The sequence below is a fragment of the Phoxinus phoxinus genome, assembly GCF_949152265.1.
Source record: "Phoxinus phoxinus genome assembly, chromosome: 12".
In the NCBI taxonomy this organism is placed as follows: Eukaryota; Metazoa; Chordata; class Actinopteri; order Cypriniformes; family Leuciscidae; genus Phoxinus; species Phoxinus phoxinus.
The window spans coordinates 4,932,067-5,056,674 of NC_136887.1; the positions used below are offsets into that span (position 1 = coordinate 4,932,067).

The following is a 124,608-nucleotide window of genomic DNA, read 5'->3' on the forward strand; positions in this document are numbered from 1 at the left end:
CAATAAACAAGCTACAATTAGTCCAAAATGCAGTTGCGAGAGAAAATATGATCAACACCAATTCTATCGTCTCTACACTAGCAATAGGTAGGCTAAGTATTGCTACTGAACTATAAGACCCTAAATGGTTTAGTTCCTCTGTATTTAACTGATCTTCTATCGCCTTACAATCCATCACGCTCTTTAACCATTACCATCCCTCTGCAATCTTTGTTCGGGAAAGTCTACCCAGTGGGGGATCAAGAATTTTATCTGATCTATTCAGAATCCAAGGTCTTCTGTGTCTATTGGCTGATGACGTCTGAGTAACGCACGCGCGTAGTTCGAGACACTGTGCGGAAGATGGCAGACCACTAAACGCTGAACAAACTATCACTTTCTACTCTCTTTTGTTGCTGTTCGTTTGGAACTATATTACACTTGAATTTACACTCCGCAACTGTTTTTTTTTTTTATACCTCTCGCCACACTGGAAGAACTCGAGGACTTTATCGACTCACACTACAACAAATACTCCATACTGGAAGATCTTGAGGACTCTATCAGCTCACGCCACGAACAAAACATGTCACACGGATTATCTGCTACCGGTAAAGTTACCAAGAACACTCCTAAAAGAGCTCGCAATGAACGATCTATTTCGGAATCTCCAACACCTAAATGCTGTAACGAAAATAAAGAAATATTACTCTCCATTCAGACTCAACTCACCGGCTTTGAAGCCAGACTGTCACTCATTGAAGTATTACACAAGGAGATCCAAGCTCTACGATATAGCCTCGAATTCAGTCAAGAACAAATTGACACTCTCAAACAAGAAAACAAATCACTAACATTATCCGTTCAGTCACTCACAACACAACTTTCCAACAACACTGTTGACTTGAAAAATGTGAAAGCTACCATCTTAGACCTTCAAACACACAGTATGAGAGACAATATGATTTTTTCAAACTTACCGGAATCGACTCACGAAAACCCTGAAGCAACAATACGAGCGTTCATGTCCGAACAGCTCAAGCTCCCAGCAGAAACGGTGCAATCCGTCAGCTTTCATCGGGTACACCGTATCCAATCCAGAAACAACCGAAATGACCGTCCCAGACCCATCGTTGCAAAATTTGAACATTACAAACAAAAAGAACTGGTTCAACGTCAAGGTAAACATCTTAAAGGCACGGACTTTGGACTCAACGACCAATACCCAAAAGAAATACTACAACGCCGCAAGCAATTATTCCCCATTCGCAAGCAAATGAAAGAAGAAAACAAGAAAGCAGTTATAGTTGTCGATAAACTTTACATAAACAATCAGCTGTATCGGGACAAGATCACTACCCCCTGGCTGTTCTAATTCTCACACTGGCAAATATGCAACATCCATTTTTCATTTCTGTGATGTTTTCTCTTTCTCTTTCTCTCCCCCTCTCTCTCTTTCTCTCGTCTCCATCATGCCTATCTCTATATGATAACTATTGAAACAATAGCACAGGTCTTGTAACTACAGTTTACCTCCAGTAAACTTTGGCTACTATACTGTCATTTTTAATGTCTATGTTGGTGTATTTGTCTCCGGTGTTATTGTTATTGTTAGTTATATTATTGTATCACTGTCACTGTTATATTAAAGTATCACCAACTTTAGCAACCATGCTGTCATTATTAATGATAGATGTATTATTGTCAGGGTTAATCACTGTGTATAGCCTGGCCTATACACCTTCCCCACCACCACCTATATCCCCCCCTTGTTCCTCATTCTTTTTCATACTAACTTATGTTTTCATAATACATGCTCCCATGCATTCACAATCAATCATTAATAACATTTCATACACTCCCATCCACTCATGTTCATCTGTACATTACATTAAATTAGACAGAAATTATTACAGTTGAAGTATGACCAAACTGTCTTTCCTAACATGGAATATTCGAGGTATTGGGTCTCGGGCCAAGAGGGCCAAGGTGTTTGATCATTTAAATAAATTACAGGCTGACATTTGTCTCCTTCAAGAAACTCATTTGGCAAAATCTGATTGTAACAAAATTCAATCATCTCAATATAATCAGGTATTTTCTGCAAATTATAATACAAAACAAAGAGGAGTCTGTATACTGATACATAAAAAAATTTCATTCATTCACAATACTACAATTGTTGATACTGAAGGGCGCTATATTATCATTAATATCTCAATAGATAATAACCCAATTACAATTGGAAATATATATGGCCCAAACTCAGATGATCCAACTTTTTTCCAGTCTTTTTTTTCTGCCATATCAGATCTGACTGATTGCCCAGTAATAATTGCAGGAGATTTCAATACAGTCCTTGACCCTTCATTAGACCGTTCTGATAGCTCAAGAAAAAAAACAATATGGCAATCCACATCAACAATAAAACAATTCATGTCTGATTATGGTCTTGCTGACAGTTGGCGCTTACAACACCCATGCAGTAGAGAATACTCATTCTTTTCTCCAGTCCATCACTCATATTCCCGCCTGGATTTTTTTCTCACAAGTAACTCCATGATTTCTAATATATCTCAGTCATCAATTCATCCGATTATCATTAGCGACCACGCCCCTATCACAATTAATTGGACAATGACTCGTACACACAAAACAACACCTAGATGGCGTTTTAACACCTCTCTACTCCAAGATTCACAATTTGACGTCCTCATTAAGAAAGAGTGGACATTCTTTCTAGAAACAAATGACTCCTCTGAGTTATCGCCCTCTCTTCTATGGGAAACAGGAAAAACAGTACTTAGAGGAATTATTATATCATTCTCAGTCCACAAAAAAAAAATTGAACTGGAAAAAGAAACGCATTTAGAACAAAAAATTAAACATCTCGAAAATATTAACATGGCTAAACCAACAGTGGAAACCAAGAATAAATTAGATTTATATAAATTAGAACTCAATGGAATAATTAACAAACGAACCCAATTTCTAATACACAGGTTAAGACAGGAAAAATTTTATCATAGCAATAAATCGGGTAAATATTTGGCAAATCAAATAAAAAGAAACAAAGAAAAAACTATGATAACAGCATTACAGGACTCAGCAGGGAAGCTTACCCACTCACCAAGTGAAAACAATCAAATCTTCTATCAGTTTTACAACCAGCTCTACTCATCAGAAAAAGATCCAGACAATAAAGAAATTAACTACTTTCTTAAGAAAATTAATTTACCTAAAATTGACGAGAACCAAAAAAATGAGTTAGAAATTTCAATATCTCAAGCTGAATTTCAGGCTGCACTTATCTCAATGCCAAACAATAAAGCACCTGGTCCAGATGGCTTCCCAGCTGAGTTCTATAAACACTTTTGGTCAATGTTGGCCCCACTCTTTATCCGAATGATAACCGAATCAATACACAACTGTAGGCTTCCGGCGACCTCCAACACAGCATCAGTTTCGCTTCTACTCAAACCTAATAAGGATCCGACCTTACCATCGAGTTATAGACCAATTTCATTAATTAATGTAGACACCAAAATCATGGCGAAGGCTCTAGCAATTAGATTAGAAAAGGTTATTCCATCCATAATTCATCCCGATCAAACAGGCTTTGTTAAAGGCAGACTAGCCGCAAACAATACACGTAGACTGTTCAATATTATGCATCAAGGTACAATTCAAGAAAATAACACAGTCATTGTCACATTAGACGCTGAGAAAGCATTTGACCGCGTCAACTGGAAATTCTTGTTTTCCACTTTAGAGCGGTTTGGCTTTGGGGAATCATTTATTAAATGGGTTAAACTATTATACACTTCACCGACAGCCACTATCACCACAAATGGACTGTCCTCACAAAGCTTCACGTTGCACAGGGGGACTAGACAAGGATGCCCACTATCACCTCAACTGTTTACTATTTTTATCGAACCTTTAGCAGCCGCCAAGACATACTCATTACAGGCATCAGGACCAAAAATATGCATCATAAAATTAGTCTCTATGCAGATGACATACTACTATTCTTGGAGAACCCTCAAATTTCAATACAAGAAACAATCAAAATCATACATTCATTTTCCAATATATCAGAATACTCGATTAACTGGGATAAATCATCTGTTCTCCCATTACAATCCCAAAGCTGGGATGCAGCGGCCACCACATTACCTATACCCCTGTGCACTGACTGTATCACCTACTTGGGCATAAGAATTTCCCCCAGGCTGTCAGATCTTTTTACTCTAAATTTCACCCCCCTTCTAAAATCAATTCAGGAAGACCTCCATCGTTGGGCAAACCTTCCACTTTCCATCATGGGCAGGATAGCCACAATCAAAATGACAATACTACCCAAAGTAAACTATCTACTTTCAATGACCCCAATACAACCAACCACCGCCTGGTTTAAATCCCTAGACACAGCAATTATAAAATTCTATTGGAAAAATAAGACTCCAAGAATAAAACTATCCACCCTTCAGAAACCAAAGAGCCTTGGAGGATTAGAAGCACCAAATTTTTCTTTATACTGTTTAGCAAATCACCTGCAATATGTACACAGATGGATTCACCCCAACCAATCTGACGTTACCTGGCTAGATTTAGAACAAAATGTGTGTGATAACTTTCAGATCTCAGACCTGCCTTTTTTTACCCGGACAATTAAAAAACACTCCTGTTTCAAAGCACCTACAATCAGCTCAACTCTGACAGCCTGGTGGAAATTCCACAATATTACTAACACAAAGCTTTCCCATCTGAAACTCACCCCAATTTGGAATAACCCTGATTTCATTTGCAATAATAAAACACTCAATTTTAATTCCTGGAAAGATAAAGGTATTACTCATCTGCAACATATTTTCATCAATGGCAATTTCTCTACATTTGAGGACTTGGTCCAGAAATTTGGCATCACCGATAAACAATACCTACAATATCTACAGATTAAATCAACAATTAAATCATCAATTAAACCAACCACTAACACTCCAATGGTCAATTTAGAACTCGCTCCACCTATATCAAAACTAATTAATATTTCATCCTCAAAAAAACTACTATCTAAAATCTACAAAATAGTGATACAAACAGACATTATCATAAATCTCCCCACTGCTAAATGGGAATCGGATTTATCTATTCACACTGATGCCGATTTCTGGACTCAAGTCTGCAAAAACACTTTTTTCATGACCAAAAATACTAATTTACAGCTAATACAATACAAGACTATCCACAGGACTCACCTCACTGGACGGAAATTATTTCATATGGGCTCCACTTCAGACATCTGTTCACACTGTACTCAGAACTGCAGGGACACATATATTCATGCTCTCTGGCACTGTACTCCTATACAACAACTATGGGAAAAGGTTACAGGGATTTTATCCGCTTTCTTTGGTTGTTCCATCCCGTCGTCCCCATCTCTTTGTCTACTTGGAGACATCTCCACAATCAACCTAAATATCGTGAATAGTAAAACGTCTCGGTTACGGATGTAACCCTCGTTCCCTGAGTAGGGAACGGAGACGTTACGTCGAAATGACGACGAATGGGGTTCGCTTAGAAGCCTATCCTCTTCGAATATTAATAAAACGAGCCAATGGCAAGCAAATGCCATGGGTCTGCTGAATTTGCATAGCGTAACTCCGCCCCACTGTGTGGGTATATAAGGAAGTGAGCCGGCAACATGCAGATATGTTTCTTCGCTGAAGGAGCCAAGGCTGAACTCGGCTGTTCCAGCGGTACAGCGGAAGTGGCAGGAAGACGTAACGTCTCCGTTCCCTACTCAGGGAACGAGGGTTACATCCGTAACCGAGACGTTCCCTTTCGTTGTCACTTCGAGTTACGTCGAAATGACGACGAATGGGGTTACCAGTCCAATCACGCCACCTCGGCTGTCTTCCAGTGCCCTGCGTAAGTCTGAGCTCCCTGTCGTGACTAGCACGGACGAAGGACTCCTACTTAACACAGGAATACCAAGGTACACTGGGAGCATATCTCAGTGGAATATGCAATCAGTGCCCGCCCGAAGGGGGGACTTAAGAATAACATATGACCCGGAGGGGGGTGCATACGGAAAACACTGGGGTGTCCAGCCCGTAGGGTGGAGTATTTCAACCCCAGGGGTGGCAGACTGGCTTGCCAAGGGAAAGACACATGCTCGAGAGAGGCTTACAGTGGAATACACACGTGGGGGTCGCCCAGAGGGGGAACCATGCACATGGTGGCACCTAGCCAACGCGAAAGCTGCCGGAGGCATAACTCTGGCGTTGACGTCAACAGCGCTGGAGGAACTCAGGGCTTATCAGGCTCACCTGAGGAAATATCGCACATATCCAGTCCGTGGAGTGGAATGGCGAGCAAGCGAAGACACCTGAGCGGGTCCTAGCACCGGCTGGTTGAAGCGAGTACACGGGAGGACACTGGCTCCACTCGGAGATTATAGCTATAATCTGGCGAATGTGTAGGGTGTCGCCCAGCCTGCAGCTCTGCAGATGTCTGTTAGCGAGGCGCCATGCGCTAGAGCCCAAGAGGAGGCCACACTCCGGGTGGAGTGGGCCGTCACACCAAGGGGGCACGGCTTGGAGAGAGCCTTTCCCTTCAGCTTCCCACCATAACAGACAAAGAGCTGGTCCGAGGTCCTGAAACACTGCGTTCTGTCTAAGTAAGCACGGAGTGCGCGTACTGGACAGAGCAATGCCAAGGCTGGGTCTGCCTCCTCCAGGGGCAGCGCTTGCAGGTTCACCACCTGGTCCCGGAAGGGAGTGGTGGGAACCTTGGGCACATATTCAGGCCGGGGTCTCAGGATCACGTGAGAAAAGGCCGGCCCGAATTCCGGGCACGCTTCGTCTACAGAAAATGCGTGCAGGTCCCCTACCCTCTTTATGGAGGCCAAAGCAACCAGGAGCCCTGTCTTAACTGACAGGAACTTAAGCTCCACTGATTGCAGAGGCTCAAAGGGAGCACTCTGCAGGGCATTTAGTACCACTGAGAGGTCCCAAGAGGGAACGAGAGGAGGGCGAGGAGGCTGTGTTCTCCTCGCTCCTCTCAGGAACCTGATGACCAGGTCGTGCTTTCCCACGGACTTACCATCAACTGCATCGTGATGTGCGGCGATAGCGGCAACATATACTTTCAGGTTGGAGGGAGACAGCCTTCGCTCCAACCCATCCTGCAGGAAGGAAAGCACGACACTGATCGGGCATGATCTGGGGTCTTCTGAGTGAGAAGAGCACCAAAGACGAAGAGGTTCCACTTCAACGCGTAGGCATGTCTAGTGGACGACGCTCTAGCGGAAGTGATGGTAGCCACCACCGCTGGTGGTAGGGTACTCAACCTGCCTCGTCCCGTCCAGGAGCCACACGTGGAGGTTCCAAAGATCGGGACGAGGGTGCCAAAGGGTGCCCCGTCCCTGAGAAAGGAGGTCCTTCCTCAGAGGAATTGGCCAGGGAGGTGCTGTCGCGAGGAGTACAAGTTCTGAGAACCAGGTTCGGGTGGGCCAGTGCGGCGCAACCAATATGACCTGCTCCTCGTCCTCCCTGATCTTGCACAGGTCTGTGCAAGAAGGCTCACTGGGGGAACGCATACTTGCGGAGGCCCCGGGGCCAGCTGTGCGCCAGAGCGTCCGTGCCGAGCGTTTGCCCTCGGTCAGGGAGTAAAACTGGGCGCAGTGGGACGAGTCGTGGGAGGCAAACAGGTCTACCTGTGCGTCCCCGAACTGATCCCAATCAGCTGGACCGCCTGGGGATGGAGTCTCCATTCTCTCGGAAGAGGCTGAAGCCGTGAGAGCTCGTCGGCTGCACAGTTCAGGTCTCCCGGAATATAAATGGCTTGAAGCGACCTCAGATGCTTCTGACTCCATATGAGGAGGTGGCGGGCGAGTTGCGACATACGGCGGGAGCGTAGACCACCTTGTCGGTTGATGTACGCTACTGTCGCGGTATTGTCTGATGGGACTAGTACGTGCTGGTTCTTGAGCAGCGCCCGGAAGCGGTGCAGAGCGAGACGTACTGCCAGCAACTCGAGGCAATTGACATGCCATAGGCGGTGGGGACCTGTCCAGGAGCCCGCGGCAGCATGTCCATTGCACATGGCGGCCCAGCCCGTGGAGGAGACATCCGTTGAGACAACAACATGCCTGGAAACTCGTTCTAAGGGCACTCCGGCCCGAGAAAGCTGAGATTCGTCCACGGGGATAAGGTCTGATGGCAGGTCGGAGTAACTGGTACTCGGAACGTGCCCTGACGCCATGCCCACCTCGGGACTCGATCGCAAAGCCAGTGCTGAAGCGGTCTCATATGAAGCAATCCGAGCGGCGTTGCCGCGGCTGCAGATGCCATATGCCCCAGGAGCCTCTGAAAGAGTTTCAGTGGAACCGCACTCTTGCCCTCAGATTGTCTCAGGCAAGTCAGCAGTGACTGCGCGCGCGCGCTCGTAAGCAGCGCGCACATGGCGACCGAGTCGAATTTCCTACCGAGAAAAGAGATCCTCTGCACGGGGCAAAGTTTGCTCTTCTCCCAGTTGACCCGAAGGCCCAGACGGGCTAGGTGCCGGAGCACTAGGTCCCTGTGTTCGCAACCCTGGTCCGAGAGTGAGCTAGGATTAGCCAGTCATCGGGATAATTCAGGATGCGAACCCCGTGCTGCCGTAGCGGCACAAGGGCTGCCTCGACGACCTTCGTGAAGACGCGAGGAGACAGGGCCAACCCGAATGGGAGAACTGCGTACTGGTATGCCTGCCCCTCGAAAGCAAACCGCAAGAACGGTCTGTGTCGAGAAAAAATGGAGACATGAAGTAGGCGTCCTTCAGGTCGATCGCTGCAAACCAATCCTGTGGCTGCACACATTCGAAAATGCGCTTGGCCATGAGCCTCTTGAACGGAAGCCTGTGAAGGGAACGGTTCAAGACGCGCAGATCCAGGATTGGCCGTAACCCACCGGATATCCTGGGGACAATGAAGTAGGGCTGTAGAAGCCGGACCTCATTGCGGCTGGAGGGACAGTCTCGATCGCACCCTTCGCCAGCAGGGTGGCGACCTCCGCTCTCATGACAGGGGCATAGCCACCGACCATAGTAAGGCGGACTCCCCTGAAGCGGGGAGGAGACCGTGCGAACTGAATCGCATAGCCGAGCCTGATGGTTCGCGCAAGCCAGCGGGACAGGGGGGAGCTCTAACCAGGCTCCCACGGACTGTGCCAGCGGGGTCATGCGAACGACAGACGTCCCCCCGGGGGTGCAGCGAAGCGGAATGACCGGCCCAGACGTGGGTGGCATAGCGGCCCGGTGTGGGGGCACGGTCATTAGCCGCGTCCTGCCAGAGGAGGCCAGGGAAGGACCAGCGTTCCACAGGGGCGTGCTCTGGCAGGGGTCTGGCGACAGAGGGGGACGAGAGTGGCGAGGCCCGTGAGCGTGCGCACTGTCATCCGAGAACTCTGTGACAGAGGAGGGCGAGAGTGGCGGGACCCGAGGGTGGCGCGCACTGTCGTCCGAGAACTCTGTGTGCTCAGAGATGGGAGAGACAGTTCTTTGGAAAAAGAGGTTTTCCCCCGGCCCTCCACCGGGGGAAGGAGTGGCCCTGCAACCACCTCCTAGAAAGAACTGCAACCCATCTCTGAGCTGCCCGTAACGGGAGCACCGCATTGCTGCGGGGCTGGTACGGGCTGGGGCGCCTTCCTGCGACTACCTCCACGGCACGGCCTGGGTGAAGGGTGCTGCTAGGGCCGGCAGGGAGTGTCGCAGGAGGGCGCCCTCGGCGGCGAGCGGAATGAGGCAGCTGAGCCGGCGGCTGAGCAGCTGGCCGCGGGATCAGAGCCTCAGTCCGCTCTGGGCAGCCGAGAACTCTGGGCAGAGTCCTCGACTGCGCCGCCGAGGAGGCCAGTCTGGGATATGGGGAGTTGAGGAAGCGGCTTCGCTCAGCCTCGCCCATATCAACCAGACTAAGCCAATTTTTGTCTCTGGACCACATATGTGGACATCACCTGACCCAGGGAGCGTGTGGTCACCTTCGTCGCCCGTAGAGCGAGGTCGGTGGCGGCACGCAGCTCTTGCAAGAGCCCTGGACCAGCCCTACCCTCGTGCATTAGCAATGAGCACCCCTGGCCTGGTAGACCTGAAGGATGGGCATAGCATGCAGTGAGGTGGCAGCCAGCCCCGCAGCTCTATAGATCTCTGCCACCGGAGTAGACAAAAACCTACATGCTTTGGGGTGGGTGGGTGCTTAGGGCCGCCACGCCAGTGGAGGCGCTGTGGGGACACAGTTGTGTTGCCACAGAACACTCCATAGGGGGAACCCCAGTGTACCCACTGGCCGCGACCTCATCGAGGGCAGAGAAGGCGGAAGAGGCCGCTGAGTAATCTCATGACCTCTTCATGCACGTCCAGGAAGAAAGGAATTGGGGGCGGGCCGACGTGTGCCGGTGCGTCCCCAAAAACCAATCATCAGCTTTAAGCACTTGGGACATGGCGGAGGGTTCCACACAAGCCCAAATGCTCGCGACTGCCCGGGGAAGCATGGCAGAGTTCTGGTTCAGACTCGGGCAATGCTGGCACACCCGGAGGAGGCAGCACAGCCGAGTCTTCTCCAGCGTACTCACGCCCACCTTGTGATGCGGCGATAGACAAGATTTCATCTGCCGGGGCATCGAATGAAATGCTGGACCAGCCCGCGACCTCTGGCCGGGACTGGTCAGCGATCTCATCCGGATACCACACGGGTTGCAATGTGAAGAGGAGCGTGTGGACCGAGGATAGATCGTCGGGTTGGTTCCACACAGCAGCCTCTGATCACCCTGGCCACCAGCCGAAGTATTCCCTCTTGCGGAGAGAATAGATCGGGGTGTGGATGAGGGGACTCTCTCTCGAGGAGGTCATCGAGTCTCGATCGTTACATTGCGATGGTCATGTCCCCGCAATGAGAACATGACGCATCCACGAACGCTGTCTGTGCGTTTGCCCAAACACATCAGACAGCGTCCGTGCCCATCAGCTGATTTAATCTGTGTATCGCACCCAGAAACACACGGGCGAACCGTCTTTAAAAAGACGCGCCGCGTGCAGCTCTTTTAGAGAGATAAAACTCAAACAGCAGTGTTGAAGCGCCCAGGGAGAGACACACGACTGGCAGACCACTGCGCAGATCGGCAGGCAATATGAAGCTCGCTGGAATTCGCCGTCACACCAACACTTCTGAAGAGTAGCTCGTCTCGAAGAGTGAAGAGAGATGATCTCAGAATGGCTTGTGGAGTGAAGAATGCTCTTGGCTCCGAAAGCGAAAACATATCTGCATGTTGCCGGCTCACTTCCTTATATACCCACACAGTGGGGCGGAGTTACGCTATGCAAATTCAGCAGACCCATGGCATTTGCTTGCCATTGGCTCGTTTTATTAATATTCGAAGAGGATAGGCTTCTAAGCGAACCCCATTCGTCGTCATTTCGACGTAACTCGAAGTGACAACGAAAGGGAACTCTGCTGGTCGCGTTAGCTGTCGCCAAGAAAACTATCTTCATAAATTGGAAAACAAAAAACAAAATTCATATCTCTATTTGGAAAAACCTACTTTTGGATCACATCTCAGTAGAAATATCAAATCACTCCTCTGGAAAAAACTCAATTGATTCACCATCCATTTGGCTAGCACTTTCTAAATTTCTAAATTCTTAGCTCCGTTGGCCCCCTCTGCCCGAGACTCAGTTTTCGAGACTCAGTTTTCGCGATTTCATTTATCACTCATCAATATTAGTAAACTTGCTCTATTGTCGTTTGCCATACCCCTTTACCACTTAGATAACTCATTTCTCACAATATAACATATCTACAGCATTAGGGACAAATCAGCAGGACGGGGATAATTTTTTTTTTTCACTCTCCACTACAAACCTTAAAACGCCTCCCTATATCCTATTTCCAGAATGGCACACCGACAACCTGTAATTTTCCTCTGTACGGCTTTAGCCTCCAGGGGCATGAGACTGGCTCCCTGGTGGGGGGTGGGCTGGGGTTACCTTGAGGGAGAGCATGCCTCACCTCTTAACCGCGCCTCCACGAACCTCCTCCTCCACTGTAACTGCTGGGGCCGGCTCCACTCTGCACACCTCACTTTTTAATGCTCCTCATTTTAGATGACCAACAATCACATACATATTTAAGAACTGGGATGTGCTGTGTGGAGGGCCTGAAGAAGCTCTGCACTGCTGTCCTCTACCTCTTTTTAATGCATCTCATCATACATTTAATCACACAATCAATAGGGAAAAGGGTGGTGCTTGGGATGGATCTGAATAAGTTCTACCCCCTGCGCTGCACCTCTTTTAATGCACTTACACCTCATTTAGACTTAGAAGGCACATATTACAGGGACAGTGGGGTGTGTAAATGAGCTGGCCCGTCAGTAGGACAACAACTGATGTTGGGAGCAGGGGAGGGCAGAGGTGGGGAGGATTTCTGGGTTTCCCCCATCCCCACGAAGCCCCACTCCACCCCTGGGTTTACTGTGTTCCTCGGCCCCGGTGAGGGCTGGAGCAGTCTGAGGAAAGATCCGTTGAGCCTGACCCAACCCAACCCAACTCATCCCCTCCTATAACTATGGGACAGTACTTTAACTTTAATTATAACAACCAATACTACACCCGTCCTGCTGATCTCAACATTCAAACACAGAACACTTAATCATACACAAACATACACGCACGGTCATGTTTATTCCTACGCACTCACACACACACACACACACACAGGTTTATTCATACGCGCACACACACACACACACACACACAGGCACTCGCACGCACATACACGCCCTCCTTTTCCACCCTTATGGTAACCAACCCCTTTTTTTTATTTTTATTTTTTATTTTTTTTTATTTCCTCTTTTCTTATGTTGAATGTGTGAAACATGCTCTCTCCATATTTTTCCATATAATATCAAACAATCATTGTATGTTGTATGTTTTATGTCTTTTACACTTTGTTTGGGTTTTGTACGTGTGAAGTTTTGCCAATAAAAAAAATAAATAAAAAAAAAAATAAAAAAGAATTTTATCTGATCTGCCAATTGTAAAGCTGTGTCCAGGTTCCTAGCCGTCTGTTGCTGCACTGAAGAAAGGAGAAGCTCGGCCTTGTGTGCTGGTGGGAAGAACCGTACTTGAATTAATGGGATATTACTTCCTGATTATTGTCCTAGGAACAAAAAAAGCCCAGTCATTCCACCCCCAGTCCGATGATTCTCTTCCTGGAGACTGCCGTATCCTCACTGCCTGCCCTGTGAACGGAGAAAGCCGGTTAGTAACGGTTGGAATTCATACTCACGATCGTGTTCTGTATACACAGGAAGTTGCTGCATGCTGGGGCGAGTCCCTCGTCGAATGTCGGGTCTACTTCTGCCCTGCAAGAGGAATACCCCGAATTAGCTACCGGTCTATGAACTGAGAGTCCCTGTGAATCATTATTCTGAGGAGAAGTCTGCTGACGGCTGTGTCCGACTTGCTGCTGTTCGAGGAACTGAGAAGCCCTGGATCAAAGGAGAGAGTTTGCTAGCCACCGTAACTTACCTGCTGCTTACCTCTCATTGCTGTCTGCCTCAGGTCCCCTTGATCCCTCGCTGGCTAGAGTCCCCTCGTCTGAGGCCCACGTGGGACGCCCTGGAGTGGAGCAGAACCTGGAGTTATCCCGATGTTGTTTTAAGTGTTTTTAACTAATTAATAAAAAGAAGAGATTTTATATCACTTGTTGTCCTGCCTGATTGGGTTTTTGGTGTTGGCTCCTCCAGAGTGTGGTTATTGACCCTTGGCCTTGGGAAACGGTTACATAAAATTTGGCGTAGTCGGCAGGGTTTACCACTCGGAGTTGAGCGGCCAAGGATCCATGAGGGCGGATGAAGAGTTGCCAGCCGTCCGGCATCCGATGACACCAATGTTTATGGGAGCTCCGTGGGCCCAGAGGTACAGTGGGCTTGGATCGGAATTGAACTTGACTGACTGGAGAGCACAAGTGGAGTATTTGGCTGGACTACAGGGGTTAAGTGAGGCCCAGAAGGTTCAGTTCGTTTTGAATTCCCTAGAGGGGGAGCTTCCCTATGTTCACTCTTAAGGAATCACTCAACATGGCTGGGCACTTGTAATGACACATCAAAGATGTTAAGAGGATAAAAGCAGGTTTAAAACTTGCCCCATTCAAGTCAATAGGGTGCAAATTTTAAAAATAGGATAACACGGTGTAGGCAACACCGATTTTTGTCGTTGTTCTCTGTATTGACAGCACTCCAAATTTACTAAAAATTGAGCTCAATGTTAAAATTGACCGGAGTTCTCCTTTAAGCAGATGCGCTTTTAGAGAGAAATGCTCCTTTCATAACCATTACATAATCAGAATGTATTAGCTTTCGATTCGAATTTGTTCGTTTTAAAGTGGACATTTCAAGCTTTAGCCTACATAGGCTATATTTTGTTTCTGTTCTCGCGCTCCAGTTCACGGAGATCATGAAAGCGCGCCTGATTGTTTTATTTTATTTTACAAAAGCACAACGCTTTCTTGTTATTGTGAGTTTACACAAATAAAAGTAGTTGCGAATAATGTATTATTATTTTCTGTATGACCAGAAATGATAAGAGTAGGCTATTTTAAGTTGTTTCCACTGTTGATAGGAAAATGCAAGTGTTCTCGTCCGCGGCTCCGTGCCATGTATTGCGCGCTACACACTCCACACAAACCCTTGGATATGCGTCAAAATCTTGTGTTTATTTGTGATAATCTTAGCCCTGTATTATTATTGTCTAACCCGTATTATGAATGACATTTTACGAATTGCTTTGTTCCTTTTTTGGATAAAAGCATCTCTAAATATGTAGCCTAATAAATGTTTTAATAATGATGATAATTGTTATTATTATTTGCGTACACAGATCCCAAACACACCGCGTCTTCTAAGTCAGGTGACTGTAAATGCGCAAAAACTGTTTCCATTGCAGTTTTGCTAAATATTCCTTTTTGCACAGTTGGACTTTTGGACAGCTTGGTAAAAGGCAGGACACACCTTGGAAATGCCAGGCATGTAATGTTCACTTGTGTCTTCAGTTGAACATTTAGTTCCTCCACATAGAGGAATTACAATAAAACAGATTGAAAAACAAAACCTTTGAATCTCTTTGTTTAGGCTTGCCTCATGGTGGGCCATTGTCTGTCACACCCTGGGTCTGAATCTCATTAATATTGATGGACCATTACCACTTCATGCAGAAAACTCTTCTGACAAAAAAACGGTCTTACAAAGTTTAAATCAATGTATTGTTTTATGTGAACGATTAGGCAGGATGTTTTTCACATCATTTTGAAGCCAGAACTCGAAGCGACAACATCCATTAGTCAAAAGTCTTCGGAACACATATTTAGTATGCGTTTTGTGGTCTATTTCAGCAACTTTCATTTTTGTTTTTTTCAATAACCACGCATAAACATTATTCTCTTAAAAATACAAACATGTACATACATGTTGCTCACATATTATGGTAGCCCCGTTTGTGATATATAGAGTGAATTTACACCTTTGCCATTAACATGTTTATAAATAACTGAAAAAAGCACAAATGTCAGGGCATTTCAAAACATCCCAAGCGCCCAAAAAACACCTTGGTCCCCAGAGGGTTAATGAAGGAGGTCCGCGAAGAGATGGCAGAGTTGTCTAAGACACTTCTGGGGGAGCTTCGCCATGGACGGCCAGAGCCCCCGACCTTGCCTTGAGAACGCTCCTATTCTGATGGAGGAAGGGATCCAGGAAGACGTGCCGGTCGGCCGAGCGGTCCCAAGTTCCAGTGGGATGGGCAGGGGCGCCCGATCTGTAATAACTGTGGAGAACCTGGACAATATAGCTGCCAGTTCGGCTCTCGTCGCAGTTCGCAAGTTTTTTTTTAGGACGACTGGCCACAGTGGGTCAAGTGGTCGGGACCCCCTGGATTGACCCGTCTGTAAATTCAGCCCCACGAGACGGCCTGGTGGGACATTGTCCACTTGTAGAGATCAAGGTGAATGGTGTTAATGTCCGGTGCTTGGTAGACACAGGATCCTAGGTCACCCTGTCACAAGCTAAGCTTGGTGACAGTAAATTCATTACACGGACTTGACACACATGCACACATCACTACCTGAATATGCCGGCATTACCATCTTATAGATCAGAATGGTGTTGTGTAATTGTTTTCGTTATTTGAAATGACTCTGATATATATTTTTTTGTCTGTTTTTTTGTTTGTCTGTTTGCGTCATCATATTGTTCAATTCAATTATTTACCTACTTTAATTTCACAATCCAGTTTAGTTGAAGTCAACTTTTTAAAATATCCTGGTGGTGATGGATTTGTTCACAAAGTATTCCGACTCTGGATCAGACGGCCACCACGACAGCGAATGCCCTGTGGAGAACTGTGTTCCAGCCCTTTGGGTGCCCCGAAACCCTCCATTCGGATCAAGGGCCGAATTTTGAGTCCCGTGTGATTCAGGAGCTGTGCCAACTGTACGGGTGTAGGAAGACCCACACCACTCCATACCATCCGCAGGGCAACGGTGGGTGTGAGCGCTTTAACCAGACGCTGCTGAGTTTGTTGGGGACCTTGGATGCGGACCGTAAGAGCCAGTGGACGGATAGCCTCTCTGCCTTGGTACAGGCTTACAATAATAGCATCCACAGCACCATAGGATATGCTCCCACTTACCTGATGTTTGGAAGGCATGTACGCTTGCCTACGGATCTGCTACTGGGAACTGCTGCAACTGGCGAGCGGGTGCTGGTGCGCAATAATCGGCCCCAAGGGAAGGGAAAGCTCAGCGACCGGTGGGAGACCGTACCATATGTGGTAGAGCGACGACAGAGCCCTGATCAGCCCTTTTATGCCGTTCGTCCCGAGGGAAGAGCCGGGCCCGTGAGGATATTGCATCGCAACTTGCTTCGGCCTTGTCCCAACTACCCGAGGCAAGTGTCCGAGGCCCCGCCAGCTCCAGTGGCCCCTGGGCCGCCTTGAATGGGTTGGGCTATGTTTCCTAGAGTCCCCGCGGCTGAGCCAAGGAGAGGGGAGCCTGTTGTGCCACTTAGACTTACGCAACGAGAGACCCAGGGAGTGAGGTACGGCGAATGGGAGTCAGGTCCCCGTTCTTGGGACAAGAACGGATTGGTGAGGGAGGGTGTCACCGGGTGAAATGACTAGGAACCTTAAAAACCGGAATTTGTTGCACAGGGGAGCGTTCCGGTTCCGGTGACACATCATGGCCGCCGACATTGACGAGCGCCAGCTGTAACCACTAATCAGGCCGTTATTGGTTAGCACATGCGGGAAGAGGGATATATAAGGAGAAGCTTGATGACATAGAGGGGTTCTTCTCGTTAGTTTGTGGTTCACTTTGGGTTTCCCTTGGCGTTCTTGTCAGTGGACAGCAGAAAGCAGCAACAGCTACAGTACAAGTGTGAGGATGTTTACACATTAAAGACGGGTGAGTGACTGGCATATGGGACCGAGAAAACAGAGTGATAAATGCTGAAGATCTATGCTGTTGTCAAGGAGATAAGTTAAGTGCACTTTTCATTGAGTTATGAAGAAGTGATGTTGTGAGGATTTACCAAGAACATTCTGAATACTGACTTGTGCTGGCTGGCAGTGTGTATTGTTTCTCTCGCTATGAGTCTCAGAAATCGAGGAAGGAACCGGGCTTTATGGGATCGCTCTTGAAACCTGATACAGAAAAAGCCCAGTCATTCCGACCCAGCCCGATGATTCTCTTCCTGGAGACTGCCGTATCCTCACTGCCTGCCCTGTGAACGGAGAAAGCCGGTTAGTAACGGTTGGAATTCATACTCACGATCGTGTTCTGTATACACAGGAAGTTGCTGGATGCTGGGGCGAGTCCCTCGTCGAATGTCGGGTCTACTTCTGCCCTGCAAGAGGAATACCCCGAATTAGCCACCGGTCTATGAACTGAGAGTCCCTGTGAATCATTATTCTGAGGAGAAGTCTGCTGACGGCTGTGTCCGACTTGCTGCTGTTCGAGGAACTGAGAAGCCCTGGATCAAAGGAGAGAGTTTGCTAGCCACCGTAACTTACCTGCTGCTTACCTCTCATTGCTGTCTGCCTCAGGTCCCCTTGATCCCTCGCTGGCTAGAGTCCCCTCGTCTGAGGCCCACGTGTGACGCCCTGGAGTGGAGCAGAACCTGGAGTTATCCCGATGTTGTTTTAAGTGTTTTTAACTAATTAATAAAAAGAAGAGATTTTATATCACTTGTTGTCCTGCCTGATTGGGTTTTTGGTGTCGGCTCCTCCGGAGTGTGGTTATTGACCCCCGGCCTTCTGGAAACGGTTACAATAACATCAGATTAGAGGATGAGATATGATGTATTTAAATGTAAATCTAAAACACTTTTAAAGACTTTGTTGAAAGAGATCATAAATCCTGCTATCATAACAGTGGTCTCTCAGCAGAGGTGGAAAGAGGAATAAAATATTCTATGAAATATTCAATGAAATTTTATTACAGTTTTTTCCAACTACCTACACACGGTTTCAAAACTATGTCTCCTTTATTCAAAACTCTACACACAATTCCCAAAACTGCACACACAAAATACAAAATGCCTCACATCTCCTTCAAAATGTAACACTTCATTCAAAATGCCATAAACACAAGTCAGAATGAAGCATTTGTAGGGGTTCGTGTGTAGGGGTGTGACGTGGTGAGATTTTCACAGTATGATAACATCTCAGAAAATATCTGGTATTAATCAATTATTAAATAAATAAACATTTTTATTAAATTATTCAATTATGTGTATTATCATCAGTTAAAATGGCAGTTATATTGAAATCAAAAGTTGTATTTGTTAACATTAGTTAATGCACTGTGAACTAACACGAACAAACAATGAACAGCTGTATTTTTATTAACTAAGATTAAGAAAGATTAATAAACACAGGAACAGATGTATTGCGTATTGCTCATGGTTAGTTCATGTTAGTTAGCAAACCATATTGTAAAGTGTTTCAAACAAATAATTTACTCAGAACACCTCTTAAAATAAGAATGTAAGTGCTTACTCCCTTTTTTTATTAAGAGTATAGCCATAGTACGATTTAGCCTTAATACAGTATTAACAATATCATTTTATTTTATTCAATTGTAATGGTAGTCTGACAAGACTATTAGTTGAAATAAACTTTTTAATGCTACTTTTTTTCTACTTTTTAATATTGATATGATTATATACCAAAATAATTATCAGGTCTAGTATGATTTTATCTTACAAAGCTATGAAATCCAGACGTAAAATCAGCACACAACGGTTTGCCACTTGGTTCGCAATGTATAGGATGATGCACCAGGGTCCACTGTAGAGGTTTATGTACAACTATGAATTAAAAACCCATACAAATGTAAGAAAATGCTTTTTGAATAGCTGTTGACTGTAGTGACATCTATGCATGAAAGGGTTAAAGAAAAAAAATTAAATAGCTAACGTGTAAGACCAGTTTCAGCAGTTTATGCAACCGACACCTGAAGCTCCAAAAGATCATCAGAAACTCCACCCTCTTACAAAACCTACCAGGACGTGACTAGTCATTATTTCTACCCTTCATTTTTACTGAAAGCTAAAACGAGTTGTTAAGTAAGGTTAACCAAGGTTAAGAAAGTAAAAGTAAATAGTGGATTATTGGATATTTTACAAGACGAGGAAATGGATTCAAAATCTGTGGAAGAGCTTTCTTGTCCTGTTTGCTATGACATCTTCAAGGTTCCTGTTTTTCTGTCCTGTAGTCACAGTATTTGTAAAGAGTGTCTACAACAGTTCTGGAAAACTAAGGAAACTCAGGAGTGTCCTGTCTGCAGGAGAAGATCCTCAAATGATCATCCTCCAGTTAATCTTGTGTTAAAAAACTTGTGTGATTCATTGATAAAGGAGAGAAATGAGAAACGTTCATCAGGATCTGAGGAGATCTGCAGTTTACACAGTGAGAAACTCAAACTCTTCTGTCTGGAGGACAAACAGCCTGTGTGTTTCGTGTGCAGAGACTCAGAGAAACACACCAACCACACATTCAGACCCATCAGTGAAGTGCTTTCATCTCACAAGGTAAGACTAATGTCTCTCATTTCATAAATACAGTGCTAAGCATGGAAACAGTATTATTTGTGTAAACAATAGACCAGTATTTATTTTTACTCAGACTAAATCTCTATGATTTACTGATATACACTTCAGAAAACCCCTCTGATGTTCAAATCTTCTTAAATGTAACAGTATCTGCACAAAACATGTTTAAAACAAATAGAAATGTCATGAGTTATTGATATTTTTTCAATAATAATATGTGATTTAAGACACACCTAAAAGTGACTGATACTAACATACTTTCACTTCCTGTATTTGTATTTGCACAGCTAAATATTTAAAACTGCATGGATTTAATACTTAAGAATTGGCAAAAAACACATTTGTTTGATGAAAACATGATTTTTTGATGTCCATCATTTCCAGATTATATAATTAAAATATATACATGTTCTGCCATTTCAGGCACAAATGCTTCCTGAGAATGACCCAGTCGACATATAATAAAATAATAATAATAACAATAAAAAACATTCAAACATACAATGTTTAAAGGGTTAGTTCACCCAAAAATGAAAGTTCAGTCAGTAATTTCTCATTCTCATGTCGTTCCAAACCCGTAAGACTTTCCTTCATCTTCGGGACACAAATTAAGATATTTCTGATTAAATCTGAGCGCTGGATCACTTCTTCTATGGGATTGAAACTTGCCGGCCCAGAAAGTTATTAAAAATAATGTTTAAAATAGTCAAATAGTCAAAAAATAATAGTTTAAATAGCATTAAAATAATGGAGGGTGCTCCGGGAGTATGGGGTCCGGGGTCCTTTGCTAAGGGCTGTCCGGTCCCTGTACGACCGAAGCAGGAGCTTGGATCGCATTGCCGGCAGTAAGTCAGACTTCTTCCCGGTGCATGTTGGACTCCGGCAGGGCTGCCCTTTGTCGCCGGTTCTGTTCATAATTTTTATGGACAGAATTTCTAGTCGCAGCCAGGGGCCGGAGGGTGTCTGGTTTGGGAACAACACGATTTCGTCTCTGCTCTTTGCAGATGACGTTGTCGTGTTGGCCCCTTCAGACCAGGACCTTCAGCATGCACTGGGACGGTTTGCAGCCGAGTGTGAAGCGGCTGGGATGAAAATCAGCACCTCCAAATCCGAGGCCATGGTCCTCAGTCGGAAAAAGGTGGCTTGCCTACTTCAGGTTGGTGGAGAGTTCCTGCCTCAAGTGGAGGAGTTTAAGTATCTTGGGGTTTTGTTCACAAGTGAGGGAAGGATGGAACGGGAGATTGACAGACGGATCGGTGCAGCTTCTGCAGTAATGCGGTCGATGTACCGTTCTGTCGTGGTGAAGAAAGAGCTGAGCCGCAAGGCGAAGCTCTTGATTTACCGGTCAATCTACGTTCCTACTCTCACCTATGGTCATGAGCTTTGGGTCATGACCGAAAGGACAAGATCCCGGATACAGGCGGCCGAAATGAGCTTTCTCAGCAGGGTGGCTGGGCGATCCCTTAGAGATAGGGTGAGGAGCTCAGTTACTCGGGAGGAGCTCAGAGTAGAGCCGCTGCTCCTCCACATCGAGAGGGGTCAGCTGAGGTGGCTCGGGCATCTGTTCCGGATGCCTCCTGGACGCCTTCCCGGGAAGGTGTTCCGGGCACGTCCCACCGGGAGGAGACCCCGGGGAAGACCTAGGACACGCTGGAGAGACTATGTCTCCCGGCTGGCCTGGGAACGCCTCGGTGTCCCCCCGGAAGAGCTGGAGGAAGTGTCTAGGGAAAGGGAAGTCTGGGCATCTCTGCTTAGACTGCTGCCCCCGCGACCCGGCCCCGGATAAGCGGAAGAATATGGATGGATGGATGGATGGATGGTTTAAAATAGTCCAAGTGACTTTAGTGGCTCAACCATCAGTTTATCACGACGATAATACTTTTTGTGCGCACCTGTAGGAGGAATTTAATACAGCGCTGACGTCCCTACAAAACAAGCTCAAACATGGAGAAGAAATGAAGAAAAAGTGTGATAAAACAATTCAACACATCACGGTGAGAATGAATAAAGAGTTAAATACTCAACATTCACACACACAGAGTTTATTATTGGCATTAGTGGAGTGTGTGATCACAGTGAAGTGAATGTGATGTGATTTCAGGCTCAAGCTGTGCACACAGAGCGTCAGATTAAAGAAGAGTTTGAGAAGCTTCATCAGTTTCTCAGAGACGAAGAAGAAGCTGCAGTCACTGCACTGAGAGAGGAAGAGGAGCAGAAGAAGCAGAGGATGAAGGAGAAGCTGGAGGAGATGAACACACACATCTCAGCTCTTTCACACACACTCAGAGACATGGAGGAGATGATGAAAGACAACGACGTCTCGTTTCTAAAGGTGACAAATCACTCTGGCTTCATTCTCTGTGCAGAAAACAACTTGTATAGAGAGACTCATTGACAGTGAGAGTGTTTGATAAGATATTAAAATGTTTTCAAACTCTATATTTTCCAGAACTTTAACGCCTCAATGGAAAGGTAAGTGAGCTGCTCGTATCTCTTCTCTCAGTGGATCTGAACTCAAACTCACTGCAGTTCTGACTCCTGAATGTTCCTCAGAGTCCAGATCTCACAGCCGGATCCACGGATGAGTTCTGGAGCTTTGATTCCTGTGTCGCGTTATCTGGGTAACCTGCCGTTCAGAGTCGGGAAGAAGATGCTGGAAACTGTCCAACACAGTGAGTCTCAGCAGATCTGACACCAGTGCAGAAGATAGTGCAGATAGAAACACACACAACATCAACATTTAATAGAAATATATTTAATAATCACTTGAACTAAGTGAATCTGAACTGTATTTCAGGAAATCATCAGATCATACAGCGAACTCATAATGAAAAGTCTATTCCCCCAGACTTTTTAAAGTGGTGGTTCACCAAAATGAAATATTAAAAGCTTTCCACAATAATTTGGTATGCCCATTATATTGCATTTAAATAATTTTTATCATAAAATAATGTCTTATTTCTATTGTAAACTAAGCATTTTGTCAGGTCCCTTCTCTGGTACCTCACTGAATTTGTTCTTAGAAAATATTTAACAAAATGTACACAGTGTCAAATTTTGTTGGCAATGTTGTAAGTATTTATTTGTGTTACTTCTTGTAAAAAAGAAAGAAAGATATTTGTTGAAAAACGGACTATAAAGTGATGTCGATCAGTCTGAACCCCGTCACGCCAACTATTCTCCGCCTATAATCATTTATAATAATTTTCACCCATTTGTGACATAATTTACCAGAAATGACATCATTCAGGTCTTTTTAACAGTGTTGCATAAGATGGTAAGTAGTATCATACTTTTAATTAATATTTTTGAGGCCTACTACAGTCAAATTTGTTTAGCAATGTTGTACGTTTACTTGTTACTTGTAAAAAAAAAAGGGAAAAAAAAAAGATATTTGATAAAAAACTGACTATAAAGTGATGTCAGCCCCGTCACGCCAACTATTCTCGCCTATAATAATTATTTTTGAGGCCTATATTAATGAGTCAAGGGGGTGTACTGTCAAGCTTAACTCAACCCCATCACATACAAATGAAGATGGAAAATTATTATTTTTCAAAATGTTATTTTAATCCATAAGTATACACAATGTACTTGTTTCATTGCTGCCACACTGTAAAAAAATTCTGTAAAAAAACGTACTATTACTGTACTATGTTACAGTAACATACTGTTTTTCATTAAAACAGTAATATACCGTAAAAAATGCATTCTGGGTGATATTTGTCGTTTTCGAGAAACTAGCCTACAGGAATATACTGTGAATTAACAGCGCTCAAAGTCGACACTCAGAGGCTGTGTTCCAAATCACCACCCTATACCCTCATTCACTATTGCCTCACTAATATAGTCCACTTGACTGAGTGAATAATTTCATAGTTAATTCAGTTAATTTTCGAAGTTAATTGAGATACTGAGGAACACCTGCTGTTAACAATCAGAATCATTGAAGGAAAGAGGAACAAGAAGAACAGAAAAAATATGAAATCAAGATAAAATTAATGAAATCTTAGCAAAAGATCTTAGCAGAGGAGGATTAAACAACTCCACAAAAAGCATTACCAGATTCACTTATTATTAACCAGACTTTATGTATGTTTACAGAAGGACTTATTGAAAGGTGGCAGAGGTTTAGATGTCATTTTATTTTCATTTGATGTTACCATGATGGTGATTAGTGTTTGCTTTAGTTGGACTCTTGACCTTTGAACATTTGTTTTTCTTTGGCTGTGTCTTTAAAATACATTTGCAATGGCAAAAAAGCTGAAAGAATACAGGATCAGATGATTATGGCTGTTAGTTAACGGTCTCAAACATCACATAGTGGCCCAATTCAGTGATCTCATTTGTTGTCTAATGTTATTATTAATGGTTTATATTTTTGATTTTGGTGATACTGTAATTTTACAGAATTACATTTTTCAGATATTTGCCATTTAGAAAATATGACTGATTTTAAAAGACTTTATACCAAGAACATTTTGAATTTCCAGATCAGCCAGACACACAAACAGACATCAAGAATTGGAGTATGAATCTCAACAATGGTGACAATCATAAGTTTTATGCTGCAATGCATGTTGGGTACCAGCATAGTACAAAAAAAATCAGCCATGACTCCCAGCATGCATTGCAGCATGAATAAATTATCCATCTGAATTCTCTGGTTATTTTCTTAAATTTGTGCTTTTTGCTTTTATTTTTGCTGTTGATTTTGTGTTGACTTTTAGAAGCGTATGATGTTCAGATTTTAGGTTTTTCTTTTTTGTTGATTGTCACCATTGTTGAGATTCATTGGCTGATTCTTGATGTCTGTGTGTGTCTAACTGAAACCATAGTTCAAAATTTTTTAATGAATGATGAGTTTAAAAATCCTTCACAACTGATTGCGTAGCAGTGCTTGGTCTTTTGCTGTAGTTTCACAGTGTAGTAATACTAAATTAAGTTGTATTGATAAAGACATTTTTGATAAGTGATTAGAAACTAATTGAGATCAGTGAGACAAACATTATGTGATGATATAATATTCAAAACATAACCAGCAACACTTGATATCATTTTTGTTGGCTTTGCTTCTGCCACAACAAATGTGTCTTATACAGACACAGTTAAAGCAACCAAATTAAAACTAATGTTAAAGTCAAGGGTCAGGAGCCCAACTAAAGCATACACTGATCCCCATAATGGTAATGTCAAATGAACCAAAACAACATCTAAACCTCTGTTAATTCTCAATAGGAATTTCAGTAGATGTATGAAAAAATGAATTAAGTCAATCTGGTTAATAATAAGTGAAGCTGGTAATGCTATTTTTTTTAGAGTTGTTTAATCCTTCTCTGCTGAGATCTTCAGAGATTCCATGTCTTCTGTGGCTGAAGTAAGTTGTAGTTCTTGTGTTTCGCTTTTTTTATCTTCTTGTTGTTCCTCTGTCCTTGTCAGGTGTTCATCACTAATGCTCAATCATCAGTTAATTAATCACTGAATTATATAATTAACTTCAACACTGCTTCAGTGTTACTCCAACACCCTGTAGTGTGGACATACAAGTGTTCATTTAAAACTGAAGATTTTGCAGTGGGGTTTAAAGGGTTAAATGTGTCAATTAAAAAAAAAAACAGAGTGAAGAGTAATTTAACGGTAATCAACTGTAAATTAATTTACGGCATAAAACTGTAGAAAAACAGCATTTTACTGGCACCCCAGCTGCCAGTATATTACCGTAAAATCAAGGATAAACAGCAATATTCTGTAAAATTTAACAGTCAGATTTACTATACAAAATAAGTTAATTTCACTGAAATATTAGTAAAAGTTCATAGAAAAAAGTTATGCGAAGTCAATAACTGATAAAGAGAGTAAATATTCAACTGAAGTGTTTTATGTGTTTTGCACAAGATCATACAGGAGAGATCTTTTAGTTTAATTCATTAGTTTTGTGGGTCACCATTGTGCTGGAGAGTAGAGCCTGTGCTTCAGTCAAAGATGAGCAGAGTAACACTAATGTTATGCTGCCCGTTACTTTATTTAAAAGCAGTAACTGTAGTTGCTGATGCAGTGACAATCTCGTTGCTAAATACTTTAGCACATACATGTGTGCTACTGTTTGCTAAATGCAAATTGCAAAGATTCTAGTTAATGTCATGTTTGTAATTCATTCACGATTACACATTAGATGTTTGCAGTATTATATTAAGAGATATAATCATTTCAGTGGACTCTAAGTAAGTTCACAGTACTATCAGTATAAATCATAGGCGTAATTGTATGGGGGGACAGGGGGACACGTCCCCCCCAATATTCAAAGAAGGACAATTTGTCCCCCCCAATATTTGATCATACTGTATGATTGATTATGCGGGAAATATCGATGTCCGAAAATATAAAATCCCGGCCGGTCTATTTCCCAAATCCATTCGACTGGCCTTACTTACAGATTTTGCGCTCCTAACTCTTCTTCTGTTTGGTTTCTCCTAACTCACTGTGACGGTGCACGAGCTACTAAAGTATAGGGAAAACATGACATGGATTTCAGGAGAAATAGGTTTTTGTTAATGTATAGTAGGCTACATGAACAAAAACCTATTTCTCCTGAAATCCATGTCATGTTTTCCCTATACCTTTAGTAGCTCGTGCACCGTCAGTGAGTTAGGAAAAAAACAAACAGAAGAAGAGCTAGGAGCGCGAAATCTGAAAGACATTAGGCACATATATCTGAATGGTAAATATCCTGTATTTGGCTGACATAATCCCTTAGATAACGATGAATTTCACTAGAATTTCGAATTGTAGAATTTGTGAATTTCGACTGTAATACTATACACATACAGCTTGTATGAATGGGAGGGACTATTGACAAGCTATAGCCGACAGCTAGCTAACGTAACTGCACGTTTTTTCTCTCGATACCATCGTATCAATTGATTTTGATTAATATGCGCGAGGGAGAGAGAGAGAGAGAGCAGACAGCGCTCGGGTGAGTGCGCGCGCGCGGCCGGGGCTCTCTCTCTCTCTCTCTCTCTCTCCCTCTCTCTCTCTCTCTCTCTGCCCTGTCAAGCGCCCTGTCAAGATGTGTCAAGAATTTAATTGTGATGCAAAAATATTCTTCCTATTTTTTTTTTTTTTTAAATACAGCATTTTGAAAATAGGACCTACTGTATGAGCCTACATTGGCCTACAAACTGTATTTATTTTATACAACGGTTAAATTAACAATAAAGTTAACATTTGTGTGTTACTTTTTATACACAATATTGTTTGTTTCCCCCTTTATTTCACCGACGAGAATTTCATAATGAAACTGTAGTCCAGTGTTGGGTAAGTTACTCTAAAAAAGTAATTAATTACTAGTTACTAATTACCTCTTCAACAGTGTAATTAGATTACTGTACTAATTACTCACTCTAAAAAGTATTTAATTACTTGTAATTACTTTCTAAATCCCATATCAACCTCAACCATCTGAATAATACAAGGATAGACATGAAACGGTTTTAATTCTTCCAAATAAATTCTATAAAATTGCATGAATTATCCTTAAACTGACCAAAAAATTTAAAGGGAGAAGGTTAAATAATAAACATATACTTTTTACATCAGACAATAAATTGATGTTAAACCCACTATTGTTTTATATAGAATTGTTCTAGTTAATACCAGTCATACAAATTGCCGTGAGATCGGATTGATCTATACACAGTATTTAGCTCAATTACATTAGAAGTAACTGTAATTAAATTACAGAAAAATTAAGAGTAATCCCTTACTTTACTTTTTAGAGGAAAAAGTAATTAAAGTACACAGTACAGTAACTAATTACTTAGTAATTAGTTACACCCAACACTGCTGTAGTCCAACAGACAGCGATTTTTTTTTTTTTTACTGAAATCCGCGTTTTGAAGGAATCATTTGATTCAATGAATGAATCGGCAAATCGGTTGAATAAAACTCCAACAACTCGCTTATTAAGACAGTGACTTACTGCCACCTACTGGCGGGTTTAGTTTCATATTTAATGAATAGCTTTATTTATGCAATTGCACATTAAGTGTAAATATATAGTAATGCCAGTTCGGATGCCGCTTCTGTGTCACCTCTGCACTGCAAGGATGGATTTTAATTTAATTATTTAATTTAACAGTGGTACTGTGTTATTCTAATAGAATTTAATTTGAATGTTAGAATTTGACATAAAAGGTGATGCATACCTCTAAATACGTTTAGAAATAATTTCCATATTTAGGTGAAAATGTCCCTGGAAATCAATTTAAGGTGGCAAATATTGCCCCTTAATAAAAATTTTAATTTCAGTCACTACTGTAAACTGACCACTGCATAGAATGTTAAATATGAATATCTTCTTGAGTCTGCTGTCAACAATGCAAATGTAAATGCAAACAACAGGCCTAAACCAGCCAGGGTACCAGTACAAAATCAGTAAAATATCATCTAATGGTATTATCAACAAAACTTTGAAAATATAGAGATATATTTTTGTTAATATTGCACACCCCTAATGTACAGTATTAATTTTGATTTCTTCAGGTCTTAAAAAGGTCTTAAAAAGCCTTAAATTTGACTTAAAAAAATGTGCAGATACCCTGATTAGTACATAACTGTTTTACTATCATTGCTCAAGACTTGATATTAGAAAATTGTTATCCTGTAACAGTAATTTAATAAAAATGTTTATAGCCACTATATGTTTATAGAAGAATATAAGAGAGAGATCATGGCCGCTTTGTTGTCAATTCAGGCTTGTAATTGATGCCGATGCTGTAATCATTACAGGGTGAGTATACGTTGGTTTGACGATCCGATGTAATAAAATTCCTTGTTGTGTTATACAATTACAAACATTCGGACTCTGACGTTTATTTTATTTTGATTAAAAAAATGTGTGCATGCGCCAACACAAAAAGTCCCACAGCTGTCCCCCCCAATGTGTGATTGACAATTTCGCCCTTGGTATAAATACTCGTTTTTAAACTTGAACTGTTTGAAGCAATCGGTTTCCCAAATGTTACGAGTTACCTTCCATTGTATTTTTACAGTAACATACTGTAAAAAAGGAGAGCTGTATAATAACGGTAAAGGGCTGTAAATTAACAGTACTTTGCTGGCACCCCAGCTGCCAGTAAATTACTGTTATTTTACAGCGCATTTTTTTACAGTGCATATATGGTCTACTCTCTTACACTACAAGACGAGCAGTGGCCATTTTGTGCAGGAAACCTCAACCTCACATATCTGTATATTTCTCATTATTTCGGGGTTGAAAACTTGTGACAGGGTTGATACATTTTTCACTTAATTTATGAATCAACATAATTTTATGGATAATTTTAATAAAAAAAGAAATTGATGTAATGTGTCGACTTAAACACTGACAAACATCTTATCTCAGAAATGGCCGCCAGATCAGCAGCAGAAAGACAGTGTTATGCAGATGTTGATCCAGAAAGAAGGGCACAATATGAGAAAGAAAAAAAGAAAAAAAGATATAAAAGTGAAGACAATGCCTCCCTTCAAACCGTTTACAGTCTTCAACCTCGTCACACTTTTATCAACCTTGTCACATTAATATTTTTGGATGAAATATGGAAGGCAATTAAAAATGAAGGCATTTCTTGCTGATTACCACCGACATGTTCAGGACAAACACAATACAATTGTGGTTTTAGTTAAACATCATAATTTACTATATATTTTTATAAATATAAAGAGACCACAGACACACAATTTGCCTATTTTTAACTTCAGCCCCCCAAAAATGTGAAAAGTATCATAAATGTTACATTTGTATTAAGTTGTTATGAGGGACACATGAGCAGATGTTTGTTTTATAGCAAGTTTTGTGTAAAATCCTCTTTAAACAAAGTCCATTTGGTCCGTTACAGGGTTGAGAATAAAATGTTTAAATCTAAAAAACACTGAAATTAATAAAAGCTCTTATGTGCCTGAGGTGGGAAAATATGATTTTGAAAAAATATGAAAAAAAATCATATGTAGTTTAAAAAAACAAAAATCCAAGTTTAAATATTACCGAATCCCAGTAATGACCCGTGTCCCGTTCATAACTTAAGGCCGAATGATTTCCAGAATCCAGTCATGAAAATGCACAAAGCAACCATAATAATTAATTTTATTTAAAGAATATATTTTTTAGTCCATGGTTTAATTTAGTAAATCTGTTTTTCAGCTCTTCCCCAAAAATTAAAAGGATAATTTTTCATGTGATTACCACTGTTTTTTATAATATATTTGTATTAAATCATAAAAAGAAACTTTTCTGTATGAAATACATTGAATTAACATTTGAATAAATTATTAATGTAAAAAAAAATAAGTTGTGAATCTAATTCATTATCAATTATTGAATTTAGTTGATTATACATGTTTTATTGAAATTTTAATAAACAAAACAAACAAATGTTTTCCAGGTTATAATAAAAGCATTTGTACAACCAAGAAAAACAGTTTTTATTAATTTAACTGTCATTTTAACTGATGATCATAATAATAAACATAATTTAATAATACTGTTTTTTTATTTAATAATTGATTAATACCAGATATTTTCTGAGACGTTATCATACTGTGAAAATGTCACACGTCACAGGAGTGTCCCCCACCACACACACACACACACACACACACACACACACACACACACACACACACACACACACACACACACACACACACACACACACACACACACACACGCTGGAGAAAACTCACTAACTTTTTCTCTGAGTACTTTTTAAATGAGCTTTTTACTTTTACTTTCATAGATTTTTAGACCGGTAATTTTACTTGTACTTAATAAAATTTCATTGAATATTTCATAGAATATTTTATTCCTCTTTCCACTTCTGCTGAGAGACTGTTATGATAGCAGGATTTATGATCTCTTTCAACAAAGTCTTTATGTGTGTTTTACATTTACATTTAAATACATCATATCTCATCCTCTAATCTGATGTTATTCTCTCTGCAGCGCCGTTGACTCTGGATCCAAACACAGCAAATCCTCGTCTCACACTCTCTGCTGATCTGACCAGTGTGTCGTACAGTGATGATGATAAAACACTTCCTGATAATCCAGAGAGGATTGACTATTATCCATGTGTCCTGGGATCTGAGGGCTTTAACTCAGGAACACACTGCTGGGATGTGGAGGTTGGAGACAATACACGCTGGATTCTTGGAATAACCACAGCATCAAACCAGAGGAAGGGAGAGGTTTTCTTTGACTCTAATGTCTGGTGTGTGTGTTACATGAACAGCAAATACATCTCACAATCCCCAGAGCAACCCGCCACTGTCTTTACTGTTAAACAGAAGCTCCAGCGTGTGAGAGTTCGGCTGGACTGTGACAGAGGAACAGTGTCATTCTCTGATCCTGTAACTAAAGACTGTCTGCGCACATTCAGGACATCCTTCACAGAAACTGTCTTTCCATTCTTATATAATCGCTGCAGAACTTCCCCTCTGAAGATCTTACCAGTTAAACTGTTTATTACAGCAGAAAATCACAGTTAAATCTGATTCTGCTTCTGGATTAATACAGTTTTGCAAATTTTGCTTCAATAATAACTCTGTAATCAAAGCGTCTCATTGATCAATCACTTCAATGTAAAATGTAGAGCCAACTTAACCCTCGTGTCTCTTTAAGGTTTTCATTTTAATTGAATTTTAAATTGAATTTTTATTGGAATTTTCTTATTTCCTTTCATAAATCACTGGGTATACAAAATATTTACACTCAGGACCTTAAGGACAAAAATTTCCGCATTGAAATCCATTAAAACTGCCAATTTTTTTTTTTTATCACAGGGCCATTTAACTATAAAATGATGCAGTCTTTGTTAATAGACTTTTGTTCTGTTGGCAAGACTTTAAATAAATAAATAAATACTTTTTTTTTACAAGATGGTGCCGTTTTCTGCTCTATTTTTTTCTGCTTCTGCATATTAGAGTCAATTGGATAAATTATTGTGTAATAATTGTGTGTGTGTGTGTGTGTGCTATATCAAATATTACATGCACAAATATATATTTTTAAGAAAAATTCTACTGTACTGTAAATCCCAAAGTAATTATTATGATTATAAATTCAATACTTAACCATTAAATGAGTCATACAATAAAACATTTAAAAAAATTCATGTTTATAATATGTAAGACAAGATAAAGTATTGACACATTTGAGTAAATCTTGCCAGTGAAATCCTCATATGTTCATATGTATATTATCATATAACTCGAGTTCAGAAACATGAATACTGAGGCAGCAGCTGTTCATATATTCATGCATAATGATTGACAGAATAACAAGCAAACTAAATACTTTCAAACGCTATTTAGAATAGTTTAAAATGTTTGAAAATGTTAATATTTTTTATACTTTATATTTATATAAAGCATCACACCAGATGCAAACTGATGCACTTCAATGTATTTTAAGTACAACTGCAGTGACAGATATAAGTCATAATACCATAAATAAGACAAAATGAACTGATGATGTAACAGGACCCGTTCTCAGCACCAGTGACTGCAGTGCATGCTGGGATTTGGTGACCGTAACAATAACATTGACGTTCATAGATGATGATCTTCACACAGATATTGAACTGAACTGACTTCAGCTGAACAATGACACTGTTGTGTTTTTAGATCTGCTTTATAGCAGAATTGATTTATGTTTGCATTATTGATCATTATTTTCCTGTTTATCTGTAAAGCTGCTTTGAAACTGAATCTGTGTTGTATGGAAGCGGCTTACGGTTAGCCAGTTAAAAAACTAAAAACTATAGTTAAAAAAACTAGTAATGACGTGTGCAGTTGCTCACTGGTTATGATGATACACTTCTCATATCAAGAGTCAACTGTATATCTACAGCCAGGAGTCAAATGAAAATGGATATGAACTGGATATGAGGATATTTAAGTATTAAAAGTGTTGTTGTCAAACCCATGATTCAACACACAGTCTATTATTAACCAGTTCAACTCCTGAAGAACTAACTTTCTGCAGTTCAGCTCCAACACACACTCCTGTAGTTTACAAGTACCCCTGAACATAGGTGTGTGTGTGTGTGTGTGTGTGTGTGCGTGCGTGCACTCTAAAAAATGCTGGGTTGTTTCAACCCAATTTTGGGTCAAATATGGACAAACCCAAACGTTGGGTTAAAAATTTAATTTAAAAATGTAACCCAAAGGCTGGGTTTGTCCATATTTGACCTAAAATTGGGTTGTTACAACCCAGCATTTTTTAGAGTGTGTGTGTGTGTGTGTGTGTGGGTGTGTGGGTGTGTGTGTGTGTGTGTGTGACAGGCTTATGTAGTGATGCTATAACACAGTATTTCCCAACCCTGTTCCTGGAGACACATCAATATTTGTGAACTCTTCCTAATCAAACTCACTGAAGCAACTCATCAGCTCTTTAGTAAACGCTTCAAAGCTGTGTTCAAAATCATGAACTTCCAGAGTAGACGTAGGAACGTCATGCAACGAGTGTTTTTAGGGGCACCAGTAACAGTTCTGGCTCTTCTTCCTATACTGTGAATCCGGATACTCAATGTAATGTTAGAACGGCTCATAAAGATAAGGCGGCACGTGAATGATTAGTGTCTGCCCTTCCAACTCTTGAACAGCAAAACAACATGGACTCTGTTATATGTGACTATCTATTCACTGTATTAATGTCGCGTACAGACACGTCACTCTCTATTACTAATAAAACCTGAACAGATTCATACATTACCTTTACCATTTAGTGATGTTATTATAAAGTATGCATGGGGGACGGGATAAAATCCTGATATAATATACATTTTTGATAATGAAACAAAACTAAATTGCAAGTGAACTCGACTGCCAGTGATCAACCTGCATTTTCATGTGGAAAACAGTTCCCAAAAACAGATTTTTTTATATATATACATTTGAACAATTACTGCAATGTCTTCAGACCGAATTATGAACCGAAGCAAGAACATGCAGTATTTCTATCATGACAACTCTCAGAGTTGCATCAGCGGCCGCTCATTGGCCGCTGATGCAACAGGAACCAATCAGCTGAGCCCTGAAGAGAACCATGTGATGCAGCAGATTGAGTTAAAGACCATCAGCCGGAGCATCTAGAGTTTCATGACAGAACTTTGTAATAATGTCTTTACTGTTTTTATTCCTAAACATAAAAATATCAATCCAGTATTGTGCAGCTTCAGCACTGGACACTGCAAGACCAAACTGCACCTCATCTCTGCATTTTGAAGTGTGTTTTGTCAATCCGAGGCTGTTCTCTGTCGTCCTTTAGAGAAATGCACCGCATCTGTGACAGATTCCCTAGATCTCTCAGTCATTATCACAAAAGGCTGTTATTTAAATGGATAAGGCTTGCTTCATTAATTACTAAATACTGCTTTGGTTGAGTTATGTTGACAAATGCAGAATTTTTTTTTTTTTAGCAGATCCCCCTCAACCACTCTCACTCAAAACTCGCTAAATTACATATTTTGGCTTCAAAACAGCAAAATTCACCAAAAGTCAATGGCTGTGAGGCACTATTATTAATTGTATAACTACTGTACAATAATCATAGAAAATATACAAATATATAATTTTGTCTTTTGAAAGTTGCATTTAAAATTAATTTGTTTAAATTTTTTAACCCTTGGTTTGAATGAGCATGACCCCTCTGAGAGAAGAACATTGATGAAGAACTTAGAGACTGTTGAAAAGTTGTCTGTTGTCTTGCATATAGTATCTATGTAGTGAAGTGCCTGTCCCCTGCAACACATGTGAGAACTGTTCACGTTTGCTTGAAGTTTTGATTCTGTCTGTCCCAGTGAAAGCTCCGTTCCGCTTGTAACCTTGAGTCTGCGGTAGCTCTGAAGCCCACCTGCATAGCGCGAAGTGTCTGTCCCTGCAACACCTGTGAGAACTGTTTACTGCTGCTTGAAGCTTTGATTCTGTCTGCCCCAGCGAAAGCCCCGTTCAGCTTGTGACCTTGAGTCTGCCGCAGCCCCGAAGGCTACCTGTATGGCACGAAGTATCTGTCTCCTGCAATCCATGTGAGAACTGTTCACCTTTGTGGGAAGTTTTGATTCTGTCTGTTCCAGGGAAAGCTCCGCTCAGCCTGAGACCGGAGTCTGTGAGACCCACCTGTCCATTACTTACCACCGTGAGCTGGGCACCAGCGCCAGAAAGAGGTGAGCCCCGACCCACCTACTCGCCTGTGATACCTACCTGTCCACTACTTACCACTGTGAGCTTGTCACCAGCTCCAGAAGGAAGCGAGCACTTGTTGCGCTCCTACAGAGAAGGGGAAGGTTGGGAACGGGGCACGGTTCGCATGAAAAACGCTGAATGTGAAGCGTAATGTGAACGCTGTCATGCGGACCCGGGTGCGCACTGGGGTCCCGAACCCGAGAATACCTGGAGGAGGTGGTCTGAGTTCGGTTGCTCCCGAACCGTGCCGCGGTTCGCATGAATGTGGAAGCAACACGGACTTGGGTGCGCACTTGTTCAGGAAGTAAAGTGACCTATGCATGTGTTTTAGCTGATTATGATGTATTTAGTTAAATAAAACGCATGTAAGGGATGGTAATGTTGATGATATACCTTGGATAAGACGAGCGAGAGTGAGCCTGCAGTGTATTCGCGCATAGCGCGTGGAATCAGGGAAACAAATTTGGAAATCCACTGTATCCTCAAAAGAGTCCGTTTGCGAGCAGCAAAATACCACCTTATGCGACACACACACAAACACACACACACACACTAAACATGTGTTGTTCACTCAGCTGCGCATAATAGCACCAAATTAATAAAAAACACCCGCGTTCTGTTTTCTATTATGCGCCGTGCACGTTTGCGATGACATATTATGCACGCAAATGGACCAGGACCAAGGTTCGATAGAATCAAGTTGAGTGTGAAACCAGACCAACGCTGCGGGGGGCGCCGGGAACAATCGCGCTCGGACCGCAGCAAACGAGCCCAGTGTAAGTAAAATCCCCCTCAGTCTCACGTCTCTTCCACGCGTCCACTTGGGATGTTACGACACTAAACTCTCATAGATAATGACACATTTCATCCTCTGTTGGAATGAAAGTGGCTAGCTTCAATTGAATTCATATCGATTCTGGAATAAAAAAAAAACATTTTAGAATAAAATTTTTTTTTTTTTAATCGCAACAGCTAGATGAATATATTTTTTTCTCCCAGCCCTATTTTTTACATTACATTTACATTCATGCATTTGGCAGACACTTTTATCCAGCACAACGTACATTGTATTTAAGTTATTTTATACATTTTTATTAAGTTTTATTTGAAGTGTTATATAAGCATTATTGCATCATGCTCTACTGTTTAAGCTACAGGAATGTATTGTAAAAGAATGAAGCTTTCATGATTTGAATGTAATGGATTATGAGGTAATTACATGCAACAAAGTACAATGTACAAAGTACATGCAACATCAAGTTTGAGAGTTAGGACTAGGGGTGCACTCAAAAAAATAACTCATTGGACAATTTAATTGAGGGCAGGATTTCCATCCAATAAATATGTGTAGCCCCAACTCATAAAAAACAAATTCATACAATGAAATGTATTTGAGTTGGTCCAACTCAAATTTGACCAATTTAAATGAGTTCGTCCAACTCAATTATGAACATCTTAAGTGAGTTAGTCCAACTCAATTTTGACCACTTTAAATGAGTTCGTCCAACTCAATTATGAACATCTTAAGTGAGTTAGTCCAACTCAATTTTGACCAATTTAAATGAGTTCGTCCAACTCAATTATGAATAACTTAAGTGAGTTAGTCCAACTCAATTTTGACCAATTTAAATGAGTTCGTCCAACTCAATTATGAACAACTTAAGTGAGTTAGTCCAACTCAATTTTGACCAATTTAAATGAGTTTGTCCAACTCAATTATGAACAACTTAAGTGAGTTGGTCCAACTCAATTTGATCAAATAGTTTAAATTAAATGGAAACATTTATAAAATAAGTTTTATGCTTCTTAAAATTTAATTAAAACATTTAATTGAAAAATCAATTAGGAAATCCTTCTTTTGTACACCATAAAGACAAGAGACAAATCTTTATTGAGATGTTTTTATTTAAAACTCAATATTGATTTAATGTGAAAAATATTTCATACTTTGAAAAATTATTTAACCAAACAAGCTAGTTGCGACAATGCAAGTACACATTTTAAAGAAATACTCCACCGTTTTTTCATATTAAACTGTTATTCCCTTAACTAAGACAAGTTGATACATACCTCATCATTTTTTAATATGAAAAAACAGTGGAGTATTCCTTTAAGTATTTTTTCCAGTCTGGAAATTTGCCTTTGTGGCACATGAACAGTTTATGGAATTCCAAAGTCAAAAACTTGACTATTAAAAACAGTAAAAATAAACTTGACTCTAAAATATACTTCAGAATCATATATACGCATAATGGCTTGTCTTAAAAAGGATAAATGAAAATGTTGTCATCATTTACTCATCCTCGGGCTGTTCAGTTTCCCATATTCTTCAACATATCTTCCTTTGTGTTCAACAGAACAAAGACATTTTACAGGTTTGGAACAACCCGAGGATGAGTAAATGATGACAGAATTTTCATTTTTGGGTGAACTATCCCTAAAGACAAGAACCACTAACAAGAAATACACACAAAAAAATGTGTAAGAGTGTGTGTAAAAAAATAATGTACTTTTGTGTGTGTGTGCGTGCATAAGTATGTAAACGTCTCAATATAAAACGATGTATTCTCAAATACATTGTGTTCTCAAAAAATATTTTTTTTGCACATCTCATGCAAACAGCTTAATTTTAAGCTGCTGGATCTTTGCATTCAACCTATGTCCATCCAAGTTCATTAGGATTTTCTGGATAAATTCGAAGGTATGCTTGAGGTTGTCAGGAAAACTAAGATCAAGTGCATAAATGAGACCAAACAGCATGATGAACGCCAAGATCACACAGTCTAGGTTGCTCAAAACCTTAATGCCCTCGATCACAACTCCTATGTCATCAGTAGAATCTCCTCTTCGGATTGTGTAAATCCCCATGACTGTGTTTGGGATTTCATTTTCCGCATCCTCAGTGGCCTGGACAAAACACAAAACACTTTGGTTAAGCCCAGGTGAATTTGACTCTTTATATTTTAAAAGTAATCAGCAAATTGCATTGCTACTTTTCAGTCTGAAACTTAACATCTTCCTTAACTTCTTGGACTGTTTTATTTGGCATAAACAACATTGATAGAATATATATCAATAATACACTTTACAATAAGGTTCCATTAGATAATGCATTAACTAAAAAAATAGCAATACATTTGTTACAAGATTTATTCATCTTTGTTAATGATAGTTAATCAAACTGCTCATTGTCAGTTCATATTACTAACTTATTAAAGGCATACACATGGAATGAAAAAGGGGTGAATAAATTAGTTTTCATTTTGAGTGGACTATTCACTCAAATCTACCAGGCATGTAATCAGCTAAACACACACAAAAAGACCCTCCCCTCTGCAAAATTATTATTATTAAAAATATTACTTAAAGCTAGAGTAGGTAATGTTGGAGAGCTAGCCAGATTTGAAAGTGGCACCTCTTCTAAGCTCCGCCCCCTCCTGTCAGTGCTCCGTCCAAAGCTACGCCCCCCCACAAACATGAACGCGCATCCACATTTGGAGTCAGCTGTAGGGCTTATGTACCTACCAGCAGGCACGTGCAGAGGGGGGGGCTTTGGGTGCTCGAGCCCCTGCCCTTTTTCAAAATGAATCAAAAGTGCCCTTCTCAAACAAATATCATTGATAATATTGTGGTCAATAAAACAAAATGCATTTGCTTATAATTTACATGACAATGTGTACAAGACTAAAGTAGCCTAAATTCACGTTTATTTTTACGTTTCTGTCAGTCTGAGGTGTCGTTGCTATAACGCGTTGCTATGGGTTGCGTCACTTGCGTCAAGTTGTGCGTGTCTTGCTCGGTCTTGACTGACGGTCTCCATTTTCGAGGGTCTAAAACTCCGGAGTAGTGTGTGGACGGCAGGCATAACCGTAGCAAAAGTTATGCGTTTTAAAATAAAAATGTACTAGTCAGTGTACACGTAGGTATCCCAGACAGTCTGCTTGGGAACCGATGCTCTCGAGCGTCTTTCAGTGAGTATGGCTCGACGGCAGAAAAAAAGAAAGAAAAAAAAAACCTTTTTTTTTATTATTATTATTTTTTTTTTATAATAAAAGGTTGCGTGTCGATTCAATTAAAAATCCACATAACACATATTTTAAAATATTACTTAATTCGCTGAAGCCTGTTTGTCATGCATAATACACCGACCAATCGTCATCTGGCACAAGAAGTTCAAATATCATTGGACGGTCATTTATAAATAAATCATTTGAAAATTACATGGACAGACGAATTTACATTGAAGTGATCTGAATCTCCGTCGTTGACCTAATTGATGTTAATTGACTACAAACCAGCACCAAAAGTAGCATTAATGGTAAGTATAGTATTCAAGTCACTTGTATTTAGTTTATATTGATACACCGTTTACCATTATGAAACTATCATAGTTTGTTAAATGAAGCCCAGGCCTACTGCAGGCCTATTATGTGAAGTGTATGCTGCCTGACAACAACACGCGAAATGGTGACTTGATTATTTTAACATTTTTGCACACACACATTACTATTTTTTTTTAAAGAAGTCCCTTATGTGCTTTAAGCCCGCATTTATTTGATCAAAAATACAGAAAAAAAACTACAATTTAAAATAATGGTTTTCTATTTTAATATACTTTAAAAATATAATTTATTTCTGTGATGCAAAGCACACACACACTCACACACACACATATATATATGCCCCTTTTTATATTTGAGCCCCTGCCCCTGTGGAACTCTCTGCACGTCCCTGCCTACCAGTGATGCGCGGGTTGATCCAAAATGAGCGGGTGCCTGCGGTTACCCGCGGTTACGAGTCATCCAAAAATATTTTTAATGATATTCGGGTCGCGGTCGGTCGGGTCGTTTACCTTTGTAATTTATATAGTACTAGACACAATGTTCTATGAAATACATAGGTCTACACTTTATTGGCTGAATGCGCGAGGATGACGCACGAGCAGTCTGCAGATGAAAGTGGGAAATCCTTATTTACCTTTTGAATGTTGAGCGCGTTATTAACTTTTGAATAAAAGCTGACGTGGGACAAAATGCCCGATTTCCCAACGCGTTGAACTGAGCAATGCCATTGTGCCATTTTAATAGGCTACTTTTAAACGCATATAGCTCAGTAATGTCAGTTTTATGTAGCCTATTTGCTGAGAGGGGGCGGGATTTTTGTTGGGAAAGTCCGGGGAGAGACGCCACACGTCGATTAGACTGGATAAACACATGCAGCATCTTAATTGTTAAGAAAATGAAACGAAATAAATGAATAAATCAAGCCTTTATTACAAAACACTAGGCTATATCATACAGCATTCTGAAAAATGCGCACCCCTAGTTCCTCCGTCTAAGCGGGCAGGTTAGTTGAAAACGTCGGTCGGGTGCGGGTTGTTTATACATTGACCCGCGCATCACTGCTGTGCACGCAGTGGTGCTCGGGCACGAGACATGAAGGCATCTGATTGGTTCTTTACATTCGCACCGAATGGCAGTGATTGGTCAGAGTTTTTACTGTCCTACAGCTGCTACAGAGGTCAGATTTGTTTCATTCCTTTTTCTGAACACATAATGTATTGACTACTATCAGAATGGAAGGACCATTTCACCCAGTATAAAAAAAATGTTTCTGAACAGGATTACCAACCCTACCTTTAATTAAAATGAATAAAACAAAATCTTATTATTCCACTAATACATATTATTTTACTGTGAAATGAACTTACCACATACTCCTTGAAGAAAGTGTCTGGATCTTCAGTGAGGTAGATGGTCAGGCCTTTCAGGATACACTCTCTCCTGATGTTAATGTTGTCACACTACAGCAGGGGGAAAATAAAGACTGAAATTAGCCAAATGCAGAAAGCTGTACAATTACTAGACAAAACAGAAGACATTGCATTCATTTCTACTAACAGAGTCTGTGATCGCCAGGGCGTTTTTGATCTTTTGCCCCTTCACTCCTCCTTTGTTCTTGAAGATCTGCATCAGTTTATCTGAAAAGTGGTCCAGCTGTGATAGGAACGTTGATTGCAGGGGCTTAGTAGTGATCCGCATGAACTCTGCGTTCACCTTCAAAATGTAAAACAAAACACATTAATTTGTTTTGTTTATTCTTCGTACTACAAAAATAACCTAATAACGACTAAAATAAAACTCTACATAACATGTTTACTTACTTCACTCTGCTGAAAAAGAGCTGGCCATTGATTCTTGAACTCCTCTATCATGGGCTTTTGCTCCACAATCTGCTGACGTCTGTGGGAGAATGTTCTTTCCATTTTTCCTTTTATCATCACTTCATTGTCACGCTTTTTCACTTCCGACAGTAAAGAAATTCTCTCGTACTCCAAGCTTTCCGTAGATTCACCTTTTGGGTGCAGAGGAATGTAGTTCACCTCAGCCTTCCTTGGTTTCTTGATGTTGGCAGCAACCTTGCCTTGTCCTTTTTGTTTGTACTTTAAGGAATTTACACAGATTTCAGGATGTCCAAGCCGGCCAAGCTTTGTGCGATAATTTTGCATCTTGTACTTAAGTGACTGCTTCCATCCCCAAAATCCTGTCTTGGAACCAAGTTGCCCCAAACAAGGATGGACCCTAATTAAAGCTGCTGCTACCTCTTCACACTGATAGTCTTTAGGATATTTTGTATATTTTACCATTTCTTGGGCTAGGCCATTAAGAATGATACCTTTCAGCTTTGGGCCAGGGTTAAAGTATGTCCCATTTGCCTGAAACTCAGTATCCTTTAAGTTTAGCTCAAATTCTGCGTCGTAAGTAAACTTAGGGACCACACAAGCTTTGGGCCATGGGGACGAACCTGAGGGAGTTTCTGTAGATGAGTGAGAAGTAGATGCATACTGTATTTCATCATCACCGAATAAGACAAGTGATCAGGTCTGTGGCTCGGAGGTTTGTGGCTCTGAATAAGTGGGCGTCTCAGTAAATGAACTTACTGGGTACAATGTGATGCAGGGCTCATCGGTCCGGAGCTCCACAGGTGACAATGCAGGCAGGTATATCACCTTCAGTGTGCTTTTGTGTTCAATTTCAGAAACTGAAGTTAGATTCATATACTCTTTGAAGTCAGCATCCATGTATTGCAACCTGAAGTCCTCATTCAACTGAAAGACTGTCTTTATAAATGCATGAAGTTCTTCCACAGTATCTGGAATTCCAGACATCAGGGACAGTTTCCTGGAGTCAGTCTCATCACCAAAGATAATCCGCAGAGCAAAAGGACCCGCCATAATGGAACACCTTTAATCTAGAGGAGAAAAAAGAGAGAAAAGGAGAAAAGAACAAGAAATTATCAAATTATATTTTTATTTTCATTTGAAATTAAAATATAATCTGAGATTTAGCAAGAGATAGCATAAGAACTACGGTAGACATTGGCCTCCAGACTGCAGACTAGACTAAAAGGATTATACTAACCTTTAATGATGATGAATCTTCTCAAGCTCACCATTCGCAAACCTCCAACCATGTATGCCACAAGGGGATATGGGTCTTTCAAGTCACCAAGCTCAATCAGGGCAACCTCTGTAGTGGGTAAGGCAGTCAACTCAAACCCTCTATAATGCTCCCTGTACCAAGCACATAAAGGTTTCACAAGGAAGCACAACTTCTCTTTATGAATACACAGTTTCAGGATTTCATTGAATGTAGGCAGTCCATCTACAGATCCATGTACAATAAGCATCCCCTCAGTGTAATGTATACCACTGCACAACACATTTTTTGCCATATGAACCTGAGTCACATTTGGGTATCTTTGCTTCAGTGTACACATTACCCTTTCATTAAGGACATCAACAGGCATAATTGAGACATCAGTGACATCCAAGGATACTTCTTGAGACTCCAGGAATGTGTGTGATAGGCAAGCATGAACTGGTGTTTAATAGCAAGTGAACGAGCTATATTCTTAAAACAATTAGTATGACGAGCAACCTGCTTGAAGAAGCTATGTTTAGCCTCAAATCTCATTGTCCAAAGTTCAATTAGAGGTCCGAAGCAACGAATCATTTGCGGATAGTGCTCTAAAAAGTGATGCTTTGGTATGAGCTTGACAAGAGGAAAGAGTTCAAGATAGCGCTGTCTGTGTTCAAAAATCTTGGCTTCAAGATATGCAATGGTCTCTTCTGTGTGAACAGGGGCTACGACTAGTTCAACTATGTCTTTAAGATCTAAGATCACCTGCCATGGTGGCTCATCATCTGGCAATATTTGCCCAATAATGAAAGGAAGCAATCTTAGCAAGGTCCAATTTTCATGTGCATTACCACCTATACTGTTGTTGGATGCGAAAGAGCGTGGTATGGTATGTGGGCGATTCGTTTTGTCTCCCCATTTGTATGGAAATGTCTGTATCAATGTATTGAGAATTTCAAGAGTAAAGTACTTTTTGGAGATCAACAAACTAATACAACGTGCCAGTTCAACTGGAACAACACCCTCAAAGAGATCATGTACAATATCTGGAGGATAGCCAGTGGTGACGTGAAAATGTGAAAGGTGCTCAGTTAAAACACATTGTCTTTTGACACCACAGCAGAAACTTTCATTCTCCTTTGCTGTCTGTACATGAGCATCATGAATGTCTCTGGTTCTAAGTTGGAAAGCCCCTGACCCGACATCCTTAGTTTGAAATTCTGACTTTTGTCCAGTGCAAAATCTACATATTGAACCTCCAGAAAAACTCTCAAGAAATCCACCAATAGAGTGGGCTCCAAGGTTGTCCGCTATTACACACTGGACAGTTCCTTTAACCAACTGACCAAGCTGAGAAATGAAAACACCATGCTGTTCTAATACTTGTAGGTCTTGCAAAAGAGGCTCCAACACTTTTCCATAGCCATAAGTCTTGACATCATCAGATTTGCAAAGAACAGCAAGATAGATTGAGGATAGAGTTGAATGGTAACCTGGTGGCAAATTACCCAAGACCCAATACACACCACAGAGTTTGTGCTTTTTCCGAGATGTCCCAAGTGGGTTACATAACTCGAAATCGTCAACATAAAGATTAATGGCTATTCTCAAATCTTCTCCAGAAAGGAACAGATTTTGCTTCCAGTACTCACCATCTCTTATGGTTTTGTAATACTGGAGACCAGTCAATTGATGGTCTTCAGTTCTCTGAATGTCAAGATGATCAAGGACACCTTTTTGACTGAGCAGATTTTGCAAAGACTTTAAAATAGGAATATATTGAAACGTCCTGCTCTTCTGTAATTCTAGAATGTACTCAACCGGCTCTAAAACACCAAAATGAGATGTGTAGTACTGTTTACGTTTATATGCAGTAGCAAGAGGGCCCTCCTTAGAAATAGCTCTGCCCAGTGGATTAGATGTGCATATAACAGTGGAAAGCTCATCAACTACAGATTCCTCAACATGAATATTGTGATTTTGGAATAGATCAGACACAACTGCTTTTGTGACGGGTATAGATGCTGTACTTAATATATAGTGAAGTTCAGAAAGGACCTCATCAACAGCTGACTTTGGAACGTGAACAATATTTTCCAACTTCAATAAAATGCAAGCAACCTTTTCTTCAATAGACTTTGGCAGGTCTACTCCTACAGTATCATCACCACTTAGAGTTTCAAATTCATAATCTGTATCCACAGACTCTGCTGGCCTATCTACAGAATTGTCTGACTGATGCAACTGACCACTTGAACTGACGACAATGGGTTTGAAGTCTATTAATGAATGTGGAGTGTGTTTCCGATATCGGTGGGTGTTAAATGTGCTGTAAATATTACTTTCAAATGCACATCCTACAAACATACACTGAACCGTTTCATTATGCCTGAGATGTCCATTTATGTGTTGAAAATAATCTCTTTCTGTTGCTAGCTCCTTGCATGAGCACACATGACACTGGAATGTTGTTAATTCTTCTGGCTTTGGAGTTTCCTGTTTAGCATGTGTTTTGTACGTGTGATTAAGAAGCTTACTCCAGGTACTAAACGTGCATGGGCAATCTGTGTATGGACATGGATAGTGAAAACTGCCCCTAAAACACACATGAGTCTGCCTAAAATGCTGCAGCAACAAATACCTGCTAGCTAGTTTTGAAGGACATTCTTTGCACTGCCACATTCACAAACCTAAAAAGAATTAAAAAAAAGCATTATTAGATACCATATTTAACAAATGACACAAGTAAATCAGAATATTTGAATATGACTTACTATAACTAGGAGGTTGCTGTTCACCTGGTCATGTTCATCAAACTGTGAAAGAGAAGATGTTGTTTAGGAGTGGGAACCAGTACTCATATGAAAATATGCTTTTTGTTTACTTGGTTCTATTTTACCCAAGTCGTTCACTTAAATTATTTTTAAATCAATTTAATTACTTGAGAGAATTGGAAAGTGTCATATTAAAGGGTTAGTTCACCCAAAAATGAAAATTCAGTCAGTAATTACTTTAGTAAGTAAAAGTCTTTCGTTCATCTTCGGATCACAAATTAAGATATTTTTGATGAAATCTGAAGGCTGTCTCACTCCTCCATAGGCTTTCAGAGGGACCCAAACTCGCCGGCCCAGAATAGTTATTAAAACATCGTTACAATAGTCCAAGTGACTACAGTGGCTCTGCATTAAGTTTATCATGGACTTTATTCCACTATTCATTTCCTTCTCTCTGGGCCTCGAGTTAGATCACGTAGTGTTTAAGCGCAGCGCGTCTGTGTTGCACGTCACCACATAGACTCACTATTGGCCGACGCTGGTCATGTGTGTGATGCGTGGTGACGCGCAACACAGACGCGCTACGCTAAAACACTACGTGAACTAACTCGAGGCCCAGAAAGAAGGAAATGAATAGTGGAATAAAGTCGTTATTTTTGTTGTTTTTCCGCACATAAAGTATTGTCTTCGCATGATAAAACTTAATGTAGAGCCACTGTAGTCACTTGGACTATTGTAACGATGTTTTAATAACTATTCTGGGCCGGCGAGTTTGGGTCCCTCTGAAAGCCTATGGAGGAGTGAGACTGCCTTCAGATTTCATCAAAAATATCTTAATTTGTGATCCGAAGATGAACGAAAGACTTACATGGTTGGAACAACATGAGGGTGAGTAATTACTGACTGAATTTTCATTTTTGGGTGAACTAACCCTTTAATATGACACTTTCCAATTCTCTCAATTAATTAAATTGATTTAAAAATAATTTAAAATGTTTACTTGGTAAATGGACTAAAGTTACAGCTTACGCACTCCTAAATATTTTTGCGTTGCACCATTAAAATTAGTTTAAAAACATAACTCTACGTTCCAACTAAATATTTACACCTATCAGGAGTAACGGTTGGACTAAAATAGCAGGCAGACTGAACTGCATCAATAAGCTCTTCTTTTACCTGACAGACTTAAATTATTTAGCCATATGATAATGCTGACATTTAAACTGCCTTACATTTTAAAAGAGAGAACATTATGTGAATAGATTGCTTTGTTAGCGGCTCATCAACACGCACCCGTCCAACAGAGCGCCACTGTGTACATCTGTCCCATCGGTCTGTGTTGTGTGTCACATAAAATCATTGTTATCAATGTTATTTCTTATGTTTTTTTTTATCATTACTTATTTATCCTTATTAATTCGTTTCAAATACAGTTTCTGAATGTTAGTTACATAAAAACACTTATGCTATTCATGATTAAGTGTCATAATGGAAATGTATTTTTACCTTTAGTTAAGTGAGGCAAAATAAGTTAAATAAGTTAAAATGAAGGATAAACTGAAATTCACAGCATTTAAACAACTTTACAACGAATTTAGAGTGATTGAAATTTATTTTAAACACTGTTCCTGGAGATTATAATTTATAACCACAACATTTATCTGTGCACTGCACATTTTATGTGTGTGTGTGTGTGCGTATATATATATAGGCCTATATATATATATTTTTTTTTTTTTATGAGAAAGGAATGAGAACATAGAGCTATAATTTCAACAAACGTGCCTATATGTTTACTGCAAAAACAGACGACTATCGTCCATTCTGTCGCATTTTTCAGGTGTTCTAATGACCCTGTCTGTTACTTTGAGCTCAGCTGCGATGCGAACGTGTTCCCTCTGTCCCACGTAAATGCAGTATATATGCATGCTATAAATAAGTAGTTTACATGATAAAAAAATAATCTTAATATTGAGATATACGTTACCTCTAGTTTTAATAATTTAAACAGGCCTTTGAAGTTTGGGGGAAAATACACGAAAACATTTTTTGCCCAACTTCGAAGGCCTGTCAAAATTTAATGGTTGGGTAGGTCAGAATTGTCTAAAAAAAACTTTTATTCAAATTTGTTTAAACTGTCTATATATACCAATACTTAATTAAAATGCAAGTACTCTGAAATAGAGAGTATAAAAAACTGAGTGACTCTAGTGTATTAAATCTTCAATAAACACAGCTCATTAATTCCATTCACTCCCACCTAAAAACGGGTGCGCGAGTGCGCGCACGTGAGCAGAGCCAGTAATAGCGGCGGTAGTCATGGCGACGGAGAGTGACAGTCGCGCAAGCCAATCACTTGTTTCGTCCCGGTAGGAATTAATGAGCCGTGTTTTTTGAAGATTAAATACACTATAGTCACTCAATTTTTATACTCTCTTTTTCAAAGTACTTACATTTTAATTATGTATTGGTATATAAAGACAGTTTAAGCCAATTTTTAAAAAAAAAGAAGTTCTTTAGACAATTCTTACCTACCCAACTAACGTACACGTTATATCTCAATATTAAGATTATTTTTCTACAGCGCTTAATGTCAGGTGATTGTAAAACACGGAACACCTCACTTCATGATTTCATGGTGAAATGTCTTATTTTTCATGTTAAGCAGGTACATTTTGGTCAAGACCAATGCACTGTGGCCAATTCAGCGTGAGTGACGCAGCAAAAATAGGCTCGTCGCCGAAACGATTGAAAGCCGCCAATTAATTTTATGACGGGTAAGTTAACGTTATATCAATCCAACTAGCAAGCCAATTAGCAAAGAACCAATTTGGACCGTTACAGTCAAATTCTGAATCGTTACACTGGTAACTTATACAACACATAATTTGCACGTTGCGTGGGCGATCGGAGGGACACAGAACAAATCACCTCGCATAATTTCATGTAGCATATTTCACTCAAAATTGTGATCTACACATTCTCTTACAGTGAGTGAGGTAAATTCTTTACTACAAAAACTCAAACAAACTAATACTTACCAATAACGAATACGACGTAGCAGTCCTTGAGGCGGCAGACGACAAAATGGCAGCCACACACTGAGCATGTTCTTCTCTGGTGGGTCTCAGCTTAACTTTGCGCGCGCTCCGAATCCGAAGCCAAATTAATTTGAGTTAATCAAATTAAAATAAATCTCATAGATGACACTATTTATACATTTTACGTTAGACTTATTAAGTATACATACGTATTATTCCTAATTAGAAATATTTAAATAAAGTGAACACAATTTAAATGTGTCATATCTAAGAAGGGCTTGAATCATTTTTTTGAGTGTGTGCGATATGACGATATTTGATCATGAACGATTAAAATGTCTCCACGATTCACTTTTTCGGAAATATCGTTGTATCGTGCTACAATGCACGTTCTATCAGATGCAGATCTATGGCTTTTCAACTACGTAATAACATGTGATGCGAGGCGCGCTAGATGTCGGCGCGTTAATCAAAACACTGGATCATAAACTTGCTCGTGAGATTTAGCAACGCTGGGACGATGGATGAAAACACAGAGGAGTTGATCCCTAAAAAAAATTCAACATCGGTAATATGGAAATGGTTTGGATTTTCTATAACAGACACGGCGCAAACAACAGTTATTTGCAAATGTTGCAATGATAAGATTCGCACGTCGGATGGCAACACAACAAATCTATTTAACCACCTCAAAAGAAAACACCCTAAAGAATATGCTGACAGTCAAATTGTGAAGGGACCCCGCGCGAGTGCATCAGGTACATCCACGCAGCAGCCAGAGGCTAACGTTACAAGGCTAAAACAAACAACTCTAACGAAGGAGGTATTTGAGAATGGAACTCCGTATGACAGGACAAGTAAGCGCTGGAAAGATGTAACTGATGCAGTGACATTTTACCTGGCCAAGGATATGATCCCCAAAAGGCTGCTCAAAGTTGTAGATCCGCGTTACGAGATTCCCAGCCGCAAATATTTTTCTGCCACGGCCATTCCACGGCTGTATTCCGAATGCCGCAACAAGATGGAACACAAAGTTCAAAACGTCAATTTTTTTGCCACAACAGCTGATTTATGGTCTAGCCGCACTTCAGAACCGTATTTAAGTCTGACAATTAATTTCATTGATGACTGGAAGTTGTGCAGTGCATGTCTAGAAACAACATACTTCCCGCAAGACCACACGGGAGAGCTCATTGGTCAAGGCCTTAGGGAAGCGCTTGAATGTTGGGGACTGAAAGAAGCGAACATGACCTGCATGACCACTGACAGTGGGGCTAACATGGTGAGGGCTTTGGAGCTCAACAGATGAACACGTCTGCAGTGCTTTGGGCACAGACTTCACCTAGCAATTGGTGAGTGAAACTAAAAATAAAATATTGTCACTGTTATTTAGATGTTTGTTTGTAATAGGCTACTATATATTGAGTAATTATGGTATATTAGGAACACTGAACAGAGTAAAATTATTATGAGATGAGACTCATTTACAATATAAATTATTATATTTAAATGTTTTGTATATGAAATAAAATATGGTATTGTAGCACAATTTGTTTGGTTTCAATAAAATATTACAACAATTGGAAAATATAAACTTTTGTGAATTAAAATGTAATTCAATCTAATCAATACATTTTACTTTTTTTTTTTTTTTTTGAAAAAAGTGCCAAAGACCCTCGTGTTGAACGCGTAACATCTATCTGCAAGAAAGTTGTCAGTACATTCTCTTTCAGTTGGAAGAAAAAGAGGGAATTAAATAATGCTCAAACTGAGCTGAAACTACCTCAACAGAAGCTCATCACTGAATCCCCTACACGATGGGGTTCCAGACTCAACATGATTGAGAGAGTGCTTGACCAGGAAAAGGCCATTTCGCAGGTCCTGAAGGCAGACCGGAAGGCGAGGCATTTGGTCCCATCATGGCAAGACATTGACGTGATGGAGTCTGTGAAAAAGGCACTGAGTCCACTGAGAGACTTTACTGATGCACTCTCCGGTGAGGACTATGTGAGTGTGTCTTACGTAAAGCCAGTGCCCGGTTGCATAAAGCACCTTAAGTGAAATTTTCCCTTAAGTTCGCCCTTATGTTTCCCTTAAACATAAGGGTGTTGCAGAAAAATACCCTTAAGTGTTACTTAACTGTTTTTTTAAGTGAAACGTCATAAACACTTAGAATTTCCCTTAAATGCTGTTTTTTCACTTAAATAATCCCTTAAAAAGCGTTAAGTGTTGCATAAAACCCCTTAACGGTCATTTCCCTAAGTATAACTTAAGGTTTGGAAATCGTAACCTTAAGAGTAACGCGGACAAAAATAAGACGACATGGCTGAATTTATGGAACCAGCTGAAGATAATTATGTGCCAAGAATAATTTTTTTAGGGATAGGGAGAACCATATTGTTGCATGAATACCGTTTTGATCGACGCGCAATATTTGACATCACTAACAAACTAGACGGTGACCTTGACCGTGTCACAGATCGCAACCACTCTACCTGCGGTGTTACAACTGCTTATAGCACTGCGTTTTTTTGCAACTGGGAGTTTTCAGACGATAGTGGGAGATGTTTTCCACGTTAATAAATCGTCTGTCAGCAGAGTGGTTCACCGGGTTGCGGGGGCTCTTTCCCGCTAGTGTTAGTGTTTTGCGTATCTATGGCAACAACAGACTTTTATAACGTGAATCCAGGATCGCTGTCGTGAAACACTTAAATGTTTCCCTTACCTAAGAGAATCGTTTAAGAGATTATATGCAACACCCTTAAGTTATTCTCTTAGGTAAGGGGAAATCGCCCCTTAAGTGTCATACTTAAGGGAAAAACTTAAGGTGCTTTATGCAACCGGGCACAGAGCTTCACCTGTTGAAAGTCAACATCTTGAGCCTGAATGATGATGACACTGAACTAACAAAAACAATGAAGAACACAATTCTCAATTACCTCACTGACAAATATCAGGATCCCACCACTGATGACCTGTTGGATATGGCTTTGCTTGTTGATCCCAGGTTCAAAACCCAATACATTGACAGAGACAAGTTAGAGGGAATACAAGCCAGAGCTGTATCTGAGCTGGAGTCTTTGCTGACCGTACAGTATCCAGCATCGGTTCAACAGCCTACATCTGCCTCAACATCACAGTGCCCTGACGCAGAACAAACGCCGCAGAAGAAAGTAAAGAAATCACTTGCCAGCTTTTTGAAAACCTCAGGTGGTGCAAGTACAGCAGTTCCAGGATCATCTTCCTTCTCTCTAAAAGAGGCAATAGAGGGGGAATTGAGGGGATACTTGTCCACACCGAATGCAGAAAGTGAGGTGAATCCCTTGGAATGGTGGAAAGTCCATGAGGCAAACTTTCCAAGAGTTAGCCAACTTGCTAGAAAGTACTTGTGCATTCCAGCAACAAGTGCTCACTCAGAAAGAGCTTTTAGCACTGGTGGCAATATTGTCACATGCCAAGGGCAACTCTCAAGCCAGATAAAGTCAATCAACTGGTTTTCCTCTCTAAAAAATTGTGATTGGGATCAGTCATACTTTACGTTCTTAGGATACATACGAATGTGAAAAATTTGTTCTAAAGCTGCTAGTTTAAAAGAGTCAGGAAGGATTCAGAAGTTTGCACCTTTGGTTGATTGTTTTGGTTCTGTTCTGAATCACATTGCACTTTGAAAAAAATACTTAAGAGATTATAAAAGGTAGTTTAAATTTTGTATTTGACTTTTCTTTATTAAGCTATTTATAGTGTTGTGCTTTACATTTTGAAACAGATATTTATTTGGGGATGTATGCTAGCTATACCATAAATATAGTCTGTACTGTACTTACATTTATAACTAGACCAAGTTAATATTTTTTATTTAAACATTTTTATTTAACCTTTTTAAAATAAACAAACAGATGCAGCAAAAACAAGTTCCAAAATGTAAGCTTGCTTATCTATATTTTTCATGCTAGATGCAACCTCAAAAAAAGAAAAAAAGCTGACATGGGTTTTGCTCAGGGTCTGTTACAGCTGTTGCCATGTTAGATTTTTTTTTTAAAAACAATGTTCATTTTGTGATGAGAAGTCTTTGATTGTAATGCAAGTCCTGTTGAATGTTCTTACTTTGCACAATTGCACTGTGACTTCCGTAAATATGATAACAGATAACTTGATTAAAATATGCTCGAAAACGTACTTTGACATAGTCTGTAATTTTTTTTCTTCCCTTTTATGTTTTGTTACCTAGGCTATATTTTTTAAATGTGGATATAAGTTTTCCTGTATTGCGGCTCAGTAATTTGCAAAATAGTCGTAAAAAGCAACATGAAATAGAATCGTGATAAAATCGTGAATCGTGATTTTTCCTGAAAAAATCGTGATATGATATTTTTTCCATATCGCCCACCCCTAGTTAGGACAAATTCTGACAACACCGGTCTGAAATTAATGTTTTTTTTTTTCTCCTTGTGCTTGCAGGTACATTCTGAAAATCAACCCTGATGGCACCAAACACCAAAGGCACAGATCAGATGGAAATCTGGAAAGGTCCAGCCTGAACCCCTCAGTTGTGGGGTGGGGGGTAAAGGATTATGGGAAAATATGGGGGGGGGGTAAACATAAAAAAAAATCATATTTGAATATTGTTTTAATCATTTAAATACTCAATATTAATACTGTATGACAATACGGTAATAATACTGTAAATTCAAGTACAGTAAGCGGTACAGTATACTGTAAGTGAAAATACAGTAGTAATACTGTAAACATTTTACAGTAACCTACTGGCATCCAGCCAGTGGCGTATCCAGGACATTTTTACTTTTGTGGCCAAGATGGGACACAAAGCTAGTGTGGGGTGGCCATATCTATAAAGTAATGTTATGTAAACCTTGAAACTCGCATGAACAATAGAGGATTCTAATAATAGTAACAAAGTGCAATAGAGGTAGCTAGTTCTTGCTTTTTGCTCATTCTCCTGCTACAAAATGCTTTCACATAGGCCATAAGACCACAAGACAAGACTTAAAGTCCAATGATGCCAACTGGTGGAATGGTACACAGAAGTCACGGTTCGGTATGAATTCGGTACAATGGAGGGAAAAGCAAAACAAAAATGCAGAAGGCATTTTTATTTTATTGTGCATGTCTCAGTCTGTACCACCTGTGTCATACAGTCCCATGAGCAGCTGCAACAGCCTGAAGTGTGTAAAGTAATATGTAAACAGTAAACAATAAGTACCCCACATTAAGTTAGTTAACATTAACTTGTAAACAAAATAAGACAATCAGCCATAAAACTGAAAATACAGCATCTCTTATTTATGTGCTGATTGCCTAATCCTAACCTTGCGTCTAAATGAGTTGCTTATGTAACAGGTGTTATATTAATTTATTAATTTCACACAAAATCTCCCCCTTTGATATTATCAATTATTTTATATTTACATAATTATTTTGTATTCTGGACATTTATTATTTTAATATTGATTTATTTTATTTGAGATGTCATGTTTTTATAATTACATGGTCATTTTTCAGTTTTGTTAAATATGGTGCGTGGTTCCTTTAAGTCAACAAATGTTCCGGTTCCGGTTGCCCTCCTTCAGTTCGCGGTAAATGCGACTGAAGAGAGGTGAGTGTGTTGAAGCTCCGTCTGAAAAGTTTTATATGAGTTTTGTTTATTGTAATACAACATGTAATTTTGTTCTAAAATGCACTTTAATCTTATTCAAAAATGTATGCAGTTTGTGTGAATGATGTGATCGACTTATAACATGTATTTTCGGAAAGAATTCATTTAGCATGAGTGTGCAAGCTTTGTTGGCTAAAATAGTGCCTTTCACTGACAGGCCTAATTGTGAGAGAAGGCCACAGACTCGAGCTTGTTCTCATCTTTCTTTTTATTCATGCAGGTATGTTTTCTTTCAAGCTTTTGTTAATATTGTTTTGAGCTTATGTAAAATGCCTTATTGTTTTTATGAAATCTGTTGAACAAACACGATTTGAATATATGAGAAACTTAAATACATGATTATAAAGATGTTAAAGGTGTAAAATGTGTTGAGTTCGCGGTAAATGCGACTGATGAGAGGCCTAATTGTGAGAGAAGGCCACAGACTCGAGCTTCTCATCTTTCTTTTTATTCATGCAGAATAAAATCTGGCCTGAGTAATTCCTGTTGCCCGGTCTCATTCATCTACAAACACAACACAACGCAGAGCTAAATGAAGACCGGTCACACTTACATTAACAAAATGAGCCTACAATAGCAGACATAAGCCCTTTAAATAAAAATAAATGGCCATGTTTTATAAAAAGGTTCACAAAACTAAATAAAAATGTTTAGAAAATATGTAACGTTAATTTAGTTGTAGGTTACGTTCTCATATCCATTTTTTCTCTCTAATGTCACGGACGGAATAATCTGGTTTACTGCTTTACACAACTCTTTTGTTGTGTGGTTTTGGTCTACTAAAGTGTTGTACTTAAATAAACATTCACGAATACCTTACTACTTCTCGCCGCTGATTCCTGGTGGTTTAGAGAACACCGAGTCACACCCTGTGGTTTCAAAGAATAGTACACCGGCGAGCGCGAAGTAAATGCCTCGTCCATTTGGGGAGGCGCGCGCAGTCATCGGAGGCTCGCGCTGCGGAGGCAGGCGAAAGTATAAACAAACCTATCTTAAGGCGGGGCTACAGATTAGATTTCCACAAATAACCCGCGTATCTAGCAGTAGTTCCGCAGCATTACATTCATTAATTTGCACGCGAGTTTTATTTATTTTTTATACCATGTATTCTCCGTGTAAATTCATGCACCGAACCGTTTCGGTTCAATACGAATACAAGTACCGTTCCACCCCTATGCCAACAGACCAAAAATATTTTAAGGATTAAGGTGCTTCTTTAAAAAGTAACTTTTGAACATTGTACTGGCCCTAAATCAGTTGATCAGCTGTCATCATTGACAGCATCTCTTGTTGTGTTGACGAACATGCAACTACCTATCAGATCTGGGGTGGCCACAGGGGTGGCCAATGAGCTTTCAGGGGTGGCCCTGGCCACCCCAGGCCACCCCCTAGAATCGCCACTGCATCCAGCTGCCAGTAAGTTACTGTAAAATTTACAGCAATCTCTTTACAGTGTACATAACCCACGATGCTAACGTTGTCACAGGTTTGGCTCTCCTGCTAACCATAGCAAACAAACTGCAGCGCGATCACCCAGAGGGAATACATGTTATAGCAGGGGACTAATAAGGCATCCTTAAAGACTGTACTCCCCAGCTTTTTCCAGCATGTCGATTGTGCTACTAGAGGGAAAACACACTTGACCATGTTTACTCTAACATCAAGAAAGCATACAGAACTGCTCCTCTCCCTCTCCTGGGCCAGTCAGATCACATACAACTACTTCTTGTCCCAGCATACATCCCTGTCAGGAGGGCTATACAGCCAAGTAGAAGGACTATTAAAACCTTGCCTGACACCGCCCTATCCCAGCTCCAGGACTGCTTCCAACACACTAAATGGGACCTGTTCTTTCAAAGCGACTTAGATGGTGACACAGAGGGTGTACTGGATTACATAACTTTCTGTATGGGCAATGTCACGGTCAAACGTTGCATCAAGACATATCCCAATGAGAAAGCCTGGATGACGAGAGAAGTCAAGAGACTCTTCAGAAAACGTAACATCGCCTTCAGATCAGGGGATAAAGAACAATACTGCTCTGCTAGAGCTGACCTGAAGAGGGGTATCAAAGTGGCAAAGGAGGCGTATAAGAGGAGGGTGGAGGACCACCTAGCAGACAACGATCCGCACAGAGTTTTGGCAGGGAATACAACAACTAACTACAAAGGCAGCACCATGTTCAACACTGACGCCTCGCTGGCTGAGGGCACATTCAACAGGATTCTCAGTGGGTGTTTCACTGAGTGGAGAGAATTTATTTGTTATGGTAATTGGAACAGAAGAGCAGTGTTTTGTTCCGTGACTACAGCGTCTCACAGTCACCCAGTTGCCCTGCTGCACGGGCTCTATAGCCAGAACCAAACAATGTACAGAGTTCACTAAGTTAGTGGCATCCAATGCAGTATCTTAAAGGAGAACTCCGGTCAATTTTAACATTGAGCTCAATTTTTTGTAAATTTGGAGTGATGTCAATACAGAGAACAACGACAAAAATCGGTGTTGCCTACACTGTGTTATCCTCTTTTTAAAATTTGCACCCTGTTGACTTCAATGGGGCACGTTTTAAACCTGCTTTTAGCCTCTTTACATCTTTGATATGTCATTACAAGTGCCCAGCCATGTTAGATGATTCCTTCAGAGTGAACACGAGTGAATCTCACTGCAGTAGATGTGAAAGATATGAATAAAAATGAGTTATTTCAGCCAGCGCAAATACCTGTATTTACACCCCGTTTTCGGTCGAAGTCCAAAGTAGTCGATTGTCGAGTTCACGCGCATAGGTTTAGTTACCTATGATCACGCGCGTGAACTTGACAATTACAGTTATAAACATGAACCTCGTCTGAAAGGCAAAGAAGGAGGTGTTGCTGTAATTTATAGTAATATTTTCAAAACCACTAAGAAATCTAGTTTTAAATATACTTCTTTTGAAGTGTTGGTGCTTAATGTAAAAATATATAGAGTAAACGATAAATCACGTTTGAGAATTCTACTGGCTACTCAACCCGATCTCACCAAATGCGTCTATATAGCACGCAGTGTGTTTATCGTGTAATATATACGCGAAAATGAGTTTTTACGTGCATAGTATACGCATGGATAGCACATGGTTGGGTTTAGGGTGGGGTAGGGTGCGTGTGTATTATACGCTTGGGTAGGATTAGTGGTGTGGGGTGCGTGTGTATATCACGCAATTAAGTGCGTATCATATGCACGCGCAAAACTGCGTATCATATCCACGTAAAAACTCATTTTCGCGTATAAATTGCACGATAAACACACTGCGTGCTATAGAGACGCATTTGCGTGAGAACAGGCTGGGCTACTGTATACAGGCCACCAGGGCACCATACAGACTTTATCAAAGAATTTGCGGACTTTCTGTCAGAATTAGTATTGGCTGCAGATAAAGTACAAATTGTTGGTGATTTTAATATACACATAGATAATGAAAAAGATGCATTGGGATTGGCATTTAAAGACATTGTAAACTCAATTGGAGTTAGACAACACGTGTCAGGACCGACTCATTGCTGTAATCATACTCTAGATCTAATACTATCACATGGAATAGATGTTGATGCCGTTGAAATACTGCAGCAGAGCGATGACATCTCAGATCATTATCTAGTCTCATGTAAATTACATTTAGCCAAGGCTGCAAAGCCGACTCCGTGTTATAAATATGTTAGACCGATCACTTCTGCCACTAAAGATTGCTTTATCATAATCTTCCTAATCAGTTTAATCATCTCAGCATCCCAGGTAGCTTAGAAGAACTAGAGGTATTTCGGGAAGGAGAGCTCGATTGCTTACAGATAGGCTTTAAAAGCTGCTAGATCTGCTTATTTTTCAACCATATTAGAAGAAAATAAACATAAGATTGATAATATCAGGAAAAAAATTATAACTATGCAACCGTCTAATACAGTATCGCATTGTAGTCTCCCTGAGGAATTTTTTTATTCATATGTTGCTATAGGAGAGGAAGAATTTTGCAAACTCGTTAATTCATCTAAATCCACAACATGTATGTTAGACCCTATTACGACTAAGCTACTGAAAGAGATGCTTCCAGATGTCATAGATCCTCTTCTTAATGTCATTAATTCATATTTGTCTCTAGGATAAGTACCAAAAACCATTAAGCTGGCTATGATTAAACCGCTTGTTAAAAAACACAACTTGATCCTACAAAATTTGTCAATTACAGGCCGATCTCGAATCTGCCTTTTCTGTCAAATATATTAGAAAAAGCAGTATCCTGTAATGGAAATTTTACAAATAGATGTGTTCTTTTACTTCTGGATACATACAACTTGTATTAACGTTGAACCTTTATTTACTCATAAGCATTTAAAGAAATATAATCATATAGCCTAAGCTAAAGCACAATATTAAAATATGTAACCAAGCTTTTAATAAATGCATAAGTTAGAACAAGCTTGCAGGAACAATATGTTCTGGGTTATAGAAAAAACTAAGTAGCAAAAGACTATGTGTACTCCAAGTAACCTTTTGTACTCCAAGTGTGAAAAATATGTGCGCAGCTTTGAAAGATAGGCAAGATGTGTGAAAAAGAGCAGTAGCTAAGAGCGGGGACTTTTTAGCAGGCATGGTATTGGTCTGTCTAGATAGAATTTATGTTAGAAGAGATCTTGAACACAGACGTTTCCTTTTAAGGTAAACAAGACAAATCTTTTGACAGATGCAGCCCACTCAGGATATGTTGGGGGTATATAATCTTGGCAAAGGGGACTGACCTTTGCCTTCTCATGTCAGATGCTCTCTGTGTGAGAATGCCATGGGCCTTCTCATATCAGACGCTGTCTGTGTGGGAACGTCTTATTTCATGCATGAAATAAAATACTTTGTTTAATCTTTTGAGAATAGACTTTGTCTCCTTCATCCAGGTTATAATATTGATAATTTCCACAACAATCCTCACAACTGTGTTCCTTTCTAGAAAGAAAGGATATCTGCGAGGATTTTCAGTTCAGATTTAGACCGTACCATAGTACCGAGACAGCTCTCATTAGAGTCACAAATGATTTGCTCTTATCATCTGATCGTGGTTGTATCTCTCTATTAGTATTACTTGATCTTAGTGCTGCATTTGACACCATTGACCACAACATCCTGAACATTATGTTGGCATTAGTGGAATTGCACTAGCATGGTTTAAATCATATTAATCTGACCGTTATCAGTTTGTAGCAGTAAATGAAGAGTCTTATCGATCACACGTTCAGTATGGCGTACCACAAGGCTCAGTACTAGGACCGCTGCTGTTCACTCTGTACATGCTACCATTAGGAGATATCATTAGGAAACATGGAATTAGCTTTCACTGTTATACCAATGATGCTCAGCTGCATATTTCTTCAAAAACGAAACTTACCAATTCACAAAATTAACGGAATGCATAGCTGATATAAAAAATTGGATGACTAGTAATTTCCTACAACTAAATTCTGAAAAAACAGAGATTCTAATTATTGGACGAAAGACTTCCACGCGTAATAACCTAGAATACTGTCTAACACTTGAAGGTTGCTCTGTTAAGTCTTCGTTGTCGGTTAGGAACCTGGGTGTGCTCTTTGATACCAATCTTTCATTTGAAAGTCACGTGTCTAGTATCTGTAAAACTGAATTTTTCCATCTTAAAAATATATCTAAATTACGCCATATGCTCTCATTGACAAATGCGGAACAATTAGTTAATGAGTTCATGACCTCAAGGCTAGATTATTGTAATGCTCTTCTGGGTGGTTGCCCTGCACGCTTAACAAACAAACTACAGCTAGTTCAAAACCAGTGTTGGGGGAAATGCATTACACGCAAAACTAACGTAACGCATTACTTTTCTAAAAAAGTAACTAAGTAATGCAATTAGTTACTTTTTAAGGGAGTAACGCAATATTGTAATGCATTTTTTTTTAAAAGTAACTTTGCCCAACACTGTTCAAAACGCAGCAGCTCGAGTTCTTTCCAGAACCAGGAAGTATGATCATATTAGCCCGGTTCTGTCAACACTGCATTGGCTGCCTATTAAACAATCTGAATGTGACGGGTTGATAATCTGGAGTGTTTGTTTTGGTTGATTGGAAAGGGGTAACTCTTAATGGTTGCGTGTATTTTAATTGGCAAGACACGCCCACTAGCGTTGAACTGCAGCCTGATAGTGAGAACACCTGTGCGGCACAATTATAGATGGTGCGTTAGGTTCTAGTGGCATGATAAAAAGCCTGTCAAAATGAAGCATTGTGATTCCTCTCTGTGTGGTGCCCAGTAATAGGATATCGGTGTAGTTTGCTTTGTATCTTCTGGTGAGTTGGTTGCTTTATTGCCCTTTTCAGTCGTAGATTATTATGATCTTAATATAGCCCATGTTTGTCATCAGGAAGGTGTGTGTGTGAAGTGGCAAGCGCAGGGAGTATAACGTTCACCTTAACTTAATTCCCCGATGAGGTAAGAAACATTATGATCGGTTTCTTCTTTGGGGAGGGGTTACTCGATTGAAAATAATGTAGCCTATTCATGTTTTTATTATAGGTGCGGCCCAGGAGCGCTAGCTGCTGTTCTCTTTTAATACTATCACTGTCCGGTTCGCACAACCAACGCGGACGTTGCTGTTTGGAAATACGGTTCCGACCGAGCTTGTTGCGAGCTCTGCTCGTATATGAAAGGTTTTGCTATTGCGCTCTGGGAGCTATATCCAATTACTATGCTGGTAGCTGGGTCTATTTAGAGCAGCTCGAACGATCTTAAATATTAGTTTTAATGAGGAAGTGTCATTGTGACTGTAATTTTCTTTTTCTTTTGTTTTCTTGTTTTGATTGTTTGCTTTGTAAATCTAATTGCCAGTAGCCTATACTTAAAGTGAAATATCATTGTGTCCGTTTATGTAATTTCTTACTCTTGTTTTCTTGTTTACTTTTTATAAATCTAATTGTCAGTTGCCCCCATTTTACCACCGCAAGAACTGCAATAGTGAAGCTTAACAGAAGGGGGGAGTGTATTTGCTTTCTTTTGGTATTTGCTTTCTTTTGGGTCACATGATTTAAATATTGTTTACTCACAGGTTTGCTGTGTGGGTTGTCCTTTCCGTGAAAGCGAGCTAATTGTGGTCTCTTGATTAATGTGGGTATTTAATTGGTAAACTGTAAATGAGACCATTTTAGATGTTTTTTTAATTGAATGATTTTCCTGTGATAAATAAATACTGTACTTTTGCAAGTCACGTCTCTGTCTTTGATGCAAACCGAACCAGCAGGGTCCTTCCTATTGTTGTAATTCATTTGGTATAATTTTCTTTTTGTGGAATTTGTTTTATTTACTTTCCTAGGTTGGGAGGCTACCTAGGTGGTGTAGTCGGGGTTAATAATTTAGCCAAAGGTTACATATACATTTAAAAATATTGCTGATTACTTACAAAGCACTAAATGGTTCAGCTCCGCAGTACTTGAGCGAGCTCTTAACGCATTATAGTCCTTCACGTCTATTGCGATCTCAAAATTACGGCCAGTTAATAATACCTAGAATATCAAAATCGACTGCTGGCGGGAGATCCTTTTCCTATTTAGCACCAAAACTTTGGAACAGTCTTCCTACCATTGTCCGGGAGGCAGACACACTCTTTCAGTTCAAAGCTAGATTAAAGACACATCTCTTTGACCTAGCATTCACATAATGCATTATAGACTTCTATAACTCAATGTTAGGCTGCATAGATTAGGTCAGCCGGAACTGGGAACACTTCCCTTAATTCCTGATGTACTCGTTACATCATAAGAAGAATGGCATCTACGCTAATTTTAGTGTCTTTGTTCATCCCGAGGTTTTCCCGCAGCCTGCCGGATCCAGGCCGTATCCAGATCTGACGAAGGACCTTTGCCTGGACCCGAGGACAACGCAGTGCTGAAGTGCCAACTAGCCTCTCCCCTGGGAAGGATTCTTTTACCACTCTACAGATAAAGCGTTGTGGGAAAATTCGGTTCTCGTACCTACCCCGAAGTTATAAAATAAAATTCTGTATTAAAATGTATAGGCAAGACAAGTAGTTTGTTTAGGCATGGTTTGTAGAGAATTACAAACCTGCGCACATATATTCAAACGCACATAACTATATAATTAATTCTTAATGCGCATGTGAACGCCATCAGCGTTTAAAGTCTGTTTAGAGAGACTGGTGTCGTCTTAGCAGCCCCTAATTTAATAACAAATTATCATTTCGACGGAAGTGAATCAATCAAAACTAACTTTAACTGAAAAATAACATTATTCAAGAACTGCTATGAAGCCAAAACAATCTCTGTTACCTTAAATTATGTTTATCTCTGTAAAGCTGCTTTGAAACATTCACAATCTACATTGTTAAAAGCGCTATATAAATGACTTGACTTAACTTGTTCGACATCGGCTACGGCTGGATGTAAACGAACGGCGAGAGTTGCCGTGTGCAGGCGGGTAGGAGCTGCAAACGGAGACGTGAAGTCAGACACTTTCTGATTCCTGTAGTAACCGCTCACGTGGCTCACAGATGTTTCAGAGACATTTTCATTCAATACTTTATGTACTGCTTCATACAGCGTCTCTTTGAACAAGAATAAAGTTCACCATAAGCATTGCTACAATCAATGAAGAGTCGACGTTTTTTAATCAGTTTTATTTTGATAAACATGACAATATAACATGAAAAGAGTGTTTACTGTTATAAAAAACTGATTTGTGAGCTTTAGTGGAACTAAAGGTGTGAAAATAAACCCGAAACACACGTGAATCCGGCCAATCGTGGAACAGCTGTGTCGTCATCAGAGCTTGTGCAGCCGCTCCTGAATTCTCTGGCTACTCTCGAAATGCTCTCGCAGTACTTTGATGGCATACGTCACAGTCATGTTGCGTCGGCGCTGTATCAAGTCAGACAACATTTCTAACCGGAATGCTCTGCTTCAAGTCAGCCGCCGTTTGGTCTGCGCAGAGCTGCATGAAGTCGAAACAAGCTTGTTGTCATGTTTGGTGTGAGCACATTAGAGTGCGGATTCGGAAATGTCAACAGATGAGCGCATCAGCGAAGACGGTAGAGGTGGGCAGATCGATACTAATATCGATTATATCGATACCAACGTGAAAATATCGATACTTAAGTTTCAGTTTCTCTCGTTTTGCGACCTGGCCGTGTTTGTCAAAATGCTGCTGCTGTCACAGAGCAGAGCAAGCTCTCAAGAGTGCTGCTCGTGCTCGACACTGCTCTCCTCCCTCTCTCTCCTGTGTTGTACCGTCACGTGACTCACCCATAGACAGTAGGACCAGAGAATGTCTAATAAGGGGAGAAGGTTCACTCTCACTACACTTCCGGCTTCTGACTGGTTGCAGTTCCACTCTGGCTCCACATGAGGGCGCTCACAGGACGAGTGCAGAATGAATGGAGGTCTATGGAGCTATACCCCTCAAAATCCACTTTTCTCAAGATATAATTTTTTGTCTAGTAATTTGAATGTTGTATTCGAAAGGAGATGCAAAGAAATTACACATTGCTGGGTGTTAGATTTTTTAGAGTCACTTATTTGCTTTAAAAAGTCTTTCAAAATGTCAATGACGTCATACACATCGTACGACCAGAGATACTGCTTTACGGCAATCCTTCAGTCACTGGTGCTTTCAGCGCTCTGCACTTTCTTTTCTCTCGAGGCATCGACAACACAGCGGACACAGGTAAACACACAACACAGCGGACACAGGTAAACACACAACACAGCGGACACAGGTAAACACACAACACAGCGGACACAGGTAAACACACAACACAGCTGACACAGGTAAACACACAACACAGCGGACACAGCAGGTAAACACACAACACAGCTGACACAGGTAAACACACAACACAGCGGACACAGGTAAACACACAACACAGCGGACACAGGTAAACACACAACACAGCGGACACAGGGAAACACACAACACAGCGGACACAGGTAAACACACAACACAGCTGACACAGGTAAACACACAACACAGCTGACACAGGTAAACACACAACACAGCGGACACAGGTAAACACACAACACAGCTGACACAGGTAAACACACAACACAGCGGACACAGCAGGTAAACACACAACACAGCTGACACAGGTAAACACACAACACAGCGGACACAGGTAAACACACAACACAGCGGACACAGGTAAACACACAACACAGCTGACACAGGTAAACACACAACACAGCTGACACAGGGAAACACACAACACAGCGGACACAGGGAAACACACAACACAGCGGACACAGGTAAACACACAACACAGCGGACACAGGTAAACACACAACACAGCTGACACAGGTAAACACACAACACAGCGGACACAGGTAAACACACAACACAGCTGACACGGGTAAACACACAACACAGCGGACACGGGTAAACACACAACACAGCGGACACAGGTAAACACACAACACAGCGGACACAGGTAAACACACAACACAGCGGACACAGGTAAACACACAACACAGCGGACACAGGTAAACACACAATACAGCGGACACAGGTAAACACACGTGCTAGAAGAGTTTCTGCTAGAAGACATTCTGTTCCCGCTTCGGATGCCATGATGCCATCAAGCGGTATCTCTGGTCGTAACCAGTCCTTCACTGACCAATCAGCGTTCATTAGCAGAATGCTAGCGTGTTATGGGCAACAACAACTCAACCTGTAAGAAATCGAAAGGACATAAGTACTCGTTCATTCTATTTTCGACCTGTAACCCATGTTGAACTTGCCAAACCTACAATCAAATCTGAGATTTCTCAACGGCAATCGTGTGAGAGACGCATTTAGCCGTCTAGCTCCATAGACTCCCATTCATTTTGCACTCGGGCGATCGCCCCCAGTGGAACTCTGGTGGAACTACAACCAAAATTCGGTACAATAGGACTTAATAGGGAGTGAACAGGCTCTCCGTAGACGGGCTCTGGTAGGACTCACCACTAGCGCTACCACCAGCAATCAGGCGCGCGCGCCGCTCAGCCGCGCATTTCTAACAGCAGTCAGTCAGAGGCGGAGAATGGCAGCAGAGAGAAAGAGGAGCGTTGTATGGCTGTATTTTAGATAGTCTCGTACCCTGTGGTGGTGAAACTTTCAGGGGCAGATGAAGCAGTCAATGCCAAGGACTCTGACACGTCGCTCGACAAGACAAACGAATGACGCTCACACACTGCAGAGAGTAATTCGGTGGAGATCACCTCAGTTTCCTTGCATAGTCTCCGTTTCAAGTCTCCGATAGCCCTCTCTTCTTCAAATAATTCATCATCTTCCTCTGGTGGATTTTGCGGTCTTCTGGACAATCCGTCAGCATCCTTATTGACAGATCCAGCTCTGTATTTTATATTGAACCTGCAAGTAGATAACACCGCAAGCCAGCGATGTCCTGCTGCATCGAGTTTTGCTGTGGTCAGCAAGTATGTTAGTGGGCTATTGTCCATGAGAACAGTAAATTTAGTGCCATAGAAATAATCACTGAATTGCTCACAGATGACCCATTTCAAGGCCAAACATTCTAATTTATGGTTAGGATAGTCTTCTCACTTTTTTAAAGACCCCTACTGGCATATGCTAGCACGCAGAACTTGCCCTCCTGCTCTTGGTAGAGAGCTGGACCAAGCTCCTCCCTTTGGGCATCTGTATGTAAGACATAGGAAAGTTCTGGGTTTGCGAAAGCAAGGATTGGGGCAGATGTAAATTTCTCAATCAGCGTCTTAAATGCATTTTCACACTGGACTGTCCACTCGTCACCTATGGGAGTATTGGTATCTACAGGAGTGCTCGATTTCTCTCTCTTGTAAACCTTCCCTCTTTTCTTTCGAGGGCTATATCCTGCAGTTAGATGGTTTAGCGGCTTTGCTATTTTAGAGTACAGCTTGATGAAATGCCAATAATACCCAGCAAAGCCTAGAAAACATTTTAGCTCTCGACTGATTGAAGGACTGGTCTTATATGACCTACTAGAAGGGACAATCAGTCTTATTTTTTTGGAATCAAATTTTTATATAATTGACTTAAAGTTATGAACAAGTTATGTCTTAAAGAAAAAAAATGATGACTAACTTGTAAGACTAGTTTTAGTTGTTTATGCAACCAGTTCCAGAAGCTCCAAAAGGTCATCAGAAACTCCACCCTCTTTTAAAACCTACCAGAAAGTGACTAGTCATTGTTTCTACCTTTAATTTTTACTGAAAGCTAAAACGAGTTGTGAAGAACAGAGGACATATTAGGGTTTTTGTGTATTTCTGAATGAAACTAGATTAGATTTTGATTGTAATAGTTATTTACTCTTTAAACCAAAGTTCAGAAAGTGAAATTGTAGATCATTGGATATTTTACAAGACGAGGAAATGGATTCAAAATCTGTGAAAGAGCTTTCTTGTCCTGTTTGCTATGACATCTTCAAGGTTCCTGTTTTTCTGTCCTGTAGTCACAGTTTCTGTAAAGAGTGTCTACAACAGTTCTGGAAAACTAAGGAAACTCAGGAGTGTCCTCTCTGCAGGAGAAGATCCTCAAGAGAAGATCCTCCAGTTAATCTCACGTTAAAAAACTTGTGTGATTCATTGATAAAGGAGGGAAATGAGAAACTTTCATCAGGATCTGAGGAGATCTGCAGTTTACACAGTGAGAAACTCAAACTCTTCTGTCTGGAGGACAAACAGCCTGTGTGTTTAGTGTGCAGAGACTCAGAGAAACACACCAACCACACATTCAGACCCATCAGTGAAGTGCTTTCATCTCACAAGGTAAGACTAATGTCTCTCATTTCATTTGATAAATACAGTGTTATACATAGAAACAGTATTATTTGTGTACAATAGACCTGTATTTATTTTTTACTTAGGGTGTATTCACACCTGCCTTGTTTGGTTCGATTAAATCAAACTCAAGTTCGTTTCCCCCCCTTGGTGCGGATCTTTTGGGCTGGTGTGAATACAGCAACTGCACTCGGGTGCGGACCAAACAACCGAACCGAGACCCAGCTGAAGAGGTGGTCTCGGTATGGTTCCAAGCGAACTCTGGTACGGTTCGTTTACGGTGTGAACATGAACCGACCCAGTTGCAGAAAGCACTACTGCACCTTTTTTGACAGGGTCAGATTTTTACTATGTAATTTGGGGTGATGAAATGGAAAAAGTATTCTCTCGGTTAGCCTATGTCATAGTTGAAAAAGAAACCAGATGTTTGTCATTTTTCTCGGTCCGAGCAGAAACCCAATAGTCCTACTGTTGTCGGTGTAATTAATGTTAATAAAACAACGAAATAAAGCTTTAACAAAGATGAAACTATATATTTAATTTCTACAGTGAACAAATAGTGTTATTTTACATTTAGGCTTAATTCATTTCTGTACCGGAATTATACTTTGTAACTTTGTATTCATCTCTTCTTGTAATTTGTGTATTTGTTCTTATTTTATTACTGACTGTTCACTTGTTGAAGTGAAGAGCATGCGTTCTCTGCCAGAAACCGTCTTGCAGCACATCTTCGTCTTCGCAAAATCCTAATTACAATCCTACAATCCTGTATAGATGACATTGTGTAATATGATGCTCATACGTTTCTTCATATTGTGTTAGTAGCTGATAACACCAAATCAGTAAAAGAATAAAAATTGCACTGCATCTCCATAAATTGCCTGTTTTTGCACTTCCTGTTTTTCCCCTTCCTGTTTACACACCAAAAAGTGATTGATACTAACATACTTTCACTTTCTGTATTTTTATTTGCACAACTACAAATTTAAAAATTAATGTATATAATACTTAAGATTTGGCTATTGCAAAAAAAATTAAAACATGATTTCTTGATGTTCATCCTTTCCCGATTATATAATTAAAATATATATGTCCTGCCATGTCAGGCACAAATGCATCCTGAGAATGACCCAGTCAACATATAATAAAATAATAATAATAACAAAACGTTCAAACATACAATGATTAAACCTCTTATCTTAAAGCTGCATACATTTCACAGATTTTCATCTTAACCTGTAGGAGGAATTTAATACAGCGCTGACGTCCCTACAAAACAAGCTCAAACATGGAGAAGAAATGAAGAAAAAGTGTGATGAAATAATTCAACAAATCAAGGTAAGGATGTATAAAGAGTTAAATACTCAACATTCACACACACAGAGTGTATTACTGACATTAGTGGAGTGTGTGTTCACACTGAAGTGAATGTGATGTGATTTCAGGCTCAAGCTGAGCACACAGAGCGTCAGATTAAAGAAGAGTTTGAGAAGCTTCATCAGTTTCTCAGAGACGAAGAAGAAGCTACAGTCACTGCACTGAGGGAGGAAGAGGAGCAGAAGAAGAAGAGGATGAAGGAGAAGCTGGAGGAGATGAACACACACATCTCAGCTCTTTCACACACACTCAGAGACATGAAGGAAATGATGAAAGACAACGACGTCTCGTTTCTAAAGGTGACAAATCAATCTGGCTTCATTCTCTGTGCAGAAAACAACTTGTATAGAGAGACTCATTGACAATGAGAGTGTTTGATAAGATATTAAAATGTTTTTAAACTCTATGTTTTCCAGAACTTTAACGCCTCAATGGAAAGGTAAGTGAGCTGCTCGTATCTCTTCTCTCAGTGGATCTGAACTCAAACTCACTGCAGTTCTGACTCCTGAATGTTCCTCAGAGTCCAGATCTCACAGCCGGATCCACGGATGAGTTCTGGAGCTTTGATTCCTGTGTCGCGTTATCTGGGTAACCTGCCGTTCAGAGTCGGGAAGAAGATGCTGGAAACTGTCCAACACAGTGAGTCTCAGCAGATCTGACACCAGTGCAGAAGATAGTGCAGATAGAAACACACACAACATCACATTTGATAGAAATTCAAGTGATTATTAAATATATTTCTAAGTGAATCTGAACTGCATTTCAGGAAATCATCAGATCATACAGCGAACTCATAATGAAAAGTATATTCCTCATGGTTTATGTTTATGTATTAGGATACAATGGTGTTTATTGAATACTGATATTAAACCGCTCCGTGCAGATAAAAGTGGTGGTTAAAATATTAAAAGCTTTCCACAATAATTTGGTATGCCAATTATAATGAATAAAAAAATTGCAAATCAAATAATTTTTATCATAAAATAATGTCTTATTTCTATTGTAAACTAAGCATTTTGTCAGGTCCCTTCTCTAGTATTTCACTGAACTTGTACTTAGAAAATATTTAACAAAATGTACAGACAAATTTTGTTAGCAATGTTGTAAGTTTATTTGTTACTTTGTTGTAAAACAACACCAAGATATTTGATAAAAAAACTGACTATAAAGTGATGTCGCTCAGTCTGAACTCAACCCCGTCACGCCAACTATTCTCCGCCTATAATAATTATTTTTTGAGGCCTATATTAATGATCAAGGGGGTGTACTGTCAAGCTTAACTCAACCCCATCACATAAAAATTAAGATGGAAAATTATTATTTTTCAAAATGTTATTTTAATCCATAAGTATACACAATGTACTTGTTTCATCGCTGCCATATATGGTCTACTCTCCTACACTACAAGACGAGCAGTGGCCATTTTGTGCAGGAAACCTCAACCTCACATATCTGTATATTTCTCATTATTTCGGGGTTTAAAACTTGTGACAGGGTTGATTGATACATATTTCACTTCATTTATGGATCATTTTAATTAAAAAAATGTTTTGATGTAATGTGTCGACTTAAACACTGACAAACATCTTATCTCAGAAATGGCCGCCAGATCAGCAGCAGAAAGACAGTGTTATGCAGATGTTGATCCAGAAAGAAGGGCAAAATATGAGAAAGAAAAATAAAAAAATATATAAAAGTGAAGACAATGCCTCCCTTCAAACCGGTTACAGTCTTCAACCCCGTCACACAACCTTGTCACATTAATATGTTTGGATGAAATAGGGAAGGCAATTAAAAATGAAGGCATTTCTTGCTGATTACCACTGACATGTTCAGGACGAACACAATACAATTGTGGTTTTAGTTAAATATATAAATTTACAATATTATTGGTTTCACCTTATTTGGATGGTCCCTTTATTTTTTTATAAATATAAAGAGACCAAAGAAACAAAATTTGCTTATTTTTAACTTCAGCCCCCCAAAAAATGTGAAAAGTATCATAAATGTTACATTTGTATTAAGTTGTTATGAGGGACACATGAGCAGATGTTTGTTTTATAGCAAGTTTTGTGTAAAATCCTCTTTAAACAAAGTCCATTTTGTCCGTTACAGGGTTGAGAATAAAAGGTTTAAATCTGAAAAACACTGAAATTAATAAAAGCTCTTAAATGCCTGAGGTGGGAAAATAAGATTTTATAATATGTTTAATATGTGCATAATGATGTGGGCTATTTAGAAAAAAAATTATATGTACTTTAAAAAAAACTAAAATCCAAGTTGAAATATTATTACCGAATCCCAGTAATGACCCGTGTTCCGTTCATAACTTAAGGCCGAATGATTTCCAGAATCCAGTCATGAAAATGTAATTTACATGCACACAGCAACAATAATAATTCATTTTATTTAAACATTATTTAAAGAATATAATTTTTTTATTCATGGTTTAATTTAGTAAATCTGTTTTTCAGCTCTTCCCCAAAAATTAAAAGGATCATTTTTTATTTGATTACCACTGTTTTTTATAATATCTTTGTATTAAATCATAAAAAGAATTTTTCTGAATAATTATTTTTTTGAATAAATTATTAATGTTAAAAAATAAGTTGTGAATCTAATTCATTATCAATTATTGAATTTAGTTGATTAGACATGTTTTATTGAAATTTTAATAAACAAAACAAACAAATGGTTTCAAGGTTATAATAAAAGCATTTGTTCAACCAAGAAAACCAGTTTTTATTAATTTAACTGTAATTTTAACTGATGATAATAATAATAAACATAATTGAATAATACTGTTTATTTATTTAATAATTGATTAATACTAGATATTTTCTGAGACGTTATCATGCTGTGAAAATGTTCCACGTCACAGGAGCGTCCTGTCACAGTGTCTTGTGTGTGGTTCCCTGGGTGTCCACTAGAGGTCTCTTCCCCATATCGTCACCCACTCATCATGAACTGCAATTCCCATAATCCTTTGTCTGCACTCATCATCTGTTCATTGCACTCAGCTGTTTCTCATCATCCTGTTAGTTCTGTGTATAAATACCCTGTCTGTGTTAGTTCATGTCATGGAGTCATTGTATGGTATGTCACACGTCAACGCCAAGGTCTGTTTCTAGTCTGTTCTCGTTTTTGTTCTTGCTTGTTTTGTTTATTTGTATCTGATTGATTAAATGGTTTTTGACACTGAGATGGATGACTACGATTCTGATTATTTGGACTACGACTCTTGCATGGACGACGACAATTTGGATTGCCCTGACTATCATGTTGCTGCATTTGGATCCACCCAATTCTCTGCTATCTGCCATGACAGAATGACTCCATCACCAAATGGATCCAGCAGCATGAACATTTTGCAGGCATTTGCTTTTGTGGCTCGACAAAGGGAGGAGGCCATGACGCTCAGATTTCCTAAGGACTTTTTGTTCGACGACAGAGAGTCCTTTAGAGGAGAGAGTCTGGCCAGATTTTCGGGGACCCGTGGAGCTTGCAGAGGAGGAAGTATTCGAGGTGAGTCCCGAAATCAGTCTCTACTTCGGTCTTCCTTCGACCACGATCCGGTGACGCGCAGCCCAGAACACCTTTCGCCGCAGGTCCTGTCCCGTCCTGAACCAGCACCTCGCCAGAAGGGACGACGGAGGAGAAGGAAGACTTCCTCCGTGACTGTCCCGGTGGTCCCTGTTTCGGTGGTCCCAGTTCCGGTGGTCCCAGTTCTGGTGGTCCCAGTTCCGGTGGTCCCTGTTCCGGTGGTCCCTGTTCCGGTGGTCCCTGTTCCGGTGGTCCCAGTTCCGGTGGTCCCTTTTCCGGTGGTCCCAGTTCCGGTGGTCCCGAGTCCGGTGGTCCCAGTTCCGGTGGCCCGAGTCCGGTGGTCCGGAGACGGAGGAGGAGGAGAAGGGTCTGCTCAAGGACTTGTTCGGTGGCTCCTAACTCAGAGACCTTCCCGGAGGTGACTGCCATCCCTGACGCGCCACCCAGGCATCCTGCTCTGCCGGCCCCGCCCGAGCTGCTCGCCCTGCCGGCCCCGCCCGAGCTGCTCGCCCTGCCGGCCCCGCCCGAGCTGCTCGCCCTGCCGGCCCCGCCCGAGCTGCTCGCCCTGCCGGCCCCGCCCGAGCTGCTCGCCCTGCCGGCCCCGCCCGAGCTGCTCGCCCTGCCGGCCCCGCCCGAGCTGCTCGCCCTGCCGGCCCCGCCCGAGCTGCTCGCCCTGCCGGCCCCGCCCGAGCTGCACGCCCTGCCGGCCCCGCCCGAGCTGCTCGCCCTGCCGGCGCCACCCCGGCGGACTGGTACGCCTGCCGATCCTGAGCTTCACGTCACGGCTGCCGATCCTGAGCTTCACGTCACGCCTGCCGATCCTGAGCTTCACGTCACGCCTGCCGATCCTGAGCCGGTGTCTGTGACTGTTCCTGAGCCGGTGGTGTCTGTTGTTGTTCCTGAGCCGGTGGTGTCTGTTGCTGTTCCTGAGCCTTCGCCCTGGTCGTCTCCGCCGTGGCCGCCCGAGGGGTCTTCTCCACCCTGGCCGCCCGAGGGGTCGTCTGCTTCGCCCTGGCTGACTGTTAAGTCGTCACCTCGTGTTCCTGTTTCCCTCATGGTCCTGGCCTTCCCATCCCTCCCTCGGTTCTTCCACATTCCACCTTCCTCTTGGACTTTTGTGTTGTCTTGTTTTCTGTCATGGAGTGTCTGGTAGCCGCTCCGTAGAGGGGAGGATCTGTCACAGTGTCTTGTGTGTGGTTCCCTGGGTGTCCACTAGAGGTCTCTTCCCCATATCGTCACCCACTCATCATGAACTGCAATTCCCATAATCTTTTGTCTGCACTCATCATCTGTTCATTGCACTCAGCTGTTTCTCATCATCCTGTTAGTTCTGTGTATAAATACCCTGTCTGTGTTAGTTCATGTCATGGAGTCATTGTATGGTATGTCACACGTCAACGCCAAGGTCTGTTTCTAGTCTGTTCTCGTTTTTGTTCTTGCTTGTTTTGTTTATTTGTATCTGATTGATTAAATGGTTTTTGACACTGAGATGGATGACTACGATTCTGATTATTTGGACTACGACTCTTGCATGGACGACGACAATTTGGATTGCCCTGACTATCATGTTGCTGCATTTGGATCCACCCAATTCTCTGCTATCTGCCGTGACACGTCCCACACACACACACACACACACACACACACCCCGCTGGAGAAAACTCACTAACTTTTACTATGAGTACATTTTAAAAGAGCTTTTTACTTTTACTCTCGTAGATTTTTAGACCGGTAATTTTACTTGTACTTAATAAAATTTCACTGAATATTTCGTAGAATATTTTATTCCTCTTTCCACTTCTGCTGAGAGACTGTTATGATAGCAGGATTTATGATCTCTTTCAACAAAGTGTTTATGTGTGTTTTACATTTACATTTAAATACATCATATCTCATCCTCTAATCTGATGTTATTCTCTCTGCAGCGCCGTTGTCTCTGGATCCAAACACAGCATATCCTCTTCTCACACTCTCTGCTGATCTGACCAGTGTGACGTACAGTGATGTATATAAAACACTTCCTGATAATCCAGAGAGGTTTGGCTGGTGTCCATGTGTCCTGGGATCTGAGGGCTTTAACTCAGGAACACACTGCTGGGATGTGGAGGTTGGAGACAATACAGACTGGATTCTTGGAATAACCACAGCATCAAACCAGAGGAAGGGAGCGGTTTTCTTTGAGTCTAATGTCTGGTGTGTGTGGTACATGAACAGCAAATACGGCTCACAATCCCCAGAGCAACGCCACACTTACTTTACTGTTAAACAGAAGCTCCAGCGTGTGAGAGTTCGGCTGGACTATGACGGAGGAACAGTGTCATTCTCTGATCCTGTAATTAAAGACTGTCTCCGCACATTCAGGACATCCTTCACAGAAACTGTCTTTCCATTCTTATATAATAACTGCACAACTCCTCTGAGGATCTTACCAGTTAAACTGTTTATTACAGCAGAAAATCACAGTTAAATCTGCTTCTGCTTCTGGATTAATACAGTTTTGCAAATTATGCTTCAATAATAACACTGTAATCTCTCATTGATCAATCACACTTCAATGTAAAATGTAGAGCCAACTTAACCCTTGTGTCTCTTTAAGGTTTTAATTTTTATTGAATTTTAAATTGAATTTTTATTGGAATTTTCTTATTTCCTTTCATAAATCACTGGGTACACAAAATATTTACACTCAGGACCTTAAGGACAAAAATGTCCGCATTGAAATCCATTAAAACTGCCAATTATTTTTTTATCACAGGGCCATTTAACTATAAAATGATGCATTATTTGTTAATAGACTTTTGTTCTGTTGGCAAGACTTTAAAATAAATAAAAAATACTTTTTTTTTTTTTTTTACAAGATGCAGGGCTCCAGACTGCGACCAAATGGTCGCATTTTGCGACCAAAATTTGAGAGTGCGCGACTGAATTTTAAATCCAGTCGCACATGTGCGACCAGTAATATTTTTTTTTTTTTTTTTTTTTTTTTTTTTTTTACGTTAAACGTGGAAGGGGCGCGTCAATGAATGCAGAATGTGTGGCAGGCCAATGCAAGTGGCTAAAATGTGTGGAGGGGGGAGGGGCCTAGAGATAATCGAGCGCGCGTAAACATCAGTGGGAAGGAGATATGTGCGTCAGCTATGAGCGGGGGCGCCGCTAAGGGGGGAAAAGTTAGGACAATTCTAAGGGCCCACGCACTTTTGGGGCCCCCAGAGATTGATTTTATTAATGGAATGGGTGCGGTGGGGGGCCCAACCTCATATTCTTTCATAGGGCCTAAAATTTCTAGCGGCGCCCCTGGCTATGAGCAAGCGAACTATAGATTCGTTCTTCCGACCTGCAGCTAGTGCGGCTAGTGTGCCAGTGCCAGAGTCTGTGTCACCGTCGGATGATGATGCAGATGAGTCAGAGGTTGGTGTGGCGAAAAAGGCCCGCACTTACAATTTTCGAGAAGACTGGCTAAGAGAATTCAGCTGGCTGAGGTACTGTAAACAGTCGAGCTCTATGAACTGCGAATACTGCAGCAGCTACCCCAGAACTGCGGGGAACACTAAATTTGCCGATAGTACAGGCACTTCGCAGTTTAAGCACAATACATTGATTAAACACAATCTCAGCTTAAAGCACCGAGTATGCCGTGACATGTTTATAAATCAAAAAGCAACGCCACTGCCGGTTGCTTTTAGAAGACAAATGACTGAAAATCAGAGCGCAGATGAGGCAGAGATGATATTGAAATTTAACACGGCCTACTTCGTTGCTAAGGAGGAACTACCCTTCACCAAATACAAAAGCCAGCTCAACCTTCAAAGGAAGAATGGCTTAAAACTTAACGAAACATACAACAACGATACAGCATGCGCACAATTCGTTGGAGTAATTGCGGATACTCTGAAGGGGAAGACTTGCACGAAAATCAAGGATGCTCCGTATTTATCAATTATGATCGATGGGGACACCGACGTTTCAACAAAGGAATGCGAAATCATATACGCAAGGATCCTAAACGAAGGGAAACCAGTTAATATTTTGATTGGCCACATCGAAGTGAAACATGCACATGCTCAAGGTATGTTTTATTTCAATTATTTTAACTTATTTAGCTGATGTCTTTACTTTGAATATTTATAAGTTTAAATAATCACTTAAGGTGCCATAATGATTCAGCTGTGCCTCAAGGTAATGTTATGTTTTAATTCAAATTATGTTTAGACCTATTACTAACTTCTTTAGCTGTCTTTACTGTGAATATTTATTAGTTTAAATAATCACTTAAGGTGCCATAATGATTCAGCTGTGAGGTGTGATGACAGAGGGAAAAAACTGTTCAGGCAACTGGTGTTTTCGTCCAGTGTAAGACATAATTGTACACCATAGTAATGTGCTTGCATTTTAAGGTGTATATGATGCCACCAAAGAGGCCTTTCAGCATCTAGGGACAGAGACAGGGTGGTTAGAGAAGACAGTTGCCATGGGAGCTGATGGTGCAGCTGTCAACCTCGGGCATAAAGGAGGGGTAATAGCCCTCCTCCAAGCTGAGGCAGGGGCTTTTATTGTCCCATTTCATTGCATGCCACATAGGTAGGTTAAATGTGAACGTTCAGAATAAAGATAGGGTAGTAACCTAAACAATGCATGTTTAATTTTAAGTTGAATTCATTGTAATTGTAGACTGGAGCTGGCAATGCTATCTGTACAAAGGAAAATTCCCATGGTGGATCATGTCTACAATCTCCTCAACATGGTTTGGAAGACATATCACTTTAGCAGCAAGTCTATGAGAGAACTACGAGCACTTGGAGAGGAGTTGGGTGTTCGTGTAAATGTGCCAGGTAGTGTCAGTGGGACACGCTGGCTACCACATGTGAACCGGGCCCTCCAAACCTTGCTAAAACCTGGAGGAAAGGATAAACATCTGCAGAACCCTGGCCAGTTCACAGCCGTGTATTACCACATGGAACATTTGACTGCATCATCCACTAATGCTGATATTGCTGGGAGATCAAGGAAGGTCTGTATTTCATTTAAAAATGATTTCATATTTGGGAGGCATACAAAATAACTGATATTGGTGGTTAGTGGTTTGTAATTTGTTATGTATTGCAGGTCAAGAAGATGATGGAAGATGGAAGCTTTGTGGGTTTCTGTCACTTCTTGGCTGACTTGTTTGATGCCATAAGTAAATTCAGCTTTCTTCTCCAAAGAAATGATGTTATTTTGCCTCAGGTAATGTTGACATGTTAGGAAGAATATAGTTTAAGCTTACAGTGTAGGCTACAAATAATTTTAATCAAGGAATATGTAGCTTTTACCCTTGTTTTTCACAAGGAAAATGTTTTACAGGCTGTGAATGGGATTGAGAATCTCCTTGCAACTATTGAGGCCATGTCAGTGAGATGCAAGCCAGGTGGTAGGCTGGCAGAATTACTGGCAGACCTTCAGGCCCAGAGAAGACAACAAGAGGGTGAGGGGGAGACTCACCTTTTGTACAAGTTTCAGGTGAGCAGGGTTTTTTTTAAAGTGAATTTTAGATTTGGAGTTTTATTTTTTTTATTTTTTTATTCTTGTCTAAATGTTTAATGTTTTGTGAACTCAGGGGATAACCATCCAAGGTGAGGCTGCTGGGCTGGGAAAGGAAGGACTCTCCATGGCAAGCACACCTAAGCTACAACAAGCAGTGAGAGCAACCATCGACTGCACTTTGCTTCATTTGAAGCAAAGATTCAGCAGTCTGCTTTGTAAGTGAAAGCACAGAATTACCGGTATATATTTTTAAAAATCTGTGAAAATAAGATAAGCTATCATTATGACTCTCTTTTTTTTTCCTCAACTCTGTCTTTCTATTCCTTGATAGATGAAGAGTCTACATCAGCATCAGCAAAGGCAGTGAAGTCATTCAAGATATTCAGTCATGATTCCTGGCCAGAGCAACGAGAGCTGACAGACTATGGTGCAGAGGAGCTGGACTTCCTGCTAGACCACTTCTCCTCTGTCTTAACAAGGTTAGTGACTCATTTTAAATTATCATAAAGATATAAAAAGTATAACACAGAGCAACATTTCATACATCTACTTTGATCCTGAACCTAGATTGTTTGGTCAGTTTTTTCTTTCACTCTTTTCAGAAATGGGTGTGATTTCTGTCTGGCTAGAGAGGAATTTCAATCCATGAAGACATTCATCATTAGGAACTACATGGACAAGTCTTACCATGCCTTATGGGGGATGATGGTAACTAAGTTGCCATTCTGCTCTGATTACAAGGTACGCCATTATGATCATATCCTTGTTAATTTAGTTAGTAATTATTACTTTTTGATTAAATAAAACCTACACTAATGATCCATTCTTTGTAGAACATCCTACATCTTGTGCACATCATGCTGGTCCTCCCGGTCTCCTCTGCTATATGTGAAAGGGGATTTTCTGCTCAGAAGAGGATTAAATCTGATGTCAGGGGGTCCCTGCATGTAGACACTGTGGAGGACTTGATTCGAATTAGCATGGAGGGACCTAGTTTACAAGAGTTTGATGCCAAGGAAGCTGTACAAACATGGTTCAGTCAGGGTAAAAGGTCTAGAAGGCCAAATTACAAGGGCTGGCCTTCTGAGCCTCCTAGTGGAACACAGGAGGATCTGCTCTAAGGGGGAGTGAGTAAAGGCTCAAGTTGTTTAGGCCTACTTGTTCTAGTGGAATGTTATTGGCCAGTGCCCCTAATGTTTACATACATTTAAGTATTGTTTGTAACTGTGAAATGACCGAAAGGTTACTAAAGCACTTTGACATATTTTCACATATTCTGAATGTGTGGTATATTTGTTTAATATTTGTACTGTCATGACAGCGATGGTGCTATCAGTTTACCTTGTTGCATCTTCAAAAGTGCAGAATAAAATGTGACACTGAATTTGAAACAGCACATTGTTTCTGCATCTATTATCAAAGTATTTATTAGTAATACAGTAGAAATTAGTATATTTGGTTATCATGTTGATTTACGGTGTGCGCCCCTAAATTTTCTGGTTGTGCCCCTAAAATTTTCAGTTGGGGGCCACTGTGCTCCTAGTGAAAAAAGTTAGTCTGGAGCCCTGAGATGGTGCCGTTTTCTCAGGTTTGGTCTATTTTTTTTTCTTCTGCTTCTGCATATTAGAGTCAATTGGATAAATTATTGTGTAATAATTGTGTGTGTGTGTGTGTGTGTGTGCTATATCAAATATTACATGCACAAATATATATTTTTTAAGAAAAATTCTTCTGTACTGTAAATCCCAAATCCCAAATTAATTATTATTATTAGAAATTCAATACTTAACCGTTAAATGAGTCATACAATAAAACATAAAAAAATTCATGTTTACAATATGTAAGACAAGATAAAGTATTGACACATTTTAGTAATATTCTTGCCAGTGAAATCCTCATATGTCCATATGTATATTATCCTATAACTCCTTCACTGACCAGAGTGTGTCCATCCAGCTGTACGCCCCTATCTTGTTATTGAAGTTCGTCTGAGGAGGAACTATACCGACCTACTTACCTGACGTGGCTGAAGGGCGTTCATCCAGCCGTAAGCCACTGACGTTTGCCTTTCTGGTCGGTCATGACAGTGAACCAGAACCGGCCTGTTGTTACCCCGGAAGTGCTCCCTAAGGGAATAACGCTCTGATTTTTAGTTCCGCCTTCGTCACCCGGTGACAATAGATCCGCTACACCGCTGTTATTATTGCTGCTGCTGCTGTACAATACAGCGAGATTGACATTACCCGTAACAGATCTATACAGGTGGAGCTGGGGAACTACAGCAACACTGACCAAGTATTTGAACGTTGAACAACAAGCTCATTGGCCGCTGATGCAACAGGAACCAATCAGCTGCGCCATGAAGAGAACCATGTGATGCCGGCAGATTGAGTTAAAGACCATCAGCCGGTGCATCTAGAGTTTCATGACAGAACTTTGTAATACCGTCTGTAGCTTGCAATCCGAGGGTCCGGACTCTGCATATCCCGCCTGAAGACGAAGGCAGGGGCGCAGCCGGCCCCCTGCGAGGTATGGGAAGGGGCCATCCTGGTGGTGCACAGAGAGGCACAGGTTTAATTATGAATCGCCTAAAGACAGTTCAGAGAAACACTAGTTGTAAAATGTCCTCTCGATTAGGGATGGCCCGATACCGATACTGGCATCGGGTATCGGGTCGATACTGTCCTCATATACTCGTAACTCATAAAAATTAGCCGATACCACGCACCACGTACATTTTGTGAAACGAAACTGGCCACCGCGAGCCGCCGCTTTGTCTAGGTGAACTGAGGCATAGGAACGAAAAATGTTGGCGGTTTGGGCTCATTTCAAGATAAGGGATGATGACAGCAGCAAGGCAGACTGTAAGTTATGTTCAGCTAAGGTGTCGAGAGGAGGAAAAGAAAGTACATCGTTTAACACCAGCAATCTAATTAAACATCTGAAGACGCATCATAGCGCTGAATACACACAGTTTAGTCAAGCTAAACAAGCAACTCAGCAGCCAACATTAACACAGGTTTTACAGAAGCGCGAGAAGCTGTCCAGAGGTAACCCACGGGCACTAAAAATAACAGAGGGAATTGCATACTTTATTGCACTTGATGACCAGCCATTGTCGGCTGTTGAAAATATAGGATTCCGTCATCTTCTTGGCATACTAGAGCCACGATACGAATTCCGAGTCGCCATTACATTACAACCGCTATGCTAACGAAAGTGTTTCATGACGTGAAAAAGCACGTCAGTGGCCTGTTGCGTGACGTTTCGACCGTCAGTTTTACAACAGATATTTGATCAAGCAGTGTCTGCCCAATGTCTCTGCTCAGTTTAACTGTACAGTGGATTGATGACAACTTTACTCTTCGCCAAGCCACCTTACAAGCAAAGCCGTTCCGGGGCTCGCACACCAGCCAAGCCATAGCCGGTGCGTTCGATGGGATGCTTCAGACCTGGTGCATTCAGAAAACCTCTGTCCACGTTGTGCTACGAGATAACGCTAAAAATATGATTAAGGGCATGAATGATGCTGGACTCCCACCAGCCTACCTTGTGCCGCTCACACTCTCCAGCTGGTGGTCCACGAAGGACTTTTGTCACAGAGAAGTGTTGCTGATGCATTGGCTATCGGACACAAAATCGTTGGCCATTTTAAACATTCTCCTCTAGCCTACTCCTGCCTCGAAGACATTCAGTTAGAGATCGGTCAGTCTGCAAAACGACTACAGCAGGACGTACAGACCCGCTGGAACAGTACATTTTACATGATCCAGTCCCTGATTGAGCAGAAACGGGCTCTAGGAGTTTTTGTGTCCGAACGTGAACTCCCTGATAATCTCACGGCTCACCAGTGGGCACTGCTGGAGAAGGTTGTAACTGTTCTGGGTCCGTTTGAGGAGTTAACACGAAAAGTTAGCTCTTCTGAAGCTATGGCAGCAGATGTGATTCCTGCTGTCACTGTACTGCAGCGATTTCTGTCTAGAGAGATCGATGATGACCATGGCATCAAAACTATGAAAGGGACTTTAGCTGCAGCTGTCAAGAGGCGATTTTCTGATGTGGCACACATGAGTGCGCGTGCACATGAAGGGGGGTGTGGGGAGTGGAGGAGAGATGTCCTAGACAACGACCAACGTTAGAATGATATTCTCTTTAATTTTTATATGACCAAAGAGACATCATTCTGATGAACAAATAGCAAAGAAGAGGGAAAAAGAGAAGGAACGCTCAAAGTCCCGAATTTACATGGGAAAAGCCTGTTTCAGGAAGCACGGAAGGGAGGGGACGGGATGAGGAGGAGGGAGGGTCGAGCTAGCCTTTTTGTTTGACAATACTTCGAACGTCAACAAGAAGTGACGTCCAGGGTTCTCAAGTCTCACGCATTGGCCGTGAGACACACGCAATTCAACCAGTTCACACGCTCACACGCCACACCGTGTATTTCTCACGCTGAAAAAGCAATGCCAACCAAATTGTCCTGTAAACTTTATATATAACGTTGTATACAAGGCGCAGACACACAAAGTGAAGTTTCCTGCCGCCCGCACGTATTTCGGCCAGATTGCGTTCGTTACTAGGCAACATGGATGCGCGAAGTCGCGAACACACGGAAGTTGACGGAACATTCTCGGCTACCGTACGTTCGTTACTAGGTAACCAACAACATCGCACGAACACACGTGATGGAGAAGGTAAGTTGGAAGAAAGCTTGTGTAACATTTTTAGCTTAGAACATTTAATATATAGCCCATATACATTATTATTGATGCAGTCAAAAGCTCTACAACTACTTTGCAACCTGGCCAGAAGCTTTGGCTCAGTTTGGCTAGCTTACGTTATCTGAAACTAAGGGAAATGTTAAGGAAGGAGTGAATGTATTTCTTCATTTTATTTTAAATTGTATATTATACTGTATTAATAGTCTTTCTAGTTACATTAAGCCAAGGCTACATGTAGTAAAGCAGAGTGCTCTGGTTAATATTTTATATCCTGTCAAAACAAACACTTCCAACACAAAACACATTTCATAAGCTGGAGTGTGTACTCTTGTACGTACACACACACACACACACACAATGCAAAAATATTTTTTTTTTCAAACAGTTTGGAGCAATTTGTTATATTTTTGTCATTTTTGTATATTTGTAATTTTGAATATAACATTAAAGAGTGTATTTGATGTGATAAATTGCTCTGTCATTTATCAGATTTACCAATTGTTAAAATTTCTATTTGTGCTGGTTAATTATGAACAATGGGTAAAATTGAGGGGTGGGGGCGGGGCTCCATTAGGGCTCCTCCCCTAACCGCATGTGATCTCACTCCAAGCTTTTGATAAAACTTGAGAACCCTGGTGACGTCACCCAACATAGCACCTTTAAAACAGACTCCATAATCGTCCAGCACCTGTACATTTGCATCCACCTAAATCCTTCACTAACCCCAACTTTAAGTGTCAAAATCATTGCAAACCTGCGATATGCACATTTCTGATATTTAGAAAATGTCAATATATTGTACAGCTCTAATTGTCAGTATAGCCTATGAGCCCATGTTGATGATTGGCTTTACTTTATCAGGACTTAACCTGTTGACTTCTTCACTGCTACTTTAAACTGCCATATTTAACACAACAACAGTGAGCATTGACTGTTAAGTTATGAATGGGCCATATCTTTAAGTGCCATATCAGTGTAGATCAACACATGATTTATGAACATCTTTGAATTTTTTTATTTTAAATTCTGACTCTACACTTTTTGCGCTCAAATGAAAAATCCAGATTTTTAGAAAAGTGGAAAACCTCCTTCAAGGAAAATGTGATCAAGGCAAAAACTGTAAATCCTGCATTCCTGCTACAGCTTCTGAAATCTGCCGAGAAACACAACGGAGACAACAGTAATGAAGGTAAAAGTACTTGACAGTTCTCTAGAAAAATTCCTCTGGAAGGAAGAGAGCAAGATCAGTGTGAGAGATGCTTTTGATCGCCTCCTGAAATTTGAAAAGGTTAGTTTATGTTCTTGATTTTTTTCTTGAGCATAATATCCTAACTATAAACCAAACCATAAGAACTGTGAACTCTTATAACTCTAAAGCATGTAGGGTTTTTCTTTGTTTCAAAGATGTAATTTGCTCTTAAGAGTCTAAGTTTGTTCTGATTTTAAATGCATGCTAGAATTTATGGCATTTAAGTAATTGTTATATTGTTATTAATCAGTCCTGCAGAAGTTTGGAGGACCATCTCTCAAAGATGGAGGATCTTCTGGCTAAAGCAGAAGTGCTGAAGTTCTACATTGTGGTCGACAAGAATCTCATACCGTGCTTCAAGCAAGTGCTTCACTTGGAGCTTTTGATGAGCTTTTTAAAGCTCATTTTGTCTTTGGTGCACAATATGACCCATCTCTCAGCAACATGTTCACCTTTATCCAGACAACAGTCTACAAAATCCGTCCTAGCACATCCAGCCAATCGTCACGCACTCGAGAGTTGAGAGCAAAACTGTTAAAATGGAAATGTATTTGCAAGTCATTGCTGGGTACATGCATTACATTGCATTAAATTGTTTCAATGTCTGAAGTTAGCTCATGGCATGTACCCAGGAAAGAAGCTGAGACTGATTTGTGCACAAGAGGAATGCAACTTACAGTTTACCACCTATTCTGGTTTTCAGAAGCATTTACATTATATCCATTGTGAAGATGAGGATAAAGCAGAAAAGGATGCAGCTCCCAGCCATCAAACCAGGCCCGGTTCTAGAACCAAATCACTGAGGGTGCTTCTGAAAATAGTGAGGGTGCTTACATAAACGTAGGGTCATCAACATTTTTTTAGTCCAGGGGGAGGGTCACCCAAATTTCATATTGTAGGCTACCGTTTTTTTTTTTTGTATTCATGAAAATAGAAAAATTTCAAAGTGGCTTGTTTGGTGCATATTTTTCCATGTGGCGCCATGTAGCTCTCTCAGTCTCGGCCTCCCAGCGCCAGCAGATGGGTCTGACCCAAAACAAATAATTTGATAGTGCGCGCGCGTGCGTACATGCTCAGAAAAAGTGCATCATGTCAGAACAGAACGCCAATGAAATGTTAACCCGGCAAAGCTTTAAAACACGAGCAAATAATGAACTTTTGTGATTGCGAATAAGTGCAGTGTCCTGAGTAACTCTACCGCAGTGAAGTTTAGTCACTGACATGACGCTGACTAGCTCAAAGGTTTCACGTTGCCTGCCTAGCAACTAAATATTCTTTTAAAGCTTCAAACCAACAGCAAAAACGCTAGGCATTTTATTAAAAAAATGGTAACACTTTATAATAAGGTTTCATTTTGTTAGCGTAAACGAATTTCCTGAGCGGGACGCACACACGCAAACAAAGTGGGCAATTAAAGAGACATCTTCACCTATGCGTATCACGATCGCGAAAGGACACAACCAATCAAATGCATTAAACATGAAAGCATAATGTGTAACGTGTTAATGGATTTATTTTGTGTATGTAAGAGTGTGAATCCGTCTGTGTTTCTATTGTCGGCAAAATCTCGTTTACATGTGTGCTATTAATAATTTCATCTGAGGGTGCTTTCACTTTTGTTTGAGGGTGCTTAGCACCCTCAAGCACCCCCGTAGAACCGGGCCTGCATCAAACACCGGCTCCAGAGTTACCTTCTATTGAAGAGACAAATGTTGAGCATATATGTGAGACACCTGATAGCCCACACCACAGCAACATACAGCCTCGTTTCAAAGCCTGGATATGTGTGCATCAGTTAGTTCACAGTTGTTATTCTTCAGGGAAACCGCAAACCGGCATTGGGGTTTGTTTCTGTTGCTTTTGTTGATCATCAACCTTGTGTTCTCAGCATCAGTCACAGAGGGTATGACCAGAGCCCGTCTACGGAGATACTCCCTATTAAGTCCTATTGTACCGAATTTGGGTTGTGGTACAAGCCACTAGAGTTCCACTGGGGACGATCACCCATGAGTGCAAAATGAATGGGTGTCTATGGAGCTAGACGGCTAAATTTGTCTCTTTCACCCGATTGCCGTTGAGATATCTCAGATTTGATTGTAGGTTTTGCAAGTTCAACATGGGTTATAGGTCGAAAGTTGAATGACCTTTTGATTTCTTACAGGTTGAGTTGTTGTTGCCCATAACACGCTAGCATTCTGCTAATGAACGCTGATTGGTCAGTGAAGGACTAATTACGACCAGAGATACTGCTTGATGGCATCGTGGCATCCGAAGCGGGACCAGAATGTCTTCTAGCATAAACTCTTCTAGCACGTGTGTTTACCTGTGTCCGCTGTGTTGTGTATTTACCTGTGTCAGCTGTGTTGTGTGTTTACCTGTGTCCGCTGTGTTGTGTGTTTACCCGTGTCCGCTGTGTTATGTGTTTACCCGTGTCCGCTGTGTTGTGTGTTTACCTGTGTCCGCTGTGTTGTGTGCAGTGTTGGGGAGTAGTTAACTACAAGTAGCGACGCTACTAACTTAACTACATTTTTCAGTAGCTTGGCAGTAACTCAGTTGCTTTTTAAACAGTGTAGCTTTTCCAGTAGCTAACTACTTTTTGCAGCAAGTAGCGGTGTAGCTCGAGAAAAAGCTACATTGCGTTTTGTCGAGCCTGCGCGAATCAGCGCGATGCCAGGATATTCTTCTTTTAGAGTTGTGACGTTCACGAACGAACCGATTCTTTTGAACGGCTCATAAACATGAACGATGGGAGCCGAGTCGCGGCTGGAGGGGAGCCGTTCTTTCTGTCGTTCCTTTTCTTATATACTGTCTATGTTTTTTTCCTATGCGTGTTTCACACAGATGCACACAAATTAGCTCCTCCGCGAGACAGAACATTTATAGGGGGAGGGGCGCACCCAGCGCAGGGGTGTTGTGTGATGATAGTTGTGTTCCATTTTATTTATTCTAATTTTATCTACAGTATATATTTAAAACTTTAAATATTTTTTGTTTTCTATCAAAATGTTCTTGTGTGATAACAATGTTCTTGTGTGGAAGTGTTTGTAGTAAAAGCTGTTTTGCACAGAAATTCATTGCAGCCGGCTTTGTATTTGATGTTTATTTGTGAGTAGGTATGAATAATATAGTCAACGTAGCTTTACACATACACACACTTTAGTAAATCCAAAATAGTGATGTCACTGTCTAAGCAGAGGGATGTTGTGCGACCCTATATGGCCACACATGACAAATGAGGTAATAATCAATATTTCAGAATAATTCAAACTCAGATATTGGTGTGTGATATCTGAGTTTTAATTATTTGACTACAAATCTCACCTCATCATTCCTCCCAGTGATTATTTCCAGGCTAAACTGAGATGTCCCCAAGCTGGCTTCTTAAAACTGACTACTGGTAAATATTTAAAAAGAGCCAAAAACAGATCGCCAAGATCCGGATCCCCTCAAAGACCCATTTTTTGCCATTACCGCCACCTGTTTAATCACGCTTGTCAAACTACAGTTTCAGAGTAGCTTCCCCAACACTGGTTGTGTGTTTACCTGTGTCCGCTGTGTTGTGTGTTTACCTGTGTCCGCTGTGTTATGTGTTTACCTGTGTCTGCTGTGTTATGTGTTTACCTGTGTCCGCTGTGTTGTGTATTTACCTGTGTCCGCTGTGTTATGTGTTTACCTGTGTCCGCTGTGTTGTGTATTTACCTGTGTCCGCTGTGTTGTGTGTTTACCTGTGTCCGCTGTGTTGTGTGTTTACCTGTGTCCGCTGTGTTATGTGTTTACCTGTGTCTGCTGTGTTATGTGTTTACCTGTGTCCGCTGTGTTGTGTATTTACCTGTGTCCGCTGTGTTATGTGTTTACCTGTGTCCGCTGTGTTGTGTATTTACCTGTGTCCGCTGTGTTGTGTGTTTACCTGTGTCCGCTGTGTTGTGTATTTACCTGTGTCCGTTGTGTGTTTACCCGTGTCCGCTGTGTTGTGTGTTTACCCGTGTCCGCTGTGTTATGTGTTTACCTGTGTCTGCTGTGTTATGTGTTTACCTGTGTCTGCTGTGTTATGTGTTTACCTGTGTCTGCTGTGTTGTGTGTTTACCCGTGTCCGCTGTGTTGTGTGTTTACCTGTGTACGCTGTGTTATGTGTTTACCTGTGTCTGCTGTGTTGTGTGTTTACCTGTGTCCGCTGTGTTGTGTGTTTACCTGTGTCAGCTGTGTTGTGTGTTTAACTGTGTCAGCTGTGTTGTGCGTTTACCTGTGTCCGCTGTGTTGTGTGTTTACCTGTGTCCGCCGTGTTGTGTGTTTACCTGTGTCCGTTGTGTTGTGTTTACCTGTGTCCGCTGTGTTGTGTGTTTACCCGTGTCCGCTGTGTTGTGTGTTTACCCGTGTCCGCTGTGTTGTGTGTTTACCCGTGTCCGCTGTGTTGTGTGTTTACCTGTGTCCGCTGTGTTGTGTGTAAACCCGTGTCCGCTGTGTTGTGTGTTTACCTGTGTCCGCTGTGTTGTGTGTTTACCCGTGTCCGCTGTGTTGTGTGTTTACCTGTGTCTGCTGTGTTGTGTTTACCTGTGTCAGCTGTGTTGTGTGTTTACCTGTGTCAGCTGTGTTGTGTTTACCTGTGTCCGCTGTGTTGTGTGTTTACCTGTGTCAGCTGTGTTGTGTGTTTACCTGTGTCCGCTGTGTTGTGTGTTTACCCGTGTCCGCTGTGTTGTGTGTTTACCTGTGTCAGCTGTGTTGTGTGTTTACCTGTGTCAGCTGTGTTGTGTGTTTACCTGTGTCCGCTGTGTTGTGCGTTTACCCGTGTCCGCTGTGTTGTGCGTTTACCCGTGTCCGCTGTGTTGTGTGTTTACCCGTGTCCGCTGTGTTGTGTGTTTACCTGTGTCAGCTGTGTTGTGTGTTTAACTGTGTCAGCTGTGTTGTGTGTTTACCCGTGTCCGCTGTGTTGTGTGTTTAACTGTGTCAGCTGTGTTGTGTGTTTACCTGTGTCCGCTGTGTTGTGTGTTTACCCGTGTCCGCTGTGTTGTGTGTTTACCTGTGTCACCTGTGTTGTGTGTTTAACTGTGTCAGCTGTGTTGTGTGTTTACCCGTGTCCGCTGTGTTTCGCGTTTACCCGTGTCCGCTGTGTTGTGCGTTTACCCGTGTCCGCTGTGTTGTGTGTTTACCCGTGTCCGCTGTGTTGTGTGTTTACCCGTGTCCGCTGTGTTGTGTGTTTACCCGTGTCCGCAGTGTTGTGCAATTAGCTGTGTCCGCTGTGTTGTGCGTTTACCCTTGTCAGCTGTGTTGTGTGTGTTTACCTGTGTCCGCTGTGTTGTATGTTTACCGCTGTGTTGTGTGTTTACCTGTGTCCGCTGTGTTGTATGTTTACCTGTGATTTGGATTTTGTCACCGCGATTGTGCTTTAAAAGGCAAAATCGTATGTTCTGTAATTTCATGCATCGTGTCTAACCCGTGCGAGGCTATCTACACTGGGCAAAGCGGATGTGCAAAAACATTTGTCCTAATTGCGTGAAGTAGCCGCTACATCAGAAGTGCGGGCATCCGTTTACTATCAGTGAATGCCCCGCGTCCAGTACACAATCACGAAATGTGATTTTTCAAGTAACCAGCTCTAGTCAATAAGTAGGCTACGATCAGAGCCGTAAGAGTACGATTATGCAGACATGTCTGCAGCTAAGCAGACGTCACATAGGGAATATGTGTTAACATTTCAAACATGCTAGTTTTACATTATTTGAAACTGCTACGGCAGCAGTGAATAGACAGTGCCTATTTGCTTTTGACGCGCTGTGTCTCGCCTCTTGCTGGTGTAGAGACTGTTCATGATGCATGGATCCATCATAATTCCCTGAGTGTATCCTGATGGAAATATAAAGAGCCCTTAAACTCCAACAATCTTTTGAAAACAGAGTGTTTTTACCACACAAACAGTTCAGCGCTACCACTGCTCCTTCCTTTCAAGGATGCAAGAATCAGTTCCCGCACCGAGTGTAAAGCCAAACGTGATTGGTTGAAGCGAGAACGTGCTACGATTGGCCAGCTCGATGTGGCCGTTATCTGATTGGCTTGAGTACACGGTGGGTGGAGTCCACTTATTTGTGGATTTGTCTGCACGTGGACGCTAGAAGTGTTTCAAAATCCACAGATGAGCGAGGGGATTTACAAATGCACAGAAAGCAAGGCAAGGCAAGGCAAGTTTATTTATATAGCACATTTCATACACAGTGGTAATTCAAAGTGCTTTACATAGAAGAAATTAAAATAATTACATAAATAAAAAAAGAAATAAGAATAATTAAAACAGTTTAGAAAATAAAATACAGTGCAAACAGTCGGACGAACAGTGGCACAGTGCTCATTCAGTAAATGCAAAGCTAAACAGTGGTAATTCAAAGTGCTTTACATAGAAGAAATTAAAATAATCAAAAGAAATAAGAATAATTAAAACCCTATCTGAGATGGAAGTGATTGAGCAGGTTTGCGGTGCCACTGGACCTACAATCCAGGGACGTCCTCTGCTGGGGTGGTGTCTTACACCAGTATTGCCCAATGGGCCCCCACAGAGCACGTTTCACTTTTGCTGTTTTAAACAAACAGCGAACCTCTATACTCTCCGTAGTATAGATAATCTTCACTCGCCTCGTCGGAGTGAAGCTCTCCCCCCTTCAAAATCTCTTCCAATCAGACAGCCCTGATAATTAATAATCACCCCTATCTGAGATGGAAATGATTGAGCAGGTTTGCGGTGCCACTGGACCTAATCCAGGGACGTCCTCTACTGGGGGGTTGTCTTTCACCAGTATAGCCCAATGGGGCCCCCATAGAGCACGTTTCACTTTTGCTGTTTTAAACAAACAGCGAACCTCTATACTCTCCATAGTATAGCTAATCTTCACTCGCCTCGTCGGAGTGAAGCTCTCCCGTTCCCCTTCAAAATCTCTTCCAATCAGACAGCCCTAAAAATTAATAAAATCTTCCTCAATCACAGTTTGGAAAATAAAAAAAATTAATAAAATACAGTGCAAACAGTCGGACGTATTTTATATCAACCGGTAGCTATTATAGATCTTTCTTTTAAAAGGATCTTCTTACGACTTACATGTATCAACTTTCTTTTCTCTTTCAATCTTCTTACGACTTACCATCTATCAACTTCCTTTTCTCTTTCAATCTTCTTACCATCTATCAACTTTCTATTCTCTTTCAATCTTCTTACGACTTGCCATCTATCAACTTCCTTTTCTCTTTCAATCTTCTTACGACTTACCATCTATCAACTTCCTTTTCTCTTTCAATCTTCTTACGACTTACCATCTATCAACTTTCTATTCTCTTTCAATCTTCTTACGACTTACCATCTATCAACTTTCTATTCTCTTTCAATCTTCTTACGACTTACCATCTATCAACTTCCTTTTCTCTTTCAATCTTCTTACGACTTACCATCTATCAACTTTCTATTCTCTTTCAATCTTCTAACGACTTACCATCTATCAACTTTCTATTCTCTTTCAATCTTCTAACGACTTACCATCTATCAACTTTCTATTCTCTTTCAATCTTCTTACGACTTACCATCTATCAACTTCCTTTTCTCTTTCAATCTTCTTACGACTTACCATCTATCAACTTTCTATTCTCTTTCAATCTCCTTACGACTTACCATCTATCAACTTCCTTTTCTCTTTCAATCTTCTTACGACTTACCATCTATCAACTTTCTATTCTCTTTCAATCTTCTAACGACTTACCATCTATCAACTTTCTATTCTCTTTCAATCTTCTTACGACTTCCATCTATCAACTTCATTTTCTCTTTCAATCTTCTTACGACTTACCATCTATCAACTTTCTATTCTCTTTCAATCTTCTTACGACTTACCATCTATCAACTTTCTATTCTCTTTCAATCTTCTAACGACTTACACCATCTATCAACTTCCTTTTCTCTTTCAATCTTCTTACGACTTACCATCTATCAACTTTCTATTCTCTTTCAATCTTCTAACGACTTACCATCTATCAACTTTCTATTCTCTTTCAATCTTCTTACGACTTCCATCTATCAACTTCATTTTCTCTTTCAATCTTCTTACGACTTACCATCTATCAACTTTCTATTCTCTTTCAATCTTCTTACGACTTACCATCTATCAACTTTCTATTCTCTTTCAATCTTCTAACGACTTACACCATCTATCAACTTCCTTTTCTCTTTCAATCTTCTTACGACTTACCATCTATCAACTTTCTATTCTCTTTCAATCTTCTTACGACTTCCCTGTATCAACTTTCTTTTCTCTTTCATTTACTTGCACATTCTTTTCACTTTCCTTAGCCCTGCATTCACATTCTTAGTTCTTTCTCAGACGAAAACTTTAATATCGTCATTCAAGTACTGTTCTACGAACAGTGGCACAATGCTCATTCAGCAAAGCTAAACAGATGTTTTTTGAGTCTGGATTTGAATGTGGCTACTGTAGGAGCACACCTGATCTCTTCTGGAAGCTGGTTCCAGCTGCGGCTGGCATAATAGCTAAAAGCGAACTCTCCTTGCTTTGAGTGAACCCTTGGTATTTCTAGTTGATGTGATCCTAATGATCTGAGTGATCTGTTGGGTTTATATTCAGTGAGCATATCTGCAATGTATTGAGGTCCTAGGCCATTAAATGATTTATATACCAGTAATAATACTTTAAAATCAATCCTAAATGTGATTGGAAGCTAGTGTAAAGACCTGAGGACTGGTGTGATGTGTTCAAATTTTCTGGTTCTGCTCAGGATCCTGGCGGCAGCGTTCTGTCTTTTTGGGAAGGCCAGTAAGGAGTCCATTACAATAATCCACCCTGCTGGTGATGAAAGCATGCACAAGTTTTTCTAAGTCCTGACTGGAAACAAAGCATCTAATTCTTGCAATATTTTTCAGATGATAGTATGCTGATTTAGTTATTGCTTTGACATGACTACTGAAGTCTGAGGTCTGACTCTAGAGACACACCAAGATTCCTGACTTGATTTTTAGTTGTTTGACCTCTAGAGTGAAGGTATGCATTCACCTTGAGAACTTCATCTTTGTTTCCAAACGCAATGACTTCAGTTTTGTCTTTGTTTAACTGAAGAAAGTTTTGACACATCCAACTGTTTACTTCAACAATGCATTGGAACAGGGAGTCAATGGGGCTGTAATCGTTAGGCGATAGGGCTAAGTAGATCTGTGTGTCGTCTGCATAGCTGTGGTAAGAGATTTGGTTCTTTCTCATTATTTGGCTCATTGGAAGCATGTACAGGTTGAATAGGAGTGGCGCAAGAATTGAGCCTTGAGGAACTCTGCATGTCATGGATGTCCACTCAGACTTATGGTCTCCTAAACTCACATAATAACCTCTCGCTTCTAAGTATGACCTGAACCATTTTAGGACTATCCCAGAAAGCCCCACCCAGTTTTCCAGCCTGTCAAGAAGTATGTTGTGATCAACAGTGTCAAATGCAGCACTGAGGTCGAGTAGCACCAGCACTGATAATTTGCCTGTATCAGTATTTAAGCGAATATCGTTAATTATCTTTATGAGCGCTGTCTCTGTGATGTGATGCGATCGGAAACCAGATTGAAAATTGTCAAAGTATCCATTCGAGCTTAAGAATTTGTTCAGCTGATTGAAAACAACTTTTTCAATGATCTTGCCAATGAAAGGAAGATTTGAGATCGGTCTATAATTGCTTAATATAGTCTTACCCAGATTGCACTTTTTCAGGAGGGGTTTGACAACTGCAGTTTTCAGGGAGTTTGGAAAACTACCAGAGAGAAGTGAGGCATTTACCACTTCTAGGAGATCTGCTTCTAAGCTGTTTAACACACTTTTGAAGAAAGATGTGGGAAGTGCGTCAAGGGCGCAGGTTGATGTTTTAAGGTGCTATACGGTTTCTTCTCAAATTTTGCCATCAATTTCTTTGAAATCAGACATAGTAACTACTTTCTCAGGTTGTGGTCTGATCTGTCTGACCCCAGCGCAACACAAGGATGTGCTGATCACCTTTCTGATATTATTGATTTTCTCAGAGAAGAAAGAAGCGAACTCACTGCACTTGCTGTCTGAGAGCATTTCACTGGGAATCTGGCTCGGGGGGTTTGTTAATCTCTCAACAGTAGCAAACAGAGTGCGTGTGTGGTTTAAGTTGCTGTTAAAAATATTTGAGAAGAAAGTCTGTCTAGTTTTGCCTAGTTCCATATTGAAAGCATGGATGGTGTCTTTGTAGATGTTATAGTGGGCTACAAGTTTTGTCTTCCGCCACATGCACTCTGCTTTTCTGCATTGTCTTTTCATATTTTGCACTGCTGTTGAGTTTCTCCAAGGTGCCTTTTGTCTACCACTCTTCCTGACTTTCACAGGAGCAATATCATCAATTACACTTTTAACTTTTGAGTTAAAAGAATCAAGGAGAAAATCCACAGAGTCAGCAGCAGAGGTGGAAAGAGTAATAAAATATTGTACTCAAGTAAAAGTACTACTACTTCAATGAAATTTTACTTAAGTACAAGTAAAAGTACCGGTCTAAAAATCTACTCAAGTAAAAGTAAAAAGTAGCTAATTTAAAATTTACTCAGAGTAAAAGTTACTTAGTTACTTTTTTAACAGCGGGGTGGGGTGGGGGGCTCTCCCGTGTAGGGTCGTAACGGTATGAGATTTGCACAGTATGGCAATGTCTCAGAAAATATTACTATTAAAGGGATAGTTCACCCAAAAAATGAAAATAAGCCCATGATTTACTCACCCTCAAGTCATCCTATAGGTGTATATGACATTCTTCTTTCAGAGTTATATTTAAAAAGTCCATGAAAGTGCCTCTATTCATCATAAAAGTGCTCCATATGGCTCTGGGGGGTTAATAAAGGCCTTCTAAAGCAAAGCAATGAGTTTAAGAAAAAAAATCCATATTTAACATGTTACAAAGTAAAATTCTAGCTTCCGGCCAAACGCAGTCTACTTGCGTCTAAAGCACAACTTATGACGTCGAAGTAGCGTAGTGCGTAATGGCGTAGCTTTAGACTTAAAGGGCACCTATTATGCCCCTTTTCACAAGATGTAAAATAAATCCAACACACATTTATGTTCAAACATCATGTTAAAGTGAATTTTGCATAATAGGTGCCCTTTAAGTGGAATCTGTATGTTCGTGTGGCCGGAAGCTAGTTATTTTACTTTGTAAAGTTTTAAATATGGATATTTTTCTGACACAAACTCACCGCTTCGCTTCAGAAGGCCTTTATTAACCCCCCTTTAATCAATTAATAAATAAATAAACGGTTATAATAAATGATTGTTATTATTATTATTATTATCATCAGTTAAAAAATGACAGTTAAATGAATGAAAACTGTTTTTTTTTGGTTTAACAATGCTTTTATTATAACAAACTTAAAATTATGTGTTTGTTTTGTTTATTAAAATTTCAATAAAACATGTCTAATCAACTAAATTCAATAACTGACCAATGACCATTAGATTAACTATTTTTAACATTAATAATTTATTAAAATGTTTAAGAATACTCCTATGAAATGTATTTTATTCAGAAAATGAATGTTTCTTTTTATGATTTAATACAAATAAATGTAAACTGTATCCTTTTATTTTTTGGGAAAGTTCTGCAGAACAGATTTATTAAATTAAACCATGGACCCAAAAAAAGATATTCCTTAAATAATGTTAAATCTTTTTAAATTCAAATTATTGTTGTTATTATTTTGAGAAGTATGTTCTATAGGCATACAATAGTAATATATGCTATTTCTATCATAATTTCTCCTAGTTACACTAAACTTTTATTTTGACGGGTTCTAGTGAAGACCTGTTTCAGAGTGTATTTGACAATGTTTTTTCTCAAACAAAATTATGAAAATGCTCATTAGGCGTTATCTCAGAGCAGCTCTCTAAATGTTCATGTATTCATGTCCTCATATTGTTTGTGAGAGGCTGAAAACACAATGAGCATCAGGCATACTTGAGTATGTAGTAGGCGCGACGCAGCTCATTCACACAGAGGCACGCAGAATAAGCATATTTACATAGCAGTCTTTTTGCGCTTTAATATTCAGAGACCATGTCGCGATTGGATTTATTGCACAGCTCTACTTTCAATTTATTAATATAGCCTACTACATCATTGCGTGTTTTACGTGGCACCTGCGTTATGTAAATTGAATTTTCATGACTGGATTCACTCTGCAAACGGGACATACCCTTATCTGCACGGATGGATGGTGTTCTATGTTTCATCCTTTTGCAGCCACATTGCGTCCACACTTTTTGCACATTGGATAGGCTATCTATCCTCGAGGACAACCACGCGTTTTTCCTACATCTAAAGTAGCCTATTCACATACTGGCCAAATGGTTCGCTTCATAAGAATTCGACGGCGTTTCACTTTCAGCTGGGTCTGCATCACCTTTTATGCGCGTTTGTTCTTCCCATAGATAGACGGTTCTCCCGCCCTTCAATCAATGCAGTAGTTTCCGGAGCGCGATTATTTATTTATTTTTTCTTGAAAATTATTATTTTATTTATTTTTTACTCAGTAACGGATATGATTTTAAAATGGAGCGAATTACAATACTTCAAACAAAACGTACTTAAGTAAAAGTAAAATTACAGATTTAAAAAACTACTTAAAAAAGTAGAAGTACACAAAAAAACTACTCAATTACAGTAACGCGAGTAAATGTAATCCGTTACTTTCCACCTCTGGTCAGCAGATATGCTTGGTGTTAAAGATATAGCCTTCATAAATAGTACACTAGTGTTCTCATTTAAGCATCTCTTCTTGACAGACACAGATCTAGCTTCAATGGCAGGAGAGATCAATATATCAAAGAAAATACAGAAATGATCAGACAGTGCTACATCCTAAATAACAATCGATGAAATGTTTAGACCCTTACTGATAAGTAAATCTAGAGTGTGTCCACGATTGTGTGTCGGTCCATGTACACGCTGAGTCAGATCAAACCTTTTTAAAACAGTTTTGATTTCTTTTGCCATATTGTTTTCTGCATTATCCATGTGAATGTTAAAATCTCCAGCAATAGCAAAACAGTCAAACTCTGAGGAAATGGTTGATAACAGTTCTGTAAAGTCCTCAGAAAAGGCTGAAGAGTATTTTGGAGGCCTGTAAACAATGATAAGTAAAATGCGTGGAGCACCTTTTAACACAATACCCAGATATTCAAAAGACGGGTGTAGTAGCTTTTTCCAGTTTAACCTTTGTTCCTTATGGCTACTACTGTTGGCTGAGCTGGATATAGCTTGACGCGTGCAGTTGTAAAGATGAGGAGTAGAAGTTGATACAGTCGGTCCAATAACCATTTATTATTGATGTAGATAGAATGTTACATAAACTTGAGGTAAATAAAACAAACAATTAAACTAAAGCAGTCTCTTATATGGTAGCAAACGGCTTGTCACGTCATGGAACCATACAGCACACCACCACACGGTCAAAAGACTGTTTGCCCTCTCAGCCACACCCAGAATCTGTGGCTTCCTGTCTTTAAGGCCTTTCCCCTTGGGCTCCACCTTCAGCCTCCCAACCGTCCTTTAGGTGGCGGTAGATAGACCTGTGGCCATATATATCTCTCACTCACTCATTCATACACACTATTCACAAGAAAGAAACATGAAATCAACTCAAAGCTCAATTTGGCTCCTACATACCGGCCCCTAATTGTGTTTGTAGAGGCAAAAACAATTACTTTTTTTAAATGATAAAGGAGCCATTTCTACTTAAAGTTTAACTTTTCCAAAAAAAAATTATAATAATAATATATATATTTTCCAATTATTTACATCTTATAGTAAAATTTACAATTGAATGAGTCAACTTATCTTCAATGTTCTTGAATGCTCAGGATTTCTTAGAATCTTCGTCACCCTCTAACAGCAAGCAGATTTTGGACACTGGCCTCTCTAGTACACTCGTTTTTGTTTTCAGCTTCACGACCCGGACATGACCTTTGGCATCTGTTCTGGCCTCAACAATTCTTCCCAGTTGCCACGAACTGCGAGGAGCGGTATTGTCGGCGATCAAGACGATGTCCCCTGGGATGAAATTTCTTCTTGCTCTTGACCATTTTTGTCGTTCTTGTAGAAGAGGGAGGTATTCCAGAAGCCATCTCTTCCAAAACAGCTCAGCCATATACTGGACCTGTCTCCAGCGTCTTCTGTGGTATAGATCCGACTTTGAAAAGACTCCAGGGGGCAGAATTGGGTTAGTTCTGAGTGACAGAATATGATTCGGTGTAAGGGCCTCTAGATCTTGTGGGTCACCGGACACCTTTGTAATGGGCCGGCTGTTAAGAATTGCCTCAACCTCACAGAAAACAGTGTGTAGCCCTTCATCGTCTAAGGTTTGTTGTTTTAAGACTGAGCATAAGACATGCCTTACCATTCTAATGAGGCGTTCCCAGAACCCACCATGGTGAGAGGCTGTAGGGGGGTTAAAGCTCCACTGAACTCCTTCCTTCATCAGAGTTTGGTGGATCTTCCTTTGGTCTAAAGTTCTGAGTGCTTCTCTTAGTTCTCTTTCTGCACCTACAAGGTTAGTGCCATTATCTGATCGTAGGTGTAGTGCCTGCCCTCTTCGACACAGAAACCTTCTAATGGCATTAATGCAGGAGTCTGTACTTAAAGAACAGGCTACCTCTAGATGTACTGCTCGGCTGGTCATGCAGGTAAAGATGACGCCATATCTTTTCATTGTGCTTCTTCCCCTTCTTACCTCAAAAGGACCGAAGTAGTCAAGGCCAACGTTGGAGAATGGTGGTAAGTCTGTGACCAGTCTTTGACTTGGCAGGTCAGCCATCTTTTGTTCGCCTGCTTTACCTCTGTGCTTTCTACAGGTAACACAGTGAGAGAGAACCTTTCTTGCAGCAGAGTTAACATTTGTTATCCAGTAAGTTTTTCGTACCTGAGATAGCATGTGGTTCCTTCCCCCGTGTCCAGTTTGAACATGGAAGTGGCGCAGAATCAGAGTGGACACGTGATGATCTTTGGCCAAAATGGCAGGGTGTTTTCTTTCCTCAGGCATTGCTGTTCTTCTGAGACGACCACCCACTCTGAGGATTCCATTGTCCAGCACTGGATCCAATCTGTATATGCTACTGCCCTTTTTCACATTGGAAGCACCCTCTTGCAGCATGACGATTTCCTTAGGGAAGCTTTGTCTCTGTACATAGGAGAGAATAGCCTTTTCTGCCATTATCAGATCATCAACTGTTATTGCTTCTTTTATGTTGTCTTTGACATACCCTTTTGTCATTCTGGTTACCCTTTGAGTCTGCTTACAATCCTTCTTTGAGGCATTTCCTTTCTGCACAAGGAGTTTTAGTGCAACTTTAATTTTTAGGATCCATGCAACCGCTACCCTCAATTTCAGCCAGTCTGAAAAGTGATTGAGCAACTTGTCTGTGGGCTTTTCCTCACATGTCTGCATGATTGCATTCACTGTCGCAGATTTCTTCACCTCTGGATCATCTTCACAAAGTTCTACTTTGTTCACAGATTCCCTCGGCCAGTCCTCTTCTGATGACCAAAGGAACTCTGGTCCAGAGATCCATCTTGTGTTCTTCATGAACCTCTCTACACTCACTCCTCTAGAGCAATCGTCGGCAGGGTTTCTTTTTGTGTCAATATATCTCCACTGAAAGACTTGTGTGGCCTCTCTAATCCTAGATGTTCTATTCGCCACATAGGTATGAAAATGAGTGTGGTCATTTGAAATGTACTTTAAGACAGATGTGCTGTCAGACCAAAACACTGACATATCTGTAGGTGGTAACAATTCTTCCTTTAACATTTTATCCACTTTAACTGACAAAGCTGCAGCTGCTAACTCCAGCCTTGGGATGGTCTGCCGTTTTAATGGAGCTACTCTTGCCTTGCCAATCAAGAATGCTACATAGACCTTTCCTTCTGCATTTGTCATTCTGAGATAGCTGACTGTTCCATAACCTAGCTCGCTGGCATCAGAGAAGTGGTGAATCTGGTTATGCACTGACTCACCAAAATGATTTGGCTTAAAGCAACGTGGAACTTCAAAGTCTGTGAGATGTGAGAGACTGCTGGTCCATTTGGTCCACTGGTCAGAAAGTGTATTGGGAATGGTCATGTCCCATCCAAGGTCCTGTCGGCACAACTCCTGCAACAACAGTTTAGCTGGCAAGGTAAGCGGAGACAGAAAGCCCAATGGGTCATATATAGAGCTTACCATTGATAGGATGCCCCTTCTGGTAAGTGCACGCTCACTGATGGTGATGTTGAACTTGAAGGAGTCACTTTGGACACACCACTGAAGTCCTAAGGCTCGTTCCATGGGCAATTGATCTTTGCTCAAGTCCAAGTTTTTTATTTCTTTAGCTCTGTCTTCTTGTGGAACAGCACCAAGGACAGTTCTACTGTTGCTTATCCACTTTGACAAATGGAAGCCTCCTCTATGACAGACTTCAGTGAGGTTTGAAATTAGTTCTATTGCTTCAAGTTCTGTGGGCATCGATTTCAAACAATCATCTACATAAAAGTGCTCCATGATTGTGTTTGTTACCTCAGGAGGGAAGTTGCTTGCATTGTCACGTGCAGTCTTTCTGAGAGCAAAGTTAGCTATGCTCGGTGAAGAGACTGCACCAAACAAATGAACAGTCATGCGATATTCCACTGGAGCATCATCCGCATTTCCTTGTGGCCACCATAAGAAGCGCAGGAAGTCTGTGTCACTTTCAGTCACCTTGACTTGGTAAAACATGGCCTGTATGTCAGCCATCAGCGCTACTGGTTCTTCTCGGAAACGTGTCAATACTCCAATCAGTGTGTTTGTCAAATTTGGGCCTTGGTGTAGTTCAGAGTTAAGGGATGTCCCCTGAAAGGTTGCACCACAATCAAACACTACTCTAATGGTCTTCTTTTTTGGGTGATATACCCCATGATGAGGGATATACCAAACTTTTCCATCAGTCCTATTCAATTGTGAAAAGGGAACAATTTCAGCGTAGCCCTTGTAAATGACGTCACTGAGGAACTCTGTGTACTCCCTTTGATAGTTTGGATCTCTTTTGAACTTCCTTTTCAGATTCAACAAGCGCTGTTCTGCAACAACGCGATTGTTGGGCATTGTGATATTATCTGCTTTGAAAGGTAAGTTAATGCAGTAGTGACCCTCCTTTACTTTTACAGATTCATTAACAATGTTCATTAATTTCTTGTCATTCACTGACATTTCACTTTTTTCTTCATAGGCTTTCTCATTGAAATCTGTGTTGTATTGACTCACCAGAAGTTCTTGCAGGTCGACCAAGGAGATCCAGTTTGCAGTCACTGTGGTCATTTCCACACCTTTGCTGCTACCTCCCAATGGACCGTTGATTACCCAACCCAACACCGTTCTTACAGCATAAGGTCCATCTTCTTGTGAGTTAATTACCTGCCAAGGTTCCATAACATTTGCTGCATTCATTCCTATGAGCAAGTCAATGTCACAGTCTATGTGAGGTAACTGGATTTCACTGAGATAAGGCCATTGCTTTAAATCTTCTTGTGTTGGGATGTTCTCTTTTGTTACAGGCATAGAATTTTGTGTGTAGACATCAGGTAAAGGAATGAATTTCTTGCCATTAAGTGTACTGACCTCTAAACCTGACACTAACACACTTCTTATGGGTTTCTCATGTGCCATTGTTCTCAGCAGTACGGTTGTTTGTTTCCCCTCTAGACACAACTTCTGCGCCAGTCTCTTCGTGCAGAATGTTGCTGAACTGCCAGGATCAAGAAGAGCATAAGTCTGAATGATTTTGTTGCCTTTAACAGACTTAACTTGCACAGGAAGGATTGACAGTGCACATTTACTGTTCCCGGCCCCTGTATGACCACAAGCATTTGATGACACTTTGCTGATGTGTTTCTGTGACTGCTCTTCTAACCTTGAGGCATGACCTTTAGCCTCAAAATTGATATGAAGAACATTGGGATGTGCTTGATTGCAGATGTTACATATACAGGGAACTACACTGCGACCAAAATGGTCGCATATGCGACCTTTTGAAATGCCATTGCGACCCTAATTTTTAATGGGTCGCAAATGTATCACTGATTATTTTTGTACCTACCTTATGTTTTAGGCAATATGCTATGATTTACTATGAGCATTTATTAAAACAGAAATGTGTATTTTAAGAATACGTTTTATAACGTGGTCTGAACATTCAACACAAAGTTGGCTTCAGCCCCGCGACTTATAAAGTAATCGGGTTGATGTGCGCGTTTATGTCACACGTTTCCCGCTGTTCGTGCATAACTATTCTCCTCTATTGGTTCTTTATTTGTTTTAAACAGCAGACGTAATATTAATCCGTCTCTGGTCATGATTTGGAGACAATGAGCATTGAACCGGTTTGCCGTCCTGCTTATATTTATCACGCAGTAAAAATGCCCCTCCCCGCGGCCAAAACCAGTCGTCTGTGGACAGGGTGGGAAATTAGCAATAATTTATTATTAGCGATTATAATAATGCTGCGTTCGCACCAAAAGCGAATACAGTTCGCAAAAATTCGCATCCACCGAGGGACCAGGACAGTTTATATACTGTCTATGGACAGGACCACCAGACGCGTCGCGCAACGCGTTTTTACATTGACTTAACATTTAATGTATTAAGTAGTAACCAATAAACACATGCTGCGAGTGATTTCATTGTACGGATTGGACAGCCTTTGTCAAAGAATGCGGTTGCTAAGTAACAATAATACACTTTTGTCGAGTAACTCTTTTGATTGGTTTTCAGCGCTGTGTCTCACGGCGCTGAAGAGACCGTTATACTGTATAACTTATACACATAGCTAAACTGAGAATAAAAATCAAATAAAAAGTGTATATATATAGCTGAGCTGAGCTGGTGCAGAAGAAAGGGAAATTATTTTTAACCATGCGCGCGCGCTCTCTACACTGCTGAAGCGCGGATGATCTGAAAACACAGACAAGCTGGAGTTCAGCGATCTTTATTTGAGATTTTCTACTTAAATAAAAGTGTCATTCAGTCGGTCTGTGTTCTGTCACGAGCCGCTGGCGCTGTTTGTGCGACTAAATCTGCGATCAAAATGCAGGCTGATATCCAGCAGTGTTTTTAATGTTGATCATTATATGAGCAAGATGCAATGTTTCCCGAATATCCACACGATTTCAAATGTGACATTGATTTTATACAACAGTAAAAAATAAAAAGGGTAACATTTAAGTGATGTACTGCATTTAAAACAGTATAGTCAGGCTTATTGCTCTATTTTGCAACGAAATCTGTGGCTTTGAACGAATCGTGAGATTCAATGAATGAATGACTCGATGACCGCCACCTACTGGCTATTTTAATATAATATTTTTATTAATATTAAAAACGTTTTTTAACATTGCATATTTATTGAACATTGTTTTATTTAAAGCATTATTTATTTTTAAAAGGTATTATTAAGGTTAAAAATTAAATGAAAAAAAGTATTAAAGGGGGCGAATATTGTCCCTTAATGGAAAAGGTGTGACTGCAGTCTAAGTGGAAGAGAGGGGGTACCAGGGGGTACGGCACTCAAAAAAATTGGAGAACCACGGAACTTAGGAAAAGGGATATGTAGAATTGCACAAGTGCTACTGCTAAAGAGTGCAATGTCAATAATTTCTCATAAGCTTAATTAAATGGCCTAGAGAGAATAATTATGACATTTTCTGTCTAAAGACTACATATAAAATAGCTACCTAAAGTAACTGCAGTTTACTAAAAGTAATGACTAAAAGTTTGCATTCATAAGCATTTTCGTCTGAAGATGAAGACTAAGACTGAATCAAAAATGGTTGCCAAAATGAACACTGACCTACACACACCAAGCGCACTACACCGCTGTTGCGTATGTATTAAATATGACTGATCATTTAAATAAAATGTTTTATTTAATTCTAGTAGCCTACATAATTATTTTCCAGGGTTTAAAATTCATACAGATTTGATATTTTCCCCTCATACTTATGTTGGAATGGGTACGAAGTTGGCATTGAATTTCATTTGAAATGGTATTAAAAAGGTCTTAAAAGCCTTGAATTTAAGCTGGAGGATCCTGGGGGTACCCTGAAATGAATAAAAAACGTATTGAAGCAATTTCTTTCTTGCAATTTGAATTCCGGAAAAAGTGGCTGGTAAAAAATATAAGTGGCTGGTAAAATTGGGCATCCACCAGCCACTGTGGCTGGTGGACAAAAAAGTTAATTTCCCACCCTGTCTGTGGATGAGAATCCAAAACAATTAGTGGGATGTTGTCCTGCTTCACTTCACAGGCGCTGAGTGAAATGAGAATTTTAGAATGACGGGACACTCATTTATATGACACTTTTTAACAGGAATAACAGCTCGTTCCGCGCGTCATACGTTATTGTACATGCGCAGTCCTTTCAGTTTCGGTTTTCAATCCGATCAAGTGTTGACATGTTCTCTCGATCGCATTACAAAAGGAATAAACCACCCCTTTCAATCCGATCGAAATTGCATTCGGATCGAGCTCAATACGATCGATTAAGGTGTTTACATGAAGATTTTTTTAGTCCGATTGAGCCGTCAATACGATTATAAGTGTCCACGTAAACGCAGCTTCATGTAAATTGAAGCTTCACAATGACAGTATGAAGCAGGCGAAATGTATAGACAGGTACATATCCCGTGACGCAGCAGCACTCCCCACTGCATTTTGGCGTCAAGCAAACCGAAACTTGTGAGGAGCGCGGCGCGCGGGCGCGACAATGATGCGAAATGAGCGTAGTTGTCTTGCGCTTAAAGCGTAGTTGTCTTGTTCTGGAGGCGGTCATATGCAAACGCTGGTACGTCACTTCGTACCGTGACGTCACTTCTTACGATGGATCCAGAACGAGCTGTATTTAGAGCTTGATTAAATAAATGATTCGTTTATAATGGGGAGGAAGTCTTAAGCTATGAAACTTGCAGGTCGTTTTAATGGTACAAAGACCTCTTATATACCAAAAGATCAAGGCAAATTTGGTTTCTCATGTCATGACCCCTTTAAAACCGAATAGTCAATAGCTGCTGAAAATCTATTATTATATTATTTTATTGATTATATTTATTTTAAGAGTTCAGGAGTCTGCCCATCTGTGCCAACCATAGCATGTTGAAATCCAAAAGAAATTAATTTTGCACATTATTGTGTACTGTATTTTCTATTGCAGTAAATCTATCCCAACCAATGTTAAAGAAAACAAGGCGGCATGTGGTTTAAAAGATGGCAAGTAAAATAAAAAGCACATCTGCATGCAATACAGTTTCATTATTGTTCATTATTATCCAGAGCGGCTTACTATAAATAATTTGTGCGACCAAATCATGTTTTGCGCCAGTAACTGAAAAAGTTAGTAGCGCAAGTGCCACCAGTGGAAAAGGTTAGTGTAGTTCCCTGATATAAGACGTTTTTTGCAGTCTTTGCTCATGTGCCCTTTACACAAACAACCAAAGCAGAGTCCTTTTTTTTTTAAATGGTTTAACTTTTCCCTGTGTGTTTTCTTCTTGAAGTGAGAGCAGTTCTCCAGATAATGAGCGCCATCACAGCAGAGGCATGGCATTTTCACATCACACAGTGTTGTTACATTAGTTGCATAGGTAGATTTGGGCCTAAAAAGAGTCTTACTTACGTTGGGCCTTTTATTCCTGCTTGCAACTGGTTCTTGTATATCTCCAAATATCGGGTTGGAACATATCTTGGCCTGTTCCTCAATGAACTGTACAAGGTCTTTAAATGTAATCCTGCTGCTGTTGTCCTCCAGTTTATTTTGAGCTTTAGTCCGCCATCTATCCCGCAGCTTGTAGGGTAATTTCATGACAATGGCTTTCAAGGTAGAGGCTACATTCAATTCCTCCATATAGTTCATCTTCACCATAGCATTACAGCATCCTTTGAGCTACAGGGAATACTCATTCAAGGCTTTAGAGTCTTCAGGTTTTATATTTGGCCAATTCAGAACCTTTTCAATATAGGCGATGGAAATTTGATACTCATTGCCAAACTGTTCAAGCAACAAGCGCTTTGCCCTGACATAACCCTGATCTCCATCCATATGCTGGCAACTTCTTACTAGGTCTCTAGCTTGCCCTCTAGTAAATTGCTCAAGGTAAAACAACCTATCTTGTCCACTGTCTGTTTTCATCTCAATGTTGTGTTCAAAGGATGTCATAAATTACCTAAACTGTAAAATGTCCCCATCAAATATGATAAAATTTTTAGGTGGCAATAATGACAATTGCTGCTGTTTGAGAAGCATAGATGTAATTTCATTTTGTCTGTTTAAGACAGCAATGAGACTATTGGAAGCTACACTGCCCTCTAACGGTCTGCGCTGCTCAAGCTCCCTTTTTGATAACATAGGATGTGCTATGTCTGCATGTGATTGAACAGGAACAGGAACATCAACCGCCAGCTGTCTATATTCTGTACTGAGCTCCACTCTGTTGGATCGCTCATGGAATTTTTCAACGACATCAGCACCCTCTCGAGCTATACTGTCTGCCTGCAGAGATTGTGCCTGCCCTTGTGCTACCCCTATATCATCCTGGGTCTCCTGGTATAACCAATGTTCTCTCTGGTCACCATTGGAATTTTCTTGTGGGTATGGTAGTCGATACAATGGCAGATGCCGTACCCCGTCCTTTGAGCGCACAGTCCTACGTTCATGCACATTGGTTGTTGGAGCCCCTGTTTGCAGAGTTTCCATGTTGGCGACTTCCAAGTTCCTCTCCTGAAAGTATGTGTTCATGCCATCGACTGGGGTGGAATAAACTCGTTCTTCCACACTATCCAATACTGCGAGCTTTGCATTTGCAGCAGACAACTCAGCTGTAAAGTTCAGAGTCTCCTTTTGTCTTCTTATTTCCTCTCTTTCTTTAGCTAAGCGCTCTTCTTTTTCTTCCAAAGCATGCCTTTCTTTCAAAGCAGCGGCCTTAGCTAAAAGCGCTGCCTTCTCAGCATGTGCCACCAGACGAGCTGATGCTGAGCTTGCATATGAACTTTTACGTGAAACCTGACTTACCAAAGAGATACTGTCTTTAGGACTGATCTCATCTCCTCCTTCCGGCAGTGGTTGAACAAGACAGGATTGAATCCACTCGTCAATCTTACTCTTAAACTCATTGATGGTCATCAACTTTGGCTTATACCACTGTTCTGTGTCCACAGCACACTCATCCTTTGACAATAACTGTTGGTATTGTTTGTGCAGGTCGTTAAAGTCTTCTAACATTTCAGTGTATTTCTGAACATTCTCCTTTACTTTCTCCAGATTGACTGGATCACACATAAGTTCAGTTGTTTTGTTCATTTTACGAGTCAACACAGCACACTTATTCTTTCTAGCAATTCTTGCATCTTTCTTCTTCTTTTCTAACTCAAACAATTCCTCCTCAACAGGTGCAACATCCGTGTCAGTGACCTCCATATTGTTTGAAGCTCTTTGTTCCATGTGACAAACTCAAAAAGTCCTTTTTTCTTCCAAAAATATAACTCAATATTCATCAAAATACATTCTTACAAATACACAGAGCAAGATTGCTTTAAAAGTTCTTTGTTTCACATACCGATTCTTTTGGATTCGCTTGGATTCACTTTGGCCTTCAAAAAATTCAAGATGGCACTTGCGCTTCTCAAACTTCCTTTTCTGGTATTCCTTTGTTCAAAGTATCCAATATTCCTTTGATCCAAGTATATCCATCCAGAGAAGTCTTTTGACTAAATGTAGTAGCTTTTTCCAGTTTAACCTTTGTTCCTTATGGCTACTACTGTTGGCTGAGCTGGATATAGCTTGACGCGTGCAGTTGTAAAGATGAGGAGTAGAAGTTGATACAGTCGGTCCAATAACCATTTATTATTGATGTAGATAAATATGTCACAGGTCGAGGTGGGCCAAGCCAGACTGCACCCACCCCTAGACCAGGATCACCCTGAGGAGCGTGTCAAAGGAGGAGGCAGGAGACAGGAATAAAAAGAATGACAGGCTTTATTAAATATAAAAACAATTTGAAAATCCTAATCTAAAATTCCTCTTCCTTCCTCTTCCCAGGAATCCAAGGCAAGTGGGGGGTCAGGCTCACTTCCTTCTGGCGCTGGTGCCAACTCGCAGTGGTAGGTACTGAACAGGTGGGTATCACAGGTGAGTAAATGAGTCAGGCTTACTTCCTTCTGGCGCTGGTGCCAACTCACAGTGGTAGGTACTGGACAGGTGGGTATCACAGGTGAGTGGGGGGTCAGACTTACTTCCTTCTGGCGCTGGTGCCAACTCACTGAACAGGTGAGTATCACAGGTGAGTATCGCAGGTGAGTAGGTGGATCAGGGCTCACAAGAGTTGTAAAGGGCGGGCACTTCGCACCATACAGGTGGGTTTCAGGGCTACAGCAGACTCAAGTCGCAAGCGGAGCGGGGCTTTGGCTGGCCCAGACAGAATCAATACTTCAAATAGAGGTGAATAGCTCTCACATGGGTGGCAGGAGACAGAGTCAATAGCTGAACAGGGCTTTCACTGGGACAGACAGCATTTAAACTTCAAGCAGAAGTAAGCAGTTCTCACGTGTGTTACAGGGGACAAAGTCACAAGCTGAGCGGGCGTTCACTGGAACAGACGGAGTCAACACTTCAAATAGAGGTGAACAGCTCTCACGTTGGTGGCAGGAAACAGAGTCATAAGCTGAGCAGGGCTTTCACTGGGGCAGACAGCACACAGACTTCAAGCAGAGGTAAACAGTTCTCACGTGTGTTGCAGGGGACAAAGTCACAAGCTGAGCGACGTTCACTGGAACAGACGGAATCAACACTTCGAATGGAGGTGAACAGCTCTCACAAGGGTAGCAGGAGACAGAGTCATAAGCTGAGCAGGGCTTTCACTGGGGCAGACAGCACACAAATTTCAAGCAGAGGAAAACAGTTCTCACGTGTAGTGTGCGCACGGGGGCTTTTCCTTCTGACATCCAACAGGTGACTGCAATCGATCTTGCTAGACTCTTATGATGGACGGTAGACCAGCATAACACATGGGGAGTGCACGGCGATAAAAGGTAAATCTTCCACACACACACGACAGTCCAATTCCAAACATGCAACGTGATGGGAAACGTCAATTTCAGCACTACAAATCCACTCTTCAAGTGCAAAGTAAGGCCAACACTCACCCAGAGGTCTCGATCTGAAGAGCCGATGATAGTCAGAGTTGGGACAGATGCGGTGAATAATTTCCTCACCACTACAAGCGGCTTCACTTCGCTGGTTTCAATGGCCGAGGGGGAGGCTAGAGATCGACAAGGAATCAGTCTATTTCACTCAGTGCGATGTATACAACGTGATCCAAGCACTTCAAACCAGTATCCAATTTAGTGTAGAAAACATGCGTTTAAGAGATTCAATTTGTCAATCACTCATCTCACTCTTTCCCAGTCCAGACGACGAATTCCACTCTTCAAAACTGCCCTCGGATCCCACGAGCAACACTCCTCTTCTTTCACGATGGTCCTTCAGCTGCAACACTCCACAAACATTTCCCAACGGGAGAGAACCACACCAGATCGCCGGGGGAAGACAAAGGAACAACCACACAACGCGGAGGGAGAACACCCAGCCTTCTCTTTCTCTTGTGTTTTATCCTCTCCAAACACTGGCGCCACCTCAATCAGGCACTCAAAGTGAAGTCCCCGCACCTGTTGTCAATCTGCCGTTTAGTTGTCATGACGACAGACACACACACAAGCCCGGGGACAGTGTTACACTAAAAGTGTCCCGGCGGGAACACTTCTCTGATGGGATTAGTTCCGGGGATTATTTGTCACCCCGTGACAAATGTTACATAAACTTGAGGTAAATAAAACAAACAATTAAACTAAAGCAGTCTCTTATATGGTAGCAAACGGCTTGTCACGTCATGGAACCATACAGCACACCACCACACGGTCAAAAGACTGTTTGCCCTCTCAGCCACACCCAGAATCTGTGGCTTCCTGTCTTTAACCCTCTGGAGTCTAAGGTGTTTTTGGGGCCCTTGGGATGTTTTGAAATGCCCTGATATTTGTATTTTTTTCAGTTGCTTATAAACATATTAATGGCAAAGGTGTAATTACACTCTATTTAGCACGAACATGACTATCATAATATGTGAGCAACATATATGTACATGTTTGCATTTTTGAGAGAATATTATTTATGCGTGGTTATTCAAAAAACTCAAACTTAAATTGTCTGATATAAGACCACAAACGACCAACTTCACATATTCCCACAATACTTTTGACTAATGGATCTTGTCGGCTAGAGTATTTACTTCAAAATGATCTGAAAATCATCCGGGCTAATCGTTCACATTAAACAATAGATTGATTTAAATTTTGTAAGACACTTTTTGTTTGGAAAGGCAATATGCAGGTGGGCGTGAATGATCCAACAAGGTCATGAATAATGTCCTCATTCACACCTGAGAGACAAAGGAGACCTGCTAATGCTGCAGTGCATACTAATGAGCCTTAGGTGTCACTGTGGCTACAAGAAAAAATGCAAAGACAACACACACACATATATACATACATATATACATACATACATATATATACCGGTATATATATATATATATATATATATATATATATATATATATATATACATATATATTACTACAGAATTGGTTCAGAGTTGGAAACATCTTGAAAAAAAGTGTATTTTTCCACAAACTGTATGCTTGCAAATTGTATAATATCCAAGGTAAACATTTCTAGTAATTGTGCAGTTAATTCTCATTCGTATTTTCAGAAAGTTTTGGATTATGTAGGCTATCCTCTCCCCAAATTTGTCACTAATAAAACACAAAAATAATTTATAGAGAAGGCTTATATTGACCTTTTAAGATTTTGTTTGCACCTTGTAAATTAGGTTTTGATGTGGCAGTAAAAGCTTTATAAATAATCTATCCAAAACGAAATTTTGTCTTTCATATTTCGTCTGTAACATATGGTCTTTTATAATATATATTAGGGCATAAATGTTAATTTGCAGTTTAATATGTTGCTTATACAAATACATTTTATTTCAACGTATTCAGTCGATTTTTACTCATCTCAGTAGGCAATATAGATAGTTTGCTAAAAGCGAAACTCGCGCGAGCTGTAGTAAACAACATGCATATGTGCCGTGCATTCATTCAAACACAGAAACGCGATTCAAATTTAAACAGTCTTTTGCGGTTTACAGACACCATTTCATATCGCGATTAGAACAAAGCACTTACTGATGATCTGCAGCTGGATCCGTTGTTCGGCTACTCCAGCACGTTTGAGGTAAAATTTCCAGAATTATCACGATATTATTATTCCTCACAGCGAGCGTGTTGTCCAGCTGTTGTGGGCGTTGACTGGTTTGCATGTGTTGCTTCAGATTATCTGCGTTTGAATAGCGCGCGCTCTCGATGGGCGTGTCACATTAGCGGAGTAATGAGGTGCCAGAAGGATAATGAGCACAGCTGATCTCTCGCTCTTTTTATATAGATTACATAAACAGAGAATATTTGTTTTAGTTTTGAATTAGATAATTTAAAACTACACACTTAAATGATTATAGAGATATATAGCTCATGTCTGAGTGAATAGTATTCGCTGAGATTTGTTTAAATTTAGAAACGTGCTTCAGAAAAAAAGTTCACGGAGACGGAGAGGCATAAAGCACTCCCTGTTTACTTTCTTTATTTTACAAAAGCACAATGTTTTATTTCGATTGTAAGTGGACACATAAAAAAGTAGACATTTAACAGCTTATTTTCTCATATTTCTTAAGGCTGTATGACCAAAACTGACTGAGTATTTTAGGTCTATTTTGCTGCTATGTAAAAAAAAACGAGCAAAACGCGCCCGCGCGTTTGCCGACCCCAGGGGGTTAAGGCCTTTCCCCTTGGGCTCCACCTTCAGCCTCCCAACCGTCCTTTAGGTGGCGGTAGATAGACCTGTGGCCATATATATCTCTCACTCACTCATTCATACACACTATTCACAAGAAAGAAACATGAAATCAACTCAAAGCTCAATTTGGCTCCTACATACCGGCCCCTAATTGTGTTTGTAGAGGCAAAAACAATTACTTTTTTTAAATGATAAAGGAGCCATTTCTACTTAAAGTTTAACTTTTCCAAAAAAAAATTATAATAATAATATATATATTTTCCAATTATTTACATCTTATAGTAAAATTTACAATTGAATGAGTCAACTTATCTTCAATGTTCTTGAATGCTCAGGATTTCTTAGAATCTTCGTCACCCTCTAACAGCAAGCAGATTTTGGACACTGGCCTCTCTAGTACACTCGTTTTTGTTTTCAGCTTCACGACCCGGACATGACCTTTGGCATCTGTTCTGGCCTCAACAATTCTTCCCAGTTGCCACGAACTGCGAGGAGCGGTATTGTCGGCGATCAAGACGATGTCCCCTGGGATGAAATTTCTTCTTGCTCTTGACCATTTTTGTCGTTCTTGTAGAAGAGGGAGGTATTCCAGAAGCCATCTCTTCCAAAACAGCTCAGCCATATACTGGACCTGTCTCCAGCGCCTTCTGTGGTATAGATCCGACTTTGAAAAGACTCCAGGGGGCAGAATTGGGTTAGTTCTGAGTGACAGAATATGATTCGGTGTAAGGGCCTCTAGATCTTGTGGGTCACCGGACACCTTTGTAATGGGCCGGCTGTTAAGAATTGCCTCAACCTCACAGAAAACAGTGTGTAGCCCTTCATCGTCTAAGGTTTGTTGTTTTAAGACTGAGCATAAGACATGCCTTACCATTCTAATGAGGCGTTCCCAGAACCCACCATGGTGAGAGGCTGTAGGGGGGTTAAAGCTCCACTGAACTCCTTCCTTCATCAGAGTTTGGTGGATCTTCCTTTGGTCTAAAGTTCTGAGTGCTTCTCTTAGTTCTCTTTCTGCACCTACAAGGTTAGTGCCATTATCTGATCGTAGGTGTAGTGCCTGCCCTCTTCGACACAGAAACCTTCTAATGGCATTAATGCAGGAGTCTGTACTTAAAGAACAGGCTACCTCTAGATGTACTGCTCGGCTGGTCATGCAGGTAAAGATGACGCCATATCTTTTCATTGTGCTTCTTCCCCTTCTTACCTCAAAAGGACCGAAGTAGTCAAGGCCAACGTTGGAGAATGGTGGTAAGTCTGTGACCAGTCTTTGACTTGGCAGGTCAGCCATCTTTTGTTCGCCTGCTTTACCTCTGTGTAATTGGGTAATTACCAAATGATATTTGCTTACATTGATAGACATCTTTAAAAAGAGCAGCTACTCCCCCACCTCTCCTACCCTTTCCTACCATTTGTGAAAGCGATTTACAAATGTGTGCAGCGATTTACAAATGCACAGAAAGCGGTTCACAAATAAATGCCAGGCAGAGTTGTGTTTGTAAAATAATAAAAAAATTGTAAATATTTTATTACACTGCACTACACTGCACTACACTACACTGCACTGCACTGCACCGCACCGCACCGCACCACACTACACCACACTACACCACACTACACCACACTACACTACACTACACTACACCACACTACACCACACTACACCACACTATACCACACTACACTACACCACACTACACTACACCACACTACACTACACTACACCACACTACACCACACTACACTACACCACACTACACTACACCACACTACACCACACTACACTAAACTACACCACACTACACTACACTACACTACACTACACCACACTACACCACACCACACTACACTACACTACACCACACTACACCACACTACACTAAACTACACCACACTACACTACACTGCACTGCACCGCACTACACTACACTACACTATACTACACCACACTACACTACACTACACTGCACCACACTACACTACACCACACTACACTACACCACACTACACCACACTACACCACACTACACTACACTACACCACACTACACCACACCACACTACACTACACTACACTACACCACACTACACCACACTACACCACACTACACTAAACTACACCACACTACACTACACTGCACTGCACCGCACTACACTACACTACACTACACTACACCACACTACACTACACTACACTACACTACACTACACCACACTACACTACACTACACTGCACCACACCACACTACACTACACTAAGTACTACACCACACTACACTACACTACACAACACTACACTACACTACACTACACCACACTACACCACACCACACTACACTACACAACACTACACTACACTAAGTACTACACTACACTACACCACACCACACCACACTACACTACACTACACTACACTACACAACACTACACTACACTACACTAAGTACTACACTACACTACACCACACAACACTACACTACACTAAGTACTACACTACACTACACCACACCACACTACACTACACTACACTACACCACACTACACCACACTACACCACACTACACTAAACTACACCACACTACACTACACTACACTGCACTGCACTGCACCGCACTACACCACACTACACTAAACTACACCACACTACACTACACTACACTACACTACACTACACCACACCACACTACACTACACTACACAACACTACACTACACACCACACCACACTACACTAAGTACTACACTACACTACACTAAGTACTACACTACACTACACTACACCACACTACACCACACCACACTACACTAAGTACTACACTACACTACACTACACCACACCACACTACACTACACTAAGTACTACACTACACTACACTACACCACACCACACTACACTAAGTACTACACTACACTACACTACACTACACTACACCACACCACACTACACTACACTAAGTACTACACTACACTACACAACACTACACTACACCACACTACACTACACTACACTAAGTACTACACTACACCACACTACACTACACTAAGTACTACACTACACTACACTACACCACACTACACCACACCACACTACACTACACTAAGTACTACACTACACTACACAACACTACACTACACCACACCACACTACACTACACTAAGTACTACACTACACTACACTACACCACACCACACTACACTACACTAAGTACTACACTACACTATACTACACTACACAACACTACACTACACTACACTACTGAATCCCTTTCCCTGCGATGTGGATTATTAATGGCCACATCTGTATAATCGTGTGAAAGTGTGTGTCTGTGTGTGCATGCATTGAATTACTCCCTCTGTTCATGAGTTTTATTGGTTTACAAACAGGAAAAATGTCCACATCCAGGATACAAAATCTTCGTTGTTTTGAGTTACTGGGAGTATGCACTGGAACAGATTGTTGTCAGGTAGGCTATTTAATATATTGATTTAATTTATTTATTCATTATTCATTCATTAATTTTTGCTTCCAAGATTAATGCGTTCGGATGTGAAACATTTTGTCGAGCTTGATTCAATTCTTTGAGCTATTTATTTGAAAAGCTTTGTGTAATGAACCTTTTCCCGATACAATTGTGTTGAAAGCTTCGCTGGTTCATAATGCTTCGCTTCACCATCTCTACAGAAAACACAGGCAAAAAGGGTATCCAGAATCCGAAACACAGGCAGAGAATATATATATATATATATATATATATATATATATATATATATATATATATATATAAACGTGACACATGAAACCAGGATAACACTCAGAAATGCAGAGTAACAATATCCGAAACTTTTGCAAGGAATGACAGAACACACAGGGATATTGGCAATATTAAAAGGGGTAATGAGACACAGCAGAATGTAAGTAAGCATAATGGGTCCAGGCAGTGGGTTATGGGAAATATAGTCTGTGATAAGATGGCACAAGAGTCGGGAGGTGTTTCCCCCTTGTGGAGATCATGGGCGCTCCAGCTGGTGGATGTGACAGTATTATATGACCTACTAGAAGGGACAATCAGTCTTCTTTTTTTTAATCAAATTTGTGTGTAGCCTAACTGACTTCAAAAAGATTTGAACAGTCTTAAAAAAAAAAAAAGATGACTAACTTGTTAGACTAGTTTCAGTGGTTTATGCAACCAGCTCCAAAAGGTCATCAGAAACTCGACCACCCTCTTACAAAACCAACCAGGAAGTGACTACTATTTTTAACTTTCCGTTTCACACGAGGCTGACTCCAGCTCCTTTTTCGCCAGCTCCTTATTCGTCGAACTATTCGTTCCACCTTAAAAATGTTGGAAGGTTGTTAACCCCTCACTCAAAAAAATGATTCAAGCCCTTCTTAGATATGACACATTTAAATTGTGTTCACTTTATTTAAATATTTCTAATTAGGAATAATACGTATGTATACTTAATAAGTCTAACGTAAAATGTATAAATAGTGTCATCTATGAGATTTATTTTAATTTGATTAACTCAAATTAATTTGGCTTCGGATTCGGAGCGCGCGCAAAGTCAAAGAACGTATATTGACAAGAAGTGAAAGCCAATAGAACGTTCCATTGCAACACCAGCGCCCAGCAGCAGCCCTACGTTTCCGCCATTTTGGGGTGAAAGCGACTCGGCAGTCCACTACTAGTGATGTGTCGTTCGCGAAGGAGCCGGCTCTAAGAGCCGATTCTTTGAAAAGAGCCGGACTTCCCATCACTATCCACTAGCTTCTTGCTGTCGCTATGGCAATATCAGCTGCTTTATATATATAAAAAGTACATTAAAGATCAAATCCTAACTGAATGATGACAACATATAATAACGTACAATCACTGATCATCAAATCCCGTTTAACAGTTTATTTCACAGACTTAGACAAGTCACTGCTTTCTTTTATTCCACTTGGACTTCATTGTCATTCTGTTTGTTTATGTGTAACTGTTACGGTAACTGTTATCTGTGCTGTTGTCCAGTAACTCCAGTTGGAATCTTCACCCCAAAATGGCGGCCGCGCCACCTAGTGGCTGTTACCCAGAAAGCATCAGAGTTTCGCCTCTTGTTCTTCTATACTCTTTGGCAAAGTTAAGCTGAGACCCACCAGAGAAGAACATGCTCAGTGTGTGGCTGCCATTTTGTCGTCTGCCGCCTCAAGGACTGCTACGTCGTATTCGTTATTGGTAAGTATTAGTTTGTTTGAGTTTTTGTAGTAAAGAATTTACCTCACTCACTGTAAGAGAATGTGTAGATCACAATTTTGAGTGAAATATGCTACATGAAATTATGCGAGGTGATTTGTTCTGTGTCCCTCCGATCGCCCACGCAACGTGCAAATTATGTGTTGTATAAGTTACCAGTGTAACGATTCAGAATTTGACTGTAACGGTCCAAATTGGTTCTTTGCTAATTGGCTTGCTAGTTGGATTGATATAACGTTAACTTACCCGTCATAAAATTAATTGGCGGCTTTCGATCGTTTCGGCGACGAGCCTATTTTTGCTGCGTCACTCACGCTGAATTGGCCACAGTGCATTGGTCTTGACCAAAATGTACCTGCTTAACATGAAAAATAAGACATTTCACCATGAAATCATGAAGTGAGGTGTTCCGTGTTTTACAATCACCTGACATTAAGCGCTGTAGCAAAATAATCTTAATATTGAGATATAACGTGTACGTTAGTTGGGAACTTTTTTTTAAAAATTGGCTTAAACTGTCTTTATATACCAATACATAATTCAAATGTAAGTACTTTGAAAAAGAGAGTATAAAAATTGAGTGACTATAGTGTATTTAATCTTCAAAAAACACGGCTCATTAATTCCTACCGGGACGAAACAAGTGATTGGCTTGCGCGACTGTCACTCTCCGTCGCCATGACTACCGCCTCTATGACTGGCTCTGCTCACGTGCGCGCACTCGCGCACCCGTTTTTAGTAGAGGTAACGTATATCTCAATATTAAGATTATTTTTTTATCATGTGAACTACTTATTTATAGCATGCATATATACTGCATTTGCGTGGGACAGAGGGAACACGTTCGCATCGCAGCTGAGCTCAAAGTAACAGACAGGGTCATCAGAACACCTGAAAAATGCGACAGAATGGACGATAGTCGTCTGTTTTTGCAGTAAACATATACGCACGTTTGTTGAAATTATAGCTCTATGTTCTCATTCCTTTCTCATAAAAAAAAAAATATATATAGGCCTATATATATATACACACACACACACACACACACATAAAATGTGCAGTGCACAGATAAATGTTGTGGTTATAAATTATAATCTCCAGGAACAGTGTTTAAAATAAATTTGAATCACTCTAAATTCGTTGTAAAGTTGTTTAAATGCTGTGAATTTCAGTTTATCCTTCATTTTAACTTATTTAACTTATTTTGCCTCACTTAACTAAAGGTAAAAATACATTTCCATTATGACACTTAATCATGAATAGCATAAGTGTTTTTATGTAACTAACATTCAGAAACTGTATTTGAAACGAATTAATAAGGATAAATAAGTAATGATAAAAAAAAAAAACATAAGAAATAACATTGATAACAATGATTTTATGTGACACACAACACAGACCGATGGGACAGATGTACACAGTGGCGCTCTGTTGGACGGGTGCGTGTTGATGAGCCGCTAACAAAGCAATCTATTCACATAATGTTCTCTCTTTTAAAATGTAAGGCAGTTTAAATGTCAGCATTATCATATGGCTAAATAATTTAAGTCTGTCAGGTAAAAGAAGAGCTTATTGATGCAGTTCAGTCTGCCTGCTATTTTAGTCCAACCGTTACTCCTGATAGGTGTAAATATTTAGTTGGAACGTAGAGTTATGTTTTTAAACTAATTTTAATGGTGCAACGCAAAAATATTTAGGAGTGCGTAAGCTGTAACTTTAGTCCATTTACCAAGTAAACATTTTAAATTATTTTTAAATCAATTTAATTACTTGAGAGAATTGGAAAGTGTCATATTAAAGGGTTAGTTCACCCAAAAATGAAAATTCAGTCAGTAATTACTCACCCTCATGTTGTTCCAACCATGTAAGTCTTTCGTTCATCTTCGGATCACAAATTAAGATATTTTTGATGAAATCTGAAGGCAGTCTCACTCCTCCATAGGCTTTCAGAAGGACCCAAACTCGCCGGCCCAGAATAGTTATTAAAACATCGTTACAATAGCTCTGCATTAAGTTTTATCATGCGAAGACAATACTTTATGTGCGGAAAAACAACAAAAATAACGACTTTATTCCACTATTAATTTCCTTCTTTCTGGGCCTCGAGTTAGGCTAGTTCACGTAGTGTTTTAGCGTAGCGCATCTGTGTTGCGCGTCACCACGCATCACACACATGACCAGCGTCGGCCAATAGTGAGTCTATGTGGTGACGTGCAACACAGACGCGCTGCGCTTAAACACTACGTGATCTAACTCGAGGCCCAGAGAGAAGGAAATGAATAGTGGAATAAAGTCCATGATAAACTTAATGCAGAGCCACTGTAGTCACTTGGACTATTGTAACGATGTTTTAATAACTATTCTGGGCCGGCGAGTTTGGGTCCCTCTGAAAGCCTATGGAGGAGTGAGACAGCCTTCAGATTTCATCAAAAATATCTTAATTTGTGATCCGAAGACGAACGAAAGACTTTTACTTACTAAAGTAATTACTGACTGAATTTTCATTTTTGGGTGAACTAACCCTTTAATATGACACTTTCCAATTCTCTCAAGTAATTAAATTGATTTAAAAATAATTTAAGTGAACGACTTGGGTAAAATAGAACCAAGTAAACAAAAAGCATATTTTCATATGAGTGGTTCCCACTCCTAAACAACATCTTCTCTTTCACAGTTTGATGAACATGACCAGGTGAACAGCAACCTCCTAGTTATAGTAAGTCATATTCAAATATTCTGATTTACTTGTGTCATTTGTTAAATATGGTATCTAATAATGCTTTTTTTTTTTTTTAATTCTTTTTAGGTTTGTGAATGTGGCAGTGCAAAGAATGTCCTTCAAAACTAGCTAGCAGGTATTTGTTGCTGCAGCATTTTAGGCAGACTCATGTGTGTTTTAGGGGCAGTTTTCACTATCCATGTCCATACACAGATTGCCCATGCACGTTTAGTACCTGGAGTAAGCTTCTTAATCACACGTACAAAACACATGCTAAACAGGAAACTCCAAAGCCAGAAGAATTAACAACATTCCAGTGTCATGTGTGCTCATGCAAGGAGCTAGCAACAGAAAGAGATTATTTTCAACACATAAATGGACATCTCAGGCATAATGAAACGGTTCAGTGTATGTTTGTAGGATGTGCATTTGAAAGTAATATTTACAGCACATTTAACACCCACCGATATCGGAAACACACTCCACATTCATTAATAGACTTCAAACCCATTGTCGTCAGTTCAAGTGGTCAGTTGCATCAGTCAGACAATTCTGTAGATAGGCTAGCAGAGTCTGTGGATACAGATTATGAATTTGAAACTCTAAGTGGTGATGATACTGTAGGAGTAGACCTGCCAAAGTCTATTGAAGAAAAGGTTGCTTGCATTTTATTGAAGTTGGAAAATATTGTTCACGTTCCAAAGTCAGCTGTTGATGAGGTCCTTTCTGAACTTCACTATATATTAAGTACAGCATCTATACCCGTCACAAAAGCAGTTGTGTCTGATCTATTCCAAAATCACAATATTCATGTTGAGGAATCTGTAGTTGATGAGCTTTCCACTGTTATATGCACATCTAATCCACTGGGCAGAGCTATTTCTAAGGAGGGCCCTCTTGCTACTGCATATAAACGTAAACAGTACTACACATCTCATTTTGGTGTTTTAGAGCCGGTTGAGTACATTCTAGAATTACAGAAGAGCAGGACGTTTCAATATATTCCTATTTTAAAGTCTTTGCAAAATCTGCTCAGTCAAAAAGGTGTCCTTGATCATCTTGACATTCAGAGAACTGAAGACCATCAATTGACTGGTCTCCAGTATTACAAAACCATAAGAGATGGTGAGTACTGGAAGCAAAATCTGTTCCTTTCTGGAGAAGATTTGAGAATAGCCATTAATCTTTATGTTGACGATTTCGAGTTATGTAACCCACTTGGGACATCTCGGAAAAAGCACAAACTCTGTGGTGTGTATTGGGTCTTGGGTAATTTGCCACCAGGTTACCATTCAACTCTATCCTCAATCTATCTTGCTGTTCTTTGCAAATCTGATGATGTCAAGACTTATGGCTATGGAAAAGTGTTGGAGCCTCTTTTGCAAGACCTACAAGTATTAGAACAGCATGGTGTTTTCATTTCTCAGCTTGGTCAGTTGGTTAAAGGAACTGTCCAGTGTGTAATAGCGGACAACCTTGGAGCCCACTCTATTGGTGGATTTCTTGAGAGTTTTTCTGGAGGTTCAATATGTAGATTTTGCACTGGACAAAAGTCAGAATTTCAAACTAAGGATGTCGGGTCAGGGGCTTTCCAACTTAGAACCAGAGACATTCATGATGCTCATGTACAGACAGCAAAGGAGAATGAAAGTTTCTGCTGTGGTGTCAAAAGACAATGTGTTTTAACTGAGCACCTTTCACATTTTCACGTCACCACTGGCTATCCTCCAGATATTGTACATGATCTCTTTGAGGGTGTTGTTCCAGTTGAACTGGCACGTTGTATTAGTTTGTTGATCTCCAAAAAGTACTTTACTCTTGAAATTCTCAATACATTGATACAGACATTTCCATACAAATGGGGAGACAAAACGAATCGCCCACATGCCATACCACGCTCTTTCGCATCCAACAACAGTATAGGTGGTAATGCACATGAAAATTGGACCTTGCTAAGATTGCTTCCTTTCATTATTGGGCAAATATTGCCAGATGATGAGCCACCATGGCAGGTGATCTTAGATCTTAAAGACATAGTTGAACTAGTCGTAGCCCCTGTTCACACAGAAGAGACCATTGCATATCTTGAAGCCAAGATTTTTGAACACAGACAGCGCTATCTTGAACTCTTTCCTCTTGTCAAGCTCATACCAAAGCATCACTTTTTAGAGCACTATCCGCAAATGATTCGTTGCTTCGGACCTCTAATTGAACTTTGGACAATGAGATTTGAGGCTAAACATAGCTTCTTCAAGCAGGTTGCTCGTCATACTAATTGTTTTAAGAATATAGCTCGTTCACTTGCTATTAAACACCAGTTCATGCTTGCCTATCACACACATTCCTGGAGTCTCAAGAAGTCATCCTTGGATGTCACTGATGTCTCAATTATGCCTGTTGATGTCCTTAATGAAAGGGTAATGTGTACACTGAAGCAAAGATACCCAAATGTGACTCAGGTTCATATGGCAAAAAATGTGTCGTGCAGTGGTATACATTACACTGAGGGGATGCTTATTGTACATGGATCTGTAGATGGACTGCCTACATTCAATGAAATCCTGAAACTGTGTATTCATAAAGAGAAGTTGTGCTTCCTTGTGAAACCTTTATGTGCTTGGTACAGGGAGCATTATAGAGGGTTTGAGTTGACTGCCTTACCCACTACAGAGGTTGCCCTGATTGAGCTTGGTGACTTGAAAGACCCATATCCCCTTGTGGCATACATGGTTGGAGGTTTGCGAATGGTGAGCTTGAGAAGATTCATCATCATTAAAGGTTAGTATAATCCTTTTAGTCTAGTCTGCAGTCTGGAGGCCAATGTCTACCGTAGTTCTTATGCTATCTCTTGCTAAATCTAAGATTATATTTTAATTTCAAATGAAAATAAAAATATAATTTGATAATTTCTTGTTCTTTTCTCCTTTTCTCTCTTTTTTCTCCTCTAGATTAAAGGTGTTCCATTATGGCGGGTCCTTTTGCTCTGCGGATTATCTTTGGTGATGAGACTGACTCCAGGAAACTGTCCCTGATGTCTGGAATTCCAGATACTGTGGAAGAACTTCATGCATTTATAAAGACAGTCTTTCAGTTGAATGAGGACTTCAGGTTGCAATACATGGATGCTGACTTCAAAGAGTATATGAATCTAACTTCAGTTTCTGAAATTGAACACAAAAGCACACTGAAGGTGATATACCTGCCTGCATTGTCACCTGTGGAGCTCCGGACCGATGAGCCCTGCATCACATTGTACCCAGTAAGTTCATTTACTGAGACGCCCACTTATTCAGAGCCACAAACCTCCGAGCCACAGACCTCATCACTTGTCTTATTCGGTGATGATGAAATACAGTATGCATCTACTTCTCACTCATCTACAGAAACTCCCTCAGGTTCGTCCCCATGGCCCAAAGCTTGTGTGGTCCCTAAGTTTACTTACGACGCAGAATTTGAGCTAAACTTAAAGGATACTGAGTTTCAGGCAAATGGGACATACTTTAACCCTGGCCCAAAGCTGAAAGGTATCATTCTTAATGGCCTAGCCCAAGAAATGGTAAAATATACAAAATATCCTAAAGACTATCAGTGTGAAGAGGTAGCAGCAGCTTTAATTAGGGTCCATCCTTGTTTGGGGCAACTTGGTTCCAAGACAGGATTTTGGGGATGGAAGCAGTCACTTAAGTACAAGATGCAAAATTATCGCACAAAGCTTGGCCGGCTTGGACATCCTGAAATCTGTGTAAATTCCTTAAAGTACAAACAAAAAGGACAAGGCAAGGTTGCTGCCAACATCAAGAAACCAAGAAAGGCTGAGGTGAACTACATTCCTCTGCACCCAAAAGGTGAATCTACGGAAAGCTTGGAGTACGAGAGAATTTCTTTACTGTCGGAAGTGAAAAAGCGTGACAATGAAGTGATGATAAAAGGAAAAATGGAAAGAACATTCTCCCACAGACGTCAGCAGATTGTGGAGCAAAAGCCCATGATAGAGGAGTTCAAGAATCAAAGTAAACATGTTATGTAGAGTTTTATTTTAGTCGTTATTAGGTTATTTTTGTAGTACGAAGAATAAACAAAACAAATTAATGTGTTTTGTTTTACATTTTGAAGGTGAACGCAGAGTTCATGCGGATCACTACTAAGCCCCTGCAATCAACGTTCCTATCACAGCTGGACCACTTTTCAGATAAACTGATGCAGATCTTCAAGAACAAAGGAGGAGTGAAGGGGCAAAAGATCAAAAACGCCCTGGCGATCACAGACTCTGTTAGTAGAAATGAATGCAATGTCTTCTGTTTTGTCTAGTAATTGTACAGCTTTCTGCATTTGGCTAATTTCAGTCTTTATTTTCCCCCTGCTGTAGTGTGACAACATTAACATCAGGAGAGAGTGTATCCTGAAAGGCCTGACCATCTACCTCACTGAAGATCCAGACACTTTCTTCAAGGAGTATGTGGTAAGTTCATTTCACAGTAAAATAATATGTATTAGTGGAATAATAAGATTTTGTTTTATTCATTTTAATTAAGTAATATTTTTAATAATAATAATTTTGCAGGGGGGAGGGTCTTTTTGTGTGTGTTTAGCTGATTACATGCCTGGTAGATTTGAGTGAATAGTACACTCAAAATGAAAACTAATTTATTCACCCCTTTTTCATTCCATGTGTATGCCTTTAATAAGTTAGTAATATGAACTGACAATGAGCAGTTTGATTAACTATCATTAACAAATATGAATAAATCTTGTAACAAATGTATTGCTATTTTTTTAGTTAATGCATTATCTAATGGAACCTTATTGTAAAGTGTATTATTGATATATATTCTATCAATGTTGTTTATGCCAAATAAAACAGTCCAAGAAGTTAAGGAAGATGTTAAGTTTCAGACTGAAAAGTAGCAATGCAATTTGCTGATTACTTTTAAAATATAAAGAGTCAAATTCACCTGGGCTTAACCAAAGTGTTTTGTGTTTTGTCCAGGCCACTGAGGATGCGGAAAATGAAATCCCAAACACAGTCATGGGGATTTACACAATCCGAAGAGGAGATTCTACTGATGACATAGGAGTTGTGATCGAGGGCATTAAGGTTTTGAGCAACCTAGACTGTGTGATCTTGGCGTTCATCATGCTGTTTGGTCTCATTTATGCACTTGATCTTAGTTTTCCTGACAACCTCAAGCATACC

At 40.6% G+C, this 124,608-nt stretch overlaps 6 protein-coding genes across 6 annotated transcripts in view; 5 read left to right on the plus strand and 1 right to left on the minus strand.

Moving 5' to 3' along the window:
- The first annotated feature begins 19,558 nt into the window (after positions 1-19,558).
- On the plus strand, positions 19,559-32,268 carry LOC307007806 (zinc-binding protein A33-like). Its single transcript, XM_079630176.1, has 6 exons — positions 19,559-20,102; positions 22,022-22,117; positions 22,225-22,455; positions 22,573-22,595; positions 22,677-22,795; positions 31,123-32,268. Exons 1-6 carry the CDS (start codon positions 19,707-19,709, stop codon positions 31,665-31,667), a joined length of 1,410 nt encoding a protein of 469 aa, XP_079486302.1. The 5' UTR covers positions 19,559-19,706; the 3' UTR covers positions 31,668-32,268.
- Positions 32,269-37,973: 5,705 nt separating this feature from the next.
- Positions 37,974-48,676, minus strand: LOC307008004 (uncharacterized protein; the record flags this gene model as incomplete). The annotated part of the gene is made up of 8 exons (XM_079630559.1): positions 48,600-48,676; positions 45,559-45,600; positions 45,426-45,474; positions 42,785-42,936; positions 41,527-42,614; positions 41,264-41,419; positions 41,074-41,166; positions 37,974-38,270 (listed from the first exon to the last, which is right to left on the minus strand). The coding sequence occupies exons 5-8, from the start codon at positions 42,007-42,009 to the stop codon at positions 37,974-37,976; spliced, it is 1,029 nt and encodes a 342-aa protein (XP_079486685.1). The 5' UTR covers positions 42,010-42,614; positions 42,785-42,936; positions 45,426-45,474; positions 45,559-45,600; positions 48,600-48,676.
- A 17,778-nt stretch (positions 48,677-66,454) lies between these two features.
- LOC307007818 (nuclear factor 7, brain-like) lies at positions 66,455-74,860 on the plus strand. Its single transcript, XM_079630189.1, has 6 exons — positions 66,455-67,067; positions 68,322-68,417; positions 68,525-68,755; positions 68,873-68,895; positions 68,977-69,095; positions 73,925-74,860. Exons 1-6 carry the CDS (start codon positions 66,672-66,674, stop codon positions 74,464-74,466), a joined length of 1,407 nt encoding a protein of 468 aa, XP_079486315.1. The 5' UTR covers positions 66,455-66,671; the 3' UTR covers positions 74,467-74,860.
- Positions 74,861-75,299: 439 nt separating this feature from the next.
- Positions 75,300-78,640, plus strand: LOC307008005 (zinc finger protein 862-like; the record flags this gene model as incomplete). Its single annotated transcript, XM_079630560.1, has 9 exons — positions 75,300-75,561; positions 76,394-76,577; positions 76,668-77,007; positions 77,103-77,222; positions 77,340-77,495; positions 77,593-77,734; positions 77,851-77,998; positions 78,122-78,260; positions 78,353-78,640. The coding sequence occupies 9 exons, from the start codon at positions 75,300-75,302 to the stop codon at positions 78,638-78,640; spliced, it is 1,779 nt and encodes a 592-aa protein (XP_079486686.1).
- Positions 78,641-116,611: 37,971 nt separating this feature from the next.
- LOC307008006 (uncharacterized protein) lies at positions 116,612-123,441 on the plus strand (the record flags this gene model as incomplete). The annotated part of the gene is made up of 5 exons (XM_079630561.1): positions 116,612-116,677; positions 119,370-119,411; positions 119,502-119,550; positions 122,041-122,192; positions 122,363-123,441. The coding sequence occupies exon 5, from the start codon at positions 122,380-122,382 to the stop codon at positions 123,439-123,441; it is 1,062 nt and encodes a 353-aa protein (XP_079486687.1). The 5' UTR covers positions 116,612-116,677; positions 119,370-119,411; positions 119,502-119,550; positions 122,041-122,192; positions 122,363-122,379.
- A 49-nt stretch (positions 123,442-123,490) lies between these two features.
- Positions 123,491-124,608, plus strand: part of LOC307007828 (uncharacterized protein) — a 1,323-nt gene continuing 205 nt past the window's right edge. The window contains exons 1-3 of the mRNA XM_079630202.1: positions 123,491-123,683; positions 123,781-123,873; positions 124,402-124,608. The exon at positions 124,402-124,608 is cut by the window's right edge and continues 205 nt beyond it. Of these exons, the coding sequence (XP_079486328.1) occupies positions 123,543-123,683; positions 123,781-123,873; positions 124,402-124,608 (441 nt within the window). The 5' untranslated portion in view covers positions 123,491-123,542. The remainder of the gene's footprint in view (positions 123,684-123,780; positions 123,874-124,401) is intronic.

Excerpts from the sequence above, each read along its gene's own strand:
- LOC307007818 (XM_079630189.1), top strand. The coding sequence starts at position 66,672 with ATGGATTCAAAATCTGTGAAAGAGCTTTCTTGTCCTGTTTGCTATGAC. Across the intron at positions 68,418-68,524 it reads AAATAATTCAACAAATCAAG|GCTCAAGCTGAGCACACAGA; the intron begins GTAAGGATGTAT and ends ATGTGATTTCAG. Across the intron at positions 68,896-68,976 it reads TTTAACGCCTCAATGGAAAG|AGTCCAGATCTCACAGCCGG; the intron begins GTAAGTGAGCTG and ends AATGTTCCTCAG.
- LOC307007806 (XM_079630176.1), top strand. The coding sequence starts at position 19,707 with ATGGATTCAAAATCTGTGGAAGAGCTTTCTTGTCCTGTTTGCTATGAC. Across the intron at positions 22,118-22,224 it reads AAACAATTCAACACATCACG|GCTCAAGCTGTGCACACAGA; the intron begins GTGAGAATGAAT and ends ATGTGATTTCAG. Across the intron at positions 22,796-31,122 it reads GCTGGAAACTGTCCAACACA|CGCCGTTGACTCTGGATCCA; the intron begins GTGAGTCTCAGC and ends TTCTCTCTGCAG.